The sequence below is a fragment of the Saimiri boliviensis genome, chromosome 1, assembly GCF_048565385.1.
Source record: "Saimiri boliviensis isolate mSaiBol1 chromosome 1, mSaiBol1.pri, whole genome shotgun sequence".
In the NCBI taxonomy this organism is placed as follows: domain Eukaryota; kingdom Metazoa; phylum Chordata; class Mammalia; order Primates; family Cebidae; genus Saimiri; species Saimiri boliviensis.
In genome coordinates, this window is record NC_133449.1 from 211356266 (window position 1) to 211500444 (window position 144179).

The 144179-nt window shown below is 36.9% G+C and overlaps 1 long non-coding RNA gene across 1 annotated transcript; it reads left to right on the forward strand.

Annotated features, from left to right (window-relative positions):
* The first annotated feature begins 53283 nt into the window (after positions 1-53283).
* On the forward strand, positions 53284-115560 carry LOC141583451 (uncharacterized). The gene is made up of 7 exons (XR_012516063.1): positions 53284-53577; positions 53734-53826; positions 54107-54211; positions 69467-69469; positions 88600-88607; positions 96140-96151; positions 115409-115560. It is a non-coding gene; the product is annotated as an uncharacterized LOC141583451 (long non-coding RNA).
* The last annotated feature ends 28619 nt before the right edge of the window (positions 115561-144179 follow it).

A 144179-nucleotide genomic window follows, 5' to 3' on the forward strand; every position in this document is an offset into this window, starting at 1 on the left:
CAAAGCTGCTCAAGGAAAAATGGGTTGCTTCCTTAGTAATTCTCTCAAAATATTTAGTTAGTATTTTTAGTATGAACAACACATCAAATTTAGTATCTTGGCTTCTTTAAAATCACACTGAATTAAATTTGATTTGACCCATTTGGTCATTTGAGACTTTACCTCCAAAAGCTACAATTCTGACATAATTTCAGAAGTGTTTGGCCAAGTGTAATAGAAAAGAAAAATGTATAAAGAAAATTAGAAAGGTAAAAAAGGTTACATAATTTTAGAGACTAATATAGTTAAGTGAACAAAAGTTCCATAATTATTTAAAAGGACACAAATACCGTGGCCGAAACATTATAGTTCAAATTTAGTATGAACTTTAAAGATTTTCAACAGATTTATTTTATTAGATTTGTGGAGATTCTACCATAATGCATTTTCTAACTCCTAGCTCCCGTCTGATGATTGATAGACTCATTTCAATATTTTGTCAGAAACGTTCAAGCTCAATAAATCATATAGGTTGCTGTGTTGCTGCTTATAATCTTCTGTGCTTTTGGTTTATTAAATAAGTGAGGGCAAGGATACATATAGCAGTAAAGCAGGACAAAAAGATAGGAAAAAATTTCATTTTCACTGTAGACTTCCTTATCTCAGAGCCCCCTGCCCTCTACGCCAATAAAGTCTTTAATCATGGGTTCTGGTGTGTTAAAGTTTTTTAAAGAACATTAGCTTTGCCCCACCACCAAATGTGAAAATAATAAAATTTTATTTCAGTCAGTTAGGAAAATTATAAAAGTATAAAAGGAGAGGAACTACTCTTACTGCATCTGCAATCCTACTACCTAGGCATACTAAATACCAGTATTTGCTGTGTATTTTACCAATATTTTTCTCCCTTTGGAATAATACTGCATCTACTCTTTTGTACCTTTCTATTGAATGACTAGTAATTCAAAATTTTTATTTCTGCTTTGTAATATGCTCCCTTTTAAAATTAAAATATGTCTGGTTTAAAATTCAAGATGGAATACATAATGTAAAATGTCAAAGTCTTTAACATGTTTCCATTCTCCATGAGTAACCAGAGTTATTGGTTTGGGAAATTTTCTTTCATGCATTTAAGGTGTGTGATGGGTGATATGTAAAACAGCTACTTTATATTTTCTAGTATAATTGGAGCATAATGTATTAACTTCATATTGGTAAATATTTAGTTTATTTCCAAATGTTCCCTATTAAGAGCATGATTCAATAAACATATGTATGCATATAATTTTATAAATTTTAAATATATTTTAAGCATTTTTTTGCTTTTTTTTTTTTTTCGCTCTCGTTACCCAGACTGGAGTGCAATGGCGCGATCTTGGCTCACCGCAACCTCTGCCTCCTGGGTTCAGGCAATTCTCCTGCCTCAGCCTCCTGAGTAGCTGGGATTACAGGCACGCGCCACCATGCCCAGCTAATTTTTTTTTTTTTTTTTTTTTTGTATTTTTAGTAGAGACGGGGTTTCACCATGTTGACCAGGATGGTCTCGATCTCTTGACCTTGTGATCCACCCGTCTCGGCCTCCCAAAGTGCTGGGATTACAGGCTTGAGCCACTGCGCCCGGCCTATTTTAAGCATTTTTGTAGGAATCTCTAAGTTTGGGATTTCTTGCTTACTAGGGAAGGATATTTTATATTTTGATAAGTACTTTCAAATTTCTTCTAATGCTTTCCTTGTGATTTTATTCATATGCAGTGTTTGAGAGCATTTGAACTTTTGCTAATGCTGTATATCAACTCTTTTCATTTTGACAATATCATAGAAAAATTGAATTTCATTTTTGTTTTAATTTGCAGATATGATTATTAGTAAAGTTTAGCATCTTTAATATGCATATTAAATTTTTTTATTTTTTTCTACTTTTGGGATCTGCTCGTTCATTGGGTTCAGTTTTATTTTATTGTTCATTTCTTAGTGATGTGCAGAAACCCTTTACCTGTTGTCTATGTTGCAGATATTTTTTCTAAGTGTATTTTCTGTGTTCCAAGCTTGTATATGGCATCTTTAACAGAGGTGCCTTTAATTTTTATATTGTAGTCTGTTTTTAAGCAGATTTTTTTTTGGTAAATAAGAGTAATTGTTTGTCTACATAGCATTTACCATGTCCCAGGCAATATTCTAAATATTTTACAAATATTGACATATTTAGCATTCATTACAGCCCAATAAATTCCTGTCATGATCATTGTATCATTTTCATCATAAGAAATGAGAAAATTGAGGCACGGTGCAGCAAATGCCTTAAACAGCTAAAGCTGTGACTGGAAAGTAGCAAAAGTAAAACATGATCTTGGGCTGTTGGCTCTGAGCCTGTGCTTTAGCTTCTCGGTTACATTATCTCCTATAAAATAAATCTAAGTTCCTACCTGTTCTTAGGCTGCTGGGATTTTAGAGAATACATCACAAAAGCTATGTGTGGGTGTGTGAAGTCTGGCCGTATGTAGAGATGAACTGTTAACTGTACATGTGGGGCCATCCACAGGGAAATTTCCCTGGAGTTCCCATTTCCTTACCTGGGAAATTTTAAAATCAGTTCTCTTCTTCAACAGGAGATTTTGATGCTTCTTAGAATTTTAGAAGGAAAAAAGTTAACTAAATATATATTAATAATGATAGTATCTAAATGTTCATTCGTGTTTACACATTTGTTGACTATATTACAAAAGACTTCATCAGAACAAGAATCTATTTACAGAATAGAAAGGGGGAGAATGGAAGCAGTGAGAGTCTCAGGGTCTTAAATTTACCCTGCGGAGAGTAAAATCTAAGACCTAGAATGTCCAACAGGAGGCCCTGGGGTAAGAGCCACTTTTACCATATTTGCCCTGCAGGAGTTCTCTCCAAAGTCCCACAAAATGAAGTAAGGTTTATGGGCAAGCCATTTAAGCATTTCAGTGTGGACACCCTGAGCCATTCAAGATTACACATGAATTTGTCTATACCACTTTTCCTGTCTTACTGATCAAATTAGTCAACCATCAAATTTCCTCTTCATATTATAACATATATATAGGTCATTTGCGTATGCCTATTTCAACTTTGCAAATGGTTTTATAGACATTTGAAGTAAGCTATTAAGTTGATTAAAATAATGACATTTTATTACCAACAAAAATACTTGTTGCTTTTGATGGTTGGTAAATATGTAAAATACAATTCTACCTTTTTCGGATAAAAGCATTGCTTATTTTCTTAACAACTTTAGTTCTTTTGTCCAAATATTTCTGTGGGTATAGGCTGGTATATACATCTGGTAGTCTTCTCCAAAATAATCATTGGAAATTTTGTCTTTGTTGTAATCAATAATCTCTGGGACTACATGAAAGATGTAATTTTTCATGTAGTCCCAGAGATTATTGATTACACCGTTTTTGTTTCTTGAAAGATTTGTGATAATATCTTTCAATAACATCTAGCATAAGAGTTTGAAAGAAAAAATAGCCAAATGCTTTATGGCTTTTCAACTTTATTATGATTTCAGATTGTGGGTGAAGCAGATTAAAACTGTATTGACTCAGAGTATTAAAGGATTGTATTTTTCTTAAAAACCTTCACAGTTGATTTCATTCTATAAATTTGCAAGACAGTTATCAGTTCATTTTGGAATGGTGAAAAATCTGCTAAGCAAAAATTTATCTGACAACATCAAATTATGGAGATTTTCTTCTTTGCTTTTACTATAAGAAAAGAATGTGAAAATAATACACATGTAAAGATACCTAAACTTACGGAACAGAAAACATCATTTTTAAATTTAAATCTAATTTTGTATTCATTTTACAAATTGAATATTGGTATTATATTGTTATAGTATACAGTATTATGCTACTTGTATTTTAAAACAAAAGCAAAATAAGCATAGAACCACACCATTCCCCTACAGTTTTGCAAAAGTATGTATTGTCTTTATTCCTCTACATATATGTACAATTTTTTAAATATTTGATTTTTTAGACTTTTTTTTTTTTTAGTTTTAGGTTTACCACAAAATTGAGAGGGAGGTACAGAAGTATTCCCACACATCCTATGAGCCCACACATGGATAGCCTCCCACATTTTCAACTCCCACACAGAGTGGCACATAACATTACTATTAATGAACCTACATTGACACATCATTACAATTCAGAGTCCATTAGGGCTCACTCTTGGTGTTGTACAATTTGTGGGTTTGGACAAATATATAAAGACAAGTAACCACCATTATACTACATATATATATATATATATATATATATATATATAGACACACAAATACTAGATACATGTATATACTATAGGCATATATATATATATACATTATGTATTTTTATATGTAGTATAATATATATAGTGTACATAGTGTGTGTGTATATATATATATAGTGTGTGTGTGTATATATATATATATATATATATATATATATACATATATATACTTTCACTGTCCTAAGAACCTTCTGTGCTCTAACTATTCATTCCTCCCTCTCTCTCCTTTATAAATGTTTATGTCTTTTGCACATAGGCGGTGTGTTGTCACATCATTTTCTTTCCTATGAGATTTGTTAGGTGTAGTTATTTCTGCCTGGTGGTATTTAGGTTTTGCTTCCTTGATGTTCTTATTTGCAAACTTGAGGTGAGTTGAGAGAGAGTAGAAGTAATAGGACTATACCAATTTTCATCTGCAACCAAGAATATGTATGACAACATTTTGCATAATATTTATACATGAATACACATAATTTATAGAATTTAAGGCTAGATAGGACTTTAAGGGATCATCCAATTTATGCATGAATATGTATTTATAAACATGAAACACATATGCACTCTCTGCTGGCTCTGGTTTGGGTATTTCAGCTTTGGAATGCTCACTTACTAGGATTAAGTTTGGGCTAGACCACCCACAAAAGCAAGGCCACCCAAGGGTAAATTCGAGATCTGGACAAGCAGAGTTGCCAGACTTGCCTGGGAGAACAGCTGGCCATCCCAGCACCTGCTGCCCAGCTCAAGACAGCTGGGGATGAGGCCATGTGGGCCCAGCTGCTTTCAGGATGGGCACTGACCAAGACCACTGCCGCTTGGCATCTGTCAACTCTTGCTATATTTGGCTGAGAAAGTTTGGCAGGGAGTTGTGTGGTCTACCAAGTAAAATTTAGGCTGATTAGTCATAAACCAGGATCATAAAAATCACAGGGTTGGAAGGAACCTCCAGTGAAGTAGGTTTCAGCCTTTGGTGTGAATTAGAATAATATTGGGAGCTTCCTGAAAAGGTTCATTTCCAGACACCACCCCTTATAGAATCTGATTCAGTGGGTCTTGGGTGAAGCTATTTATCATTTGCATTTTTCAAAGAGCTCCTGAGGTAGGTTTAATATACATGAACAGAGGCTTTTTAAAGTTCTAAGAAATATCACAGTTTATGACTAATCTATCACTTGGGATGCTTAGTAAAAATAAGTATTACTAGGTCTTATTGCTCAGAAGTCAGGGCATATATGAATCTGTCTGTAATTGTGAATTCACCACTTGCTAAAACACATAAATATAAGAGAATCATAAGAAATGACTGTATTTGTATTTCTTCCTGGTTAAATGTAGGGCTTGAGTCTTATTATACATTTAAAAAGTATTTACTATACATTTAAAAATTATTCTTTCTAAAGAAAACTAAGGGATCCCATATGTGTAAATAATTTAAATATTTTTTTAAGTTTAATTTTTAAAACTAGAAGATCTTTTGAGATGTAAACAGCCTGATGAAACTCTAGGGATGAGGGTGTTGACTTGATGTATGCATCTCTGCATTTATTTTTCTCTCAGTACTAAATAAATCAAAAGCTTTAAGGATTTGAGATGGAAACAGAACCCCATGTTATAATTTTAGATGTGGCAAATTAGACTATTCTATTAAAAAGTTGGATATTTCTGTATGGCCTTAAGGGCAACATATATATTTTTCACAGGTTTCTCCAGGGCAAGAAGGAGAACGGCTCTGTTAATCCATCTCATTTTCAGAAAATGATATGATCTGAGTGTCAGAAGCTCTGGGAATCTGTGTTTGCATACTCCTCTCTTCTGTCTAAGGATTTTCCTAGGCTTTAGAGCATCTATAATTACCGAAAATTATATTCATGTGAATTCCATTTTTCTGGAGAACTGGTTCATAGCTTTCATTAGAGTCTTCGAAAATGAAGAGCTAAATTTGCTGCATCTAATGGGATGGTAACTAAGCAGTGCAATCACCCAATACCATATTTTGTCAAGAAGTGATGAGAAAGGGCTGTGTAAGACTTAAAACGCTTATCTTTGTGAATGTAAGCTTTAAGCTTTCATAGTGTGATTCGTAACTTTTTTCTGTCAAGTAAAATATCTCAGTGAATCCAAATATTTTTAGTTTATAAAATATTCTAAATGCAGCATGATGGTTTTGATATATATGCTTTGCATGGTGTGAAAGTCTGTGCAGCTAATTTGTAGGTTCCTTCTCTTAAATTTCATCATAAAGAGGTCCTATGCATTTGTCTCCCTGCTATCTGATGTGGTTGGATCTTATCTACTCCTCCATCTAATACGTGTCTCCTCACAAACATGAATGTGCATAAACATTTTGGAGATTCCAATTCCTCTCACTCATGCTTTTATTGCTACAATAATAGATTTCTTTTCTGATTCTTATTTGGGGGGAGAATGGCAGAATGAAAGCCCTAAAATCAGCCAATCCCATGCTAGATTTTAGACCGTTCCTTCTACATGGAGATGTGGAGCAGTTGATCTTCACGTGTCTGTAGTCCTAGAGTGGCGGTTGTTCTGTTTGAGGAAGGAGGAAGAACAAAAGCAAGCAAGCTAGCCCATGAACATGAGAGAGGAGAGGGAGAGAGGGAGAATAAATGTCTCCAGGATTGAAGTCCATTTATGAATATTATCACTTTGCTAAATGTTCCAAAATATATATAGTAGATTCGTTAGCAGGAATTGTTTTGAAGTTGTTGACATATTCTTTAGATCTGAAATCAAAATCTTAATTATTTTTACATTGTTTTCAAGTTTATCAAAAAACTGGTTAAAGATAATTTTTAATTCAACTCATATTCTTGGATTTTTAGCAAATTTGGAGGAGAAGGTGTTTTATTTTTGTCAAAATTCCTCAATGTGAGGCACAGATTGGTTGACTTTCATTGGCCACAAGGTTAGTGGTGGGGCTATGTCTTCCAACCACCTTTCCTTCCCAATTCTATCATGTGATATAATAAAAAATATATTCGGTCTTCTCCCTGGGATCCTGGCGCAGAGTTCTTAAAACCCTTGGAAATTCCTCAGAGATAACAGTGTCTCTTGTTATTCATCACAAGCCATCTGATTAAAGAGGTGGAACTTTCAATCTCACTCCCTGACCTGCTGAGAGAAGAGGGACTGGAGATTAAAATCATGTGACCAAAATATTCAATCACATATATGAAAGAAAAGCCCATGTAAAAACCCTGAAACAAAGAGGCTCAAGCAGCCTCTGGGTTGGTGAGCCCATAGATGTGTTGGGAGCCTGCAAAGGATATGGACGTTCTGTACAGGTCCTATGCCCCAGCTTTGCCCTATGCATCTCTTCCATTTGACATCTTTTATGGTAAAAGTATAATAATAAATAAAGCACTCCTGAGTTTTGTCAGTCATTGCAGTGAATTACATAAAACTGAAAGAGGATCTTGAGAACCCTGAATTTTCAGCTGGTTGATCAATAGTATGGGTGGTTCCCATATATCAGAAGTGTGGAATTTCTGAAGTGAGGGTAGTGTTGTGAGACTAAGCCCTTAAACCTGTTGTATCTGACACTGATCTTAGGTAGGTACTGTCAGAATGGAAGTGAATTGTGGGAATCCAGTTGATATTAGAAAGTTTGAGTGGGAATCACATATACCATAACACATGAAAACTGGAAGTAGAAGCAAGTCAAAGGGAGCTGTGTTTTAGGTTTCTGACACCTTACTGATAACACCAAGTCTTTCTATCAGGATGTCCCTTTCTATCAGGATGTCTCTGCAATCATGGGCTCTCTATTGCATGAATCTCCTGAGTCCTGACTATATACAAATCACCTTCTGGAACTGTAAAGGCCAGAAAGATGAATTAGACATTTCTTCTGCGATGAAGAATCTGAATTTACTAGCTAACAAAACTCACATTCAAGAGCTGTACCACAAAATAGACATATTATAGGACAAAACCAAAGTATCATAAAAGTGAACAGTTCCAGTAAGCTGGGAGAAAGTAACAACAACAATAATAATAAATAGATTCTATGAAGAATGTTTATTTGAACTTGTCTTTGAAAAATGGAGCCAATTAAAGGCATCCAAAGAGCTACAGAAAAGCTCATCACCACCAATATGTTGAAAAGTTTCTCACCTATATAACACTAGGCTAAATAATTAGGAAGAAATAGCCAAGAATGACAATTACTTTATAAAAGAGCAGATCCATTCAAGGTATTGTTTGTTTTCCATTGTTATATTCTACAATTTTAACGTGGCACATTGAAGCATTCTACACATTTGCTAAATAAAAGAATAAATCATCTTTGTTTTAAAAAGACTTGTACAAGTACTATACAGAAGCTGGTGACAAAATAGTAAGTAAAAGAAAGACAGGGTCCTAGCCCTTATTTAATTTATGATTTAGGGTAAGAGAAACAATATTTTACTAATTCTACAGATACATATAAAATTATAGCTGTTAAAGTGCTATCAAAAAGAGGATGTACAAGAGTAAAACATGAGTGAAGGTGATGGTAGAGACTGGTTTAGTGAGGAAGGTTTGTCTGAGGAAATAAAAGAGTGAACTAGGTGAATGGGGCTAGAGTTTCAAGCAAAGAGAATGCCACAAGGGTGATAGCAAGGAAGATAATGGAGCAGCAATATGAGATTGGAGAAGGAAGATCAAGACTTCACATAGCTAATCATTATTTAAGACCGGTGGGAATCCATTAGTGGGTTAAACAGAAGGGGCTAGGTGACATGAGCTGTGCATTCTTAAAAGATGCTTGATGGATCCTGGGCTAGTCGTGTAATCTTTCTGTGAGTCATTTTCTTGATCTGCATGATGGAAATACTAATACTATCTTGCAGTGATGTTATGAGCATTTAGAAATAATAGATATGCATGTCCTGAAAAATATAATAGGGTTAGAATAAATGATAGTTCTTTCCCATTGGTTGATGCTGGGGTTTCATGAGGATTGAATGGAATTACAAATGTTGTTCCTGAAAATAGTAAATGTCAGGTATGTACTTCTTTCCTTCTTGTTTCTTCCTTGCACAGCATATTGAAAAGAGCGTAAGAGTTGGAGTCAGAAAACTTGAGTGAGAGCTTTGATTATGATTCTCATCTTAGGCAGCTTCTTCTCTGAGGCTCAGTGTCTTCTCTGTAAAATCAAAACAATGATTCCTGACATACCTACTTTAAAATAATTGACAAGCTTATGTAAGATAATGTATCTGAAAGTTCTCATAACTTGGGAAACTTTATAGAAATAAATTGTGTTTTCATTATTTGATGTTCTCTTAATATTGGCAACCATTTCAGTCCAATTCTGACAGGAAAGCCATCAATCACAGTGAATTTCTTCCCACTTTCATTACTTACAAACTCATCAATGTAGAGATTTCAGACTTTTGGTCAAATAATCCCACACCTGGGTAAACATGTCAAACTGTTATTTTTTCATCTCACCTGTTAACTTTTCTGGCCTGTAATGCAAATAATTTTTTTTTAATATAATGCCCAGTGTTCATCAGGAAGCACTATGGTTTTACACTCAGTTCATGTTCTAAATTTAAGAATACCAAAATCCCTAGTTTATCTCTTTTCTTGGATTTCTGACTTCTGTTCTGAACTGATGTGATTTCTTCCTCAATTGAGTTATAAAAGAGGACCAGACTTTTCACCTTGGAATCTAACCATTCTCTCACTTGATTTTCTGCACTATTTATCAGATGTTCTTTTAATTCTTATGATAAAAACATAACATGGCTATATCATATCTCATTTACATGATGGATAATTTATGTTTTAGGCATATTAATTCTTTGAATTTTATCATGTTACCTGAGGCTTCTAACATTTTATGAAAAAGGAAAAATATAGACACAAATTTTTGTATTTATTTGCTAAATAATCTTATAGTAAAGGAAAGATTAATTAAAGAACTTGTTTGTGTTCAAATTAAAATTATGATGAAGACGATATAGGCCAATTTAATCCATTCAAAAGTGGAAGTTGTAATGTTATGTAGTTTCACAAATAAGAGAAACAAAGAATACCACAGTGGAATTGTGATTTACTTCGTATTGTTTTTCCTTGAAGTCCTACTACCCAAATATAAAGTTTTAGTAAAGCATTTTATAACCTTAGGAATATAAATGTATATAGAAATCTCCTATTATACTTGAGGTTATAATATGAATGCAGGAAACAGAGACCTTAGTTTGCTATTGATTTTGTTTATTTTTGCCAGAAAAGGATAGCTTAGAAATTATTTTCATTTTTGCTGTTAGAACTCAGCAGGCTTCTGTGTACATTCATTAAACACTTTGAGGAGGATAGGATACGTCCTGAAGACATTATTTAGAAAACCAGAAATGTTGTTCAGTAAAGACAATAAAGATGATAAGTGAAATATACAAATTTGCTAAAAACCTGAGAGGTACTAAAACCCAATTACCCTTTGTCATCTTTTCATGCTTATGTTGCCATAGGGATGTATAACTTGTGAAGTGCAATCTGTACTGATAACACTGTGGAGTTAATGGGCATTCGATCTAGAGAAACGGTGACCTGTTTGGATCCAGTGACTACTAAATCCCTTTTTCCCTTTTATTGTAGCAATGGGAGACAACTAACTAGGAATCTTGGAATTACTCTCCCGATACCAGTAGGTTTTACTGATTCCAGAAGTCAAAATTGGAATTAGCTTCTGATATGATTTGGCTGTGTCCTCACCCAAATATCCCCTCAAATTGTAGTTCCCATGATCCCCACGTGTTGTGGGAGGGAGTTGGTGGGAGGTAGTTAAATCATAGGGGCAGTTACCTCCATACTGTTCTCGTGATAGTGAGTTCTCACTAGCTCTGATGGTTTAATCAGGGGCTTTCCCCCTGCTTTGCTCAGTACTTCTTGCTGCCACCATGTGAAGAAAGATGTGTTTGCTTTCCCTTCCACCATGATTGTAAGTTTCCTGAGGCCTCCCCAGCCCTGTGTAACTATGAGTCAATTGAATCTCTTTCCTTTATAAATTACCAAGTCTTGGATATGTCTTTAGCAGCATGAGAATGAACTAATACAGCTTCTTTTTTCCTCTTCAGCTGTCTGTTCTTCACTTTTACCACTACCTCCAATTGTACAAACAATAAAATAACTCACACTCAAAAAACTTCTTTGTGCTAGACACCTGCTATATGCCTTATGTTTAGCCCTAGTAATAATACTTTGAGATTAGTACTATTATTAGTTTCATTTATATTCATAGGAAACCAGAAATTATGAAGTTTAAATAAGTTTCTGAGGATCACACAACTAGGAAATGGTGGAGCTGGAATTCAAACCCAGGTATTGAGTGCCAGGAAAATTAAATTGAGGCAAGAATGACATAATGCATCAAAGGAAGCCACCAATAACTAAAGAGCAAAGAAGAAAGAGATTTAGAGATTGTCCTGGAAAACAAAACAAAATAAAGCAAAAAAAACCCAAAACATTTATTCTTAACATGGGATAGAATCATTTTTGTAATTGATCTACCAATTTTGTTTATAATAGATGAAAGTTAATGAAGTCCAATGAAAGGATATTAGAAAAACACAGTCATATATTTAGAAATAGCATGACACATAGCAATACCTGACTAGAGGATATCGGAGTTTCCTTCTTTGAAGAGAATAGAGGAAATACAAGACAACTCCATGAGTTTGAAATTGTAGAGGTTCAGGTGAAGATAAAGTACATTACTATTCTACAATTCTCCTATTAAAACACAGTCACGGAAAGGGGCAAATAAAACCTTACAAAGGCAGCTGCACTAACCAAAAATTTTGTTTTTCAATATAAAGCTGTGAATATGGTAATGCTTGTCAAGAAAATTTAACTTAAACCACAAATAATGTCATATGGGGGCAAAAGGAAGGCATAGATAATTAAAATAGGACCTTAGAGGCTAACCACATTGGTCTGAATACTGGTGAGAACTTGAGAGTCCTCCAAAATACAATAAAGAGCAGCCCCACCGTAGGGCTGTGTAAGCTGTTCCATGAATAAGAGCCATGTTTTGTGAACGCTATTTCGTAAGTGGAAACTGGGCTTTAGAATGCCTTTCTTGCCTCCCATTAGATGAAATGTTGGAATTTTTGATCCAAATTAGAAGTATACTTAAGAAATATCTTTCTTAAGAAATGGACATTAATAGGCCCAATCAATAGTTCTAAAGAAATTCATTCAATTACATAGGTATACACGCTCTGTACATGTACCCCAGAACTTAAAGCATAATAATAATAATAATAATAGTAGTAACAGAAACTGCCGAAGAGTTTATATGAAAAAAAAAAAAGAAATGCATTTAATTAATGGAACTATTTCTGGTGAAATGTGATACAGGCTTTTGGGAAACTTAAATGTTAGTCACTTTCCTTTATTGGGGGATTTCAATTTTTTTTTTTCTTTTTTTACTGTAAGTTCTAGGAAACATGTGCAGAACATGCAGGTTTGTTACATAGGTATACATGTGCCATGGTGGTTTGCTGCTCCCATCAAACCATCATCAACATTAGATAATTCTCCTAATGCTATCCCTCCCCTAGCCCCCACCCCCTGACAAGCCCCTGTGTGTAATGTTCCCCTCTCTGTGTCCATGTGTTCTTGTTGCCTTTAAGATTACAGAAAGTCTGATTCCAGCAACTAGTAAGTATTTACTTGTAGTGTTCTAAAATCTCCACAAAAAGTTATTCTATTACAGAAAGATTAGTGGACTGAGAAACAGATGGTGTATGTTCCAGGTGGGGCTTTTTCTCATTTGGATATGTGGTTATAAGTGAGTCACATCACCTCTTGGGGCTAGTTTTCTCATCTGTGAAAAAAGTGAGAATACTTTTTAGGTCATCTGTGAGGAATATTTTGTTTCTAAGATTGTATAAAATTCTTCACTGTTATTCATGAGTTGTAAGTTATTAATTTGCATGGATAGGTTTTCTGTTTGATAAAGAGTACTGTTACCACAAAGATGATTACAATCATTTTGGAATTCTTATATAGTAAACTTAAGCAGCAGATGCCTGCTCACACTGAGTTCCAAAGGACAGAACTAGAAGCCATCACAAATGGTACTGGCATATCTAACTTCAGCTCTGTTGATATTTGGTTTTGCAAATTCACATTAATGGAGACACCTGCTTAAAATATCAGATACTACTGTGCAACCCTGTAGAAAGAAACAACAGAAAGGAAATTATTGCTAACATTTAATTAAAACGAGTGTTACTAGTTGAATAAACACGCTGTGGTCAATAATTTCAACCCCAGCTGGAAAATAAATTGAAGAGACAGTCCATTAAGCTGGTGATTGTGCTAAAGTAGCTTGCTATATTCTTGTAAACAAGCATCAACTGATTTTTTTTTTCTTACTCCTTTTACATTATTGGTTCTCAAACACGGCTGTGCGTTGTTGTTACCTGGGGAGCTTTAAAAAACCCCCATTTCCCAGACTGCACTTCCATACAAATTAAAGCTGAATATCCAGGCCTGGACTCCAGGCATTAGTGGTTTTTAAAATTCCACACACAATTCCAATGTGTAGAGTTGTTTGAGAACCACTATTCTACATAACCAAATTGTTTTAATATTCAGAGCTTTTATAAGCCTTAAAATGGGCTTGATTTAAGAAATATAAGTGTCTATAAAAATTAAAAAAGATTAAGAAAAATTGAGGTCCACAAATATTAAAATTCTCATGATTTCAGGACCAATGGAAATGATTATTCAAGACATTTGTTCCAAAATGTCAGTAGTAGATGCTATATTTTCACATAATTATTTCATTCACATTAATGTTGCTCTGCTATGATATTGTAATAATACAGATGTCAGCTTCACAGAAAACTTAGAAATTTCCTTTCATTTAATTCACCCTCAAAGAAATTTGACTTATGTTTACTATTAACTCTGAAATGTGCTGAACTTTTTAATTTGTCATTAAAGCTCTTAATTTTGCTAAGTTCACCTGAATATGTTCATTATTAATCTGAATCTTTTTATTTAACTCCCTCATTTCAAGTGTTCTATCTCTGGTGCATTTCCAGGCCTCCAGCTGCTGGGCTTTGCTTTCTTCCAAAAAGATTGTCATCTCCTTGGTCTTTGCTTTCTTTAATGCAAGTTCAATTTTTTGTTAAGTCGGACATATCAGAAACTTTAATTTTAATAGTTTTTGCAGTTATATCTTCTTTTTTGACAATTGTTGCCTGTGATTCTTGTATTAAATCAATTATTTCCCTTTTTAAAAATATATCCAAAGAATCATTTTCATTTGCTGTACCTTTCAAACCTCTGCATGTCCTGGATGTCAGTGTCCTCATTTTTCAAGGAAGCTTTGTTCTGAAATCCTGCTCTCCACAACTATGTCTGTTTTTCCCCAAGTGATCCCAATTGTTTCATTTTTTTTTTCTTTCAATTTTTATTTTGGGTTCGGAGGATACATGTACAGGTTTGTTGCATGGGTAAATTGCATATTGTGGAGATTTAGTGTACAAATTATTTCATCACCCGGGTAATGAGTACAGTACCCAATAGGTAGTTTTTTGACCCTTACCCATCTCCCACACTCCCCTCTCAAATAGACCCCAGTATCTATTATACCCATTTTCATGCCCACGTGTACTCAGTGTTGAGCTCCTTATAAGTGAAAACGTGGTATTTGATTTTCTATTCCTCTGTCAGTTTGCTTAGGATAATGGTCTCCAGCTCCATCTACGTTGCTGCAAAAGACATGATTTCATTCTTTTTTATGACTGTGTAGTATTCCATAGTGCACATGTACCACATTTCCTTTGTCTAGTCCACTATTGATGGGCATCTAGGTTGACTCCATGCTTTTGCTATTGTGAATAGTGTGCTGTGATGAACATATACATGCATGTGTCTTTATGATATAATGATTTATATTTTGGAAGTATATATCTAGTAATGGTATTGCTTGCTGGTTCTAATGGTAGTACTATTTTGAGTTCTTTGAGAAATTTCCAAATTGCTTTTCACAGTGGCTAAACTAATTTACATTCACAGCAGCAATGTATAAGCATTCCCTTTTCTCTGCAGTCTCACCAGCATCTGTTATTTTTTGACTTTTTGGCAATAGCTGTTCTGGCTGGTGTGAGTTCGTATCTCATTTTGGTTTCAATTTGCATTTCCCTAATGATTAGTGATATTAGGCATTTTTAAATGTTTGTTGGTCACATATATGTCTTCTTTTGAGAAGTGTCTGTTGGTGTCCTTTGCCCATTTTAAAAATGGGGTTGTATGTTATTGGTTTGTTGACTTCTCTCCATTATTAATACATTAAGTTTAGATTTACATTTTCTTTAAAAGATGGTAACTCATTTTCAAGTTTTACTTATAATGTTACTTCTAGAAGAAGTTTAAAATAATATTTCTTATTTCTACAGCTATATTATTTTAATTGAGAATTCACAATGTTGTTTTATTTACAAGCATTTGAAATCGAAAAGGAGAAGGAATACTTGATGTTCAGAGTAAGCTGTAATTAAAATTAAGTATCTTTGAAAACCAAGATAATAAATTAACCTAAGTAGAGAAGTGACCTCAGAACACACACAAAAAAATAGTTGTGAGCTAGAAGACAGGATTTTTAACTTAGGAACTCAATTGGCATTAAAAAAAGAAGCATCTAGTTTCTTCAGATAATTTTATTAGAAAAACTATTCTGAGGAAGTCTTGGAAGAAAAATTAACACTCTAAGAATCAAAAATAGGAAATAGTTTGATAGAAATAGCTGGCAATTATGAAATTAAATGATGATTATTCAAATGAAGAAGAAGACTTTATTAAGTGATGTGATGCCAGTTTGACAGTGGACAATCAGTAGTAATTTTAAAACCACATTGTCAGGTCAGCAGTCATACACTCTTCATTCATTTCTAATTAACTCATAAGTAATATACAACTACATAAAACATGATCAACATTCATTTGCTTTATTAATAATAAGTTTATTATATATTTTCTGGTTAGTGAGGTCAGAAGGATTGGACACATTGAATTGCATATCATCTGAGGGCCAGAATCAAATGTCCTATGACTTATGTCTCCTTCATGGGAATTGGCAGGACAGAGGTTTTTGAAAACACTATCTTTAACTCCCTTTTATTGGTTTTCCCCTTTAGAAGTTACTCCACTCCTCATTCAATTAATGGATCTTTCCCCTTCAAGATGGTATGTTTCTCATGGTGCTTTGACTTCTATCATTTAACAAAAAGCTCGGAAGCATGGACGAATGTCTGCAGAGCATATTTCTCTTCTGACCAGTCCACTGTGGCCAGGCAGTGTACCCTCAGGGGAGCAACATTAGGGGAGAAAGATAGTCATTCTTTTCTATTTCCCTTCATCAATGGCATCTCTTTATATATAATTGTCACCCAGAGTGGAGAATTATAAAATTATCTAAATGCAAGAGGCTTAAGGAATGAAATATTCAATAGCAGACAGCCCAAATTTGGAAAAGCTCCGGAAGTAGCGTATCTTTAAAATCAAAAGTGCTTACTTCTGAAGGATATTGCTTTTAAAACCATTATCTCCTTTGATTCATATGCAAATCTCTTGAGATATAGGGCATGTTTTATTATGGCCATTTTGTAGATATAAAGCCATGGAAAGGTTAGGAAAACTACCTCCAGGTTCTAACATGGTAGTTGCAGCGTGGGGCCTCACATTTCAATTTTGAATTATTTTTCTCAAGTTCTTTCACTAAGTCATGCAATACAGCAGTCTGTGCCTGCCACTAGAAGTCAGAAGAAATTAAGGTGAGTCTATTAGACTATGTGTCTATCAATCTCTAGGTGTATCTATGAGCTTGTTGTGGCTAAAGCCTATAGAAATTTTACTAACAGGAATCACTGAAAGCATCTATTTTTTTCAGAGATTATGAAACTGTGAAACAAGAATTAGAAAAAAGATTCAAAATGTATTCTAAAGAGTAGATCCTTCTGTAGTAACTGCATTCCAAATGTGTGAAAAAGACAGGGAAAAACATGAACTCCAATAAATTACAGCTAAAATGAGTTAGCTTATTAACTTCTTTTCTCTGTTTCCTAGCGACTGGCAGCTAGGCATTCTTAGATGCTTACAAAACCTGGGAATGATAGGCATCCTCAAGTTCAAAGACTCCCTTGAACCTTTTGGGCCTACAACTGCAGCTAGAAGTCCTGTTGAAACAGGTTTTGCTGGGTAATTTCCAGCACAGTCGGATACACAGCACTGTGAGAACTGGCTCCCTCAAGGTTGTTCATCACTGACATTCTGGTCTCAACTAGATTTGGGAAACAGTGGCTGCCTGTGAATCTGGCCTGGGGCGTGTACACCTGGCATCTCTAACCTGAGCCACCTGACCCTGGTCACTACCACAGTACTCAGAATCTCTCCCCTACGCAGGTGTCACGCCCATCTAGCATGCTTATACATAATTAGAAAACACATCTCTACAGGCAGCTGGAAGGGGATTTTCCCTTAGAGAAGAAAACCTTTACCACCTTTTTTAAAAATACAAATCAAAAAACTTTTTTTTCTTACATGAGATAGATTGTTGACATTGATATTAAATCATATATACATATATTAAAGATCAATATATTTGTAGTAAATGGCTAATTACACCTGTGTTAAGGAGGAGAGGAGAACTCTGCTGAGAAAGAAAAGATGTTATAGTCTTTTCTTGATTGGTTCTAGTGAAAATGAAATTGGCAGAGGCAGTTTTACTCCTATGGGAATTATTCCCTTTCATTTTAGTGAGGAAGGTGGGTATGCTGAGAAAGAATGACCGTGTCTGACAGATGAAACCCTGCTAACAAAAATTCCAACTTTTGGTTCTTATTTCTTTGAAAAATAGCAAAGAATTCTGTAAGCAACTTAGTGGGGCTCTTCAAATAACAAAATTTGTGGCTTGGTGACATTTTAATAAAACTCATCTCCATCTAGCAGGACCCGGGTTTTAGAAACCAGTTGTTGAGTGCTTCATTAGATTGCACACACACATCACTCCTCACCAGAAGTGGTTTAGCTAAGACCAGAATCTGAAAGAGGTTATATCACAGGAACACTGGCTCTTGCCTCAGCAGGTCCAAATACTGGTTATGAGAGGGTAGTCTTTGAGTTTCCGAGTACCTTCGTCTCAAAGGATCTCAGGCCAAGGATGCTTCAGAAAAGAGATAGCAGAAAAAGGGATTGATTATTCCAATGTCTAGATTATCATTAAATGGATTTAGTATTCAGATCAAAGTTTCTCCTTCTGTGTCCTTAGGTAATCACAAATGATGACAGCATTGATTTATGGTCATGAGAGATCCTTCTTTACATTTGTTGCTAGAAGTTACAACTGTTCTAAGAAGCTTGAGAGGCAGAGTGACTTGAAGACTGCTTTTGAAAAATTATAAAATCTTCTGCTGGGAAAATGATAGAGGAAAATGATACTAGATATCTTACAGAAAATATAAGATACCTTGTCATCTTTCTATGGACTAGATGACTTAAATGTGATGTGCTGACATCTCTTCGAAGGCAAGCATATGTATTTCCAGTGTCTTTCTGTGAAAAATGTTCCTTATTCTTCTAGTATATTTTGCATTATTATCATGATAGTTTTCCTTCAGTCAAAACTACTTATTAAAAATTTATTTAAAAATAATTCAAAGTATTTGTTGGAACTACAAAAATCTGCAATATTATTTTATGGTTCCTATATTAAATACTTAAGTTTAGTTTGCCAAGTAGCCTGAAAGATCACTTGTTCTTGTGTGTTTTATAATCTACTCTAACACATGTGGGACTGAAGTTTGGAGCCAAAATATTTCTTTTTCCCTTACTGTTAATTCATTTGCAATTCTAGATCTCCAACCAAGGTGAAACAACTTGCTTGTTGTTTCTCAGAATCTTTCAATTTTGTGAAAGATCATGGGAAAAACAAACCCAACTACCCCAAACGTATCAATACACAATGTAGTAAAGACTTGTTTTCTGCCTATTATACTAGATTCAAATATACTTGTTGAAGACCATGCTTCTTGCTGCATTTTCATCAGAACTCACTGGAAGAAACATTTTGATTCTTTAATGAAGTGATGTGTTTCTCTCAGAGTATAAATTGAATTAGTTCGATGCGTTTTTTGAGTGATCTGGAAGTAATCTTTTCCTAGGATAACATATATAAAGACACCACTGGCTGGTGGCTCATGCCTGTAATCCCAGCACTTTGGGAGGCTGAAGTGGGTGGATCACGAGGTTAGGAGATTGAGACCCTTCTGCCAGCATGGTGAAACCTCATCTCTCCTAAAAATACAAAAATTAACTGGGCATGGTGGCACACGTATGTAATCCCAGCTACTCGGGAGGCTGAGGCAGGAGAACCACTTAAACCCGGGAGGCAGAGTTTGCAGTGAGCTGAGATCACGCCACTGCACTCCAGCCTGGCGACTGGAGTGAGATTCTGTCTCAGAAAAAAAAAAAGACATCACCCTGACCCTGTGCCCATGCACATGTTCCTTTTTCACTGATAGGCTTTTATTCCTTGTTAGAAATTTTATAACTAATATAATATTTAATTTTTTTCCTGAATTATTATTTCTGCAACTAGAATGGAAACTCCATGGAGGCAGGGAGTGTTGTCTATTTTGTTTATTGTTGCTCTCCAATACCTAAAATGTACCTTTTAGTTGTAGATGTTCAGTAAACATTTGTTCTGTGAATATGTGACTATTCCTGAAACCTGAATGCACTGGACAATGGCACAAGCTCTTCCCCAGTTTTCATAGTATTTATCTGGATAGTCATTATAGCTCTGAACCAAACAGCAGAGAAACATTGGTTTATTCCACTAAAGAATCAATAAAATGCAACAATTAGTATTTTTCAGAAAAAAAAACACGATTAAAGTTAAGCCTTCCTTCAAAGACAATGAATTAGCCATGTCAACAATGTATTGAGATTTAAAATGAGTTGTATATTATGGCAACTTTCTTTTTACTTTTTTTTTTTTTATTGCATTTTAGGTTTTGGGGTACATGTGATGAACATGCAAGATTGTTGCATAGGTACACACATGGCAGTGTGCTTTGCTGCCTTCCGTCCCCTCACCTGTATCTGTCATTTCTCCCCATGCTATCTCTTCCCACCGCCCCACCCCCCGCCCCTCCCCCATTTCCCCCCAACAGACCCCAGTGTGTAGTGCTCCCCTCCCTGTGTCCATGTGTTCTCATTGTTCAACACCCGCCTATGAGCGAGAATATACGGTGTTTGATTTTCTGCTCTTGTGTCAGTTTGCTGAGAATGATGGTTTCCAGGTTCATCCATGTCCCTATAAAGGACGTGAACTCATCGTTTTTGATGGCTGCATAATATTCCATGGTGTATATGTACCACATTTTCCCTATCCAGTCTATCATCGTTGGGCATTTGGGTTGGTTCCAGGTCTTTGCTATTGTAAACAGTGCTGCAATGAACATTCGTGTGCACGTGTCCTTGTAGTAGAATGATTTATAATCCTTTGGATATATACCCAGTAATGGGATTGCTGGGTCAAATGGGATTTCTATTTTTAAGTCCTTGAGGAATCGCCACACTGTCTTCCACAATGGTTGAATTAATTTACATTCCCACCAACAGTGTAAAAGTGTTCCTATTTCTCCACATCCTCTCCAGCATCTGTTGTTTCCCGATTTTTTAATGATCGCCATTCTAACTGGTGTGAGATGGTATCTCAATGTGGTTTTGATTTGCATTTCTCTGATGACCAGTGATGATGAGCATTTTTTCATATGTTTGTTGGCCTCCTGTATGTCTTCTTTTGTAAAGTATCTGTTCATATCCTTTGCCCATTTTTGAATGGGCTTGTTTGTTTTTTTCTTGTAGATCTGCTTTAGTTCTTTGTAAATTCTGGATATCAGCCCCTTGTCAGATGGGTAGACTGCAAAAATTTTTTCCCATTCTGTTGGTTGCCAATTCACTCTACTGACTGTTTCTTTTGCCGTGCAGAAGCTGTGGAGTTTGATTAGGTCCCATTTGTCTATTTTGGCTTTTGTTGCCATTGCTTTTGGCGTTTTGGTCATGAAGTCCTTGCCTACACCTATGTCCTGAATGGTTTTGCCTAGATTTTCTTCTAAGGTTTTTATGGTATTAGGTCTGATGTTTAAGTCTTTAATCCATCTGGAGTTAATTTTGGTGTAAGGTGTCAGGAAGGGGTCCTGTTTCTGCTTTCTGCACATGGCTAGCCAGTTTTCCCAACACCATTTATTAAACAGGGAGTCCTTTCCCCATTGCTTGTTTTTGTCAGGTTTGTCGAAGATGAGATGGTTGTGGGTATGTTGTATTTCCTCTGAGGCCTCTGTTCTGTTCCATTGGTCTATATCTCTGTTTTGGTACCAGTACCATGCTGTTTTGATTACTGTAGCCTTGTAGTATAGTTTGAAGTCCGGTAGTGTGATGCCTCCCGCTTTGTTCTTTTTGCTTAGAATTGACTTGGCTATGCGGGCTCTCTTTTGGTTCCATATGAAGTTTAAGGTGTTTTTTTCCCGTTCTGTGAAGAAGGTCATTGGTAGCTTGATGGGAATAGCATTGAATCTGTAAATTACTTTGGGCAGTATGGCCATTTTCACGATGTTGATTCTTCCTAACCATGAACATGGAATGTTTCTCCATCTGTTTGTATCCTCTCTTATTTCGTTGAGCAATGGCTTGTAGTTCTCCTTGAAGAGGTCCTTTACGTTCCTTGTTAGTTGTATTCCTAGGTATTTTATTCTCTTTGTAGCAATTCTGAATGGCAGTTCGTTCTTGATTTGGCTCTCTTGAAGTCTATTACTGGTGTATAGGAATGCTTGTGATTTTTGCACGTTGATTTTGTATCCTGAGACTTTGCTGAAGTTGTTTATCAGTTTCAGGAGATTTTGGGCTGAGATGATGGGGTCTTCCAGATATACAATCATGTCATCTGCAAATAGAGACAATTTGATTTCCTCCTTTCCAATTTGGATACCCTTTATTTCTTTTTCTTGCCTGATTGCTCTGGCTAGAACTTCCAGTACTATATTGAATAGGAGTGGTGAGAGAGGGCATCCTTGTCTAGTGCCAGATTTCAAAGGGAATGCTTCCAGTTTTTGCCCATTCAGTATGATATTGGCTGTTGGTTTGTCGTAAATAGCTTTTATTGTTTTGAGATACGTTCCGTCAATACCTAGTTTATTGAGGGTTTTTAGCATAAAGGGTTGTTGAATTTTGTCAAAAGCCTTCTCTGCATCAATCGAGATAATCATGTGGTTTTTGTCTTTGGTTCTGTTTATGTGGTGAATTACGTTTATGGACTTGCGTATGTTGAACCAGCCTTGCATCCCCGGGATGAATCCTACTTGATCATGGTGGATGAGCTTTTTGATATGCTGTTGCAATCGGTTTGCCAGTATTTTATTGAAGATTTTTGCATCTATGTTCATCATGGATATTGGCCTGAAATTTTCTTTTCTTGTTGAGTCTCTGCCGGGTTTTGGTATCAGGATGATGTTTGTCTCGTAAAATGATTTGGGAAGGATTCCCTCTTTTTGGATTGTCTGGAATAGTTTCAGAAGGAATGGTATCAGCTCCTCCTTGTATGTCTGGTAGAATTCAGCTGTGAACCCATCTGGACCTGGGCTTTTTTTGGGTGGTAGGCTCTTTATTGCTGCCTCAACTTCAGACCATGTTATTGGTCTATTCAGGGTTTCGGCTTCTTCCAGGTTTAGGCTTGGGAGGTTGCAGGTGTCCAGGAATTTATCCATTTCTTCCAGGTTTACTAGTTTATGTGCATAGAGTTGTTTGTAATAATCTCTGATGATGGTTTGGATTTCTGTGGAATCTGTGGTGATATCCCCTTTATCGTTTTTTATTGCATCAATTTGGTTATTCTCTCTTTTCTTTTTTATTAATCTGGCTAGTGGTCTGTCTATTTTGTTGATCTTTTCAAAAAACCAGCTCCTGGATTTATTGATTTTTTGAAGAGTTTTTTGTGTCTCTATTTCCTTCAGTTCTGCTCTGATCTTAGTTATTTCCTGTCTTCTGCTAGGTTTTGAGTTTTTTTTATCTTGCTCCTCTAGCTCTTTCAATTTTGATGATAGGGTGTCAATTTTAGATCTCTCCTTTCTTCTCATGTGGGCACTCATTGCTATATATTTTCCTCTAGAGACTGCTTTAAATGTGTCCCAGAGATTCCGGTATGTTGTGTCTTCGTTCTCATTGGTTTCGAAGAACATCTTTATTTCTGCCTTCATTTCATTGTTTATCCAGTCAACATTCAAGAGCAAGTTGTTCAGTTTCCATGAAGCTGTGCGGTTCTGAGTTAGTTTCTGCATTCTGAGTTCTAACTCGATTGCACTGTGGTCTGAGAGACTGTTTGTTATGATTTCTGTTCTTTTGCATTTGCTGAGGAGTGATTTATTGCCAATTATGTGGTCAATTTTAGAGTAGGTGTGATGTGGTGCTGAGAAGAATGTATATTCTGTGGATTTTGGGTGGAGAGTTCTGTAAATGTCTATTAGGTTTGCTCGTTCCAGGTCTGTGTTCAGGTCCTGGATATCCTTGTTGATTTTCTGTCTGGTTGATCTGTCTAATATTGACAATGGGGTGTTAAAGTCTCCCACTATTATTGTGTGGGAGTCTAAGTCTCTTTGTAAGTCGTTAAGAACTTGCCTTATGTATCTGGGTGCTCCTGTGTTGGGTGCATATATATTTAGGATCGTTAGCTCTTCTTGTTGCAGTGATCCTTTTACCATTATGTAATGTCCTTCTTTGTCTCTTTTGATCTTTGTTGCTTTAAAGTCTATTTTATCAGAGATGAGAATTGCAACTCCTGCCTTTTTTTGCTCTCCATTTGCTTGGTAGATCTTCCTCCATCCCTTTATTTTGAGCCTTTGTGTATCCTTGCATGTAAGATGGGTTTCCTGGATACAGCACACTGATGGGTTTTGGCTTTTTATCCAATTTGCCAGTCTGTGTCTTTTGATTGGGGCATTTAGTCCATTGACATTTAGGGATAGTATTGTTATGTGTGAATTTGATGCTGTCATTTTGATGCTACCTGGCTGTTTTGTTGGTTAGTTGATGCAGATTCTTGATTGTGTTGCTGCTTTTTTACCATTTGGTGTGTTTTTGGAGTGCCTGGTACTGGTTGTTCCTTTATATGTGTAGAGCCTCTTTCAGGAGTTCTTGTAGAGCAGGTTTGGTGGTGATGAAATCTCTGAGTGCTTGCTTGTTCACAAAGGATTTTATTTTTCCTTCACTTATGAAGCTGAGTTTGGCTGGATAGGAGATTCTGGGTTGAAAGTTCTTTTCTTTAAGGATGTTGAATATTGGCCCCCAGTCTCTTCTGGCTTGTAGGGTTTCTGCTGAGAGATCTGCTGTGAGTCTAATGGGCTTCCCTTTGTGGGTAACCCGACCTTTCTCTCTGGCTGCCCTTAGCATTTTCTCTTTCATTTCAACCCTGGTGAATCTGACGATTATGTGCCTTGGGGTTGCTCTTCTTGAGGAATATCTCTGTGGTGTTCTCTGTATTTCCTGGATTTGAATATTGGTCTGCCTTGCTAGGTTGGGGAAGTTTTCCTGGATAATATCCTGAAGAGTATTTTCCAGCTTGGATTCATTCTCTTCATCACATTCAGGTACACCTATCAGACGTAGATTAGGTCTTTTCACATAGTCCCACATTTCTTGAAGATTTTGTTCATTCCTTTTTGCGCTTTTTTCTCTGTTCTTGCCTTCTCTTTTTATTTCATTGAGTTGGTCTTCGACCTCTGATATCCTTTCTTCTGCTTGGTCAATTCGGCTGTTGAAGCTTGTGCATGCTTCACGAAGTTCTCGTGTTGCGTTTTTCAGCTCCATCAATTCACTTATTCTCCTCTCTATGCTGTCCATTCTCGTCAGCAGTTCGTCCAATCTTTTTTCAAGGTTCCTATTTTCTTTGCGATGGGTTAGAACATGTTCTTTTAGCTCATTGTAGTTTCTTACTACCCATCTTCTGAAGTCTGATTCTGTCATTTCATCACCCTCCTTCTCCATCCGGTCTGGTTCCCTTGCTGGTGAGGAGTTGTGATCACTTTTAGGAGGAGAGGTGTTCTGGTTTCGGGAGTTTTCATCCTTTTTACGCTGGTTTCTACCCATTTTTGGGGGTTTATCCACCTGTTGTCTGTCTCTGTCCCAGGGAGTTGGAGCTTTATGAGTTTCGGTTGCACTACTGCCTTTTTTGATTTTTTTTTTTTTTTTTTTTCAGATCGGACCCGCCCAGCTAGCAGCACGCCTAGCCTCTGCCTGCCCGCAGGGGCTTTGCTGAGCTGCTGTGGGCTCCGCCCAGCTGCCCTGAGCTCTTCCCTGTAGTCCTTTTTATATGGGCGTAGTTAGAACTGTCTGGGCAATGGTGGCCCCGCCTCTGTTATGGCGGACTCTCTCTGTTGTGGCAGGTTGCCTCGGCAACGGCGGGTTGCCTCGGCAACGGCAGCCTGCCTCCGTAGCGGTGGAGAGTCTCAGTAATGGCGGAAGCCCCTCCCCCACGGAGCCGGACCGTCCCGGTTCAGCTGTGCTTGGTTTGAAGGGCTCAACCCAGAGGGTTTCCAATTACTGTTTTTGTTTTCGTTGTTGTTGGGGGTGGAGGGGTGGGACCAACCGAGCCTGATCACCTGGCTCCCTGACTCAGAGTCTTTTCTTTTAAGTTGAACGACCCCGCGTTCCGGTCGCTTGTTGAAAAGGCGCCGGGATCTCCCGTGCTGCGACTCACGGAGTCGGCTCGAACCGCGGCGCCGGCTCCTGGCGGATTTTTTGCCTAGGAATCTCCTGGCCTGGCTCGCTATTTCAGATGAACGGGCTATTCTGCCGTCTCAGGGCTCTGCTCGCCAGCTAAGAGGGCTCCCAGACCAGTGGCTTTTGTACGGAGAACCGCAGCAACAGGGAGTGGTCACAGCAGCCGCGCGGGCGGAATCAGCCCCGCGGGGGCCAAAACAGCCGCACCGGCTGGGACTGCGACGCTGGCGACCCCTCTGCCTGGGTATCTCCTGGTCTGTGGGCAATAAGAGTTCGTCTGGAAATGCGGCGTCCACTCACCCTCTGCACTTTCACTGGGAGCTGAAGTCCTGAGCTGTTCTTAGGCGGCCATCTTGAAAGTCCTCGGCAACTTTCTTTTTAAATGGAGCCTTTGCATCAATATAAACTTCATGGTTAAAAGTCACGATAAGATATCGTGCGAACACTTAGACTTGAAATCTGACTTTTCCCCCATTAAGACATAGCCAAATAATAGATTTTTTTAAAAAAAAGATATAATGTTTGTTTCAAGGAAAGCAATGAGGCTGTTCAAATGTATTTAAGGTAAACACACATTTAAATATCAAAGAATAAAATATTTTGGTATGTTCTTATTCAAATTTAACTTGTAGCATAAATCTGCTTAAAACAAAGGGAGCACTGTAAATGAAGGTTAATTAAGGCACTGAATTCTGTAGAACTGGGTTCTACTCCATTTTGAAACAGAACGTTGGTAATTGAATCAAAGTCACACACAGAGAACAATAATGCTATAATATGCTGAAGTCAGATTTAGAATTAAAATGAAAAGTATTGTTTCTCCATTGCTGGGTTTTTTTTTTTTTTTTTTTTTTTTTTTTTTGTTGTTGTTGTTGTTGTTTTAGCATTAACTAGTAAGTAAAGTTTAAAAATAAAGAAAGTAATAACTATAGACAATGAATTTTGCTTGATATTCTTATGGTCTTTACATACATTTACAGTAGTTTTATCACAATACAGAGTTTCTCTAATTGGCAGACAGCCACTCATTTGAGAGACCTTTTATGTGAGGTCAATTTTTTACTTACTTGTAGCAGCAACTTTGCAGCTGCTTTCTTCATAAAGAGTCTGTAATTACTGAATTTGGGAAACAATCACTAAAATTAAGAAAATGATCCCAGTATACATTCACTAAAACATTAAGAGCAATTTTTCATTTTTCTCATGAATCTACTTACTATAATTGTTAGAAATATGGCTTGCTAATCATTCAGAAAAAAAAGGGGTTGAGTCAAGGAGAGGCTGAGTAAAAATGTTCCATCCAGGACTGATAAATCTACACTTGCCGCAACTACCTGAATATCCTTCCCATAAAGGATAATAAAAGAACTATGGCTAACTGATTTTCAAAGAGATTTTGGAAGCAGGAAATTTTTTCTGCCCTGAAACAAATCTTTTCTAATGCAACAATCACATCAATAGAGATAGAAATATTTGTCAAATGCATTTTTTTACATATTAAGATGCTACTCCTTAAAGTGTGATACAACAAAAATTATGCGGAAGGAATTATGAAGTGACACAATATTTGCTTTTGTCTTTGCAGTCCCAATTTAAACTCTGCTTTACTTTGATAATATTTAAAAGTAATATTTAAAGTAATATTGCTAAATGGAGTAATTTGAATATAAAATCCTACCGCCTGATTAAAATTAATATTGTAGATGTATGTGATTAATTTTTGCCTTTCTTGTCCTTGTGTGGCACAGTGTGGGACGATTGTTCTGAGAAGTAAACCCTCAGTGTTCCAATAATGGAATTTTTTTCTGCCTACCTTTTGCTATCTACAAAATAAGGTCATCACTTTTTTACCGGGGTTTCTCTCTGCTTTAATCTTCCTCTTTACTTACAGTTATATTTTCTATTATTTCAAAATTCAGAAAGAAACAGTTCTCAAGAATATGCTCTGAGATTATTATTCATGCTTTTTTAAGCTTTATTTTCCTACAGTCCTAGGCTAAAACATTACAAGAGTCAATGTGTGACTAATACTTTGGGGAAAACATTCATTTCTACCACTAGCTTTGTAGGTTTTACATAATTCTTTATGGCACCTAATTATTATTCTCTTCACTAGGACAACATTGTTCTAAACCTTTCCTGCCTCTAGGATTGAGGATCTTTCAGTCATGCTGATTAAACAGCTTTGTTTTATGTGCAAGTGGCACATGTCTTATGTGGATTTTGTGAGATAATGGACAGGTTTTCAAATTCATTATTGTGCTTCTGTTGGCATTGAACATTTTCTAATTATATTCTCCTCTGATTGAAAAGAAAGCAGTAATCGTTTTAATACAGACATTATTTATAAATTGATAGCTCAGAAAAGTGTAAGAGAAATATGGTTGTTTCCATATCTTATTATCAGATAAAGCCTCACACAAACCTTTAACATAAAAGTACTCAAATGCTATCTATATCAACTATGTTTTTTCTGTATGCCAAATTGTCCCATATAGCAATAAGTATCTATAAATTGTCAGAAAGAAATAAAATAATTTAGCAAAATGTCTCCCACAGCAAAACAGTCTTTGTAAATATTGCCTTTCTCATTCTTCTCAGAAACTCAGTATTTAGCAAAGAATTATGTGCAAGCTATTTCCAAACATATATCACAATTGGAAAGTGAATTAAAGAATAATACTTTCTGATCTCATGTTCAGCATTTTTCAGGTGCAGGTAAAAAATAACAACAACCAAAATTTTATAATGTTAAGTTTCAGTACCACCAGGGATCCTGGTAAAATATTAGCATGAACAAAGTAATAAACAGGTTTGTATTTGAAGTCAGAAAATCTATATATCCTGAATTTTGTAAACATTTCTTTTAGATGAGAAGTTCAGACATGGTGGGAATATTTCCTTCAAATTATAAATCTATGTAATTTCCTCTTATCAATCTATATTTTATTTGTCTTTGATAAATTATTTTGGAATTATTAATTGCAACTGCCGAGGAAAATGATTTCATCAGTATTCCACTCTGTATGCTGTCCAGAGATTCAGTCAATGGGGGATTCACATACTGTCATATCAGTGATCTGATGTGAGGACCTAAAGAGGGAGACCTGGGAGAAGAAATGATCCAGTGCCTGCATATACATTATTTTAAAAGTTTTTATTAGCACTTTAGATGTCAGAGTAATGAGAAAGAGAAAAAATACCTTTGTCTCTAGTACATAATGAACCTAACCCTTAATAGACTGGTCATGCACAATAAAACATAATTGTGGTTTGCTTACATATGTCAACTGACTTTTCCCCAGGCTGCTATGTATATATGGAAGTGATGAGCTTTTGGACATTAGGAATGTGCTAGTAAGTAGGAGAGCTTGCAAATTGTCCCAATTGCAGTAGAACTTTATTTTAGTCCATGTTGGGTTCTAATAAAAGTATTCCCAGTGGGCCCAATTCTATAGTTTCCTGCCATAAAACATCTACATATGTTGCAGGAAACATCAAGAGCAGAAGCCCCTTGAGAGGAAAAAGTCAATTAATAACATATCTACAGAACCTCTCAGTATCAAGAAAACATACACCTGCACTTCCACAGCTAGAGAAACCAGAAATGCATCAGAATACCACAGCTGTGTCTATACCATGGACATATAGAAAGAAGAGTATATATTTATTAATAATTTCCACTGCCTTTTATTTTCCTATTTTTGTCTTTAATACTGTAGGCAAGGGAAGCATTAAAAAAGCAGCGCCAATAACCACTTACGAGGTGTGATTAGAAGGGGTGAGAGAAATAGACCCTCACCTTGAAATGGACCCTTCTTAAGTTGTTTGAACTTTCCCACATCAAATTCTTCCTGAAGTACCTTCCTAAAAAGCTGATCATTTGAGCTGAAATTGGTATGTTTTCAGGAAGCCATTGCATTGGTTCACTCCCACTCATGGCTGCCACATTCAATGTCTTATAGAATGAAGATCAGCTAGAGAGACTTTAATGAAGCAGTAGACTGGGAGACTGTGTGTTATCCTAAACCAGGAAGAATTCACAGATGGCTGCTCCTCCCATATAGGGTTATCCCTAAGAATTGGATCTCTGGGTTTTAGAGAAAAAATTAAAAAGAGGAGTGGTTGGATCAAACCTCAGCATCATTCCACCATTGACTGTGATCAGCTTTGACTAGAGACATTTGTCAATGGCAGGTGACAGTCGTTTTGCTGAATCAAAGAGAGGAAATATGCAGAAAATACAGCAGCAATGCTTGAAATATCTATATAGAGTCCATACTTAGCCCACCCAATGATGTCAGTCTTTCCTACAGATTTTAATAAAACAATTAAAGGCTTTTACTTTAATATCACCATACTAAGAATACTTAAGTGTTATCAATGGTCTGATAATTAGTATATTTAATCACCTTTTTAACTCTTCATTGTTTTTGACCCACACTTTTTTATCCCTTACATTTTTTGATGATTCAATTTCTTTGTCCATGGAAAGTGCCAGAGAGAGTCTTAAGTCTTGATTCAAGTTTAGTGATCTCATGGATTTAAAACTACAAATTAGTTTTCTGCTATGCATCAGAAGGCAGTTGCCCTAAGGTAACCTGATGCTTACTGCTAAAAAAGCAATTAATTAGGCAGTTGATTAAGAGAAGAAAGAAAAAGGAAGACTTCCTGCAACATTACTCAGAACATACATACATCTGTCCATTAGTTGACGGACTCCTGAAGAATCTCCTTCTTCTCTATGCACAACTGAAGGTTAAAAATGGGTGGAGTTCAACCTGTAACCTGATGGATATATTGCTGTTGCCTTTCTTCCATTGGTAAACCATATACAGTGCTAGATAAATTATTTAGAATCTTTATTTTCTGACTTTTATAAACAATGTTTCTAATACTTTCAGTAATACCTAGTCTTCTCTTTTAAGATGTTTGGTTTTGAATTCAAAATACGAGGATTTATATGATTCTGGAACATCTCCAGATTTATAAATTCTTTATTACATTACAGCTCTTCAGAGGTAAGGATGTGAAAGGATGTGCAAATATTTGGTGAGTAGCCTGAGTCATTCCAATGGAAATATTCCCCTTACAGTACTTTGGCATAAACTGAAAATGCCTCAAGCCTGGTCCTTGAGTTTTGATTCAAATATAAAAGATTGAAAATAAATGTGGTATATAGGGACATCTTTAATCATCCCCCTGAGCCCTATATTTTCCATAAATACCCATCATAAAATGGGAATTTTCTAATGCATGTTAAATTAGGAAAGTATAGTGTAGACGTGATGTCTGAGAGAGGCCTTGGTGAATCAGAAAGTGAGGACCAAACCATCTCACTACCACTACTCCCCAACTTACAGGTAGAAAGCAAAATGTTTTCTTAGGTTAGGGAGAAATTTCCCAATTATCTACTATAGCTGAGCCTCTGAACCAGGGATATAAAATCTTAAAACTGGAGGATATGACTAGATTCTGCCTTTACCAATTGGCTTTTGCTTTTTCAACTCTATGATTTTATAAGAACTGTACTATACATGTTACCTAATATTTTTTACTGTTCTTGTATTTTATAATTTTTTGTTTAGGTATATAACACATATGCAAGAAATGTTGAAATTTTACATATATATCTACTGACTTTACCACAGCTTGGATTAAGATGTAGAATATGAAGTATATCACAAGAACTTTTCATATGCCCATCTCAGTCAATATCACCCCTTTAAAGGTAACCTTTATTCTGATTTTTATTACTATTAGTTTTACCTTTGTCCAAATTTTACATAAATGGAATTTTATAATATATGCTCATTTATGTTGTGTTTTTGTTATGGCTCAAATTATGCCTGCAAATTTAGCTATAATGTTGTGTGTGATAGTAGTTTTATTTTAATCACTGGTAGAATTCTAATATGACTATATCACAATTAAGTATCAATTCTACTGTTGAAAGACAAGGTTGTTTCTAGGTTTTTGATAATTTTAACAAAACTGTTTTGAACATTCTTGTACATGTCCTTTGCTGCACATATGCTCTCATTTTTCTTTGGCATATATCTGGAAGTGAAACTGCTAGGTCATAGGATAAGTGGTGATATGGTTTGGCTCTGTGGCCTCACCCAAATCTCATCTCAAACTAAAATTCCCACTTGTCGAAGGATGAACCTGGTGGGACGTGATTGGCTCATGGGGTGGGGTTTCCTCCATGCTGTCCTCGTGAGATCTGTTGGTTTTATAAGGGGCTCTTCCCTCTTTGCTCTCTGCTCACACTCTCTCCTGCTGCCTTGTGAGAAGGTGCCTGCTGCTTCATCCACCATGATTGTAAGTTTTCTGAGGCTTCCCCAGCCATGCAGAACTGTGAGTCAATTAAACTTCTTTTCTTTATAAATTAACCAGTCTCAGGTAATATCTTTATTACAATGTGAGGTTCGACTAATTCAAGTGGCATTAGATTATGCTAAACAGTTTTTCAGAGTGGTTGAACCATTTTATAATCTTGTAGCAATACACAATGGTCTGATTGCTCTACATCCTTATCAAAGTTTGTGTAATTCATCTGCCGTGTTGCATGTAGCATCTTTCCTTCTTAATTCCTGTGTAGTGTTTTACTATGAATATTCCACAACACATAAATCCATCTTACTACTGAAAGATGTGTGATTATGATGGGGTATATTGGTATTTCTTATGGCTTCGATGTTTCATTTCCCTGAAGATATATAATGCTAAATATCCTTCTCATATCCTTTCCACGTATAAGAACATGCCTAAAATACATGAATGTTACAGGTTGAATTGTGCTCCCCTTTCACTCATATGTTAAAATTTTAGCAGTAAATACCTCAGAATGTGACCTTATTTGGAAATGAGATTGTGACAGATGTAATTATTTATCTTAGGGTGAGGTCATACTGGAGTAGGGTGAGGCCCTACCCCAATATTAGTGGTGTCCTTATTAAAAGGGGAAAGTTGGATGAAGGAATGCAAACATGGAAAATGCTATCTAAAGATATACAGGAGGAAGATGGTCATGTATCAGTCAAGTAAAGAGTTCTATAACAGATCCTTCTCTCAGGAGGAATTTATCCAGCCAACACCTTGATTTCAGACTTCCAGCCTCCAGAACTGTGTGACAATACATCTACGTGGTTCTAAGTAACTCAGTTTATGATCCTTTGTTACAGCCATTCTAGCAAACTAATGTAATAAGCAACTGTCTCCTCATCACTTCACCCTACACTAGGACTACTGCTCATATTGATAAGGTGTTACCTGTTTCTCCTAAGGCAAACGTAACTTATATTGCAGGCTGGATGGCAGCATTCTCTCTTTAGAATCATTTTGGAACCTGCCATTACAGAAGTTAGGTTGGGGATAAAATAGGACAGAGTTGGACATCGTGGATTTTCATGTAAAGCATTAATAGAAAACAATTTGAGAGTTCATTAGCCCCTTTGCTAAAACAAGTCTCAAAGTAATGTTCCAACTTTGTTTCCTGCTTTGCCAATTCTAATACAGGAAAATAAATTTTCTGTCTGGCCTTTACTGAGAACTGCAGCACTTCACAGTGCACTAAGAGTATTTGTGTGCCTCATTAATTAATTAGAAAGTTGATTTAAATAAAATAAAATTTATAAGTCTGATGCCAAAATGAGGTACAAGAGGGTTTATGTATAAAAATGTATACTTTACCTAGTAGATTTAAACTTGAATTGGAATTCAAACAATTCAAATTGTTTCAGTTCTGTCCTACATTTGCCTGAATAATCTGCCTGCACTATAATTTTCACTCTAATATTATCTGTCTCAGTGAATTAGAGATTGTAAGTAAAGCAAATGAAATATGAGAAAAAACATTTCTCTCAGAGGAATGTAAAATTTATAAGAGAAATGCTTAGTAAAACAGCACACTTAATAGCTTTATATAAATACAGCTTTATGTATTACAGATGGGAAAACATGCCTTTAGTGTCTGAGATTCTTAATGCCTTACTTGAAAATAACAGCTGGAGCATCAAGAAAAAATAACTTAACACCCAAGGACAGCACTGTGACCATCTGTGGTGGTGAATACGTTCCTAGGCAGGGGGTGTGCAAATGCATAACTGGTGGAAACAGATAACTTTGTTCTTTTTTCCTTCGTTTTTCTCTTTTGAAATAAATACGGTTGTATTAGAGAAGTTCAACTGATCTTAATACACATTTTAGGAAAACTAACATAGATGAAAAATTGAGAGCTCTGAACTGAAATTAAAATGATAATTATCTTCATTTATTTTCTAAACCAGAGTATCTGAGGGAAAGGCAGCATGTTGGTATAGCTGTATTTATGAAGCACAGACAGGGAATGCTATATAAAAATGTCAGCTTGCTTTTCTATTAAGAACTCTGGACTGTTCTTTAGAAAATGGCCTGAAGTGCATCCTGACATTCCTTGATGTGCATAATGGGCAGTGAAAGGTCACAGGTGGGCTCACTCTCAAGATGTTGTAGCTTCCAGCCTGCAAACATTTCTGTGAGTAGTCCACTAACACACCACTTTTTGGCACAACAATACAACACAGATCTCTCTTTTCTAGAAACCTAGGAGTCAGCCAATTCTTTGACCAAAGTCAATGTTAAAGTTTGGAACATGATCTGTCTTATCACTCAATGCTTTCTGTTTTAGTCATTTCTCCTGTGACTGGTTCACTATTCATAAATATTGAACCCACAAATTGCATCATCAATAGACACAGTTTTGCTTTAACAATAGGATTTTACATCAGTCAGGCTCTTTGAATCCAAGCAAATAATGAGCAGTGGCAGCTCAACAGATAGAAGCAGGAATTTGTCATGTGAATCTACTTTGTATGTTACATTTAGTAATCACAGAACAGGAACAGGATACAGTCCACCAGTGTTTAGGAAATGATGTTCTTTGGGCTCCAGATTCAGTATAAACATTTAAGGAGATATATAGTTTTTACCCAAAATATTAAAATATAAAGCATCATTTTATCCTAAGATTCAAGGAGCTTTATAATTCTAGTAATATTAAAATGTCTCTTTCAAATAATGAAACAAATGTTACTCTCACATCATCTTTATGTATTCTTCATATACAAACCTATATTACAAATTTGAAATAATTTTATATACTGCAGGTAAACCAAACTTGAATTTCAAAACAAATATTATTATAAAGCTCCCCTATATATCAGCTGCATCTTTATAGCCCAAGTTGTGAAGGAAAGGTTTCAAAATATTAGGCTATTACTCCCTCCAGCTTGTCTACTTGCTAATCTGTTCTCTGTATTGGGATATATATCATCTTGCTGTTTCCTCAAAATAAGGAGAGCAGGTGTACACATCAGAAACTTGCTCTTGTTAATTGATTCCTCATAATAGAATTTCAGGCCTGAAAAGGATTGTAGAAGTCATTAGTGCAGCCCTAAATTCACTGGCTACTCATTGTCTACCAAGGAAAGCACTGAACATTTTCTAATCATGTTCAATATGTCTTCTTGTGCCTTGAGGTGTCTTTATTTATCTAAATCTCAGCAACACCTGGGACCCACAGACAGCAAATCGAGAGATGAGTGAAGGGGGCCTTTCAAAGTAACAAAACCAGATAAGGCAAGAGTCTTTGAGGTCCATTTATTTTCCACTTACCTTTCTCACCCTTTGGTGATAGATGATGAGCCTAGACAAGAATTATAATTGCTTTCTTTTTTTTTTTAAGTTACTTAGTAATTTACTTCAGAAGAAAGGTGCTGGAAAGAGGGAAATTGCTGTCTTCAAAATCTTTGCATTAATATACCAATCATCTATATGATTGCCCAAAAACTTGAGTGCACTTACATTTTCACCTGTTCACATGCTATTCCTAGTTTTTCTACTGTCATTTATGTCATTCTGTTAAGAGAACACAAGCTGATGTCTGCAGTAAAATAGACCCTCAGTTCCTTCTGAGAATTTCTTAGCAAGAACATACAGGATAGAACTGAAACATTCTCATTTACTGAATTTTTTTCTAGTATCACTCATGTACTAGAAACAAGCAATATAACAAAACACTTCTGTCAGATGCATAGTTCACAAGTATTTTCTCTCATTCCATAGGGCATCTGTTTACTGTGTTGATAGTTTTATTTTTAATTTTATTTTTTTTAATTTTCATAGGTTATTGGGAAACAGGTGGTGTTTGGTTAAATGAGTAAGTTCTTTAGTGATGATTTGTGAATTTGGTGCACCCATCACCCCAGCAGTATACACTGCACCCAGTTTGTGGTCTTTTACTCCTCACCCTCTTCTCACCCTTCCCCCCTGAGTCCCAAAGACTACTGGTCATTCTGTTCCTTTGCATCCTCATAGCTTAGCTCCCACTTCTGAGTGAGTATGTAATGAGATTTGATTTCCCATTCCTGAGTTACTTCACTTAGAATAATAGTCTCCAGTCCCCTCCAGGATGCTGTGAATGCCATTAATTCATTAGTTTTTATGTCTGAGTAGGAGTCCATCATACACACACACACACACACACACGCACGCACACACACGCACACACACACACACACACACCGACACACACACCACAGGTTTTCCACTTGCTGATTGATGGGCATTTGAGTTGGGTCCACTTTTTGCAATTGCGAATTGTGCTGTTATAAACACGTGCATGCGTGTATCTTTTTCATATAGTGACTTCAACTGGGTAGATACCCAGTAGTGAGATTGCTGGATCAAATGATAATTCTACTTTTAGTTCGTTATGGAATCTCCACACTGCTTTTCATAGTTTGTACTAGTTAACATTCCCACCAGTAGTGTAGAAGTGTTTCTATTCACTGCATCCACATCAACATTTATTATTATTATTATATTATTATTATTATTATGTTGAGATGGAGTTTCACTCTTGTTACCCAGGCTGGAGTGCAATGGTGCGATCTCGGCTCACTGCAACCTCCGCCTCCTGGGTTCAAGCAATTCTCCTGCCTCAGCTTCCTGAGTAGCTGGGATTACAGGCACGTGCCACCATGCCCAGCTAATTTTTTGCACTTTTAGTAGAGACGGGGTTTCACCATGTTGACCAGGATGGTCTCGATCTCTTGACCTCGTGATCCACCTGCCTTGGCCTCCCAAAGTGCTGGGATTACAGGCGTGAGCCACCGCACCCAGCTTTCTGAGAGTTTTAATCACAAGGAATGCTGCATTTTGTCAAATGGTTTTTCTGCATCTATTGAGATGATCATGCAATTTTTGTTTTTAATTCTGATTATGTAGTATATCACATTTTTTGACTTGTGTATGTTAAATCATCCCAACATCCCTGGTACAAAACCCACTTGATTATGATAGATTAACTTTTTGATATGTTGTTAGATTTGGTTAGCCAGCATTTTATTAAGGACTTTAGCGTCTATGTTCATCAAGGATCTTGGTCTATAGTTTTCATTTTTGGTTCTGTCCTTTCCTGGTTTTAGTATTAGGGTGATACTGGCTTCATAGAATGATTTAGGGAGGATTCCCTCTTTCTCTATCTTATGGAATTGTGTCAATAAAATTGGAAGAATTCTTCCTTAATGTCTTGTAGAATTCTGCTGTGAATCTGTCTGGTCCTGGACTTCTATGTCATTGGTAATTTTTTATTACCATTTCAATCTCACTGAGTGTTCTTGGTCTGTTCAAGGGATCAAATTCTTCCTTTTTTAAGCTAGGAAGGTTGTACCTTTCCAGGAATTTATCCATCTCTTCTAGGTTTTCTAGTTTATGTGCATAAAGGTGTTCATAGTAGCCTTGAATCTTTTGTATTTCAGTGGTTTCAGTTGTAATATCTCCTGTTTTGTTTCTAATTGAGCTTATTTGGATTTTCTCTCTTCTTTTCTTGGTTAATCTTGCTCATGGTCTATCAATTTTATTTATCTTTTCAAAGAACCAGCTTTTTAATTCATTTATCTTTTGTAATTTTTTTTGTTTCTATTTCATTTAGTTCTGCTTTGATCTTGGTTATTTCCTTTCTTCTGCTGGGCTTGGGTTTGGTTTGTTCTTTTCCTATTTCCTTGAGGTGTGACCTTAGACTCTCCGCTCTTTCAGACTTTTTAATGCTGTGAACTTTCCTTTTAACACTGCCTTTGCTGTATCTCATAGGTTTTGATAGGTTGTGTCACTATTGTCATTCGGTTTAAAGAATTTTTAAATTTCCATCTTGATTTCATTTTTGACTCAGAGCTTATTCAGGAGCAGGTTACTTAATTTTCAAGTATTTGCATGATTTTGAAAGTTCCTTTTGGAGTTGATTTCCAATTTTTGTCCACTGTGGGCTGAGAGAGTGCTGGATATAATTTCAATTTTCTTAAATTTATTGAGATTTTTTTGTGGCCTATCATGTGGTCTATCTTGGAGAAAGTTCCATGTGCTGTTGAATAGAATGTATATTTTGCAGCTGTTGGTTAGAATGTTCTGTATGTGTCTGTTAAGTCTATTTGTTCCAGGGCATAGTTTAAATCCATTTTTGTTGTTGTTGTTGTTGACTTTCTGTCTTCATGACCTGTCTAGTGCTGTCAGTGGAGACTGTGAGGTACTGAAGTCTCCATTATTATTGTGCTACTCTCTATCTCATTTCTTAGGTCTGTCAGTAATTGTTTTATAAATTTGGGAACTCCAATGTTAGGTGCATATATTTTTAGGATTGTGATATTTTCCCGTTTTGGGGGCAAGGCCTTTTATTATTGTATAATGTCCCTCTTTGTCTTTTTTAACTATTGTTGCTCTAAAGTTTGTTTTGTTTGATATAAGAATAGCTACTTCTATTTGCTTTTGGTGTTGGTTGCATGAAATATGTTTTTCCACCTCTTTACCCTAAGTTTATGTGAGTCCTTATGTGTTAAGTGAGTCACTTGAAGGCAGTAGATAGTTTGTTGGTGTGTTCTTATCCATTCTGTAATTCTGTATCTTTTAAGTGGAGCATCTAGGTAATTTATATTCAATATTAGTACTGAGATGTGAGGTACCATTTCATTCCTCATGCTATTTATGGCCTGTATACCTTGTTTTTTATTTATTGTTTTTATTTTATAGGTCCTATGAAATTTATGCTTTAAAGAGGTTCTGTTTTGATGTGTTTTCAGGATTCATTTCAAGACCTAGAGGTCCTTCTAGCAGTTCTTGCAGTGCTGGCTTGGTAACGGCAAATTCTCTTATCATTTGATTGTCTGAAAAAGACTATATCTTTCCTTCATTTGTGAAACTTAGTTTTGCTGGATACAAAATTCTTGGCTTATAATTGTTTTGTTTGAGGAGGCTGAAGATAGGGCTCCAATTCCTTCTAGTTTGTAGGATTTCTGCTTAGATATCTGCTGTTAATCTGACAGGTTTTTCTTTATAGGTTACCTGGTGCTTTTGCCTCACAGTTCTTAAGATTCTTTACTTCATCTTAACTTTAGATAACCTGATACAATATGCCTAGGGAATGATCTTTTTTGTGATGAATTTCCCAGGTATTCTTTGAGCTTCTTGTATTTGGATGTCTAGGTCTCTAGCAAGGCTAGAAAAGTTTTCTTTGATTATTTCCTGAAATATGTTTTCCAAACTTTTAGATTTCTCTTCTTCCTCAGGAATGCCATTGCTCTTAGGTTTGGTCATTTAAAATAACCCCAGACTTCTTGGAGGCTTTGTTCATATTTTTGTATTCTTTTTTCTTTGTCTTTGTCAAATTGGATTAATTCAAAAACTTTGTCTTAGAGCTCTGAAATTCTTTCTTCTGCTTGTTTGATTCTATTGATGAGATTTTCCAGAGCATTTTGCATTTCTATCCGTTGTTTCCTGAACTTTTGAATGTTTTTTCACTTATGCAATCTATTTCCTTGAATATTTCTCCCTTTACTTTTCGGATCATTTTTTTTTTTTTAATTTCCTTAGATTGGTCTTCACTTTTCTTTGGTGCCTCCCTATTTAGCATAATAACTAATCTTCTGAATTCGTTTTCAGGTAAATCAGGGATTTTTTTTTCTTGGTTTGGATCCATTGCTGGTGAGCTAGTGTGATTTTTTGGGAGGCATTAAAAATCTTTGCTTTGTCATATTACCAGAGTTGGTTTTCTGGTTCCTTCTCATTTGGGTAGGCTCTGCCAGAGAGAAGGTCTAAGCCTCAAGGCTGTTGTTCAGATTCTTTTGTCCCATGGGGTGTTCCCTTGATGTAGTACTCTCCTCCTTTTCCTAAGGATGTGGCTTCCCGAAAGCTGAGCTGTAGTGATTGTTATCTCTCTTTCAGCCACCAGCAAGTCTACCAGACTCTGAGTTACTATTGGGGGTTATCTGCACAGAGTCTTGTGATGTGAACTGTCTATGGGTCTCTCAGCCATGGACACCAGCACCTGCTCCAGTGAAGATGGCAGGGAAGTAAGATGGACTCTGTGAGGATCTTTGGCTTTGTTTACTTAATGTACTATTTTTGTGCTGGTTGGCCTCCTGCCTGGAGGTGGCGTATTCAAGACAGCATCAGCTCTAGAACTCCCAAGAGTATATACCCTTTTTCATCAGTTACCAGGGTGGGTAGGGAAGGACCATTAGGTGGGGGCAGGGTTAGGCATGTCTGAACTCAGACTTTCCTTGGGTGGGTCTTGCAGCAGGTGCTCTGGGATATGGGGATGAGGTTCTCAGGTCAATAGAAGTATGTTCTTAGGAGAATTATGGCTGCCTATACTGTGTCATGCAGGTTGTCAGGAAAGTGGGGAAAAGCCAACAGTTACAGGCCTCACCCAGGTCCCATGCAACCCAAAGGGCCAGTCTCACTCCCATCATGCCTCTCCCAACAGCATGAAGTCTGTTTCCAGGCAGTGAGCAAGCAGGTGTGAGAACTTGCCCCGGGCTATCCACCTCCTAGCTGCAAGAGCAATTAGGGCTTTTGTTCTTCCTCTGCCTGTGGAGTCTGTACACTGAATTCATGTCCTCCCCCAAGTTCTGGCCAAAAGACTTCTCCATCAGTTCAAATTGTTAACAAAGTTCAGCTAGAGGTTTTCTTCTCCTGGGAGCCTTTTCCCAGTGCCTCTGGCTGCCTTCCCCAAGGACACTTGGGAGGCAGTGTAGAAATAGCTTGCTTGGGGACCCAGCTAGTGCACAGGGCATTTTCAGCTGCTTTCTCTACCCTCGTATTTCTCCCAGCTCTCTAAATTGACTCAGCTCCAGATAAGGTCAGAATCTTCTCCTGTAATCCAGACCTTCAGGTTCCCCAGTGTGGGAGTGTGTTCTGGGACAGACAATCCCCTTGCCCACTTCCACAGTTTAGGCACTCACAGTATTTGGAGTGTCTTCCCAGTCCTGCAGGAGCAATCTCCTTCCTTCATAGGGTCTGTATATTCTCTTGGCCTTCCTAATCTATTCCTGCAGTTGTTCTGGACCAAAGTTCACAATACAAGCCTCCGCACACTGCTCTGTCTGTCTGAGTGAGAGCTGTAATCTAGTCCTGCCTCCCGTCTGCTTTGATCTCTGTTGATAGTTTTGTTGTTCAGAAGCTCTTAAGTTTAATTAGATTTTATCTGTCAGTTTTGCTTTTGTTGCAATTTCTTCTGACATCTTTGTCATGAAATTTTTGTCAGTTCCTATGTCCAGAATGCTATTGACTAGGTTGTCTTTCAGGATTTTCATAGTTTCGGGTTTTATGTGTTCTTGATGAGGCAATGGGGATAGGATCTAGTATGAAAATGGTGGTAGTGGCTTTAGATAGGGTCATGAATATTTTTCTGTGTATCATCAGGTAAGGCACATGTGAGTTCAGATGCTGAAATGTGGGTGATTATGTTGAGAGAACTATAGAAACTCTCTTCTGAATTCTTCAATTTTCTTGACAAAGCAAGAAACCAGATTATCAGGGAAATGTGAAGCTAGGAGAGGAGCTATTGGAGATTTGAAGAAAAGATGTGTGGCATACTCACCTAAGAAAGTAGGAGACTGCCTGAATTCCTGAAATGTAGTGTGATTACCGGGAGCAATTAGAGCCAACATTGCATTTGTAGCCATCAAGTTAAGGAGTTAACAGTTAGTATTGCTGGAAATTTTTTTCTTCATGATATTCAGCTGCACAGATACAGGCATGGAATAAATGGAAGACAAATTTAACCAGGATTTTAGTTTTGCCAAGAGATTACCACGGAAGTACAGATGGTCAAGAGAAATAGTATATACAGGGGAATAAATAAGATTGACAATAGATTTTCAGCTACAGAAGAGTAGGGTAAGTAGTAGAGTGAGGGACCTGGATAGACAGGAGGGGCTGTCAGAGGGCAGGATGCAGGGAATTGCATATCAAAAAGGTTTGGGTGGTGCTAATAACAAAATTTGGAGTATGACCAAACGAGTGAGTGGATAAATTAATGAGCCAGAAAAGCTCTTTAGGGAAAAGGAATTCAAGCAAATGGGAGATCAGAGTGCTTGAGACTAACCCACTTGTACATATATTGAATTCTCAAAGAATAATGACAATGATATTCCTCAGAAATCATTGGGGTTCAGTAGAGTACAGCAGTAATCGGAAGGAGTGGGAATACACTTATGACCTAAGAGTTTCCACTGAAAGGGGAAAGTGTATGTTATAAAAGTGGAAATGAGGAAATACCTTATCCCTACAGCCCAGTGGTATTACAGAAAATAGATACTGTTGGAGTGTCCCAGAGGAAGCAGTGTTCTCAGGGCAAAGTCAGATCTTGTGCAGAGCAAGAAGGTGAAATCAATGTTCAAAGAACAGGTTGAGGGGTTCTGTAAATGATGCTCTGCATGTACAGAAGCAAAAGAGAAGAATTTCAGGATTTGGGAAGGAATGGTAAATAGGAAAATATGTGCATGGTGAGATTCCATAGGAAAAGAAAGTGAAGTGAAACAAGAAGCTATCCAAGGATCAAAACTGGAAAACACAAAAGAATAAACATAACTGTAAGACAATGACAGGAGTGATTGCAAAGACAGAAAATAATAAGTGATTGGAAAAAGAAAGTAATCAAATAGTGTCACTTCAGTTAAGGTGAAAATAAATCAAATCTTCATAAAATTGTTCATTTATTATTCTTGATGCAGTTAAACTTTCTGCCATTTTCCATCCCTCTTCTTAACTCTTCTCAGCTCTTCTCATCCATGTCTTTTAAGACAGCAAGCATGACTTTAGGAAGCACATGTTACGTCCTTATAGGTTGTTTACCAGGACAAAGCTATTTGGACCCCTTATAAGGCAGGGGTCCCCAGTCCTGGTAAACAGGTCGGTACCAGTCTGTGGCCTGTTAGGATCAGGGCTGCACAGCAGGAGATGAGCAGGCTGGGAGGGAGCATTAACACCTGAGCTCTGCCTCCTGTTAGATTCTCATAGGTGCTTGAACCTCCTTGTGGAACTCTACGTTTCCTCTACCCCACCTCCACCCCCAACCCCATGCACAGAAAAATTGTCTCCCGTGAAACCCGTCCCTGGAGCCCAAAAGTTTGGGATGGCTGCTTAAAGGGAATTTATAAGGAACTATGATCCTTTACTCCAGTTGTTACAAATTATTTATCACTCTCTAGCTTTACTTCTAACAGCTCCTTCAAACTGCTCTGTATTCTCTCTAATGCTCAGCTTATACCAGACGGAAAACCAGAGGGATAGTTATCCTATCTCACCTGAAGTAGACAAAAGGCAAAGGAAACTCAGGCTTCACGTCTTGACATTTTCAGAGTCTTATAGATCAAAAAAGTGAGCCCAATCCTATTACTTACTGTGCATTTGAATCACAGCCAGAGCAACAGGTAAGAATATTAGGCACATGTGCAAATTACTAGTTGAGTTCATATTCTTTGACAAAGACTTGGAGAGATAAACTTCAAATTAAATTTGGTTAATGTCTAGCATTTTTGTTGTTTTTGTAAGCTGATAAATTTGAGTCAATGGAATAAGTGCCCTTTTTACAAAAATAAAATTAAAAAGCTTGATTTGTGTACAGGCATTTATTGGATGTGTTTATTATGTAATTTAAAGGTGAGAGGACTTAACAAATTTATTTCGATGTAATTGGCTTGGGCTTAATTATTGTGCATTTTTTAGTCCTTTTATAGTTACACATTTCTCAAGTGACAGAGGTCCTCAGGAAATTGTTAATGCTTATATATTTTGTTTAATGAAATTTAACCAAGCAAGTAAAAATCAAAAGGATGACATTGTATTTCAGATACAGATCAAATTAGGGCTGGTTTGTGTAAATGTTTTGCTTTATTTGCTTTACTATGAAGCACAATTTTCCACACTTTTTTTTTACCAGTCATCAAACTCTTATGTGCTCTTCATGATCTCTGTTAATTAACCCTTCCCATTTTTATAGAGTGTTTAACCTCTTACAGTACCCTATAGATCCCTAAAGTCTGTAACTTGTTCTGGGGTTAAGACCAAGGAGAAATTTGTATACAAATCTCACAGAGGTATTTTTGATCATTTCTAGCTTCTAGCAAAGTTAGAACTAGTAGAAAAGAGCAAAAATCATCTAAAAATATTTAGAGATGATGCTATTTTGACAGCAGGATGGCTTCTAAATCTATTTTCAAATTAACTCATTGTAAATGTTAACGAACATTTGATTTAAACTTATTAAAATGTATAAATATATAAATACTCATTTTAGAAAAGGAAAACTAGCTTAAAATTGTGTCAGGAATGGCATTTATGGGCCAGTTTTTTAGAATATTGATTTCAATGGAACTGAAATATAATCTATAATTTGCTACCTCATCTGCATGCCACAGAAAAATGTTTCACTTCTTCAACTCCATAATGCTAAACTACAGAGTTCTGTGAACAGTGACTTGTGATCTCAAACACGACTTCATGAAATCCTGTATCTTATTTCTCAACCAGTACTAATATATGATCTTTATTGCAAAAAGTGTCTAACTTCATTCTGCTCAGCATATTATGGTAGATAATCTTACCATCTTTCCACTAATTTACTGAGCCCAAAGATTCAAGTGAAACCTACTAATCAGTCTCTGCTTTTGAAATAAACTCAACGAAAGAGAAAATAAAGTTATCAGGAATGCCTTGCAAATTGTATGTGCTTCTAGTGACAACTGAGTGGGTTCTTTACTAAATTTTTAGAACATCAGTTGGACAATCTATCATAGTATTTTTTGGGGGAAGGTCACTGTCAAATATCCACTTTTTACATCACTAAGATAGTCTTATTGGTCTTTCTTCTGTCTTCTGACATTATTCCCATCTCCTTGACATTTTCAAAGATTGGTTTAGTTTTAATGAGCTCCATCTGTAAATTTTTCACACAACTCAGGATGTAACTCACCCAGATATAGAAGCTTCTTTTGCTGTATCAATCACCTTACTCAACCTAATGTTCCCAACTCCATCGATGTTGACTGTACACAAGACTCATGACTCATGATCCACATCTTCTATATGGAGTAACTCATAGTTATGTTTGCTTTAAAATGCTATCAGTGTGTGCCAGATCCTTCAAACAACAATTTGCTATTAGAAATAAGCTAGCAATTTGTTGTTACAGATACTTTAAGAAGTGATTGATGAAAAGTCACTGAGTATATTAAGGGTCACTTTATTACCCTCATTATTCATTAAGACAACTTGAAGTAGAATCTAAATCCTAATATTAAAGCTTTTTAAATTTTTGTTTTGGATTGCTGCAATATTTTCCTTTTTGCAGGAGTAATTTGGCTACTACTACCATTTGTATAGTTTTTACATTTCATGTGGCATTTTAATAATCTCACTCTATTACCATATACATTTAAAATATAACTTTTAAAGATGAAAGAAAAATAATCTTCCTCTTATTACTACTCAAGTATAAATTTTAGAATGTGAGAATGAAAATTTATTAAATGTTTATTCTCTGGAGTCTTATGAATAACTATAAAACCATTGCAACCACAAAACAAAAAAACAGAATGATCATTTCCTAATCCGTTGGGATAAATAACCACTTGGCTTTTAATCAATGAGTTTGGACTAGAGATGCAGATAATTGTGTGACTTAATTTGTATTGTTTTCATAGTCCTTTTGAGATGCCATGAATAAACAGTTTTTGGGCATAAGTTGCAAAAAGTGAATCAAAGTTCTTAGGGCTTACATGCTGTATTATCCATGTAACGTGTAGAACTTACGGAAAAAATTCAAAAGAGGAGAAAAAGTTTTAAATTATTTATCTATACATTTATTTATTTGTCTACTCTGTTATTTAAAAATTAATGACCTCGCTGGGTTTAATGACCCCACTGGGTTTAATGACCCCCAAGTTTAGAAAGTAGCTAATTTATCTTTGTCTTTGAATTAGTGCTCAGCATTTTGTCTTACAGTCAAGATTTCCAAGAAGCTTGCTAAATGCCCACTGTATCCAGTATCAATTATATTCATAAATAAGATGGACTCATAGAAAAACATTTCCATATTATATCAAATGCCTTTTATAGTAATTTCACAAGTGTACTGAAAATTCAGATTATGTTTCAAATTAACATAGTATAAAATCCAACAGTTATTCCGGTTATGTTAATTTGTGAAAATTATTCTAAAAATTAAAGCATTAAAGAATTTATCTTCATCTTTCATTCTTTAACACTGTATTTTCAAATTCTCTATTTTTTCCTGATGTAAACTTTTTCAGAAATATTGCTATTTTATCTGCATATGAATTTTTCAGCATGAAGTCATTTATTACATTCCTTCATCATTCTATTTAACTTCTGTATTATCTGAGTAATTAAAATGTTTATTTTACTTCACAAAAAATAAATTTAAAAACCTAATACTCAAGTTTTTAAAAAGTTTTCATTTTTTAATGGAGGAATTAATAAAAGGGAAGGAGACAGGTTGTGCCCATTGGAAAAAAATGCAGGGAATTTATACAGTATGAAAAATGTAAATAGAAAACCTTGACTGTCCTTTCCTCTGAGATAAGAAAGTGCTAGGGTGAAGAAAGTAAGAGAAAAACATTCCTGAGGGGATAGTTCCGTGGCTCTTAAAAAGTGTAATGGCCATATCGTATTGAAAAGAAGCAGCTGAATTGTCTAAGGGAAAGCAAAAGACAATGTTTCTGTTATGAAAATTTTAAGCTTCAGTAACTCTCCTAGTGCAAAATATAACAGACATGTTTCCATTCTTAGAAAAGTATGGGTAGCTAAAAGTGAATTAAAAAAATTCAATACAACACGGTATTGCACAGAGTAAGCATAGATAAATGTTAAAATATATTATTTTCTCCTTTAAAAATTCTTGGATGAATGATTTTCATTTCCTGACACATTTTGCTTCCAAATTAGTAACTTAACTGTGTGCTGGGCTTAATATCTAGGTGAGGAGTTGATAGGTGCAGCCACCTATCACCCACCAAGACACAAGTTTACCTGTGTAACACGCCTGCACGTTCTGCTCATGTACCCCAAACTTAATAAATAAACAGAAACAAGAAGTCCTCAAAAATAATGTATGAAAAATAAATAATAAATATTAAAGAGACAAATATTCTCAAGTGCCAATGAAAACACGTTATGTTTTGGTACCATGCTAGATACTGCACTTGGGAATTCAAAAGAAATAAAAGTCATGGTCTTTTTACTCTAGAATCTTTGAACTCATGAGAAATACTATGGGAACAATTCTGGGAATTTAGAATCAATACTTTTTCCTTAATTTTCTAGACTGTGGACTTTACCCTGCAGCCAGCAGTTGTATATGCAATGGGTAAGGAGGGCAGATGTGATACATTATTGAACACATTTCATCAAGTAGTGCATGGACAAAACAAAGTGTTAGGGAGATTGATTTGGAGACTGACATGATAAGATTAAATTCTTACGACACTGAATGTATAAAATCAAATTTGGAGGTTTTGAATTACTTATTACATGTCTCAGAAGGATGAGGAGTACAAATCTGAGCTTGTTTACAATTGTTGTCTACCAAACAGGCCTTAAGGCAGAGATTTTAGTTTACTTATCCTGGGGACTCTAGGCAGCTGATTATTCCCTTGAGTAAAGAACAGTTCCCCTTCAAAAGTCTGTGGAAGTGAGAAGGTGTGAATGACCTGTGCTGTGGATTGGATGTGCACATCCCTGCAAATGAGCCAGTGAGTCGTTTCATAAGCCGGAGACACGGTGCATGCAGGGAAACATGCTTGGCTTTGGTGTTTCTGAGAATTTAAATACGTAAGAATGATCTGGCTTCATTACGGTCCTACCAACACTGCATTCAGCAAAGCAGAACGTGCAGGCGTGTTACACAGGTAAACTTGTGTCTTGGTGGGTGATAGGTGGCTGCACCTATCAACTCCTCACCTAGATATTAAGCCCAGCACACAGTTAAGTTACTAATTTGGAAGCAAAATGTGTCAGGAAATGAAAATCATTCACTTGACACCTATGGAGACTACTCAGAGGCAGTACAGGAGGAGCCATGGCTCCTGATGTTCATTTTTGGCATTGTTTCCCTCTAATGTCCCTGAATGAGCTGCTAGGCATTGTATTTTATACTAGCGTGACTACCTCAAGCTGAACATTTGGCTTAGAAAGAGCTGATATGTGTTTTCAAGTGGCTTCCATGTTAAGTAAGATAGCAAAAAACATAATCCTTCAACAATCATCCACCCTCTTGGATATGCATGTGGAGTTGACAGAGCAGGTGGTGATGTCTCACAAGCCCTCGCCACCACTCATCCAAAGTCATACTTTCTCAGGGTTGCCCTGTTACAACCACTGCTTTTGGTGTAATTAGTGACTCCCAATAATTCTTCCACTAAGCCCAGAACTAATATTTTAAAGATAGAAATATTCTTTCTTAAGTTTTTTAAATTGCATGTGTGTGGATATACGTACCTACACATATACACACTATTTTATAGTATTACTTAATGAAAGGTTTTATACTGCACTATTTAAAAATACAGTTTATCATTACTTAATCGATTTGGACACAATGTTAATAAATTAAGTGACAAGTTTAATTTTTCTTGTGTACATATTTTCACTTTATAGAAATAATTTCTCTTTATTCAGTTTTGGCTAATGGTTATTTTTTCCTTGAAAAATATCTCACTCTAACACAGATCTCCTATGTAGTTAGTTATATAGTGGATAAGGTTACACAGATCTTTGCTCAAAAGTCAGCATTTCCATTTGACTCTTTAGATAGTTACTTAATCTTTCTATAAAATGGGAATAATAATACCATTCTGAGAACTGTTGGAGTGAATAATGCATGTATTATAATTTGCATATAATAAGCAGCCAATTGATTCTATCTGAACTTCATTTAGTATTTAGTCCCTGGTATATACTAGCATTGTAATAATTAAACAGCAGGAACAAAGGAAGGTGGGGAAAGGAAGAGAAAAGGAAAGAGAAAGAGAAAAGGGAAAGGAAGCAGAAGCAAAAGGGGAAGGGACTCCCTTGAATGAGACAAAGTCCTAGATGTATTACAAAGTATTGTAATGATCTGTTTGCATATCTTTATCTCCCAAAAAACTGTAAGCATCATGCAGGCCAAAAGGATTGTGTTGTTGTCATATCTGTAGCATCCAGAACTATTAATGCGTTCTTACTAGTAGATACCCACACATTTTTAAGTGAATTAAACAAACAAAAAATATTTATGTATAGGATAAGATTTGTTTAATGTCTGTCACCATATTAAATTGTAAGCTTCATGAAAGTAAGGAATGGACTTGGTATTTTTTTTTCACCACTGTATCTTTTTCAGTTAGTAGGGTACTTGGTGCAGTAAATGGGTATATTGGACTTCAGGGAAGAAATTTCCACAGGTTTCTACATCCCTGGATAGGCTGATCTATAAGTAGCACCTCCTACATGAGCACAAGAGAAATAATCCTGGAAGGCATTACCATGAATTAGGTAGTTAATTTTTCGGTAACATTGCAAATGTTCATTGCTTTACCTTGTACTGTACAACATTCAGGAAATCTTGTGAACATGAAATCTACTTAAAAATTACAACATTAGACATTTTTACTATCATTATGTTAGGCATTTAAAATATCTTGGAGAATATTTTGAATATTTTCAATTACAACGTGTTGTTAGTTATCTCAATATGTGCTGATAGCCTTTGTCCCTAGGACTTAGGATTTCAGACAGGCTTGTTCCGCCTTTAAGAGGCTAGAGAGCAATCTAAGTTCAGTTCACTGTAAGAATTGGGGTTGATCACGCAGGATGTTGCCTGGCCACGTAACTTCCAGAGTTGCCTGTGAGGTTACCCAAACAAGCACTTTTCACCCGCAGTGAGAAATTACAAGATGTAGCCATCCCATATTGGGAGAGCTTCTTGCCATTTCTGCTGTCATTTTGATTTTTTCTTTTAGAGTATGTAACAAAGAAAATGGATCCCATGGGGCAACTCTCACACTTGTTACCCTCCATTTCCTCAGTCTAACTGAGTGTAAGTAATGGAACTGTGTTTTAATGGCCCACTCTCCCAAACACCCTCCTAACCCTTCAGCAGAGCTGCTTTGTAGCTGACAAATATGACAGGCAAGGCTAACGAACCCTTAGGCCAGCAATATTCTCATCTTTAATCCATCATAGACATCAAAAAATAATGAGATTTCTTGAAACTATGCCAGCAGTGAGCTCATATGACACTGAGATGATGAATTTACTCAACCACTTACAAAGAAGTAGCCAGCACACCAAAAGACCCAGGTAATTTCACAAGGCAGAGTGGCACTAACTGGAAACATTAATGTCTGCCACATTTTCTAGGTGGTATCTAGTCCTAGAATCTAGTCCATTTGAATTTTTATCCCTGATTCTAAGTTGTGCCTTTTATTTCTTAGTGTGTCACATGGGATTTTAATTCTACCATCCTTCTCCTGGGAAAGCTGATAAGAGATACTCAAGCTTATGTGCATCATGCTATTGCTGCTATAAAACTGATAAAATGAGACATTTTAAAAAGATACTTATTTTTAAAAAATAATGGAGAATTTGTATTTGTTGTTTGTTTGTATTTTAAGATTTAAGTTTAACTGGTCTAATCTGGGGGACCTGAATATGATTTTGTAGTTTTGGGTATTTGATTTTTATTATATTGACAGATTATAAGTACACATAGAATACTTAAATATACTTAGGGAGTAAAAAGTATGTTACAATTTTGGAATACATTGTGGAATACATAAATTTTGCTAATTAATATCTATCCCCTCAAGTATTAACATTATTTTGTGATAGCATTTCAAATGTACTCTCTTAGTAATACTGAAATGTACAGTAGTCAGTTATAAGCTAAGTTTACCATGGTGTACAATGGATCTCAAAAAAACGAAATCATATTTGTTCTTTCTAAGAGGCTTGTACCCTTCAATTACCATCTCACCATTCTCAACCCTCTCTCAGCCCCAGGTAGTCAGCTTTCTACTTTCTGCTTCTATGAGTTAAATTACTTTAGATTTCACATTAAGTGAGAATCCATGATATTTTGCTTTTTGTGTTTGGCTATTTCAGTTTCTTCCACATTGTCACAATTGTCAGAATTTCTTTCCTTTTTAAGGCAGAATAGTATTCCATAGGGTACATATACCACATTTTCTTTATCCTTTCATCCCTTGATGGACATTTAGGTTGGTTCCATATCTTGGCTATTGTGAATAGTGCTGCAGTGAACATGGAAATGCAGACATATCTTTGACATTCTGATTTCAAATCTTCGGGTAAATATTCAATAGTGGGATTGCTAGGTTATATGATAATTCTATTTTTAGTTTTTTTTAAGGAAACTCCAAACTGTTTTTCATAATGGTTGTGCTGATTTACATTCTTACCTACAGTGTATAAGGATTCTCTTGTCTCTATATCGTTGCCAACATTTATCATTTGTCTTCTGATAATAGATATTCTAACAGGTGTGAAGTGGTTTTAATTTGCATTTTCTTATGATTAGTAATGTTGAGCATTTTCTCATGTATCTAATAGCCATTTGTATGTCTTTTTTGAGAAATGTCTATTCAGGTCCTTTGTTCATTTTATAAACAAAGTATTTGTTTCCTTTCTATAGAATTGTTTGAGTTCCTTATAGATTTTGGATATGGATCTCTTATCAGATGTATGACTTGTAACATTTTCTCCCAAACTGTAGGCTTTCTTTACTCTGCTCATTGTTTCCTTTACTGTGCAGACACTTCAAATTTTGATGTAAATTTTAAATTTGGCTACTTTTGCTTTTGTTGCCTATGCTTTTAGGGTCATATCTAAAAAAAAAAACTGCCCAAATCAATGTAATATAATTTTTCTCCTATGTTTTTCTCTAGGAGTTTCATAATTTCGAGTCTTATGTTTAGTCTTTAATGCATTTTGAGTTGATTTTTGTCCATATGATTTTTGTCCTTTATTCTGCTGATGTGGTGTGTCATATTTATCAATGTCAAATAATTTTTGTATCTCAGAGATAAATCCTTCCTGATTATGGTGAATGATCCATTACTGTGTTGCTGATTTCAGCTTGCTAGTATTTAGTTGTAGATTTTTGCGTCATGCTCATTAATGATATTGGCCTATAGTTTTCTTTTCTGTAATGTCCTTGTCTGGCTTTGGTATCAGAAAAATATCAGAGTTTGGAAGTGTTCCCTTCTCTTTCATTTCTTGACGAAATTTGTAGAGAATTGGCATTAACTATGTTACTGACAAAGCTGGTCCCCCAAAAGATGGGGTCTTTCTCTGTCAAGTGTCACAAAGCCAACACATGAAACAAAGTGTCAAGCAGTGCAGGCTTTATTCAGTGGCCATGGGATTCAGAAGTAAAAGCATGGCTCACAATTCAACTTCTCAACTGGGGAAGGGTGAAGGTGTTAAAACATAGGATTTCTCTAACGAAGGGGTTAGGCATTAGAAGAGAGAAGAGGAATATCCATGTCTTTTCTGGCAATAGAAGGCAAATGTCCTGGAACCTGAGTGCTGCCTTTCCTTTTGTCCTTTCACGGCTTCTTTTGGTCATTGTCATGGTGGTTGTCAGCGGTCACAGTGCTGTTTAGCATGGAAATGTGATCATAATGGAGCTTGAGGTCTTTCTGAAGAGATTTGATTGGCTATCTTCGTTCTTACCAGTCTGAGCTGGTAAAAAATTCAAAGGGAATTTTTTTATTATAGGTGTCCTGTTTTTTAAAGTTAAGCAGAGCTAAGGCTGGGTAGAAATTTAGCTATGTCATGTTGCCATTACACTGTGCAACAAATTCTTCATTTTCTCTATATTTATTCCTCATTCTTGAGGGGCACAAAGGGATGAAGGTCAATCATTTATAACTTCTTTAAGCTAAATCTGGGTGTTGATATTGGACCCATTTAGAGGAGTGAATGTTTCCCTAGCTAGTCTTAAATAGGTCTAATTATCTCCTGTGTATAAGCCTAGCTGGTCATATTGCTATATGGCCTCAACTTGCTTAGACACAAAAGAAACAAGGTGGTTTAAGAAACAGGGCCCAAAGGTCAAGAGAAGTAGGATGACAGCTAAAGTGCCCAGGAAGGGCAAGAACCATGGGAGATTAGGGATGGCCTGTTTTATAATTTTTCCACATTTCCTGAGGGCCCATACTCTTCTGATTAAATTGGTGCAGCCACTTGGTCTGCAATTGTGGACGATTTTAATGTATTTTTCTATTTATCTGAAATTATTTACCCAAGCACAGCAGGAAGAATTGGTGACTACAGACACCCTAACTTCTTTTGCCAAGAGGCCATCAAAGGCCAGACGGTTATCATGCATGATGTTGGCTAGTGAGTCCAGGGAGACTATGAGGCAGGTAAGTCCATCACCAGTCTTATAGGCTAGAGTTTCTATAACTGTTTTGAAGCTGTGGAGGGTAACTTCATTGTAGGTGAACCTTCCCTATGAGGCGAGGAGACTGCCCACTATCCTGATACCAGCCAGAATAAGCCGAATCACCATTTTATTCCTTAAGCAAAAGGGGGATGGAAAACAATTAAATATTTTGACTTATCTGCAGATTAGGCACCCTAACTTCACTGTCCTTGATATCACGTGTTTTCAAAACAGGCATAGGCTCTGGATGAAACAAGGTGACTCCAAGAGCAAAGGTGAGAGTACCTACAAGCAAGACAAGTAGATTAATTCCTGGCAGAAAGTACATGCAGGCGCAAGGTAACTTATCTGTTTGAGGTTTCTTGTCCATCCTTCTGAACAGGAACCTCAGATCTGAGAGTGCTTTAGTTCAGGAAGTGGGAGTTTCTTCCTTAGGTTCCAGCTGCCTTTATCTGGGTGTGGTGGACCCAAGGTACCACTCGCTGTAACTCTAAGGCAGAGTTAGTTGTGAGAATTACCAGATATGGTCTTGTCTATTTAGGTTCTAAAAAACCTGTGATCTTTCTGCTTTTAGGTTTTTAACGAAACCCAGTCCTGGATTGGAAAAGATAAAGGATTAGGTAAGATGGTGACAGTAATCCTTGAATCCTATAGTCCTGAAGGGTCTCTTTTAATTTTCTGATTTCGGTGGCATATTTTATTTTGTTCATGTTTCTGAGGATCTCCTGTTACTATACCAGACCTGGACGCGTCAGCCATATGTTAGCTCATAAGGGCTCAGTTTGACTTTTCCTTTTGGAGTGTTTCTTATTTTTAACAAGGTTGTAGGGAGTAATGAAATCCATGAAAGATGGGTTTTCTGGCTTACTTTGGCTGAACTCCTTGTAAGGGTCTGGTTGGTGTGCTCTATTTCACCTGAGACTATGGTCTCCAAGTAGTATGTAACGATCATTTTATTTCTAAGCCCCAAGAAGCAGCCTTGGTAATGAAAGCTATAAATGCTGGTCCATTATTGCTTTGGATTGACCAAAGCAGCTTGAATCTGGGGACCTTTGCCACCTCACATGCAACTTCAGTGTGGGTGTCAATGGCTTCTACCCATCCTGAAAAGATATAAGTAAGAACCAGGAGGTATATAAGTTTTTAGAGCCTCTGGGCATAACTGTGAAATGGATTTGCCGATCTTTTCCTGGTGTCTACCTTGGTACTAAACCAGATGAGTGGGTCTCCCTTCCCTTCTCCCCACCCACTGCATGAGGTGGATATTAAGCTTATTAACATAGCAGATGGGGTTAGTCTCAACCACCTCTTTGATTAGCTCCATGAGGTTTCGGGTAGCTATTCTTTCGCAAAGCCAGTTATAAAGGGCCTCCTGACCAGTGAGTGTTAGAATGGTTTTTGTTTTAACGATCGGCAAGGCAACTTTTTGGGAAAAGAAATGTCCATGAGGGCTTATTAGCCATCCTGACTAACCAATAATTTTGGTATAACCCCATTTGGAGGCTTTTTTCCATTCCTTTTGAGAGTAAAACAGGGTAAAAAAATCAAGACCCAGGAAAGAAGGCAAAAGTGGCATTTGGAAAGTGAACTTCCTTAAAGCCACCTGTTTTGACACTAGATTGGCTGTATTATTTTAAGTACCTTAACATCCCCCTTCTGGTGGCGGTGGCAATGAACTACTGCCACCTGGGCTAGTTTTCTTACAGTCTCTAATAACCTTAAGATGATGGTGCCATTTTTGACGTGTTTATTGTCAGAGGTTAACATGCCCCTTTCTCTCCAACTAGTGCTATGTATGTAAGATGGAATATTAGTACCTGGAATCAGTATATACTTGAAGGCCTTCCCTTCATCCAACTTTTTTACCCAGGTTAGAGCAACAAGCTCTGCCTTCTTTCCCCTAAAAGATAGGCCTCCTGCTTTCACGCTTAAATGTTGGCATTTTCCAAGACCACACGGGCCTGCCACATCCCCATCCTGGGCTTATAAAAACCCAAGACTCTAGCAGGCAGACACACAGGTGGTCAGATGTCAAGAGGAACATGTCAGTGGAAGAAGGCACAAGCAGCTGGATGGAGAGAGGACAGGGAGGGAGCACGCCAGCAGAAGATACATGGACTGACACTGGCAGGCATGCTAGCCAGCCACAGCCCATCCACCAGGGGGATGAGGCAGAGGTTAGCCAGGCAGTTTGATATGTTGATGGTTTTTACGGATATAAGAGAACAAACACTAAGAGGAGTAAACAGAGAGAAACAGAGAAGGACACACACACACACACACACACATGCACACGCACACACACACATACACACACAATTTACCATAAGTTGTTTCCTGATCCTGCAGTCTAGACTGTCAGCCCTTCAGTTCTTCACTCATCTTTTCAAGAGCCTTTTGCAGGCCCTGTACTTGGGACATAACCACCCTTCAGTTCTTTTCTCAACTTTGCAGAGATACTTAAGGGAGTCTCAGGATGTAAGGAGCCATTTACTGAGGATGGAACAATGATGTGGGGCCAGGAGTCGCCATGCACAACCTGGGCATAATCCTGGGCAAATATCCTGTCAGACATTGCTCAGGGGGTCCTTTCCAGTACAGTTTTATGACCCTTTGTCTGCCTGCTTACTCCCTTACAACAATTATATATTACATTTCTCAGAGCTGATCCCTGGCACCAAGAGTCAGGACAAACGTATATTCTTTGTCAGCTGATGCTGTCAGCCAGTTGCTGGGTCTCCAGGGGGATAAGGGGCATCCCAAATAGGGAGGTGGACCATCTAGTCCAGGGTCTCATGCTGGGTCACCAGTTTTCTTACTGACAAGGCTGGACCCCTATAAGATGGAGCACTTCCCTGTTCAGTGTCATGAAACCAAATATAGGAAACTGAAAGTAAGTTTCAAGCAGTGCAAACTTAATTTGGTGGCCATGGAATTGAGAAGTGGGAGGATGGCTCGTGAGTCACCTTCTTGACTAGCAGTGGTAAGCAGGTTAAAATACGGGGTATCTCTAATGCATGGGGTAGACATTAAAAACGAGGGAAAGGATATTAATGTCTCTTTCGGAAATGGGTGGTGAACTTTTTGGAAATGGAGTGCTTCCTCCCTTGTTGTTTCTTTTATGGCTTCTTTTGATCATTGTCACAGCAACTGTTAACTGTCATGGCACTGAAGGTAGCGTCATTAAGTATAGAAATTATATTATAATAAAGCCTGAGGCCTTTTTGAAGTCATTTAATTGGCTATCTTGGTTCTAACCAGCCTCAGAACAAAGAGTTCTGGTTCTAACCAGTCTGATTGCAAGGAGAATTTTTATCACAGGCATCCTGTTTTTTTTTTTTTTTTTTAAATAATAATAATTATTATTTTATTTTATTTTATTTTATTTTATTTTTTTATTGCATTTTAGGTTTTGGGGTACATGTGATGAACATGCAAGATTGTTGCATAGGTACACACATAGCAGTGTGGTTTGCTGCCTTCCGTCCCCTCACCTGTATCTGTCATTTCTCCCCATGCTATCTCTTCCCACCTCCCCACCCCCCCGTCCCTCCCCCATTTTCCCCCAACGGACCCCAGTGTGTAATGCTCCCCTCCCTGTGTCCATGTGTTCTCATTGTTCAACACCCGCCTATGAGTGAGAATATACGGTGTTTGATTTTCTGCTCTTGTGTCAGTTTGCTGAGAATGATGGTTTCCAGGTTCATCCATGTCCCTACAAAGGATGTGAACTCATCGTTTTTGATGGCTGCGTAATATTCCATGGTGTATATGTACCACATTTTCCCTATCCAGTCTATCATCGTTGGGCATTTGGGTTGGTTCCAGGTCTTTGCTATTGTAAACAGTGCTGCAATGAACATTCGTGTGCACGTGTCCTGGTCATCAGAGAAATGCAAATCAAAACCACATTGAGATACCATCTCGCACCAGTTAGAATGGCGATCATTAAAAAATCAGGAAACAACAGATGCTGGAGAGGATGTGGAGAAATAGGAACACTCTTACACTGTTGGTGGGAATGTAAATTAATTCAACCATTGTGGAAGACAGTGTGGCGATTCCTCAAGGACCTAAAAATAGAAATCCCATTTGACCCAGCAATCCCATTACTGGGTATATATCCAAAGGATTATAAATCATTCTACTGTTTCTTAAAGATAAGCAGAGTTAGGGTGGGGTAGAAATTCAACTATGTCACATAGGCATTATCCCAGGTAACTGTTGTTTAAATTCTTGGTAGAATCCAACAATGACACTATAAGGTCCTGGAATTTTCTTTGTTGGAAGACTCCCCCCAACTCCCCACGCACCACAGACAAGAGTCTTTCTCTGTCACCCAGACTGGAGTGTAGTGCAGCAATCTCAGCTGACAGCAACCTCTGCCTCCTAGGCTCAAGTAATTCTTGTACCTCAGCCTCCTGCTTAGCTGAGATTACAAGCATGTTTCACCATGCCTGGCTAATTTTTTTGTATTTTTAGCAGAGATGGGGTTTCACCATGTTGGCCAGGCTGGTCTGGAACTCCCAGCCTCAAGTTGATCTGCCTGCCTTGGCCTCCCAGAGAGCTAGGATTATAGGCCTGAGCCACTGCACCCAGCTGAAGAATTTTTATTACTGATTGAATCTCTTTACTTATTATTCCAAAGCATCTTTTTTTTTAATGCCTGTTTTAGATTTTTTTGGTCTGTTCAGATTTTCTGTTTGTGTGTGTGTGTGTGTGTGTGTGTGTGTGTGTGATTCAGTCAAGGTAGGTTGTATGTGTCTAGGAATTTATTCATTTCTTGTAGGTTATCCAATTTTGGCATATAATTGCTTATAACAATCTCTTGTGATTTTTGTCTTTATCTCATGTCAGTTGTAATGTCTCCTCGCTGATACATTGTTTTATGTATTTGAGTCTTTTGTTTTTCTTTAGATAAAAACTGTAAATTTTGTCTTTAAAAAAACTCTTAGTTTTGTTAATCTATTGTATTGTTTTTCTAGTCTCTATTTCACTTATTTCTGCTCTGATCTTTATTATTCATTTTCTCCTGCTAACATTGGGCTTAGTGTTTTCTTCTTTGTCTATTTTTTAAAGACAAAATATTGTTTATTTGTGATTTTTGTTTTTAAGAGATGGAATCTTACTTTTTCACCCAGGCTAAAGTGCAATGGCATGATCAGAGCTCATGCAGTCTACACTCCTGGACTCAAATGAATCTCCCCTCAGTCTCCCAAGTAACTGGAATCACCACATGTGATCTTCTTTTTTGATGTAGGTGTTTATTGGTATAAACTTATTTTGACCTGTTTTTGCTTCATCCCATAAGTTTTGGCATGTTGTGTTCCCATTTTGTTTGTCTCATGATATTTTAAATTTCCCTTTTAATTGGTTGTTCTGGGGCATGTTGTATAGCTTCTATGTATTTGCGAATTTTCCAAAATTTCTGTTATTATTGATTGTGACTGGAAAAGATGCTTGATATAATTTTGATCTTTTCAAATTTGCTAAGATTTATCTTGTTACCTAACATATAATCTATCCTGGAGAAGGTTTTGTATGTTCTTGAGAAGAATGTGTACTCTGTTGGATGGAATATTCTGTATTGGTCTGTTAGGTTCCTTTGATGTAAAGGCTTGTTCAAGTCTAACATTTTCTTATTAATTTTCTGCTTGGATGATCTTTCCATTGCTGAAAGTGTTGTATTAAGGCCCTCTAATATTATTGAACTGTGAGCTATTTCTTCCTTTAGTTTCTTTACTATTTGCTTCACATGTTTAGGTGCTCCACTACTGGATGCATAAATCTTTGCCAGTGTTATGTCCTCTTGAGGAACTGGTCCTTTTATAATTATATAATGGCCTTCTTTGTCTCTTTTTACAAATTTTGAATTAACGTCTGTTTTGTCCAGTGTAAGTATCACTACCCCTGCTCTCTTTTGGTTTCCATTTGTGTTGGAAATTTGGGTTTCAACTTCCATCCATTCACCTTCAGTTTATGTGTGTCTTTAAAAGTGAAGTGGGTCTCCTGTGTGTGACGTATTATTGGGTCTTATTTTTGATCTATTCATTCACTCTATTTTTATCAAGGTTATTATTGATAGGTAAGGACTTTCTACTACCATTTTGTTAACTGTTTTCTTGAAGATATTTTGTTTCTTTCTTTCCTGTCTTTCTTTGTGGCTTCATGGTTTTCTGTTATGGTGTGTTTGGTTTGAAGGCAAGGGACACAACTAATGTGAAAGTACTTATGCTTAAAAAACAAGACACCAAAAAAGCCATGCTCAAATAGAACTTGGCATGTTTTACAGTTTTCTGAGGTTTTAGTTTATCACGTCATGGATAATGAAGTATATTTATGGTAGTTCAACTCTAATTATATGAAGAAAGTGTTTAATTCCCAAGAAAATGTTTTCTTTTGCATTCTAAGGTGGTATTCAAGAGTAGAATTTATAGAAAGAGTCACCCTATAGGTAAGGAGAAAATTATTCGTATTTAAAAAGAATAATTAATTCTTTCAGGCTACTGTATGATCCCATACACAATACTTTATTTGAGGTCTTTCTTAGTACCTCTTAAGGAGGATCAAGTTCAAATACCTATTCAATTAACATCCTGAGGTGATAGGTAGAAGAAGGAAAATACTGGAGAGACACTGTGTGTGTGTGTGTGTGTGTGTGTGTGTGTGTGTGTGTGTGTAAAAACTGTAGAGGAGAAAATTATTTATGGCTTTATATCCATTTAAAAACGTAAGTGAAAGAAATAGCCAGCATTATTCATAACACAAACCCTTTTGCACATATAAGCAAATATAGTCTTTGCTTATTTAAGTCTTAACCTATTTCCTATGCAAGCAGAGCCTAGGGCCCTGGTCCCTGACCCCACTGTTCTTGAGAGTCTGGGCTGAGCACAGCAATGAGTCAAAGCTGCTTCATGATTGCCAGAATGTGATGTCAAAGATAAAATCCATGAGTAAAACCAGAACTGAGATCCAATTAGACCATACTAACTCATATCACAGTAAATATCTGAACAGAAAAAAGAGAACAAAGAGAATAGTAAGAGGGTAGAATAAAAGTCATCTAAATAAGCAGGTGTAGAATGAAGGCGAGAACAGAATGCCAGTCATATTCCTGAGACACTGAGGTGCAGCAATAAGACCTTTTCTTGCCTGCTCTTTTGAATGGGGATTATATTGAAGTAAGTGAAATTTTTAGACAACCTGGAGGCAGGAGAAGGTGATGATCAGGTTTTGGGGCACTAAGTGGTAGAAGATTGTGGGGTGAGGGAATTGGTGAATTTTATAACCCAATGGAAACCAGATGCCGCCTCTCAATCCACAGCAGAGGCAAAAGTGCATCTGTCATGGGCAGCCTGCTCAAAAGGATTTCTTTGTCAGAAATTCACAGAATTGTGCCAGTTTTTGGTCCACAAGAGATTGCCCTGATGATCTCTCTAGGCAGTAACTGACATTTACTCAGATGGCTAGTTGTTGGAGAATTGTTTCTAAGCTGGAATCTGGATATGAACTAGACCAGAAAGCAAAGCTGTTATCAATGAGGATGCTGTGAGTGGAGAGTCAGATTGTATGTCAATTCTGTGGTGGCAAGTAAAATGGATTAGTGATCTTATGAGTAAAAATTAGGTAAATCCAAATCTCTTGAAGTTGCTGAGTATAGGTAAATGATATGATCTAATTTACCTACTAATGATAAGGCGGTATAGGAGGGCAAGGGATAGTAGACAAACATTGCAATTTTTGAAGACCTTGAAAACTCCAAAACTAGTTCCAAGGAAGAAATTGTTTGGCTTAGTGATTCTGGTGAAAGTCATATCTGGGTGAGGAAGAGAATAATAAAGGGATTAGTGTCCTAGAGCTGGTTAGGATTTGAAAGAAGATGCAGAAGGCAGTTCTGGACTGTTTTCAGTTTGGAGGATGGTTTTATTTTACGGTCAAAAGTTTACTGTAGGGTAAGATTCAGCGGTTTTCTCAGGTGGGCTGTGCCACCACCGTGGTTTCAGCATACATGAGGAAAGTCACCACCTTGGCACAGGTTCCCGACTTAGTATATTATTCTCTTCCTGGGCATCAGCAAGTGGTTAGTCTGAGCAGAGCATAACAGGCCTTTATTCTGTTTCTATATTAGTGCTGGGAGTTTTAATGGCAGAGAATCAAGGAGGAAAGAAAGTTATTTCTCAAGTGCTTCTGATGCTCATGGTGAGGTCTTCCAATTCAGAAATTCTGGAAGGCTCATGCTATCCAGACAGCTGTGCATACAGGACTTCCCTGAAGCCTTCCTGGATCTGGGCTGACACAATTGAGTAATTTCTCCTTTATGTCCTGGAATTAGGGCCAACATTCTACAGGGCAACAGGTCGTTCATTCTGGTCCTGCCAGCATCCACCCATCTTATCGGTGGGCATCATCCCAGGGTGAGCCTGTGAAAGATGTTAATTAGTACTGCTTGGAGGTAAGGTATCTTCAACAAACAACCTGGAGAAGAGAGGGTTATGGCCCAATTATATGGCTTCTGTGCAAAGCGTGAAGTCAAGAGGAGGCAAATACCTTTCTCTGGAGATTGTTCTTGTTGAGGGGCCAGCAGTGGTGGTGCTCTCTATGATGGACCCAAGTTCAGAGATCACCTGTAGTTTTAGCACTGATATATACACTTTCTAAAGCTGTAGGTGATTGTAGCATAGCACTGAAAAGCCTTGAACCCAAAACTCTGGACACATCCTCATCAATTGAGATACAATGCAGCAACTGTGAATAAATATACAATGAGCAGGAAGTATCTGCAATAGTCATAGATCTGAGAATTGAGATCAGTAGTAGGTATACCTGTGAACTAGGTCCTCAGAGAATTATTGTCTTTGTACATAATTCTTCTGTTTGCTTTCAGCTCATTTCTGTGTTCTTCTGCTGCTTTGCTCAGAATTATAGGGAGCCGATTGACCCTACAGGTTCCAAAATCACATTTCTTCTTTGTCCATTTATTTCTGTTAAGTTTCATAATGGGAAGCACTGGTGGGACATTGGAAGGTGGAAGGAAGAGAGAAGCTAGAGTATTTCCTCTACCTTTTCAGTTTCAGTCTTTAGCAGTGGCTGTGTCTCCTCCTCTGCAGTCCCACCTTCCCCAGATTAACTCTGATTTCTCACTGCATGGCCCTGGCTTGTCAGTTTGTATAACATTTTCTCCCTCTGTCTTTGCTGTCAGTAATGCTAGTAGCTTCCTGCTTTTGTTAATTTGTTCCTTCTTTGTTTTATCATCCTCCTGGAAACTTTTTAATTAGTTTGCCATATAAAATTAGATGTTCTTAATGTAATCACTTGGCATGAGTTTCCTGACACAATTGACTGTCCTAGAGTCTTGGGCTAGAGGGAATACAGAATGTGGGGTGTGGGATGGAGTATCTGTTAGCATTGGCTTGCTCCAGCAGGCAGTTTGGGCTGGAATCAAGAGACAACTAAGCCATAGATTCTAGGGACAGAACTAAAATCAGGCCTCATAAGCAGCCAATTAGTGTTAGTATGCAAAGGGTTGGGCAGAAAGAAGGAAATTAGTGTAACCCGGTAACCTGAGTGAGGTAATAGAGAAGGAAGCACTATTTCCATATTGAAAAAGAAAAATGAATTTAAATGTTTATTAAATATGCTCAAAGTGGCACAATGAAGAGGTTATGTTGCCTAATAGACAGCAAAATTTCTTTTTGCTCAGTTTCACCCAACATGACTGTTCCTTTATAACACATGTTTAATCTCATTACCTATCTAATCTTTTTCTGGTCCAAATTCTTTTTCTTTGCTTTTTCCTTCTCTTATATCTTTTCTAACACCTCTTCTCTTCCAGAAGGAGCCTTTTAAATGTAAATCAATCAAAGGGGATGCATATTTATTATAATGTATTATATTTTTATATCCCTCTCACACCAGATAATAAAAACCAGAATGAAAACTGGAGATATTAGAACAGAATAAACAGGACTGAAAGAAAGTGAAAAGATGAGCCCAGGGATATTACTCTCATTAGGACTAAAAATTACCTTTTACGTAATGATTTTTCCTTGTCCCTGCAGAGGGAAAATGCTGCTAATGGCACTCAGCTGGTTCAAATAGTTGGGATCTAATGCTGCATGTGGAAATCAGCTGTTTTGAATTCAGAGCATGTTCATGCATAGGGCTAAATTATGTACTGGGTAGGTTTTCAATTCTATAGAGCCCACACTCAATGGATGTTTAATAAATGAATGCATAGTATGTAAAGTACAACATGGTATCCTACTAATAATTCTAGAGAAAATAGCTACCAGATATAGATATGTTGCTATGATAGAATTCATTCAGAATTCCTATTTTAAATATAAGAAAAAATCCTTCAGGTTATGAGAGTTGAAATCCCCTTTTCTCATCTTTTCCATTTTCTATGTGCTGATCAAATTCTTTAAACTCCAAGGAGATCCAATAAAAATAGATGTTCTAGAAAGACACTTCCTAACCCAAGAACAAAACTTAGATCTTCCCTTATTTTTTAATATGGCTCCAAGGAGTGGCTTACAAGCTTCAACGTATTGCTTCTGATCAGGATGTCATTTATTCTTTACTGTTTATCAGAACAGACAATCCTTGCATTCTTTCTTATCCTGGCCTAGCTTTAAAATGAACACACAGCTCTTTGGAGGATAATGAGCAGCTTATTGGTAGCAACAAAATGGGGAATATATCAGAAGTGAAAAATAGCAACAACCTTAGGTGTTCTAAAATATTTTTAAAGTATCAGTTATAAATAACATGGGAGCTACAGATAGTATAATAGTTAATGGTGAGAAACTAGACACTTTTCCATCTAAGATCAGAAAAAGATGAGGATGTCCCCTTTAACCACACCTATTCAATATTACCATGGAAGTGGTATCTAATGCAATAAAACAAGAAAAAGAAAGGAAGAAATATAATAGTCTTTGTTCACATGATAAAATTCCAATTAATCAACAAAGAAAGCAACAAAATATACTGAAATTAATAAGGATACTAGGTTAATATACAAAAGTTAATTGTTTTTCTCCATTTCAGCAATAAACATAATGTCATCTGCAATAACACTCAAAAATGGAATAATAGGGTGTAAATCTAATAAAATATCAAAGAATTTATGTGCTAAAAGCTATTAATACAAAACCCTGTGGAAAATCGAAGGAGCTCTAAATGAATTGAGTGATTTTTCATGTTCATGAACAGAAAACTTGGTGTTATAAAGATGTTTCTTCTTCCCAATTTGATCTATAGATTCAACATAAATCTCAAATCTAAAGATTTCAACAAAATCTCAAAAAGCTCTTTTTTCAATATTGACAAACTCATTCTAAAATTTATGTAAACTAGAAAAGAACCTAGAATATCCAACATAATATTGAAAAGAAGAAAAACTTGGAGAAATTCTATCGATTCCAAAACTTATTATAATATCAGAGTAATCAACACAGTGTGATACTGGTAAAAGAGCAGACACTTAGATAAATGGAAGAGAAAAGAAATATAGCCACACAAATATAGTAAACCAATCCTTTACAAAAGACTAAAGACCACAAAACAGAGAAAGAATAGTCCTTTAGGCAAAGGTGTGAGAACAATGGAAACCAAGATGGAGAACTTAACCTAGACAGAAACCTTATGTCTTTCACAAAAATTAGCTCAAAATGGATCATAGGCTTAAATGTAGAATACAAAATATTAAACTTCTTGAAGAAAATATAGGAAAAAATAGTTGACATATGATTTGACATTAAATTTTTGATACACAATAAAAGCATAATACATGAAAAAGAATTTGTTAGATTTAATTAAAACAAAAATTATTTGAATAATTTTAATTTAATATTAATTTAAAATGTTAGATTTAATTAACACTAAAAATAATTAGAGAAAGGTTTTTGAAAGGCACTGCTAAAAGAATAAACAGACAAACAGAAAATGTATATTCCTTAAAGGATTTATATTTAAAATATAGAAAGATCTCTTGGAGCTCAACTATGAGAAAACAAAGACACCAGACATGGTTACGAATACCTTCAATCCCAGTGCTTTGGAAGGCTGAAGTGGGAGGATTGCTTGAGGCCAGGAGTTTGAAACCATCCTGGACAATATATTGAGACTGTACTCGAAGAAGAAGAAGAAAAAAAGGAGAAGAAAAAGAGGAAGATAAGAAGAAGAAGAAAAAGGAGGAGGAAGAAGAAGGAGGAGAATGAAGAGAAGAAGAAGAGCTGGTGGAAGAGGAAGGAGGAAGAAGAAGGTCAAGTGACAGAGGGGAGGGGGAGGGGAGCTCTAAATGAATGGAAGTGTAGGCAAATAAAATTAGAGAAAGGTAAAACATATGACCAGACTCAATGAAGAAGGAGGAGGAGGAGGAGGAGGAGAAGGAAAAGGATAATAAATAAGAAGAAAAACCAGTAAAAGACTTCATCCCTGGGATGCAAGGCTGGTTCACTCCACATGATTATCTCAATAAATGCAGAGAAAGCCTTCCACAAAATTCAATAGCCCTTTATGCTAAAAACTCTCAATAAACTAGGTATCAGTGGAACATATCTCAAAATAATAAAAGCTATTTATGACAAACCCAGAGCCAATATCATACTGAATGGGCAAAAACTGGAAGCATTCCCTTTGAAAACTGACACTAGGCAAGAGTGCCCTCTCTCACCACTCCTATTCAACATAGTATTGGAAGTTCTGGACAGAACAATCAGGCAAGAAAAACAAATAAAGCGTATTCAATTAGGAAAAGAGAAAGTCAAATTATCTCTATTTGCAGATGACATGATTGTATATTTAGAAGACCCCATTGTCTCAGCCCAAAATCTCCTTAAGATGATAAGCAACTTCAGCAAAGTCTCAGGATATAAAATCAATGTGCAGAAATCACAAGCATTCCTGTACAACAGTAATAGACAAAGAGAGCCAAATCATTAGGGAACTGCCATTCACAATTGCTACAAAGAGAGTAAAATACCTAGGAATACAACTAACGAGGGACATAAAGGGCCTCTTCAAAGAGAACTACAAACCACTGGTCAAGGAAATAAGAGAGGACAAAAACAGATGGAAAAACATTCCCTGCTCATAGTTAGGAAGAATCAATATTGAGAAAATGGCCATACTGCCCAAAGTCATCTATAAATTCAATGCTATTCCCATCAAGCTATCATTTACCTTCTTCGCAGAACTGGAAAAAAACCACATTAAACTTCATATGAAACCAAAAGAGAGCCCACATTGCCAAGACAATCTTAAGCAAAAAGAGCAAAGCTGGAGGCATCATGCTACCTGATTTCAAACTATACTACAAGGCTACAGTAATCAAAACAGCATGGTACCAGTACCAAAACAGAGATACAGACAAATGAAACAGAACAGAGACCTCAGAATTAATGCCACACATCTACAACCATCTGATTTTTGGCAAACCTGACAAAAATAAGCAATGGGGAAAGGATTCCTTGTTTAATAAATAGTGTTGGGAAAACTGGCTAGCCATGTGCAGAAAGCTGAAACTGGACCCCTTCCTTACACCTTATACAACAATTAACTCCAGATGGATTAAAAACTTAAACATAAGTCCTAGCAGCATAAAAACCCTAGAAGAAATCCTAGGCAATACCATTCAGGACATAGGCATAGGCAAGGACTTCATGACTGAAACACCAAAAGCAATGGCAACAAAAGCCAAAATAGACAAATGGGATCTAATTAAACTCCAGAGCTTCTGCACAGCAAAAGAAACAATCATTAGAGTGAATTGGCAATGAACAGAATGGGAAAAAATTTTTGCAATCTCCCAATCTGACAAAAGGCTAATATCCAGAATCTGCAAAGAACTGAAACAAATTTACAAGAAAAATCAAACAACCCCATCGAAAAGTGGGTGAATGATATGGACAGATACTTTTCAAAAGAAGACATATATGAGGCCAACAGATATATGAAAAAATGCTCATCACCACTGGTCATTAGAAAAATGCAAATCAAAACCACATTGAGATACCATCTCACACCAGTTAGAATGGCGATCATTAAAAAATCTGGAGACAACAGATGCTGGAGAGGATGTGGAGAAATAGGAACACTTATACTGTTGGTGGGAGTGTAAATTAGTTCAACCATTGTGGAAGACAGTGTGATGATTCCTCATGGATCTAGAACTAGAAATACCATTTGACTCGGCAATCCCATTACTGGATATATACCCAAAGGATTTTTAATTGTCCCATTATAAAGATGCATGCACACATATGTTCATTGTGGCACTGTTTACAATAGCGAAGACTTGGAATCAACCCAAATGCCCATCAATGATGGACTGGATAATGAAAACGTGGCACATATACACCATGGAGTACTATCCAGCCATAAAAAAGGATGAGTTCATGTCCTTTATAGGGACATGAATGAAGCTGGAAACCATCATTCTCAGCAAACTGACACAAGAACAGAAAACCAAACACCACATGTTCTCACTCATACATGGGTGTTGAACAATGAGAACACAGGGAGGGAAACATCACACACTGGGGCTTATTGCAGGGTGGCGGGACTAGGGGAGGGATAGCAGGGGGTGGGGGAATTGGGAGGGATAACATTAGGAGAAATGCCTAATGTAGGTGATGCGGGGATGGAGGCAGCAAACCACCATGGCATGTGTATACCTATGTAACAATCCTGCACGACCTGCACATACACCCCACAACTTAAAGTATAACAATAAAAAAGTAGACAAAGGATAAAACATATGACAGGACAACTCACCAAATAAGATACAGAGATGGCAAGTTAGAATACAAAAATATGACAACATATGTCATTAGGGAATTGTAAATTAAAACAAGGGAATACAACTAAACACTTAAAGTTTCTTGATAGTCCATCAGAGAGAGCCTAAAAAATATTGGCTGGGCATCTTGGCTTATACCTGTAATCCCACCACTTTAGAAGGTCAAGTCAGGAGGATCGCTTGAGCCCAAGAGTTTGAGACCAGCCTGGGTAACATAGCAACAAAAAATAAAAGTAAATTAGCCAGGCATGGTGGCACATGCCTGTGGTCCCAGCTACTCAGGAAGCTGAGGAGGGAGGATCATTTGAGCCTGGGAGGTTGAGGCTGCAATGAGCTGTGATCCCATCACCACACTCCAGCCTGGATGACAGAGCAAGACTTTGTCTCAAAACAGAAAAAAAAATTAATAGATATTTGTCAAAAACCACAGGAACACATTGAAAGACCTCCCACTGGTCTTTAACAATTTGAGCAATAAAAAGCTATAACAATTTGAGCAATAAAAAGAGGCAGTATTGGATTATAAACTAAAATATAATATAAATACCTATGGATCCATACTGATATAAATAAATAATTGCATAGGTAAAAAAAGAAGAGACTTATCTCTTGTGCAGCAGAACTCCAAATAATTTATTTAGATACATTCCCTTTAAGGAGGTAGCACATAACCCCCCACCATTTAAAGAGTTGGTGTACATAATGGTTTCATTCCAAACAGTACTGTATGTAAAGATAAAAAAAAGAGTAGCTTTATAGTGAAAAAAATCAGACAAGCACTACCTCAGCTAGTGATCAAGGTCAATATCATCAGTGATAAGTCATTTTGATAGTATGTTCTCTTAATATAGTGTGGCCAAGATGACACTTTACCCTGTGAAGTTTCCACCTAAGCTCGCAACCTCAGTCTAATCAAGAGAAACACACCAGGCAAATCCCATAGAGATTTGTAGAGACATGTTCTACTAAATATCTCTCCAGTATTCCTCAAAACTGCCAAGGTCATCAGAAACCAAGACACTCCACGCAAATGTCACAGCCAAGAAGAGCCTAAAAGACAGGACAACTACATGTAATATGGTACCTTGGTGGGATTCTGGAACAACAACAAAATATTAGGTAAAACTAAAAAAAAGTTGAATAAATTGTGGACTTTAGTTAATAAGAAGGCATCAATTGTAATAAAACTATCATACTAATGTAAAATATGAAAAACAGGAGAAACCGCGTGTGGTATGTATCAGAGCTCTCTGTATTATCTTTGCAACTGCTCTAAAAATAAAGTTTATTTAAAAAAATAATGTTGAAGAATGAGAAGTTAGAAAATAAATATGCTTAATCATAAGTTAGTAATTATTGAAGTTGCATATAAATACATAGGTTCACTATAATATTCTGTTTACTTATATGGATATTTAACATTTTTATAATAAGATTTTTAAAAGTCAGAAATTTAAAAACTCAGAAGAAAAGTTATTCATATTATTTATTCTATTTTGATTGAAAATATATCCTACTTTCTTTCCATATTTCTGCGAACCTCACTTAATCTCTGGCAGTTCCTTGGACCTGGAGTAGGACTTTAACTGGCGTGATCATATAATTTATTGTCCAGAATGGGACACTTTGGAGACTGAAAAGTAATGCTATTCTGTAATTACACTGGGACAATGATAGTCCTCTGGGAGTAATCAGGGTAAAACTAGGTTATCCTATTCTTTTATTCCCCTTTTTTAACCTAACATGACCTCTCTGTGTACTGCTTCCTTCTGCCATCTCTGTCTAGGAAAAGACAATGTTTACTTAGATGACAACAGTGAATTTGGGGTTTCTAGAACCCTGAGGTAAGATTAAAGCTAGACTGTTGCCAACTGTTTTCTTTTATCACCAAGAAAGTCTTGGAAGTTTAGCATAGACGTTAAATGTGACAACCTCAGTAAACGGTGCTAAGAAAAGAAAAGAGAACTAGTTAAGACAAGCTTTTCCCACCCTCAGACCCCAACACCAGGCAATTCTAGCAACACATAAGTAGCCAGAAGTCATTGGAGGTCATGGGTCTGGGTCTACACCAAGTAGGTCAAGCAAGAATGTGGACAAAGGGTAGCCCAGTGTGGTGATGAATGGGAAAATGGGCTTCACAGCCCTTTGGGATAGCAATTCCATGAAAAGAAATCTAGATTGGCTTGGTACATGTTATCATTTTAACAGAAGTTTAACACTAGAAGTAGTCTAAATTGAAACTACTATTGAGGTAAAAGCCACATTTCTGTACATGTCTGTAAACATCTGTAGAATGGTACTGTGTTTCATGGTTCTTCATTTTTAAACCACCTTTCACAATGACCTCAAAATTGTAAAGCTCACTGATATTCATAGAGATGAATAGTTACATGTAAATTTCAAAACCTAGAAAAACCCACTGTGGAAGATTTTGTCACTGATTTGTGAAGAAAAAAAAAGAATCTACTCACTAAAATGTACAGTTTGTAAGGTCTTAGTTGGCTCATGTCACCTGTATCTGCCTTGCATGTAGAGTGGAGTTCTCAGTCCTACCCCACTTAAAATATTGTATGGTGTTTCCCACTAATCTAGCAATGTTCTTTTATTGATAAAGCTGTCAGAAGAGAGAAGAAAACCAAGGGTGAAAAGATAAAGGAAAAGAGAAAATGGCTGACTGGTTGACATGAGAAGGAATGGCTTGAAATATCCGTTGAAAATTTCTGTCTGATGACACAAACACTCCATTACCATGGCTTCCTAAATTCACATTAAAATCGATCTCTCTTCATTTTTCCTCTTTCTCTGTTGCTTTATAATACATAAAATAATCTAGGGCGGGCTACAGAAATCAAAAATCAAAATGAAAACTTATTCCCAACAAGCTTGTTTTTTCTTGTAGATGTATGCATCACTTTAAAAAATATTTTCCGTGGTTTTACTTTATTCATATTAGGCCTAAGCTCTACAAGAAGACTGTAACTTTTTATTATTTTACTATCATAGATATCAATTAAATATCAGCACATAAGACTAATGGCATTTAATTATCCAAGATATTTTCTGAGAAAGCATTTACCAAGGTTTTCAATGACTTTCTGTGTCAAGCTCTGAGCTCCTCTTCATCACTGATACTTGCTTTTCTGAGATATTATATCATTAAACACCCTTCCCTCAGGTAGCTGGCTGTTCCACATTACCATTCTTCCTGCTAGTTCTTCCCCTTTTACATTTGGTCTTTAAAAGAAAAGCTTATGTTCTTTCTGCTTCATAACAATACGTTCCAGCCATACTGAATTACTTTCTGCATTTTGTGTCCACTGTGCTACCTCGTGCCTTCATGGCTCTTCCTTTGCTTCTCCTGACACCTGAAACACCTGCCAAGCCCTCTTTGTCGGGTAAGTATTCCTCAATGACTCGGCTGAGATGAGGATTTGGGATGTATTTCCTAATCTTTGCAGGCTAAGCAAGGAAGGTGCTTTGTTCTGTACTCCTCTAATACTCTCTTTAGGTCACATATTTCACTGTTTTGAAAGGATCAATTTTCTTAACTTTCTCATTAAATTGTGAGCAGTTTCAGGTCAGGAATTGGGTCTTATTAACTGAAATGTGTCTAACACATAGAAGGCATAATAATAAACACATCATGAGTTCTAAGTCAATAAAGATGTGTGCATTATTGTCTTACCATAAAAAAATCAGTATTCGCTATTCTCTCCTATAGAAATCTGTTCACCTTATGTGAGCATCATTATATTTTCACTGTTATATTTAGGCTTTTGCTAAAACATGCTCCCAGTCCCAAGAAGTCATTCTCTACCACTTCAGAAGTTGTGGCAGCTGTTATATGTTTTCACCCTTGAAAATAGCAAGCTCTATATTTGGATTTGTTGGAAGGAATTAAAGTCTGTGCCTTTGGACAAAATGAGCATTTCATTCATTACCCATCGTTCCAGAGATCCCCCTGTGTGCTTTCACTTCTGTCAGCCCGGTCAGGCTGACACTTGTTGCTTTGTCTCCCAAAACTTCTCTTGAAACTGTGTTAAATTGGATTGAAATCATTCAATTACTTTTCTATATGTAAATTCCCTCCACCATGATGAATTAATTGTAACATGCAATCCACAAAATTGTACTATTTTGATCTGAGTTTCTTACTAATTACCATATGTCCTAATTATCTTTATTAAGGCTTTTTTCAAGAGGGTATAGTAACATTGTGGGAACTGTAGGTGAGACAGTCCAAGAGTCTAAACTCAGGGAATTCATTCTTTTCATTTAGTTACTTGCTGTTTCTGAGACCTTCAGAATTAAACACTCGTCTTCTCTAGCAGCATGCTATTCCAAACAGGGATATAAAAGATTTTTATGGGTTGCATTGTGTCCCCTCAAAAATCACCATTGAAGTGCTGACCCTCAGTAGTTCAGAATGTGACCTTATTTAGTGATAAGGTCTTGATAGACGTGAGCAAGTTAAAATGAGGTTACTGGGGGACCCTGACCCAATTTGACTCCTATCCTTGCAAAACGAAGGAACGTGGAGAAAGAGATACACACAGGGAGATTTCTTTGTGAAGATGAAGTCAGCAATTAATGTGATGCATCTATAAGCCAACGAATGCAAAAGACTGAAAGAAAATCACCTTCGGATGAAGCCAACTTCTGGGGGACAAGGCATGGAACGAATTTTTTCTCACAACCCTCAGATGGAGTCAACCCTTCTCTCACCTTAATCTTGGACTTCTAGCCTCTAGAACTGTGAAACAATAAATTTCCGATGCTTATGCCATTCAGTTTGTAGTACTTGTTATGCAGCCTTAGGGAACTCTTCCAGCCCCTCCTTCATTAGTGTTCTCATAGACCTTTCTGTGATAAGCTACTGCCAGGCCTGCTCATGAAGACACTCGGTAGGCATACATGAGTTCCTCGTCACTACAGAGTAGATGCAGACAAATAAGTGTTGAAAATTGGAATGTAAAGGGGGTAGGGGAAACAGAGAAAAAGCGTAAGTGCTGTCACAGTAGGGATTTCAACCAAGCGCTGGCACAGGAAGAATGTCATGGCGCAAAACCCACACATAGGTCTAGGTGATGTTAGTGATGTTGTTTATGAGTAACAGGTCTGTTTATTCATTCAGTATATATTTATTGAGTGCCTAAAATGTATCAGGCACTGTTACAGATCCTGGGTACTTAGCAATTTTTAAAACATAGAAAAATTCCTATCTTCAAGGAGTTTCCATTCTGGGAAAGAAATAGACAATAACTATTATATAGCAAAATGTATAGCATATCACATGGAGAAAGCTAAAGCAGGAAAGGGAACAGGGAGGCTAGTGTGTACCTCTGTAGTTGAATCATTTTGGTCAGTAGTCATAGAAGACTACAGATAGAAGATGCTGTTTTAAGAAAGACCTGATATAGGCAAGGAAGTAAGACATGGAGATTCCAAGGAAAAACATGCTAGGCAGAAACATCAAGGAAAGGGGCTCTGAAGTAAGAGCAGGATTTGACATGTCTAAAGAACAGAATAGAAAGAAAGCCAGTGCAGCTGGAACAGAGTGAGCACGGGGAGGAGTCCTAAGGCATGAGGCCACAGAGGAAAGTCTCATGGGGCAAGCTAGTGCTTTTGATTCTTAGCCAGTATGAACTGGAAAGCCACTGCATTTTTTAAGCACAATAGAGCCCATCTGACTAGCAGGATTGCTCAGGTTGCTATGCTGAGAAGAGATTGGAGGCAGCAGGGGTAAAGGCAGAAGACTGGTTAGCAGGGAGAACATGATAGCTTTGACAAGGAAGGTGATGATGAAATTGGTAGGCAGAGTTGATTCTGAATTTGAATTTAAAGTGGAACCAACGTGATTTTCTGACAGAGTAGAGAGGAGACAAAGACAGCTCCAAGGACTTTTTGATTTTTGGCCTGAGGAAACTGGAAAGCTTGCATCATCGTTTTCAGGTATGAGAAAGACAGTAAGAATAGTATGTTTCAGAAAGACCATCAGGAGCCGAGTTTGGGTGTAGAATTATCTTTCTCTATTTGAATCCATTTAGTTCCTAGATTTGTGTGACAAAAGTTCAAATAGTGAGAGTTGGAATCAAAAGAAAAACCTGTAGTAATATCCCACTGTCTTAAATATTTAAATAGAGATGCTGAATAGTTAGCTAATAGTGGGATATGTTATGTGACTCTGGACTCTCGAAGGAGAGGTCTGGACTAGTGCTAGAAATTTGCAAACTAACCGAATCTAGGTAGTATTTAAACCTATGAGAGCAGATGAGATCATATGAGTATAGACTTGAAAGAAAAAATATCTAAGCACCAAGTCCTGAGGATCTCCAAAAATGTAAGGATGAGAAGATGAAGTAGAAGCTGAAAAGAAACTGGAAGTGAGTGGCCAATAAGGTAGAAAACCAGGAGTGTGATTTCCTGAAGCCGAGTAAGAAAGAAATGCTCCACTGTGCCACATAATGCTTACATGACTGATAAAAGAAGATCTGATTTGACAACACATAGAATGTGGGTCAGCTGTGAAGGAGAAACTGTGAAGTATATTGAAAGCTGGATTAAATCAAGAATGTGGTTGTTTTCCGGGACAAAGCCAGAGAGGGACAAAGGAGTTGAGGGTGTGTGGAAAAGAGTGATTATAACTGATCATGATAAACCAACCTGAGAAGGAGAGAAGCAAGGACATGAAAGGAGAGAGAGAGAATGAAAAGGGGGGAGGGTCGTGGATTGTAGATCCCTGCGTGGGTAAGGTATTTATGAAATTCCGTCATGACAGGGAGCAAATTAGAAAAATCATAACAAGTCTGAGGAATGACCGTGGAGTAAGTGGTTCAGGGAATGGAAGAAAAGATCACTAGAGAGGGGAATTCAAGGAACTGAGAGACTATGGTAGTAGAAGAAATAGCTCTACATTAAAATTACCAAGAATTAAAACAGCGTGATCTTGGAGAGAGTGACAGTGAGTCTTTAAGAAACAAGGCGAAGTGCTTGAAAGGTTGATCACTGAGAGCAACCAGGAGGGCAGTGGGGCTCATGAAGATGAAACGAGATGCAAAGCTGGGGCTCAGGGTGTGCATCGAGAGGAGTCTGAATGGTTTGCAAGCATCAATGACAGGCAAAGAGGACTGTTAACTTACCTCCAGGCCCAGCAGTAAAGGGCTTGAGGAAGAGAAAAAGCCCTTGCTTGAGAAGTCCACAAGGGAAGTATTGTCTTCAAGGGAAGCCCAGTTTTCATTTAGAGTCAGACACTGAAGCGAGCAGTTGAAGAATTTGGGGGTATAGGATATTTTCCTGATGAATTTATCCCTTTAAATTCCATAGAGTATAGTGGAAGGGTTTCAGGAATTGGGAAGGGAATATACAAAAATTGTGGAAATTAGACAGTGAAGGATGACCGAAAATACCTGAGCTTCTGTCATTGACAAAAACATGAATAAAGGGTATGATAAAATAAGTCCTGATGGTTCCAAGGCATGTAAAAGTGGAACATCTATGAGTGTTATTTGGGGGAAGGTGGGAAGTCTTTTCAAGAGTTCTGGGGTTCTTCCCAGACTCCTGCTGATGAACGTATATAGGAAGGGAGAGGTCCCCTCTTCCTCTGAGCATGCAAGTTCCTGATGTTTCTCCGGCAGAACATTAGACTTTGTTTTAATATCTATCAACAGATGGAAGCTTGTAGATCAGAAGCACCTGAAAATGTACAAGGCTCTTATGTGACCTTTACAGATGGAGGCCAGCATGCTAGTGCCGGTTGTTTCTAGGCAGTGATATAACCCTTCTAAGAAGCAGTAGAAAACCTGGGAGCTTTTCAGCTCTGGCAGATTTCGCACCCACTTGGGCCACTGAACCATCTGATTATGTCTCTGAGAAATACAGAAGAAAGATGCTGTGGGTTAGAGTTTACTCAGGAGTATAATTTTCATATATATGTATAGTGCTCAATTAAGTTTGTGAGAAGAAGCCAATGTGTTTGTTCTCTGAGGCACATTTTCATCCAATCTTCTAATCTAGTCCCACTTCTCTAGAACTAAGACCCAGGATACTATGGTTATGGCTTTGTCTTTAATATGTAGTATTCTCAGTTCTGCTGTGACTGAGACACACTTGAGTACCCTGACAATTCCCTCTGGCTGTTGTACCTAATACATAACATTTAAGTCATGGCTCAGAAATAACAGAAAATCCAACAGCAGATACATTAATATTCCAAAGTAGGGTATTTTCTAATTAATTACATAAATTGAGTCCCAACTAGAGAAGTGCAAATGGTAAAGAGACAGCATTTCTTTTACAGAGAAGTCTGCTAGAGAAGACCCAATGAAAACGGCTAAAGTCACTGCATATTTTGTTCCTTTTGGGAACACTGGTAAAATTTTGAGGCAATTCAAGAGAAAAATGTACCAATTACAGTGTAAATCCCCTTGAGTTCCTCAGGTTTTGCATCATTTCATATTATTTTTATTTGGGAGTAGTAACTTTATACAATTTCTGACTACTGCTTAATGATTACAAGTCTCTCTACTGTGCCAAAGCATCATCTATCAACTCGCGAGCTGCCTAGTTAAATAGTGTGCCTCCTGCTGACATTGTAACTCCAGATTAAGGTCAAACCCTTGCAATTTACAGTGTCTGCACATCCAAGCTGGAAAAGACAAAGTTTTCAAAATCTAGAAAAGACATCCCCTCCACATTTGCCTGAAAAATATAGATTAAGATTTTTCCCTACAATGAGAATATAAGAGTTTGGGAACTCCCAAATTTCTCCCATTATGGAAAGCTTGCATTTCTCTTTGGAGCACTTCCTTTCAGGCCCATGTCCTAGGTGACCTCTCTTCCTAGGCCTGCTTATGCTGACCGCTGAGTTTTCCTTTTTTTCAATTGAGTTAGACTTAAGATTATGTGTGGTCACCTGATTGAGCTATCTGACTCTGCAACTAAGTTCCCATATTCATTCCTAAATGTCCTTCAGTAGCAAACAGTCCTGAGACCTGAGACATGTGAGGTGAAGTTTGGTGGCCTTGTAGCTTTCAAGTAACAGTATTTCCAGCTGCCACACTGAACCAGCCCAGTGTCCAGGATACTCCATTTTCAAATTCCCTAATGTGGTCAAATTGTGTAGTATCTGTAAATGTTTGTTTTTACATCTGTCATATGGAGAGAACAATACTTACTTCATGGGGTTACTGGAATGCTGTTAGTCCATACCTACAGAGAATCTTTATATTCTATAGCTGCTTTAGATGCAGAATATGCAATGGCTTTTAAGAACAAGTTTTCTAGCACCACCTACTGCTTTGTATGACTTTTACATTGGGCTGCCAACTGAAATAATGTTGCAGTTTTCTCCCCATTGAATTTAACATCATGGTATTTAAAAACTAACTGAATTGCATCTGATATGATACAACTTTTAGAGCAACACCCCTCAACCTTTAATGTTCATACAAATCTCCTGGGCATTTTATTAAATGTAAGTTTTGATTCAGTAAAGTCAAAGGTGGGGCCCAAGATTCTACATTTCTTTCAAGCTTCCAGATGATAGTGATGCTATGGATTACATTTTGCCTATCAAGGCTTTAGAAAACTGGCTCTCGATGTTGTCTGAATGTTAAAGTCACTTGGGGGGCTTTCAAAACTCTCAATACCCAGGCTAAATGCCAAAGCAATTAAATTGAAATCCTACACTCCCTGCCTTCCTAACTTACTTCCCTTTCTTATTAATTCAGGAAATATATATCAAGTGTCTACTATCTACTAAATACTGTATAAATAATAGTGACTAATAAAAAAAGATTGCTTTCACAAAAATAGAAAAGTAGTTTCAAGAAGAAAATTGAGTGTATATTCAGAAATGTGCCAATATCCTAAAAGTTACCTTGGGTTGATAAGAATCCTCATACAGAGTGCTTACTTTATACCAGGCACATTGCCTAGACCAGTTTATTTCATTTTGAGAAAGATAATATTTCACCATTTTGAGATGAGGTTCAGAAAAAGTTGTTTGAGATCAAACATCTGGAAGGAGACAGATGTGGAAGTGAGAATTATGCCTCTCTTAGTTTAAACACATGGACACAGGGAGGGGAATATCCATACTGTGGCCTGTCGGGGGGTGGGGAACCTGGGGAGGGATAGCATTAGGAGAAATACCTAATGTAGATGACAGGGTGATGGAATATGTAACAAACTTGCACGTTCTGCACATGTACCCCAGAACTTAGAATATAATTTTAAAAAATAAAAAAGCTCTTTTCCTTCTACCACATCTATTCTCAGGTGTTCCCCCACGCTTCCTATATAAAGACTGTACATCTGTAGTATGGGCTCAAGTCATTGGATACATTTAAATACTATTTAGGAGGGCATGTAATTTTTATTTCAAACACACACTTTCAAGAGCTATAAGCTATTTTTCATTTACTGAATTTCAAAAAGGTCTGATTTATTTATAATTGATTATGCTAGTCAGAGTAGGTTAACTGCTATTAAAATTACATCAAAAATATCACTAGTTTAATGCACCATCATCCACACAACTGTCTTTAGGTGTTCTTTGTCTTGGCAGCTATCCTTGTAGTAGTGACTAAGGTAGGCAGGCTCTTGTGACTCGCCTTCCCCTAGGTCATTTGAGTTCTCTCTGAGGCAGATGGCTAAAGTGCATGGAGGATCTCACAGAGGAGATTTGGTGGGAGGTAACTGTGAGTCATGCATTGCTTCCACCCACATCCCAATGGCTAAAATGCACATGCATGGCTCTACCTAACTGCAAAAAAGCCTGGATAATGTAGTCTACCTGGGTACCAAAATGAAAAAGGGAAAAAGATATTTTTCAACTAAAATAAAATATAAAATACAGATATAACTGTTCAGTTCACATGTGTGGAACAACACTTGCCATGACTTTTTCTTTCTGTTACTATTTCTGGTCTTTTTAAAATTACTCATTAATATCTTCCAGATTAGATACTACCACTTAAAGTCATTGACAAGGAAAGGGGAAAAGCACCTCTGACCACACCTGCTTTAATTGCTTTGTTTCTGGGACTGTAAGTTTAGTGAAACCACACCATCCCCTCGCTCTTTAGCAAAATTCTATGCATGCTATTCTTTACCACAGTAAGATATATCTTTATATTTCTTCATTCCATTCTCCTCATTTTATGCTAGAAACACAAAAAGACTGAACTCAAATGTCAAGGTAGCAGAAACAAGATATCAGATTAACTTTGATTCAGGTGCTCTTAAAGAATAATACATTCTATGATGAGCATTTAAATTTTTTATATGTGTATCTATTTTGGACCCCTTTTTAATTGACTGTTTTTTGAAGGCACTTTTTAAAATTTTAATATATAAGCTGTCAGTTATCTTGCAGCTTTTCAAATTCATTAAATTTTTCCTACATCAGGAAAAAAATCTTCAAACCTTACTATCCCTTTAACACATCTTACCAATAACTACTGACCATTTAAGAGGGAAAAGATACTGGAATGGGCTGTCTACAGATAGCAACAGCAGGAATAATCAGAGAACAGTAGGCAAAATCAGAATGGGTTTAAGTGAGCTGGAAGCAAGTGAGCCCAGTACAGATCTCCTGATTAATATTCTAAGCTAGAACTACAAAGCCTTAAATCTGGAGGCTCTGCTCTATTTACATCGGCCGATTATAAACCCCATGCCTTTTAGTGATCATTAAATCTTGTTTCAGGTTTGCTCTGGTTTTCCAAGGCAGTTCCTCCAAATCAGATAGCCTCTAGGATTTGGTAAAACCTCACGGTGCTCATCCTGGAAAGCAGCACCACTTTATAATATAGGCCATCTGGAGTGGTTTTCCCCAAGCCTCTGAATAAGGCAGTCAATGTATGTGACAATTTGGTCAACACCCTGTCAGCAATAAATTGCTGTATCCATATGGTTTCTTATGCCCAGTTTACATTGCGCTTAAGCCAGGCTTTGAATCCTTTCCAGTTCCAACCACATGAGAGTAAATGCATTAACATACACATGAAAGAGATCTGTTTTCACTTTGTCCACTTCCATTAAGATTGGAAAACCCGTAATCTTCCCATTCAAGAGCTCATTTGGTAAATGAATGATGACTGTGGACCATGTCGTTTGGATAAATGTATAATTTTCCTTTTACTTGCTTAAATCTCTACATGCACTCCATCTATTATTATTTTTGAAATATATTGAGAACAGTAAATACAGTCATGCATATCACATAATGATGTTTTGGTCAACAAAAATTCATATATGTGATGGTCACCCCATAATATTATTTCCAAGCTGAAAAATTTCAAATGTCTAGTGATGTCATAGCTATTGTAATGTCACAGCATAATGTGTTACTAACATATTTGTGGTGCTGATGTAAAAAAATCTACTGCATTGCCAGTTTTATGAAAGTCTAGCATATATGATTATGTATAGTATAAAATACTTGATAATGATAATAAATGTTATTGGTTTATTAATTTATGACATTATATTTTAATCATTATTTTATTTATTATTTATGTTTATTTATTTACATTTTTTAAGATGGGGTCTTTCTCTGTTACCCTGGCTGGAGTGCAGTGGTATGATCCTGGCTCACTGCAGCCTTGAATTCCTGGGTTTGAATGATTCTTCTGCCTCAGCCTCCTGAGTAGTTGAGACTACAGGCATGCACCATGATGCACACCTAATTTAGTTATGTATTTATTTGTTTTGGCAGCAACTGGCTCTCCCTATGTTGTCCAGGCTGGTCTCAAATTGTTGGCCTCCAGCTATTCTCCTACCTCAGCTTACTTTTACTTATAAAAAAGCAAGTTAATTGTAAAAAAGGCTTGGACAGATCCTTCATGAGGTATTTCAGAAGAAGACATTGTTACTATGGAAGATGAAAGCTTCGTGCCTTTTATCATCCTTGAAGACCTTCTGGTGGGACAAGATGTTGAGGTGGGAGATAGTGATATTGATCTTCCTGACAATATGTAGGCCTAGGCCAATATGTATTCTTGCATATTGGTTATTTTTTTTCAGTTTTAATTCTTTTAAGTTATTTTTTAAGTAAAAAAAAAGAAAAAGCCTAAAAAATAAGGATATTAAAAAAATTTATATACAGCTGTACAATGTGTTGGTGCCTGAAGCTAAGTGTTATTGCAAAAGAGACAAAAGGTTTACAAAAATTAAAATGTTTACAAAGTTGAAAAGTTACAGTAATATAAATTTAATTCATTATTGAAGAAATAAATGTTTTTTGAAAAAGAATTGGTGTTAGCTAAATGTACAATGTTTATGTCTATAGCAGTGTACAATAATGTTCTAGGCCTTCATACTCACCTCTCACTGACTAAGACCCAGAGCAGCTTCCAGTTTTGCAAGCTCCATTCATGATAAGTACCCTATACAGATTTACCATTTTCAAAACCTTTTATATTATGTTTTTTCTCTACCTTTTCTATGTTTAGATATGATTAAGTACACAAATACTAACACTGTGTTATAATTGCCTACAGTATTAAGTACAGCAATATGCTGTACAGGTTTGTAGTTTAGAAGCAAGAGGCTACGTCATATAGCCTAGGTGTGTCATAGGCTATACCATTCAGGTTTGTGTAAGTACATTCTGTGATGTTTGTGCAATGAAAACGATGAGTTCGTGCCCTTTGTAGGGACATGGATGAACCTGGAACCATCATTCTCAGCAAACTGATGCAAGAGCAGAAAATCAAACACCACATGCTCTCACTCATAGGTGGGTGTTGAAAATGAGAACACATGGACACAAGGAGGGGAGCACTACACACTGGGGTCTGTTGGGGGGAAATAGGGAAGGGACAGTGGGGGGGTGGGGAGTTGAGGAGAGATAGCATGGGGAGAAATGCCAGATATAGGTGATGGGGAGGAAGACAGCAAATCACACTGCCACGTGTGTACCTATGCAACAATCTTGCATGTTCTTCACATGGACCCCAAAACCTAAAATGCAATAAAATAAAAAAATTTTAAAAATATTCTAACAATGTGTTTCATAAAATACCCTTACAGTTAGGTTATCCCTGACTATAATAGCTATCTATTTTAAGAACTACCATGGACATCTAGGCAGCTGGTGCTGTATGATGAATAAGAGCCTGGAATTACAGCCTTAGCAGACCTGGGTTCTGAGTCCAGTTCTGCCATCTAGGAGCTTTATTATCTACTGATGATTTAACCTCTCTGTGAAGTGAAGTGATATGAGAGTAAGACCTCCCTCGGAGTATGTGGAAAGATGAAGTGTAATGATACATGTTATTTTAGTTCATTTTTCTGCTACTATCACAGAATACCACAGACTGGGAAATTTATAAAGAAAAGAGGTTTATTTGCCTCATGGTCTGCAGGCTACAACATTTAAGAACACGTGCTGGCATCTTGAGAGGATCAACCCAGCAAAAGAGATCTTGCTTTTGTAACAAAGCCACTCACACAATAACAAACCCACTTCCTCAGTGATGTGATTAATCCATTCATGAGAGTAGAGCCTTCATAACCTAATCACTTTTATAAGCCCCACCTCTTAATACTGTTACAAAGACAGCTGTATTTCAAAATGAATTTTGGAGGGGAGATTTAAACCACAGCACATGGGAAGCATTCAGTCCAATGAATGGCTGCTGGCCACTGTTCATCATAGCTATTATTAACATCACCATGTTCCGGCACCAAACAAAAGGCCTTGCTTTCATTCTCTACTGTCACACACCCTAGAAAGTGAGGTTTTAAACACTGTATCATAGAGGAAGAAATGGAAACTCAGAGTTGTGCTACATAGGTATGATGTAGAAGAGCTACTCAAGAAAAGTCATGCCATTTTCAGGCTGCTTTCCCCTAATGTAGGATGTGTTGAATGACAACTCTGAGGATGTGAAACATGATTTTCCAAAATAACTACTGACCTAATATATAAGTTGAAAGTAACAAAGCAAAAATGAACTGACACCTTTTTTTTTTTTTTTTTTTTTTTTTTTTTTTTTGTAGCTAGCTATCTTGTTTGGAATATCTGCGCTATCTCCATTACGCAGAGAGAGGAGAAGATGCTGTTATCAGAAAGGAAAAGAGATAGTGCTGTTCTCACCTTCTAATGACTTTCCTGTGATTGGTGAACATTAAATAATGAAGAAAATATCAATACAAATTGTGAAAGGTTATTCATTTATTTACTTACACATTAACTTACTAATTCATTGAGCATTTATTGAGCACCTACTTGTCAAAAAATACATTGAAAAAAATGGATATGGTGATAAAAACCCTATAATTTTTATCTTGGAGAAACTCATAGTCTAATTTAATATAGAATTATAAAAGCTGTATGTGAATTTCCTTCTTATTTGTATTTTTTAATTTTTTTTTTAATGAGACTGATGCTGGCAAAATTTAATGTGATAAGGAAATGCAGGGCAAAGTTATAGGCATGGGCTTGGGAGTTAATCAGACATTGGGTTGAGTCCCTGATCAATTCCATACTAATAGTGTGACCAAAACATAGTTTTTTTTTAAATCTGTACAACCAGAATATTAATTCTTAAATTAGAAGATTTTTTTAAAATTTATTTTTGGTTCTGGGGCACATATGCAGGATGTGCAGGTTTGTTCCATAGGTAAACGTGTGCCATGGTGGCTGCTGCACCTATCAACCCATCACCTAGGTATTAAGCCAGCATGCATTAGCTATTTTTTCTAACGCTCTCTCTCTCTCCACCCTACCCCTCAACAGGATCCAGTATGTGTTGTTTTACTCCCTGTGTCCATGTGTTCTCATTGTTCAGCTCCCACTTGAGAGAGCTGAACATGAGAACAAGTGGTGTTTGGTTTTCTGTTTCTGCATTAGTTTTCTGAGGACAAGGGCTTCCAGCTCCATCCATATCCCTACAAAGGACATGATCTTGTTTCTTTTTGTGGTTGCATAGTATTTCATGGGATATATGTACCACATTTCCTTTATCCACTCTATCATTGAGGGTATTTGGGTTGATTCCATGTCTTTCCTATTGTAAACAATGATGCATTGAACATACACATGCATGTATTTTTGTAATAGAATGGTTTGGATTCTTTTGGGTATATACCCAGTAATGGGATTGCTGGATCAAATGGTATTCCTGGTTCTAGATCTTTGAGGAATCGCAAGACTGTCTTCCACAATGGTTGAACTAATTTACATTCCCACCAGCAGTATAAAAGTTCTCCTATTTCTCCACAACCTCGTCAGCATTGTTATTTCTTGACTTTTTAATAATCGCCATTCGGACTGGCATGAGATGATATCTCAAGGTTTTAATTTTTGTTTCTTTAATGATCAGTGATGTTAAGCTTTTTTTTTTTTTCTGTTTGTTGGCTGCATGAATATCTTCTTTTGAGAAATGTCTGTTTATGTATTTTGCCCACTTCTTAATGGGGTTGTTTTTTAACCTGTAAATTTGTTTAAGTTCCTTGCAGATTATGGATATTAGACCTTTGTCAGATGGATAGATTGCAAAAATAGTCTCCCATTCTATAGGTTACCTGCTCACTCTGATAATAGTTTATTTTGCTGTGCAGAAGTTCTGTAGTTTAATTAGACCCCATTTGTCAACTTTTGCATTTGGCGATTTTTGTCATGAAATCTTTGCCCATGTCTATATTCTGAATGATATTGCCAAGATTTTCTTCTAGGGAGTATAGTTTTGGGTTTTACACTTAAGTCTTTAATCCATTTTGAGTTACTTTTTATATATGGTTTAAGGAATGGGTTCAGTTTCAATTTTCTCCATATGGCTAGCCATTTATTAAATAGGGAATCATTTCCCCATTGCTTGTTTTTGTCAAGTTTGTTGAAAATCAGATGGTTATAGATGTGCAGTCTTATTTCTGAGTTCTTTACTCTTTTATTCTTCTATGTGTCTGTTTTTGTATTAGTATCATGCTGTTTTGGTTAATACAGCCTTGTTTGAAGTTGGGTAGTGTAATGCCTCCAGCTTTTTTCTTTTTGCTTAAGATCATCTTGGCTGTACAAGCTTTTCTGGTTTCATATGAACTTTAAAATAGTTTCTTCTAATTCTGTGAAGAATGTCAATGGTAGTTTAATGGGAATAGCATTGAATCTATAAATTACTTTGAACAGTATGGCCATTTTCCAATACTGATTCTTCCTATCGATGAGGATGGAATGCTTTTTCATTTGTTTGTGTCCTCTCTGATTTTCTTGAGCAATGGTTTGTAATTCTCCTTGAAGAGGTCCTTTACTTCTTTTGTTGGCTTTCTAAGATATTTTATTCTCTTTGTAGGATTGGTGAATGGGAGTTTATTCTTGATTTGCTTCTTTAGTTATCTGTTGTTGGTGTATAGCAGGTGTCCCCAAACTATGGCCCGCGGGCCGCATGTGACCCCCTGAGGCCATTTATCTGGCCCCCCGCTGCACTTCAGGAAGTGGCACCTCTTTCATTGGTGGTCAGTGAGAGGAACACAGTATGTGGCGGCCCTCCAACAGTCTGAGGGACAGTAAACTGGCCCCCTGTGTAAAAAGTCTGGGGACGCCTGGTGTATAGGAATGCTTTTGACTTTTGCCTACTGATCTTGTATCCTAAGACTTTGTGAAGTTGCTTAGAAATTTAAAAAACTCTTGGGCTAAGAATATTGGGTTTTCCAGATACAGGATCATGTCATTTGCAAACAAAGACAATTTGACTTCCTCTCTTTCTATTTGAATGCCTTTTCTTTCTTTCTCTTGCTTGATTGCCCTGGCCAGAACTTCCAATACTATGTTGAATAGGAGTGGTCAGAGAGGGCATTCTTGTCTTCTGCTGGTTTTTAAAAGGAATGCTTCCAGGTTTTACTCATTCAGTATGATATTGGCTGTGGGTTTATCATAAATGACTCTTCTTATCTTGAAGTATGTTCCCTCAATACCTGGTTCATTGAGAGTTATTAACATGAAGGGATGTTGAATTATATTGAAGGCCTTTTCTGCATCTATTGAGATAATCATGTGGCTTTTGTCTTTAGTTCTGTTTATGTAATAAATTACATTTATTTATTTGCATATATTGAACAAGCCTTGCATTCCAGGGAAAAAGCCAGCTTGATTGTGGTGGATAAGCTTTTTGCTGTGCTGCTGGATTTGGTTTGCCAGTATTTTATTGAGAATTTTTGCATTGATGTTCATCAGAGATATTGGCCTGAAGTTTTCTCTTTTTTTGTTGTGTCTCTGCCAGGTTTTGGTATCAGGATGATTCTGTCCTCATAAAATGAGCTAGGGAGTATTCCCTTCTTTTCAATTTTTTAGAATAGTTTCAGAAAAAAGGATACCAGCTTCTCTTTGTACCTCCGGTAGAATTCAGCTGTAAATCCACCTGGACCTGTGGATTTTTTTTTTTTTTTTTTGGTAGGCAATTTATTACTGTCTCAATTTCAGAACTTGATATTGGTCTATTCAGGGATTCAACTTCTTCCTGGATCAGTTTTGGGAAGATTTATATGTCAGGAATTTATCCATTACTTCCAGATTTTCTAGTTTATTTGCATAGAGTTGTTTATAGTATTCTCTGAAGGTTGTTTGTATTTCTGTGGGGTCAGTGGTGATATCCCCTTTATGTTTTTTTGTTCTGTGTATTTGATTCTTCTCTCTTTTCCTCTTTATTAGTCCAGCTAGTGGTCTATTTCATTCATTTTTTAAAAAAAAAAAAGCTCCAGAATTTGTTTATATTTTTGAAGGTTTTTTCATGTCTCTATCTCTCAGTTCCACTCAGAGTTTCCTTATTTCTTGTCTTCTGCTAGCCCTGGGGTTTGTTTGCTCTTGGTTCTCTCATTCCTTTAGTTATGATGATGTTGCAATGTTGACTTGAGATCTTTCTACCTTTTTGATGTGGGCATTTAGTGCTATAAATTCCTCTGAACACTATTTTAGCTGCATTCCAGAGACTGGTACATTGTTTCTTTGTTCTCTGTACCAATTTTTCTTTTCCATATTTAGTGCTTCCTTCAAGAGCTCTTGTAAGGCAGGTCTAGTGGTGATGAATTACCTTAGCATTCGCTTGTCTGAAAAGAATTGTATTTCTCCTTTGCTGATGTAGCTTAGTTTGGCTAGATATGAGATTCTAGGTTGGAAATCATTTTCTTTAAGAATGATGAATATTGGCCTCCAATCTCTTCTGGCTTGTAGGGTTTCTGCTTGGAGATCTGTTGTTAATCTGATGGGCTTCTCTTTATAGGTAACCTGGTTTTTCTCTCTGTGTGCCTCTAACATTTTTTCTTTCATTTTGACCTTGGAGAATCTGATGATCATGTGTCTTGTGGTTGATCTTCTTGTGGAGTATTTTACTGGAGTTCTCTGAATTTTCTGAATTTGAATGTTAGTCTGTCTTTTTTGGTTGGGGGAGTTCTCCTGGATGATATCTTGAAGTATGTTTTCCAGTTTGGTTTTATTCTCCCTGTTTCTTTCAGGTATCCCAATCAGTCATTAAGTTTGGTCTTTGTACATCATCCCATAGTTATCAAAGGTTTTGTTCATTCTTTTTCATTTTTTTTTTCTCTAAGCTTGTCTGCCTGCCTCATTTCAGCAAGATTAGTCTTTAAGCTCTTATATGCTTTTTTCCACCTGGTCTATTTGGCTATTGATATTTATGTTTGCAATGTGAAGTTCTCATGTTGTGTTTTTCAGCTCCATCAGGTCATTTGCATATCTCTCAAAACTTTTTATTCTTGTTAACAACTACTGTAATGTTTTCTCATGGTTCTTAGCATGTTTGAATGGGCTAGAACATACTCTTTTAGCTCAGTGAAGTTCTTTATTACCCATCTTCTGAAGCCTACTTTTCTCAATGCACCCATCTCAGCCTCAGCCCACTTCTCTACCCTTGCTGGAAAGGTTTTGCAATAATTTTGAGGAAAAGAGTTACTCTGGCTTTTTGAGTTTTTAGAGTTTTTATGTTGATTCTTTCTCATCTTCATGAGTTTATGTACTTTTGATTTTTGAGGCTGCTGACCTTTGGGGTTTTTGTAGGGTCTTTTTTGTTGATGTTGTTGTTGCTTTCTGTTTGTTTTTCATAGCAGTGAGGTCCATCTTCCATAAGGCTGCTGCAGTTTGCTGGGGGTCCACTCAAGACCTTATTCACCTGGGTCCCTCCTATACCTGGAAGTATCACCAGTGGAGGCTGCAGCACAGCAAAGATGACAGCCTGATCCTTTCTCTAGGATCTCTGTGTCAAAGGGGCACCAACCTGATGCCGGCCAGAACACTCCTGCGGGAGGTGTCTGGAGACTCCTGGTGGGAGGTCTAACCCAGTCAGGAGGAAGAGAATCAGAGACCTGCTTAAATAAGCAGGCTGGCTGCTTCTTGGTAGAGCAGATGTGCTGTGCTAGGGATAATCCCCTCATCTGGGCTGCCCTAACTTTCCAGAGCTGGCAGGCATAAAAGACTAAGACTGCTGATTCATGATACTGTGGCTGCCTTTCCTCCTAGGAGTTCCTCTCAGAGAGATCAGAGTTCTGTCTATAAACCCTTGGCTGCAGATGCTGAGAATCCTGCAGGGAGGCCCTGCCCAGTGAGGAGAAATGGGTCAGGGTGCCACTGAAAGAAGTGTTGCCATGAACTGTCATAGCCTCTATGCTGCACTGTGGGGAATTCCTCCCAGTCCAAACTGCCCAGTCTTGCTGGCACTGGCAGCAGGAGAATATGGCTGTCTGGAGCCACAGTGATGGCAGCTACCCATCCCCGACCCCGAATTCAGTCTTCTTAAGCAATCTCCAGCCTGCTGCGTTGGCCGGCAGGAATTCCAAGCCAGTGAGTTTTAGCTTGTGGGGTTCTGTGGGAGTGGGGCCTACTGAGCAAGGCTGCTTGGCTCCCTGGCTTCAGCCCCATTCCATGGGAGTGGATGGTTCTTCTGCCTCACCGGAGTTCCTAGAGCCAGAGTATGAAAAATCTTCTGTGTCTCAGTGCGTGCCTGAGTAGCCACCCACCTGAGCAGACACTATGAGTCTGCACAGCTGTGTGCTTGGGAACCCAAGGCCCTTGTGGCATGGGAGACCTCCTTATCCCTAGGTTGCAGAGATCCATAGGAAAAACATGGTTTTTGGGGTGGAGTAGCAAAATCCCTAACCACCCTGGGGGAGGGAGCTCCTTTTGCCCCTTGCAGCTTACAAATGGGGCCTCCCTCCACACTGCTTTTCCTCACTTTCTGTGGGTGCACACCAATCACCTAGTCAGTCCCAGTGAGAGAACCCGCGTACCTCAGTTAAAGATGCAGAATTCACTGGCTGTTTTCATTCTACAGTGGGAGCCGCAGACTAAAGCTGTTTCTATTTGACTCTCTTGGCTGTTCTTCGGTGAGTTTCTTTCTTTTTAAGGCAATGGCAATTTGAAAGTCTGTCTTCTTGAAGAAACGTGTTCGAAATGACAAAAATATGACCCTTCAAAGTGAATATCTTCCTTAAAATTTGTTAAGAATTCATTAACTATCTCTGTCAGAATATGATTCAGATAATTATGTTGTATCCTTTCTCTAAAGACATTAAATTTAATGTAGAACTGTATTTTCATACATTGAGTCCTTAGGTGGAAGTTTTAAGAAGCAACTGTCCTATGGGTCTTATTTATTCTTGATTATTGAGATTAAGAATATGGGCCTTGTGGTTCAACAATTTGGAATTGAAACCTGCTTCTGCCATTTACTAGCTGTGTAATTTTGAGAAAATTACTTGAAATATAAACATAATTAATATTGCCTATTTTCTAGTGTTATGAGGATTAAACCATAAGCACTGAATAATGATAGATATTATTAATTATTACTGTTACATTAGCCAAATCACTTACTATAAAAATGTAAAAATGTCCAGGGGAACTCAAGAAAATAAGCAACCTCAAATGGTCCATATGCTTTTTGGAAACGCACTAACTATAGAATTCAATTAAAGAATATCTATATATTGTAGATTACATAAAACCAAATGTAACCCAAAATGTGCTTTTATTTTGCTATCAAAAATAATCAAGTATTGAATAATTTTACAGATAACTTTATAAAATTTATTCCAACTTAGTTCAACAATAATTTATTGGTTATCTAATCTACATAAGAAATTATATGATAGGTTGGAGCAGAGATAAACACAGATAAGCCCTGATCTGCCCCCTCAAACTGCTTAGAATTCAGGAAGAAGAGGAAAAATGGATTTCCGCAAGTTGCTTTACTAGAGAAAATAATAGTATGTCACAAAACAGAGAATGAGAAGAAGCTAAGGAGATTTAAAGACAGGAGAGAGAGATACATCTTGGAATTCGATCCTCAGTGTTTGGTTATTTGGTTCCTGAGGCAGTTTGCACCAGCTGGAAGAGTTCTGAATGTGTAATGAGTATTGCTGTCTTGGTTCTAGCCTTGGTCCTACCAAAAGAGAGCTTTGCAGCCCAAAGCAAATTTGCTTACCCTCTAGGAATTCACTTTCTCACTTACAGAACAAGTGACTTCCCAGGATAGGTATAATGACAACATTTTTAAAACATTAATATGAAAATGTTTTAAAATATGTCACAGAATTTTTTTTTTAAAAAAAGAACAACAAAATCAAGATACAGTTTTATCATTTTTAAGAAACAAAAGATTTTTTTCTTTGGGAATTTTGAATTTATTTATTACTACATGTTTTATTATTAAAAGGGAATATTTTATTATAGGTCTTTGAAGATGGGCATGTAAACTATTGTAAAATGTCCTAATTTTGCCACATAGTGCTTTCAGGGTAATCTGTAAGAGAACTAGAGCAGTAGTCTCCAATCATTTTAGCACCAGGAACTGGTTTTGTGGAAGACAATTTTTCCATGGACAGTGTAGGGTGGGGAGGATGGTTTCGGAAACTGTTCCAGCTCTGATCATCAGGCATTAGTTATATTCTCATAAGGAGTGCACAACCAAGTTCCCTTGCATGTGTGGTTCACAATAGGGTTCACATTCTTATGAGAATCTAATGCTGCTGCTGATCTGACAGGAAGCAGAGCTTAGCTTCGCTCTCCAGCTGCTCATCTGGTGTCTAACAGGACACAGACCTACGCCATGGCCTGGGGATTGGGGACCCTTGAACCAGAGGATCAGTAAAAAGCATAAAAACATTTTGGATTTCTTAAAAATGGTGGCTTTTAAAGTTCATTCATTATTTTTCTCACGCTTAACTCTCCTAATATTTATTAAACAATGAGTTTCTGCCAGATGCTATGATATGCATAATTTATAAGAAAGGCAGGATTTCTGTCCTTGATTAGCTTAATGTCAAGCTTAGAAGACAGACACAGAATGGGCCAGGTGCGGTGGCTCACACCAGTATTCTCAGCACTTTGGGAGGCTGTGGCAGGTGGATCACAAGGTCAGGAGTTCAAGACCAGCCTGGCCAACATGGTGAAACCCTGTCTCTACTAAAAATATATAATTTAGAATTTAGCTGGGCATGATGGCATGTGCCTGTAATCCCAGCTACTCCAGAGGCTGAAGCAGGAGAATTGCTTGAACCCGGGAAGCAGATGGCACCACTGCATTCCAGCCTGGATGACAGAGCAAGACTCCAGCTCAAAAAAGGAAATAGATACCGAATGTTACTTTTATGTGTTAAGCATTATGAAGGAAAAATGCAGAGTATGATAGAAGCATGTCGCAGGGAATCTTTTATAACCTAGTTTTGGAAGTGACATACCATCACCTCTGCCATTCTATTGGTCACACTAATCTGGAATCTCTTGGAACAATATACAAGGGAACTACACAAATATATAAACATCAGGAGGTGGGGGCTATTTGGAAGCTAGTTATCCAAGGATCCTAGCCTAGATTTGCAATTGCAGCATTGTCTTTGCTACTTAGTCACACAAAAATAGCTAGTAAATGGGATAAAATAATTATATATAAATTTCAAAAACAAAACCAGAGAAATATCACAATCCTCAATGCTTGATTATTTGTAAGAAGATAACCATTTGCTGTGGAAAGCATCCATGAGTGATCTGTGTCCAATGCACATTCAAGAATTCTTGAATCTAGATATGAAAACCAAGCAAGATGGCAGTACAGAGCCCTGTTTCCCTTCCTTCTCACATGGTTACAGATCAGGAATGAACTCATACTGATCAAATTTAGTAAGAGCCAGTGTAAACAGATGATCTGCAAACTTCAAGTACATTAGAGAAATGTCAGTACTTGCCTATAGGGATTCCCTGTCCTTACCACCTTTGCTACATGACGACGTTTGTCTCTGCAATACTGTATGGCCTAACCTGTCCTGCTAAGGAAACAGAGAGGCACTGGTGAGTATTTTTTCTACTAATGCTTATCCAGTTCTTGATATAACTATCACATATTTTTTAGCAGAATATTTTCCCCCAGTGAGAGAATTGTTTAACCCAACATTCAATATAAATAACAATTTAATTTCTGCAGTAAATGGCTCTGATATTCACTACAAAACAAGAATAGGATTATATGATTGCTTTATCATTTTTAAAAAAACTATTATTAAATATTCAAACCTTAGAAATTATAATGTATACTTATGAAATGTTGGAAAGGTGAAATTATATTTGACTATTCATAGATACATATTTGCATTTCAAGTAAATGGGGAAAGAGGAACCAGACTAAAATGCATTTTTTATTTCTTTGTCTACTTTATGTACCTTATTTTACTACAAATCTGAAAACCTAGAATTCACTACCCAAAAAATTTGTATGACCTCATTCTTACCAGATTAAGCTAAGAATGATAAAAGCATGTGAAAATTCAATAAAGATACTGATTATTTCTATAATTCTGTAAACATTTGAGGATTTTCTTTTACATTGGGATCAAGCTGATAAACTTCTGGACCATTAAAAAAATAAGTATTTGTGTGTGTTGTGTTTAATTAATCTTACTTGTAAAATGTTCCTATCAGTCCCTTAGCTCAGGGATCCCCATTCCCCAGACGGCAGACTGGTACCCTCCATTGTCTGTTATAAACCAGGCCACACAGCAGGAAGTGAGTGGTGGCCAGCCAGCATTACTGCCTAAGCTTCACCTTCTGTAAGATCAGCAGCAGCATTAGATTTTCAGAGGAGCTTGCACCCTATATTGAGACCTTTGCATGGAAGGGATCCTGGTTGTGTGCCTATGAGAATACCTGATGATCTGAGGTGGAGCAGTTTCCAAAACTATTCTCTGCAACCCTCCCTCAACCCACCCGCAACATATCCTTCCCATCCACGGAAAAAATGTCTTCCATGAAACTGGTCCCTGGTGTCAAAAAGGCTGGAGACCACTGCTTAGCTAGTTCTTAAGTGAGGCAAATTTGATCATACTATATAATTAGATTAAAGTAAACATTTCTGAACCCAGCTTTTTTCTTACTTTTACTTTGGGCCACAGGTGATGGTAACTGTGTCTAGTATTTCCTGTATTTCATGTTTATGCATGTTTGTCAAGCAAATGCAATATGTAGCATATCTCCCTAAGGACCCCTGCTTCCTGGGAGAGACTCAGCTCAAAGTTGATGAATATTTGGAGGGTGAGGCAGAGCAGCAATCTTATCAGCTTTCATTTGTCACTATACAGCTTGCCTCCGTATTAAGTCCTCACATCCAGAGCTGGTCCATAACTTTGAAATTAGCTAAGCCTATGAGATAATGCATTTTATTTCATTATGCATCTGTGGTGTGCTGCCAGGGATTTATAAATGCTGGTCAATGCTTGTATTCACTTCAGGATAATTTTGCAATCAGTCTGCAAAGATGTGAATAGAAACCACCCAGCCCTGAGGAAAGATGACATCCTCACTCAGGTAAATAAAGATATAGGGAAAATGTGATGATAAATAAAATATATTGGATGCTAAACAAAAGTGTAGAAGACAAACTTACTAGAAGGAGCCATAGAACGATAAAATAATGAGAACTTTAAAGACAGTCTGGTTCTGATTCTTCACTTTAATGATGAAAAAAAATGTGCTCCAAAGAGAGCTTTTTTCATTTTCTTTCTTTCCTTTTTTTTTTTTTTTTTTTTAACAGAGTCATGGGCTATGTAAGTTGAAGACAATGCTGAGTCTAGAGTTTTCACTGGGAAGCCTTCCTTGCTGGAGCATCACACAGAGGTTACTGCAAGCACACCATACCCCAGCAGTCTGGGAGCCTGTATTCTTCTAAAACAGAACTTAACAAAGGACACAGACACACAGACCCACAAAAAGATTACTGTTAGCAAACAGATTACTGAATCACTGTGTCTTTTTCACTTTTGATTTGAGGGGGTTATGATGATTCATGCAGGGTGATATGAGAAGCTGCTGTCTGCACAAAAAAGTCGGGAGGACTAGAGAAAAAGCGGAAAAGGAAAAAGAGCTGATGTTCAAAACCACAGAATCATATGTGACAGAGTGAGCCAGAACCTCTCCAGCCAAGGCTCGCAGAGCACACACATAGAAGCTAGGGGGTGGCTCAGGCTGCCTGTGCCAGTCTACGAGGTTGGTACTTTGTTCTGAAGGGTGTGGAAGGAAGAGGGTTGGAAAGCAGCTAGGTGAGGTGGCTCTGGCACTCCACCTCTAATGCCGTAAATATATCCTAAGGCTTCCATGAACCAAAGATGAACTTTCTGAGGCTGCATGGACTGTAAAGATAGGATAATTCCAAAGGAAGGTAGAGTTTGTGTTTAGCACACATGGATCCTTTTGAAATGTTTCACTGGAGCTGGTGGTAAAAACTTGTTTATGAACTAGAATTTTCCAATTGTCTGTGGATATATTCCGGAGACCCTCTGACTAAACATTCACTGCATATATTTGTTTAACATACAATGAGATTGGTTCTGTAAAAAAAAAAAAACGTAATGTGATTATATATGCTTATAAGTAAAAAAAAAAAAAAAAGAAGAACTTCATTATATATGCTTATAAGTAAAAAAAAAAAAAGAACTTCTGTCTGCATGCATCTGTCAGAAATACCTATGGCAATATACTGACAGAAGAAATTCTTTCACTATTTATTATGCATAATGTGGACTTATGACTGCGTAATAACAGAAACAAAAAAGTTGATGTGAAAATGTACCCCAAACTTGGACAATGCATGATTCCCCAGTCTAAGCTTTTGAAGTATTTTATATACAGTTCTTTAATAGATTAAAATTCAAATATAGATCAAGGAGTCACCTGATCTGTGCCTGATCCCAAGAGGCTGATAAAAACCTCACTTAAGGTACAGTTTATCTTCTACTCCTCACCAGAATCCCATAGGCCTCATGTATGGAAAATCTAATTCAGAAAGATCAAACTGGGGTTAGGAATGTGTGTTTTATAAAGCTCTAGATATCTAGGTAATTTGTTATATATTTAACTTTAGGAACTTCTGACTCACAGTACCATCACCTTCCCCTAACACAAATCCGAAACATGAAGCCTACTCTCTCATGTTTGAAGAATATGAGGACTGTTCTGATGAACCAAGCTCTGAGGACATGTGAAAGGGCAGTCATTCTAAAGGGCCAGTATTAAGTCCAAATATTTGGGTAATGGGAATTGGGAATCAGTCCCCCAAGCTAGCATATTAGACTCCTCAAGGGCAGCATTTGTATGTCATTTGCCTCCCCAACTTCTAGCACAAAATTTGATGCTAAAAAGTACTTGATCAATGAAAGCAGCATTCGTACTGGGGACAGTGGACCATAAACATTTTGTAAGATCTATGCAATTCAGAGGAGAAGACCAAAAAGTAAAAACAGCTAGGATAAGCACATTAGATATAGATGTCTATTATCTACTTTCATACTGCATGAGGCTTGGACTGACATTTAAATGATCAAGGACATGGAAGCTGGGCAGCTGTATTTAGCTCTAGTTTAGTGGATCAGTGAGTGGGTGTAGTGTTTATTCACTATTTTTCCTCAGAGTGTCATATATCTTTTTCAAGGGCTATGGAAATTTATACATACATTTAAGATAAAATATGTATTATATGTGTTTGTACTGATCCCTTTCTCCTAAAATTAATGAGATAAATCTAGCTATTTTCAAAGGATTCATTAATAAGGATGCTGAAAGGAAATGGAACATGGAGGTTAACAGGCCCATCTAGCCAGGTAACCGTTTTGATGACTAGTGGGAAGGTAGATCCCTGCTGTACTCAAGTATTTTGTCTTTAAATCAACAATAATGATTTACATCTATAAACCACTGCCCTTTTACGCCTTAGGTCTAAGACTTCATGGCAAGAATAAGGGAGGTACAAGAAGGATACCACCTGAGATAACATGAACTAAGTCTTTATAAACCATAACTTGACATTAGCTGGCAACTCATTTCCTCTTAAATGCAGTATTACAAAGGTTTTATGGTGTGTATATCCATGTCTATATGGTAATGAGATGGGGTTTTTATGTGGTTTATGGAAAGCAGCACTCATTATTTTATAGCCACTATCCACCCTTTCCCCTATTTTCAGCAGTAAATTCTTTCTTTTAATTTTCTATATCCCCACCTCAATTTCTAATCTCTCATATGTCAACAATGTTCTAAATGTCCAATAAAGTCAACTTCAGGTTTCTTTTACTGTTTTTCATCTCTGATCCATCTGAACTTACCACACATTAGGAGTGAAAGCAAGAGAAAAGCATATTTCTGTTGTGAGATTTATATTCAGCATTTTACAATTTCTATTGCATAGACAGGAAAGTTAAATCATACAATAATAGGGTGATTGTTTTAGATTACTAAATAGTTCATCTGTAAGGAAAACAAGCAAACAAAAAAAGAAACCAACCTATGTTTAAATATTTTAAGAAATAAAGGGTTTTATTGTTTTTACTTAATTTTTAACCAACAAATTCTTTAGTTAGACAGACGTGAGAAGAAATTGTGGGGTTCTCAGACCATAAGAATACAGCCAGTAGGTTTAGAAAGAAGATTTGTTTGTGGGAAAAACTACAAGTATGTTATCAATTAGAACCATGACATAGCCTTTCTCCGTTGGAAAAAAGGATTATTTTTGGACTGTAACATGTAGTCTTACGGTGTTTCTCCCCCTAGATTTGGAGTTTAAATAATATTTTTAAAAAGCTGTCTGGTTTCCCACAATCCACAAGAGGTTTGTGTGTCTGCACTCCTGCTCACACCCTGAAATTCTGTTATATGAGTTTCCTTCCCTCTCTGGGGAGCAGATGATGCCTCTTCATCTTTACAGAGCTTGCCTTCACATGGTAATGAAACCCACTAAGGAATGCAAGAAAAATTAGGTGAAAAAAAGGCTAGGTTAAATGATACTCCAACTGCTAAATCTCAGTGATGTCAGCTCCCCAAGAAACATGTGCATACGTGGTTTCCCCCAAGAAATCCTACCTAAAGTTCCTATCCTCCTACTCTCTGACATTTTTTATATTTTCTCAAATGAAAGAATACCACCAAGGCATACTTCATGTACACACCAAATTATACTTTCAGTACCATATGACATTTACAGAAAGGGTCTTAACAACACTAAACGTCTGTTGGGACGTCAAGAGGAAATGACCATTGTGAAATTTCTCAGCAAAATCAGTTTACTGGGAATGACACGGAAAGTCAGGAGCAATTATATTTTCTGTTGCAGCTGCTTAAACACTGGCTCGAAATTAAGACATTGGAATAACTTTTTTGCTTTATGGCCATGATGCAACTCAGTGGTTTAAAACTTTTTACCAAACAAGCCAATCCTGAAAATAGGTCCGTTTTCTACTAGTTCTTTAGAAAAGAAAATGTTTAGCTTTCCCCAGTCTCTTGTCAATCTTGTGGTAAGGAAATGCCACCAGGGTACCTTTTATAAGAATTTGGGCTCAGAAACAGCTGTACAAATCATAAAATAAGTTTCTTCCCTCTTAATCCAACTGGCACTCAAGTCAATGAGCATTTTCAGAAACAAATTATAAAGCAGACTCGCCTTGAAAACCAACCTGGGAAAGAGAGACACACACAACCATGACGACCTGCTCAGAACTGGATATTCTGATTGTCAACACTGGAAAATGAGGGGAAATCACTTATTACACTAAGCAAAGCTCTCCTAGTGTTCTCTACTTGCCTGTAGACAGAAAAGTAAATCAATGCAATAGCCTCAGGTTTATGGAGGAAGGAGAAAAAACGTCCTTGAGAGATGATATGAAGGATATTATTCTTTCAAAAACTAATATTCTCTCCTTATCATTTTAAAAGAAAAAAGAACTTAAATCCCCAAATGGGAGCTAAATAAAGGCTTCACAGTACACAGCAATATCAAGTGAATCACTGAAACTAATTTTAACCCCAGAGTGACAGAGAATGGTAAATCGTTTCCTTTCCCCTTGCACTTCCCTTCCCTGCCCCCAAAATTTACTGTTAGATTTCACCACATTAAAATGTAATTTCATCTTACTCTATGACTGCCTTTGTTACTTCTAAAGCTCTAGCTTCCTTTCTTCCCACACTAGTAGGAAAGAGGTATAATTTTTATTATTTATTTTTAAAAGCATATGCATTTTGTTTTTTAAATTTTATTTTATTGTGGTAAGAACACAACATGAGATCTAGTCTCTTCACACATTTTTAAGTGTACAATACATTATTGTTGGCAATGGTTACAGCCGATCTCTAGAGACTATTTATTTTGCTTCTCTGAAACTTTACACATTTTGTTTACAGTGAGCAGAACCACAGCTGCCCTGGTAAGATACTGCGTGAACCCTGGCAATTAAATGGGCACTGTAATATATCCCCCACAAGAGTTCTGAAAGCCTGTTTTAAAGACATCTAAGATGATAGAGTGTGTTTAGGGGAGATCTCCTTTCCTGGTTCTCTTCTTTCTCCTATGAGAAAGACTTTTTCAGGGGAGGAGCTAGGTATACATGTCTAGGAGAGGCTTTTTTATTTAAATCAGTGCACCACGTTCTGAGCCTCTCGCCTTGTACCTTGCACAAAGATTTTGTACTAAGGAACCCTGCTTCCTTAGTGAGCAGATCTCAAAAAAGCAAACAGCAAAATTCTGTTACAAATAAATTATTACGAAAACACTTCTATGTTTCAATATCTGAAGGGCTCCTTATGGCTTTGTAGAAGAGCAAGGTCTGGAAAAAAGGGATGCTGTGGTAATCACTCAGGACATAACCCAGGGGACTGGAAAATAACCCAGAGTTTGGCTAGTAGAAGACAAGGGGGAAGCTTCAGATTGCTAAACTCAATGCTGTTGAGAAACTAAAACTAAGTGTTCATGAGAGAACACTCAAATCATTAGGATGAAAAGGATCAACAAACTCTTTGATAGAAAGGTAAACAAAGGGACATGACTCACCTTCCCCTTTCTCCCTTGGTTCTCCATATTCACTTTGAACACCTGAGTGTCATTCAACAGCAATCAACATTTATTTTTTTTGTTTTGTTTTGTTTTTTTTGTTTTGTTTTGTTTTTATTGCATTTTAGGTTTTGGGGTACATGTGATGAACATGCAAGATTGTTGCATAGGTACACACATGGCAGTGTGCTTTGCTGTCTTCCGTCCCCTCACCTGTATCTGTCATTTCTCCCCATGCTATCTCTTCCCACCTCCCCACCCCCCGCCCCTCCCCCATTTCCCCCCAACAGACCCCAGTGTATAGTGCTCCCCTCCCTGTGTCCATGTGTTCTCATTGTTCAACACCCGCCTATGAGCGAGAATATACGGTGTTTGATTTTCTGCTCTTGTGTCAGTTTGCTGAGAATGATGGTTTCCAGGTTCATCCATGTCCCTATAAAGGACGTGAACTCATCGTTTTTGATGGCTGCATAATATTCCATGGTGTATATGTACCACATTTTCCCTATCCAGTCTATCATCGTTGGGCATTTGGGTTGGTTCCAGGTCTTTGCTATTGTAAACAGTGCTGCAATGAACATTCGTGTGCACGTGTCCTTGTAGTAGAATGATTTATAATCCTTTGGATATATACCCAGTAATGGGATTGCTGGGTCAAATGGGATTTCTATTTTTAGGTCCTTGAGGAATCGCCACACTGTCTTCCACAATGGTTGAATTAATTTACATTCCCACCAACAGTGTAAAAGTGTTCCTATTTCTCCACATCCTCTCCAGCATCTGTTGTTTCCCGATTTTTTAATGATCGCCATTCTAACTGGTGTGAGATGGTATCTCAATGTGGTTTTGATTTGCATTTCTCTGATGACCAGTGATGATGAGCATTTTTTCATATGTTTGTTGGCCTCCTGTATGTCTTCTTTTGTAAAGTATCTGTTCATATCCTTTGCCCATTTTTGAATGGGCTTGTTTGTTTTTTTCTTGTAGATCTGCTTTAGTTCTTTGTAAATTCTGGATATCAGCCCCTTGTCAGATGGGTAGACTGCAAAAATTTTTTCCCATTCTGTTGGTTGCCGATTCACTCTACTGACTGTTTCTTTTGCCGTGCAGAAGCTGTGGAGTTTGATTAGGTCCCATTTGTCTATTTTGGCTTTTGTTGCCATTGCTTTTGGCGTTTTGGTCATGAAGTCCTTGCCTACACCTATGTCCTGAATGGTTTTGCCTAGATTTTCTTCTAAGGTTTTTATGGTAATAGGTCTGATGTTTAAGTCTTTAATCCATCTGGAGTTAATTTTGGTGTAAGGTGTCAGGAAGGGGTCCTGTTTCTGCTTTCTGCACATGGCTAGCCAGTTTTCCCAACACCATTTATTAAACAGGGAATCCTTTCCCCATTGCTTGTTTTTGTCAGGTTTGTCGAAGATCAGATGGTTGTGGGTATGTTGTATTTCCTGTGAGGCCTCTGTTCTGTTCCATTGGTCTATATCTCTGTTTTGGTACCAGTACCATGCTGTTTTGATTACTGTAGCCTTGTAGTATAGTTTGAAGTCCGGTAGTTTGAAGTGTGATGCCTCCCGCTTTGTTCTTTTTGCTTAGAATTGACTTGGCTATGCGGGCTCTCTTTTGGTTCCATATGAAGTTTAAGGTGTTTTTTTCCAGTTCTGTGAAGAAGGCCATTGGTAGCTTGATGGGAATAGCGTTGAATCTGTAAATTACTTTGGGCAGTATGGCCATTTTCACGATGTTGATTCTTCCTAACCATGAACATGGAATGTTTCTCCATCTGTTTGTATCCTCTCTTATTTCGTTGAGCAATGGCTTGTAGTTCTCCTTGAAGAGGTCCTTTACGTTCCTTGTTAGTTGTATTCCTAGGTACTTTATTCTCTTTGTAGCAATTGTGAATGGCAGTTCGTTCTTGATTTGGCTCTCTTGAAGTCTATTACTGGTGTATAGGAATGCTTGTGATTTTTGCACGTTGATTTTGTATCCTGAGACTTTGCTGAAGTTGTTTATCAGTTTCAGGAGATTTTGGGCTGAGATGATGGGGTCTTCCAGATATACAATCATGTCATCTGCAAATAGAGACAGTTTGATTTCCTCCTTTCCAATTTGGATACCCTTTATTTCTTTTTCTTGCCTGATTGCTCTGGCTAGAACTTCCAGTACTATATTGAATAGGAGTGGTGAGAGAGGGCATCCTTGTCTAGTGCCAGATTTCAAAGGGAATGCTTCCAGTTTTTGCCCATTCAGTATGATATTGGCTGTTGGTTTGTCGTAAATAGCTTTTATTGTTTTGAGATACGTTCCGTCAATACCTAGTTTATTGAGGGTTTTTAGCATAAAGGGTTGTTGAATTTTGTCAAAAGCCTTCTCTGCATCAATCGAGATAATCATGTGGTTTTTGTCTTTGGTTCTGTTTATGTGGTGAATTACGTTTATGGACTTGCGTATGTTGAACCAGCCTTGCATCCCCGGGATGAATCCTACTTGATCATGGTGGATGAGCTTTTTGATATGCTGTTGCAATCGGTTTGCCAGTATTTTATTGAAGATTTTTGCATCTATGTTCATCATGGATATTGGCCTGAAATTTTCTTTTCTTGTTGAGTCTCTGCCGGGTTTTGGTATCAGGATGATGTTTGTCTCGTAAAATGATTTGGGAAGGATTCCCTCTTTTTGGATTGTCTGGAATAGTTTCAGAAGGAATGGTATCAGCTCCTCCTTGTATGTCTGGTAGAATTCAGCTGTGAACCCATCTGGACCTGGACTTTTTTTGGGTGGTAGGCTCTTTATTGCTGCCTCGACTTCAGACCATGTTATTGGTCTATTCAGGGTTTCGGCTTCTTCCAGGTTTAGGCTTGGGAGGGTGCAGGTGTCCAGGAATTTATCCATTTCTTCCAGGTTTACTAGTTTATGTGCATAGAGTTGTTTGTAATAATCTCTGATGATGGTTTGGATTTCTGTGGAATCTGTGGTGATATCCCCTTTATCGTTTTTTATTGCATCAATTTGGTTATTCTCTCTTTTCTTTTTTATTAATCTGGCTAGTGGTCTGTCTATTTTGTTGATCTTTTCAAAGAACCAGCTCCTGGATTTATTGATTTTTTGAAGAGTTTTTTGTGTCTCTATTTCCTTCAGTTCTGCTCTGATCTTAGTTATTTCCTGTCTTCTGCTAGGTTTTGAGTTTTTTTGATCTTGCTCCTCTAGCTCTTTCAATTTTGATGATAGGGTGTCAATTTTAGATCTCTCCTTTCTTCTCATGTGGGCACTCATTGCTATATATTTTCCTCTAGAGACTGCTTTAAATGTGTCCCAGAGATTCTGGTATGTTGTGTCTTCGTTCTCATTGGTTTCGAAGAACATCTTTATTTCTGCCTTCATTTCATTGTTTATCCAGTCAACATTCAAGAGCAAGTTGTTCAGTTTCCATGAAGCTGTGCGGTTCTGAGTTAGTTTCTGCATTCTGAGTTCTAACTCGATTGCACTGTGGTCTGAGAGACTGTTTGTTATGATTTCTGTTCTTTTGCATTTGCTGAGGAGTGATTTATTGCCAATTATGTGGTCAATTTTAGAGTAGGTGTGATGTGGTGCTGAGAAGAATGTATATTCTGTGGATTTTGGGTGGAGAGTTCTGTAAATGTCTATTAGGTTTGCTCGTTCCAGGTCTGTGTTCAGGTCCTGGATATCCTTGTTGATTTTCTGTCTGGTTGATCTGTCTAATATTGACAATGGGGTGTTAAAGTCTCCCACTATTATTGTGTGGGAGTCTAAGTCTCTTTGTAAGTCATTAAGAACTTGCCTTATGTATCTGGGTGCTCCTGTATTGGGTGCATATATATTTAGGATCGTTAGCTCTTCTTGTGGCAGTGATCCTTTTACCATTATGTAATGTCCTTCTTTGTCTCTTTTGATCTTTGTTGCTTTAAAGTCTATTTTATCAGAGATGAGAATTGCAACTCCTGCCTTTTTTTGCTCTCCATTTGCTTGGTAGATCTTCCTCCATCCCTTTATTTTGAGCCTTTGTGTATCCTTGCATGTAAGATGGGTTTCCTGGATACAGCACACTGATGGGTTTTGGCTTTTTATCCAGTTTGCCAGTCTGTGTCTTTTGATTGGGGCATTTAGTCCATTGACATTTAGGGATAGTATTGTTATGTGTGAATTTGATGCTGTCATTTTGATGCTACCTGGCTGTTTTGTTGGTTAGTTGATGCAGATTCTTGATTGTGTTGCTGCTTTTTTACCATTTGGTGTGTTTTTGGAGTGCCTGGTACTGGTTGTTCCTTTATATGTGTAGAGCCTCTTTCAGGAGTTCTTGTAGAGCAGGTTTGGTGGTGATGAAATCTCTGAGTGCTTGCTTGTTCACAAAGGATTTTATTTTTCCTTCACTTATGAAGCTGAGTTTGGCTGGATAGGAGATTCTGGGTTGAAAGTTCTTTTCTTTAAGGATGTTGAATATTGGCCCCCAGTCTCTTCTGGCTTGTAGGGTTTCTGCTGAGAGATCTGCTGTGAGTCTAATGGGCTTCCCTTTGTGGGTAACCCGACCTTTCTCTCTGGCTGCCCTTAGCATTTTCTCTTTCATTTCAACCCTGGTGAATCTGACGATTATGTGCCTTGGGGTTGCTCTTCTTGAGGAATATCTCTGTGGTGTTCTCTGTATTTCCTGGATTTGAATATTGGTCTGCCTTGCTAGGTTGGGGAAGTTTTCCTGGATAATATCCTGAAGAGTATTTTCCAGCTTGGATTCATTCTCTTCATCACATTCAGGTACACCTATCAGACGTAGATTAGGTCTTTTCACATAGTCCCACATTTCTTGAAGATTTTGTTCATTCCTTTTTGCGCTTTTTTCTCTGTTCTTGCCTTCTCTTTTTATTTCATTGAGTTGGTCTTCGACCTCTGATATCCTTTCTTCTGCTTGGTCAATTCGGCTGTTGAAGCTTGTGCATGCTTCACGAAGTTCTCGTGTTGCGTTTTTCAGCTCCATCAATTCACTTATTCTCCTCTCTATGCTGTCCATTCTCGTCAGCAGTTCGTCCAATCTTTTTTCAAGGTTCCTATTTTCTTTGCGATGGGTTAGAACATGTTCTTTTAGCTCATTGTAGTTTCTTACTACCCATCTTCTGAAGTCTGATTCTGTCATTTCATCACCCTCCTTCTCCATCCGGTCTGGTTCCCTTGCTGGTGAGGAGTTGTGATCACTTTTAGGAGGAAAGGTGTTCTGGTTTCGGGAGTTTTCATCCTTTTTACGCTGGTTTCTACCCATTTTTGTGGGTTTATCCACCTGTTGTCTGTCTCTGTCCCAGGGAGTTGGAGCTTTATGAGTTTCCGTTGCACTACTGCCTTTTTTGATTTTTTTTTTTTTTTTCAGGTCGGACCCGCCCAGCTAGCAGCACGCCTATCCTCTGCCTGCCCGCAGGGGCTTTGCTGAGCTGCTGTGGGCTCCGCCCAGCTGCCCTGAGCTCTTCCCTGTAGTCCTTTTTATATGGGTGTAGTTAGAACTGTCTGGGCAATGGTGGCCCCGCCTCTGTTATGGAGGACTCTCTCTGTTGTGGCTGGTTGCCTCGGCAACGGCGGGTTGCCTCGGCAACGGCAGCCTGCCTCCGTAGCGGTGGAGAGTCTCAGTAATGACGGAAGCCCCTCCCCCACGGAGCCGGACCGTCCCGGTTCAGCTGTGCTTGGTTTGAAGGGCTCAACCCAGAGGGTTTCCAATTACTGTTTTTGTTTTCGTTGTTGTTGGGGGTGGAGGGGTGGGACCAACCGAACCTGATCACCTGGCTCCCTGACTCAGAGTCTTTTCTTTTAAGTTGAACGACCCCGCGTTCCGGTCGCTTGTTGAAAAGGCGCCGGGATCTCCCGTGCTGCGACTCACGGAGTCGGCTCGAACCGCGGCGCCGGCTCCTGGCGGATTTTTTGCCTAGGAATCTCCTGGCCTGGCTCGCTATTTCAGATGAATGGGCTATTCTGCTGTCTCAAGGCTCTGCTCGCCAGCTAAGAGGGCTCCCAGACCAGTGGTTTTTGTACGGAGAACCGCAGCAACAGGGAGTGGTCACAGCAGCCGCGCGGGCGGAATCAGCCCCGCGGGGGCCAAAACAGCCACACCGGCTGGGACTGCGACGCTGGCGACCCCTCTGCCTGGGTATCTCCTGGTCTGTGGGCAATAAGAGTTCGTCTGGAAATGCGGCGTCCACTCACCCTCTGCACTTTCACTGGGAGCTAAAGTCCTGAGGTGTTCTTAGGCGGCCATCTTGAAAGTCGGGGCAGCAATCAACATTTAATGAGCATGTATTATGAGAGAGGCAAAGAGCAGGATCCTAATCACACAAAGTCACTCAAGACATGGTTCCCAACCATATACGCATAAAAATTACTCAGTGAAGTGCTGCCCATATGGCTTAGAATCTATCGTGAGTTGGATAATTGATGGTGTGGTTTTTCAAGGTCTAAACTTCCTGAGTATTCAGTGGGTCAACAAATCTGCAAGGCATTTAAACTGCCATCCTTCCAATTAGCCCTATAAGTTAAACATCACCTACCACCATTTTACTGACATGAACAATGAAGAAACTTGCCCAAGCTCAGCTATAAATGGCAAAATTGAGATTTAGATGTTTTTGTGACTCAACACCAATGGCCTGTTAACATGTAGGTGCTGGTGTTCTTCATTGAGGTCGTTTCTGTAACTGATATGTTTGAACCTATGCTTAATAACCTCCTCCTATTCTGTTGTTCAAGAAGCATTTTATGCAGAAATGGAAACACAAGGAAAAACGGTCATAAAATACAGGTCTTTCTCATGGATGAGAATGTTCAAATTGGATACATACTCACTTGGAATGTATAAATGCATTGTTTCTGCTTCTTCCCCCAGGAGACGTGGCTCTGCATATCTGGTTGCCAGAGAGAGAGTGCAGCTGGCTGGAAACATTACCCAGCACTGTGCAAGCATGCAGTGCATTATCACTATTATACCTTCTGATTATGGCAAAGATTGAGCTCACAGCTTCCTCATATGTTAGATAATATTAGCAAAGTTCAGCGTGAATAGAGAGAATAAATCCAAACAATAATTTAACCTGATTTTCATGGCTCTGCCAGTTTGCTGTAATTATTAAAAAATTATGTATCACAGATTTCAATTTTGAATGTTATAAATATTTTGATTTCTTTTTATTTTACCCATTTTCCATACAAATTCATTTATATTTTATAAATTAATAAACATAGAGGTTAAAAAACTTTCACAAAACTAATAGCAAAATAAGTTGTTTATAGATTCTTAATGTTATTAACAGTAAGAGTTTCTTTACTTTTTATGATTTGTATAGCTAGAAAATAGATACAAAAAATGCATATTTTAAGTTCACATAATCTATTCTAAAATATTATAAAATATATTTTTACATACTGACCTCATCTTAGGTTTATGAAAATATTCACTTGATACATAGTTATGCATTTATTTTTGGAGAAAAGTTCAGTGGATACCCATCAATGAGCAACTGGAAATAGACATAGCATTTAGGTGAGATGGCATTGTAAGTAACATAACAGAGCACTAGCTTTCGTCCTTAGCCCACGAAAATGGCAATGGAGGTAATCGAAAGGTATGAAACATTCATTCATTCAACAAATATTTAATAGGCATTTACTATGAAAGGAGTGTATTCCAAGCAGAAAAAAAGCAACTTTACAAGGCCTATTTTGTATTATTCAATGATGAGAAACAAAATCAGTGTGGCTGAAGTAGAATGTGCTGGGGTACAGCTGCAGCAGATAAAGTCAGATGGCATAGACATGTCAAATCATGTTTGGATGTGTTTGTAGGGATACTGAATTCTATTCTGAGTAAAATGGGAAGCTGCTGGAGACTACTCATTAGAGGCATGCATAATCTCAGAATCCAGTACTATCTGGACTTGTTTCTGCTATTTTGATAAATGCCTATGACCTGGATCATATTATGGTCAATATATATTCTTGAGTTCCACGTGTAAGAACACCAGCTTAGGGATGATGACTAGGGCCATTAATGGAATATATAATGAGAAATATTTGTGAAACAGTTCGGTGGGGGGCAAAAGGAATGTTGGACCAAAAATCAGAAGCAGGCAGATCTTTTGTGTTGACCAAGAGTAGATGGATAAGACAGGGAGGAAAAACAAGTGACAAACTGGAAGTGGTGAGTTATGGTTCCATAGCAGAAATAGAGAGTTTGGGGCATCAAATATAAGTATGTAACCAATACCAGATGATGCTGGTAACTTCATGGGGTTCAGATGAATTTCTCTGGATAATATCCTGCTACTGCAAATGATGTCTCATACATGAGATAAGTCAAAATTTTGTTAAAATTCCGACAAAGAATTAAATAATCCCATCTATCTGATAACATCTTTGAGTTTAATGAACTTTAACTTTATCTTAAAATAATTTTGCCATTTCTCAGTTGAAAAAACAAAACTTAGAGACTTTAAAGCAAAATGTATAAGGGACAAATCAGTTATTAAACTCAAGTATTTTGACTCTCAATCCTTTATTGAAAGTTTTGACCTTGTCACTAATTTAAACCTTTTAAAATATGCTGCTTGCATGCTTTCAGGCCATTTGAATTGAAGTCTCAACATAACATTTCATATATTTTTAAGAGTCATTGAAATGAAATGTTAATTCAAGCTGTAATTTTCTTGTTCATATTTGATAGTTATTAAAAGAAGATATCTGCTGATAGCTGGATTCTTTTGGTAATGAAACTGTCACTTAGTTGAATAATGAGATCTTGGACCTTTTGGTGAAGCTTCATTTTTAATATAGACAGAAGGAGCCTAAAATTGAATCTGTGAAATAATCGGATAACTCAGGTTATTATTAAAATTAGGATATGACAAAAATTATGGGCTTGTTTCCTTGCAAATTTGAAATAAAGTAATTAAAGATAAGTGCTGACATTTCTGTTTAACCTCAGGTCTGGCTTATGTGTATTAAGTAAAAAAGAACATCATTATACATTAAAAACATACAGGGGCCAGGAATGGTGGCTCACACTTTTAATGCTGGCACTTTAGAAGGCTGAGGAGGGCAGATTGCTTGAGCCAGGTGTTTGAGACCAGCCTGGGAAACATGGTGAAACCCCCTTCAATAAAATATAGAAAAATTAGCCAGGCTTCGTGGCACACCTGTGGTCCCAGTCTCTCAGGAGGCTAAAGTGGGAGGATAGTGTGAGCCCAGGAGGTGGAGCCTGGAGTGAGCTTTGATCATGCCATGCCCTCCTGCCTGGGTAACAGAGCAAACCCTGTCTAAAAAAAATGAAAAACAAAAACCATACAAGGAGTTAGTCACTGCAAAGCATCAAAAGTGTCGGTAAAGAAGCCAGTATTTTCTTCCCTGATTATGCAAAAATCCAGTCAAGCAAGCAGATTGATTCTATTCCTCTATAGAATGCTTGTCAAGAAATGAGTAAATTTCTGTAATTGACATCTCAGAAAAACAACAGATGAGAAGAAAAAGAAGCCAAGATATAGTGCCACTGAGTCACAGGTGGTAATACACAACAAAGAATATATCAGATTTAACTAAAGTAGCATCTAAATAAAAATTCAGAAGATCTATATCAATTATTCTCATTGATGACTAATTTTGTTCCCCCAGGAGACATCTGGCAGTGTCTGGAGAGCTTTTTTTTTTCTTTTAAATTTTCACAAGTTAAAAAATGTTGTTATTTACATGTTATTGGCATGTAGCGGGTGGAGCTAGGGATGCTAAATATCCTATAAAACACAGGACAGTCCCACAACAAAGATCACCCAGTCTAAAATGTTAATAGTGCCAAAGTTCTGAAGCACTCATCTAAATAAATATTTTACTATGAAATCACTTGGAGGAAAATTAGTTTTTCCTAAGTCAATTGCAATCAAGAAATCAGTGGTGGATGGTGCTATAAACCAGGGCTAGATAAAGTAGGAGAGTTGGAGGCACTTTGAGTCACCATCATTAAGAGAGAAAATAGAGGAAAAGTCATGGATGCCCACCACGAAGTACTATATAGCAGTTTGAATCAACAGGTTGGATAGACACATAGCACTATACAGAAACAGAGCACTGATTTAAACATAAGGAACAGTGGGAAACATCTATCAAAATACTTTTTACAAATACATCAAGTACAATAAGCAACAAAATAGAAATAAAATGACAATGCACATTTTTCAAGAACACAAATAAGCAAAAAGATGTGTCAACCTGCCTAGCATCATTGCATATCTAGAAAGAGGAAATAGAGAACTATAGCAGAAAGATAATTGACCAATTAGTCAATCAAGAGAGAAGCTAATAAAGATAATGGGCTTTGCATTGAGATTTATGATTACTTCAATCTTCTTCATTTGATGCTCAGATACATATTATGTATTATATATATTAATATTCTTAGTATATATAATATGCTGTATGAATATGTTAGTATATATAATATGCTATATATAAAAATATGTATGCTAAGAATATTAACACTAGGTGTAAATAATCAGTACAGATGGTAATCAAATAGAATTTAATTATTTACATCTGGATTCATGGATTTTCTCATTGAGGATAGGTATGAGGAATACATTTTTTGGAGAATAAATAACTGTTTCTTAGATCAAGTAACTTCAGAATTCACATGGAAAGGCAATACAGTAAGTTCTGCATAAAAGACAGGAAGTGAATCGGGAATTATACAAATCATTGTATAGTGATCAGTATATGATTTCCACTTTCTACTGAGAGTGGATAAGCCAAGAAACATAGAACACATGCTAACTCACTTTTAGAAAAGAGACCTACTTCAAAATGAGAATATTAGAATAAAATCCAAAGGAGTTGGGGGAAAAAAAAGCAAATAATCTACCAGAAACCTGGAAACTGTTTAAAACACCTTATTAGATGCCTGGGAAAATTATGTGTCAAGGGTCAAGAAACCCAGGTGCTCTAACAGAAACTCTGCATGGCTAACTGGCAAAGCAAAAGAGGTCATTGTGGGTGAGGAAAAGGAGATGGCATTTTTTAAAGGTACCACTGGTACGGTGGACAAAACAAGAAATCTATTAAGGTGAATCAGGTGCAAAAAAAAAACCCATAAGATCAGCTAAAAAAAAAAAAAAAAAGACTTTAAGGAATACTGAGTTTTTTATTCCAAATAAAATAATGAAAGCTTTTAAAAAAAATCAACAGTAGGATGCCAGCTTGAGAATCACCAGGACTATACAATGATGGTAGTAGAAAAGCTGACCTGTGAAATAGAAAGGATTCAGCAAAGGGAATCAATGGATTCTTTATTTTGATTTTTATTATGAAAAAATTAGCTAAATATGTAGCTACACATAATTGTAAAAAATAAAAAAGAACAGAGAATTAATAAAAATACTTTGTAAATCTAAATATTATCTTCATCAATGGCTTTGAATTTAAAAAGTAATATTTTAAAATTATAAATTTGAGGGCCTGCTATTGTATTTTTCTTAAGTTTCCATGTGATTTTGATGACTGGTTTAAGAACCACTGTTCTAGATCTAGTTAGCAATCTAGAATTTAAATATAAACAATATCATGGCTAAAGTAAGTAATTATTCAGCTCCTTTGTTGATAACCAACATCCAAATCCATGTTCTGCTGAACAACTGGAACAAGCTCATAGCTAATGTGATAAGACCCTGAAAATGCAAACTGTTAAATTATACTACCATATCTGACTGTCTGGAGTTACAATAAAAGGCAAGGTTATTTTACACTTAAATATACATAGCAATTTAGTGGAAAAGCAATATGGTATTATTTCAAGAGAAACTGTTTCTATTAACTTTAGACTTATTTGATCAATTATTTATATGAGAAACAGTTTATATAAATTCTTCATAATTTAAATTATACAAAATTATGTAATCAAGTGTATTAAAAGCAGTTGATCAGTATGAAGTGGAAAGACCAAATTCTTTAAAGTAGGAACGACTCCTAGACTGAAAAACAAAGGCTAGGGAGAGATAGGCTCTTTTCAAAAATGAGAAACAGATACCATACTGTGACAGTATCTGGCCACAGGTGCCCAGATAGTTGGACAAACATTATTCTGGGTGTTTCTGTGAGAGTATTTTTAAATGAGACTAACATTTAATTCATTAGACTGAGTAAAGCAGATTGCCCTCCATAATGTGAGTGAACCTCATCCAACCAGCTGAAGGCCTACGTAGATGAAAAGGCTGACAATTTCTTGAATGAGAGAATGAAATCTCCTGTCTGATGTTCCTCAAACTGAAACATCAGCTCTTCCTGATTCTAGAGAAGCTTTCCAATTTCAGACACCAACTGGGACATTGACTCTGCAGATTTTAGGTTTGCCAACATCTGTAATCACAAGAGCCAATTCTTTACCATAAATTGGTCTTTTTTTCTATATAGTCAATTGATTCTGTTCCTCTGGAGAACCCCGACTAATACATAAGATATAACCTACTTGGTGATCTGCCAAGACCTACCTGAACATCTTCACTATGAAAGAAAGTCAGCAGGGAAACCTCATAGATTATAGACCTGGAAAACACTTTTTATAAACACTGCATTAAAAATGGCAATCTGGGCATGGTAGCATGTGCCTGTAGTCCCAGCTACTCTGGAGGATGAGATGGGAATGATCCCTTGAACCCAGGAGGTCAAAGCTGTAGAGAGCTATGATTATACCACTGCACTCCAGCCTGGGTAATAGAGTGAGAATCTGCCTCAAAAAAGAAAAAAGAAAGGAAGAAAGGAAAGAAAGAAAAAGAAAAAGAAGAAAGAAAGAAGAGAAGAAAGAAAAAGGTGGAAAAAGAAAAAGAAAGAAGAAAGGAAAGAAGGGAGGGATTGATGGAGGGAGGGAGGGGAGGAGGGAAGGAGGGAGAGAGAGAGAGAAAGAAGAAATGAATGAAAGAAAGAAGGAAGGAAGGAAATAAAAAGAAAAAAAGAAAAGTCAATCCTTGGAAATGAGAAGAAAACAATTTCTCCATGTGTAATTTTTCTTCTTCAAAGGTTTTCTATATCCCAACAGAACTTAACTTTAAAAAGCTGCTGTGTTCTATATACTATTAAAAATCATATTCAGACCAAATATGTGAGCTCCTATGTCTGACACCTTATGTATAAATCAACAGTTACAGTCCTATTCGTAAAATAAATGCCTGGAATAATAGATATATGAAATGAAAGGCCTTAGATCAGAGCTTGCCTAGCAGGCCATTCAGGTTTATGTCTTACTTTCTTCAAGGCACTTATTTACTTTTGGATATGCTGGGCCACAGAGGTTTCATTGGAATTGTTGATAGAGTGTAAGCCATAATTGCTCAATGTAACTCACATTTGCCTTTCTAAGTATGATGCAATTGCTTCTTCATTTCCTTCATTTCTAGCTGAAATTATTCAACAGAATGAATAAGTTATTCCATCACAAACTTGGAGAACACATAAATGCTCAAGGAACATTTCATACCTTAGAATAAGTTATATCGTAGAGGTAAATTATTATGTAAACATTTATTTCACTTATAACACAGTCAAGTCTGTTCAAAAAGATTATGCTGCATGTCTAAAGTGAGTTTGACCTTGAACTTAAAACAATGACTCTGGTAATTGGTTTATCAGTCTCATTTTATTTCACATTCACAATTACTTGTTCAAGTTTCAGCTGTAGCTGCAACATCAGGCTATTCACAATTTTAATAGTACTACTGTGACTCCAATCTACTTCACACAGCACTTTGAGATCTGTTTATAATGCAACTTGCAATGTAAACTAGAATAATCGATAAAGTTCTCATGCCTCCATTACAATTCAGTGTGAGATTTCAATAGGGTCACAGAGCCAAGCCATATTACCTACATTAAATGCTCCAGATAAATTCCATTCTAATTTGATACAGAAGGAAAATTTACTCTGATAATGTTAAAGACTCTCAGAAAAAAATTTTTTTAATGCAACCACTCATTATTTTTAAAGTAGGATTTTTCTCTTGGATGAAATGAAGGATACCAACCAAATGCCATTTTCCACCCCCTGCTCTGTCCAGGAGCTTTATCTTTGGATTTTCACAGAAGAGACTTTTTAAAAATTATTTTAAAAATTAATCAGTGATGCCTTAATTTTATGGGCCTCATCTACATTTCATTTTCAACTTTTGCTGTTTTATCTTCTTCCTTGTTAGGCTCTTTGAATCTGGCTTGGTTGTTCCTATTCCTGACATTCATGTATAAATAAAAACTATGGAACTGGACAACTGAGATAATCCTAGAATAATAGATGCCTAACGAAGAATCTCAGAGAAGTTTCTTTCTAGCAGGTCACACAGATCTGCTCACCTAACCCTTGCCTCACCCTCACCTAAGTATATAAGTAAAGATGAAGCTTTAGAGGAAATCTCTGCTGTACAGAGATTTCATCTAGAAATGTTGCTACAGTGCAAACTGTCATTATCTAGATAAACTCACACATATTTTCCTCAAAATAGTAATATTCTCGCTTGCTTTCCTTCATAGCCCAGCTGAAGCCATTTAGCCTTAGAACTTTGTCCTCAATAGGACATATTGATTATACCATCATATCTCAAGAGACACACATCCACATACACAAATCACTCCACGTCTTAAAATAATTTTCACTGCAGAGAAACATCAATGAATGTGCATTCGTTCCTCTTATCTGGTGTTGCACACTCAATTCTGTTCAGAAAATATTGATCAGCATGCTTGGATTTAGTTAAGAATATGAATAAAGTTAATCAACCTATCAGCTGAAAATGCCATGGCAAAAAAAACACACAAAGTAGAAATCTATACGTTAAGTAATCATACTCAAAATAAATTCATACAATAAGGACATGGTGGGAGAACGTGGGAAAAGAAACAGATGAACTATACTGAATTTTCTTGCAAATAGGTATATGACAGAGTGCATAAATGAATGTGATAAAAGAGTCCTGCAAAAACTTTCCAATTGCTACACAATAGTTATTTTCAAATAAAACCAACAAGCTAATTGCAAGCCTGTTACCTGAGGCCATATATTAGGTTGTTGCAAAACTGATTGCGGTGTTCACCATCGAAAGTAATGACAAACACCGCAATTACCTGGTAAATCTTGTTTTTCTTACGTTTGTGTACACTCTTGCAACAGCTTCTTTGAATGTTAATAGGCGTGTATATATGCAAAAATATGTGAATATATACATATAGAATATGTTATCATTGAAAAGTCTGGCTCAAAGTACCTATGGTATATTTATTTATCCTTGCTTTTATCTCTAAATCCCTTTATTAACATATCTGGCCTCTACCTCTACTATTTTCACAATATTTTTTACTTGTATATATTGCTATTGATATGACACATAATAGGACATGATTTTATCTGGATTCTTCCATTTATAGCTCTGCAGGGAGAATGAACCATTCATCAACGTCAACCATGTTTTACTGAAGATTTTGAAGGTATTCCAACGTGACTGAGTACTACATTTCCTCAGATGTCTGCACCCTGTATCTGAGATCACCATGTTTTCAGTTATCTCATTTGAACCTGTAAGTAAGATTAATGTTCTTTTAAAAACATTAGAAATGTTGGAACAACAAGGAACATATTTTTAATTAAAATATCTGCCACTAGCAATGTTGTCACCTTCCAAATGTAAATATAGAACTTCCATAACCATACAATTTGTTGTAAAACTTTTTGATGATTCTTTCATTCAAAGGAGTAGCAAGGTCATGTTAAAATTACCTGGAGAGAGAAATAGAGGTGTGTTCACATTTTAAAACTATTAATAAGAACTCAAGAGGCCCTCCTGCATGATATAGACTCTCCTCAAAAACTATTATATCTGATGTAATTCTGCGTATCTGGGGACGGAACCTAAACTACTTTTTCCCCAAGTAAATGCTGCTTTTTCTTACATCGGCATCTTCACACGCACAACTCTCCGGAATACCCTTTACTTTGTCTATCCCGGGTAAAGGCCTACCTTCATTTGAGATTCATGTTCTCTGGGATACACTCCTTGAGCACATTCTAGGCCTGTGAAAGTCCCCTCTCCTACTTCTGTGCTCCCATAACATTTTGCCCTTATGATTTGTATTATCCATCACAAAGTTGTTGTTATTATTATCATTATTATTTGAAGCAGGTTCTTGCTCTGTGGCCCAGGCTGGAGGGCAGTAGCATGATCATGGCTCACTGCAGCCTCTACCTCCTGGGCTAAAGTGTTCTCTGACCTCGGCATCCCAAATAGCTGGGACTACAGGCTCAGGCCACTCCACCTGACTAATTTCTGTTTTTTTTTTTTTTTTTTTTTTGTAGAGACAGGATCTCATTTTGCTGCCCAGGCTGGTCTCAAACTCCAGGGCTCAAGCAATCCACCCACCTTGTCCTCCCAAAGTGCTAGGATTACAGGTGTGAAGCACCATGCCTGGCCTATTTTTAAGTGGTAGATTCTCCTACTTCACTGGATATCTCTGAAGAGAAGATTAAGCAAGAATAAAATTTTATTCTAAAATCACTTATCACGGATGTAGCAAGTTAATGTCAACATAGTCAACTCTGATTATAGGTATTTTTTTCACTTTTATGGTATTTTACAAATATTGAAATTTTTAAACAAATTCAAACACTTCTGGCTCATCTTGAAAAATCTGAAATCTTACAACACTAGGCCTTCCTTTCCGCATGCTAACATTAGGCTACAGTTGAATAATGGCTGTCCATTTTGGACATGGTCCCTGTCTCCAGTTTCTCACAGTTTTCATCTTTCACATTTGTTCTTTATCTTGCTTTACTTTCCTTAGTAATACTATATGCCTTCTATAGTATTTAATTGTGTTAGAGAATCTAGGCCTATTCAAAGTAACCACTAAGGCTATTAGAAAACATATGAAATAATAGAACACACCAATAATAGCAGGAACTGAATTTCATAGCACACAGAACACTGTGGAAGCCGAGTCTGCTCCAAGTGCAAAGGGTGAAAATCTAGGTTGTAATGGGCACAAACAGAAAGTAGTAGGAGGTTGTTAGACCCTCAAAGGAAGGTGAGGAATGGAGAATGTAGAATAGGAAATGTCAAAAATTAATTTCGCCTTCTTTACAGCTTTGCTTAAGGGCAGGATTAGTGATAACATTTGGAACTGAATCAATAAAGTGCACGTTAAAACATTCAATGTTGTAACAGGAAAGATTTGCAGAACAGTACCATATGATCTTCCTTTGTAAAAGACATTCCACTTTTCACAGTATTTTGGCTTTTCTTCATCTCAGCTCATATGTTTCTGCACCTGATAATTTTTAAGTTATAAATTTGAATGATCTTTGATGCTGAATTTTATTAGGCTCTGTATGTCAAAAATCCACAGATGCGATGGTCTTGTGGATAGTGGGTATATGTGTGCGTGTGTGTATATGTGTATATATTTTGTAGGAAGATTCGAAATAAGAGAGGATAGGAAATGAAGAGTGATGGAAAGGTATAGGAATGGTTAGGTGATATAGGGCTAATAGATTTAACTAGTTGATAAATCTAAATATATATATGTGTATGTATATATTAAATATTGACTATTATGGACACTTTCTCTTATTGTTACTTTCATCCTGTAAATCAGGCAAACAGAACCGATTGTCTTGAAATCTTGAAATGTGAATGCTCATGCTGTTCATATTCCTCCATGTAATGCTTTAAAAGAAGATTGGTAATAAGGAAATGGTCTATGCAATGATAACAGTCACATATTCTATGTAAGTAATAAAGATGACTGTGATTACAGTAATAGAAAATGGAGAGAAGAGAAAATTGTAATACCCAAGAAAGAAGTAGGTTCTTGTCTGTGCTTCCTCACCAATTTTACACAATTTTAACAGATAACCAGTTATTACATATTTATATTTTTTATCACTGTGCCAGGCATTTTGGGAGACATGGAGATAGAATCTTTTTTCTCAAATGGATAATGTTTAGAAGTGAAATTATTGGTGTTAAGGATACATATATCTTTAGGTTACAATTGTTAACTAACTCTACATCTACAACATTGCAGTTACTACTGTAATTCAAAACAGTATCATTTTCAAGGCATAGTGTTCTACATATTGCTCCATGCATCAATCACTGTTGCCATCATATGTCATTTGGAGATATCCTATCTATTAGGACATTAGCATAGATTGGAGAGAAGAATGGTACTTACCAGGAGTTGGGGTGGTTGGGTGGGGGCAGGGGAGAGAAGCTGGTCAAAGGATACAAAATTTCGGTCAGGAGAAAGGGTTCAGCTCAAGAGATCTGTTGTACAACATGGTGACCATAGCTAACAATAAATAAATTTTGGGAAAATGCTGAGAGTGGATATAAAGTCTTCACATCACAAAAATGATGAGAGGTAATGCATATGTTAATTGGCTATACTTAGTCATTCCACAGCGTATATGGACTTCAAAACAACTTGCTGTTTCATTTGTTAATTTAAATAGTTTCATTTATCAATTTAAAAATTCTTTAAAAAAAATAATAAATAAGGAATTTTGGGCCAGGCATGGTGGCTCATAGCTGTGGGAGGCTGAAGCAGGTAGACTACTTGAGCCCACCAGTTCAAGACTAGCTTGGGCAACGTAGTGAAACCTTATCTCTACAAAAAAACACACAAAACTTGGCCGGATATGGTGGCACATGCTTGTAGTCCCAGATACTCCAGAGGCTGAGCAGGAGAATTGCTTGAGCCCAGGAAGTTGTGGCTACAGTGAGCCATGATTCTGCCGTGGCACTCCAGCCCAGGTGACAGAGGGATACCCTGTCTCAAAATAAATAAATAGAAATTAAAAATAAAGATATTTCCTTTTAATTCATAATCTACTGAGAGGTTGCTTTAAAATCACAAATACATGCTTAATTTTTACCAAAAAAAAGGAAAATTTTTAAATTATGACAAAAATTCATAGAGATGTTAAATTAATCACACATAAGGAATTATAGTGCTGCATGATCCCTAGTTTGGGGACTAATTGTTTAATCAGAGTCATACGGTTTGGCTGTGTCCCCACCCAAATCTCATCTTGAATTGTAATCCCCATGTGTCCAGGGACAGACCTGGTAGTAACGACTAGATTGTGGAGGGCATTTCCCCCATGATGGTTTAAAAGTGGCAGTTTCCCTTGTGCTCTGTCTTTTGAAACGTGTCTTGCTTCCCCTTCACCTTGATTTTAAGTTATCTGAGGCCTCCCAGTCATGTGGAACTGCATGTCAATTAAATCTCTTTCCTTTATAGATTACCCAGTCACAGGTAGTATCTTTTTTTTTGAAGATGGAGTCTCACTCTGTCACCCAGGCTGGAGTGCAGTGTCACTGTCTTGACTCACTGCAACCTCCACCTCCCAGGTTCAAGCAATTCTCCTGTTTCAGCCTCCCAAGTAGCTGGGACTACAGGCACATGCCACCATGCCCAGCTAATTTTTGTAATTTTAATACAGATGAGATTTCACTATGTTGGTCAGGCTGCTCTCAAATTCCTGACCTTAGATGATCCACCTGCCTTGGCCTCCCAAAATGCTGGAAATATCAGGAGTGAGAAACTGCACCCAGTCGGTAGTATCTTTATAGCAGTGTGAAAACAGACTAACACAGAAGGAGTCATATATTCTCTAAAGCTTCTTAGGTATAAAATACATAAATAGATATAGATACATAGATAACCACATGCTATCTTTCTTTCTCTCTCTCTCTTTTTCTCTGAATACAATACTTCATTCTAGTTGACAGCTCTAACAAATAAGCTTTTCTCATGTAGATACTGTGAATAAAAGCTGTAAGAGTCATTATAAAAAGCAATTACATTTGTGTTCCAATAATAAGCAAAATCATTTCATTTTGTAAACAATTTTCTCTTGATGGAGTCCTCATTCAATTTCTAAACATAGATGTGTTCAGCTCCTCAGTCCATACTGACTGTTTAATCTTATTGAGCATTTATGTAATACTCATTCTTCAACAATCTGAAGAACTGAATAAATACTGAAGCAGAGCAACAAGGTTATAATGCAAATAACTTCCATTAAAAAACTGTAAGGATGTTTGAACAATCAAATGAAAAATAGTGAATTATAATGATATATTATCAATGTGTTAACCAAATAACTCTAGTTCTAAGTAACCACAGGGATAAAATATTGAAAGAAGAAAAACAAGACTGAAATGAATGAATGGCTTTTAGCTTTGTAGAATCCTAGTACTTTTGAAGATTCCTCTGCTTTCCAGACTTTGCCTCCCTCCTCTCCCTCACCTACCTCACATATCCATTTCTATCAAAGATTATATTTTGACATTGGGCTCAAATCTAAAGGCTCAACTTTACTTTAAGTTCCTAGGATTTAACCCTACTTTGAGCCAAATGTAGAGCAAGAATGTCTAGCACCACATATGGTAGCCCGTCATTGGGATAATTCATCCAACAACCAGGCATTTGGACAATAAAAATGACTGAAAAATGCCCTATACTTAAGGCGCTCAGCCTCTGGAGGGAGGAGGGGAAGTAATAAAATATAATCACAATTCAGAGTGATTCATGTTGTAATTAATGTTCATACAAAATGACAGGATCAAAAAAAAGTTGGGGACTTATCATGCTATGACACAGAAACTACTGCATACTTTTTGAATAATTATAAGAGTTCTCTAGCAGAAGAAACAATTCTATTTGAGGAAAGATCATGTGGAATGTGCAAAGGCAAAGAAGGATACAATATTCATATTTGTTTTAGAAATGAGAAAGTCAGGGTAGTTTGGGAAAGCAGCTAAAATATGACATTGAGGACAGTAGGATGGATAAGGGAGTATTTCAAAAGTCTACACAAAAGATGTTGATAGTTAGAATTTAGTCAATGGATTGGTCATGTAGAAGTACAAGGGCTAGAAGGAAAATTTCTTCAAAAGACAGAAAAACATACTTGATGAATTAAATATCAGACTCATGACAGAAGTAGAAGCCAGAATTGATTTGAGATGACTAACAATGTTAGGCTGGATGAATTATAATGTTCTTATTACTGAGAGAGAATATAGGAACATAAACATGCTTGATAGATAAAAATTGGGTTTTGCATATGCCAGGTTAAGATGCCTGAAAATAACCTGATGAAGATGAAGATACTCAATAGGAAGCTGGAAATATGAGTCTTAAATGAGTTGGGGGCTGAAGATAACATGTTGAGTCATATAATTATTCATGTCAAAATTCCAGACTTCATTGTTTATAAGCATAAAATAGCTTTATCCTTTCTTTTCACTGCATCTTCAAACTCTCACAAAGAGCTATTTTCTAACCACTTGGATAAAATATCCAAATAATCCTTGTCTATGTAATTCCTTATTATAAAAACTATTGTGGCCAGTTTTTTATTTTCAAGAATAGTTTCAGTCCACTAAATACAATGACAAATCTACATACTTCTCAAAACCTGGCTTTCATTTAACCTCAGAGCTCTTCTCTTCCTCCTTTTGGGGTGGATTGTAAAAATCTACCCATCTTGCATTTCTCTTCCTCTTTCCTGTCGTTTCCCAGGATTGAAGGAAGAGAAAAAAGAAAAAGAACTAAGAGCTGATTCCAAAAATGTGGAAGTATTCTACAAAGATATAGGTTTCAGGGTGAGGACTGAAATGAAACCACTAGATGTGAGAGTTATCTGGGTACTGGTGATATTCATGAGTAAAAATTAGAGTTAAAGTTCTATTTCATTAAAGGAGATATTTGGAGGGAAAGAAAAAAAGAGAGATGAGAAGTTATGACCACAGATAGGTCTGAGGTAAACTTGCCATTGAATGGGATTGTGGTCCAGTGATAAGGGCTCTGTTGCTGACATGGTTACCTAAGTATCACCTCAACCATTGCAGCCCTCAAAGTATCACCTCAACCATTGCAGCACTCACTTTCTCAGGCACCCATAGAAATACTCTTCTGCTTTATCATGGGACTTCATTTACTTGGTAACTTTTTGTCTGGATTGTTCTATATATTGTCATATATTTTGACACTGGGCTTAGACTAAGAGTAAAGTTGATCAGTCCTGTCAATGCCATCCTACTTCTAGCCTAGACTTTTCCTGTCTTTTCTGCACTGCTAAAAGTAGAAGCCAGATGGAAAGACAGTAGGCTGCCATGCTCAGCAGATATTCCCAGACAATATCAAAATAAATGTTGAAGACTTCATGTCTATATCTGCTATCCTTCAGCAGCTAAGCCAAGCTCAACGTACTCTTGAAAGTGTCTCTTACCTTTTTAATTGTTTATACCCTAATGTATTGAGAAAAAAAAAGTTATACTTTTGAAATCCTCATATAACCCAGCTCAAATAAGGATGTTACCTAATTAAATTGTCTTATGCTTTCCAAGCATAACTCCCTTTGGGTAAAACTAAAATGTTTTGTTATCAGTAATTACCATATACAAAGACACAAATAAAAATTCAGCAGCACCGTTTTGTGCTTTATTCAGTTATTTTAAAAAGACTAATTTCTTGGGAAATAGATCTTTGAAAATAGTAATATATCAATTTTTTCCCCTTTGATAAATACTGATGGAAAGAAAATAAATGATCATTGTGTTGCTTACTAAATATCAGGAACCTAATGAAATTCCGCATCATTTATTATTCTGTCATGTAAATTCTGGGCAGTGTGATTGCTCTTGGTAGGTCTCCATCAGCTTTATGACTTCCCACAGACATGTAATATTGCAAATAAAATACTTTTCTTATTAACTATTGGCATAACTAAGGATAACGGTGGGCTGTGAAGCAGCCTGAAGTTTGTGTTACTAGATATTTGTTATAATATACTGCTGTTTCCTTTTGCTTTTCCATCTTCTCGCATTCTAGGACCTAGAAAAATGACTTGTCTGTGAATACATAATTTGAAATATATAGGTTTACCTACGTATGTTACAAAACCCATTTAAAAACTGCTCATCTAGAAAACAGATTTGTACAGATATTTTTATTTCTAAATATTGCTCATTTGAACTTTCGGTGTTCTTAGTCTCATTTCTTTTCTTTAAAATGCTTCAGCTACTCTTCCTTTTTCTTTGCTAATAGTAGATTAATTAATTATATGACAATAGTGAACTACATGAAATTACACTCTAACATTTATGACTAGTTTGGCTGAGTTTTTTAATGCTGCTGTGAAGTAAATAAAGCACATCAAATAAGGTAGACTACATCAACAAAGATTTTTGCAAAAAAGTGGTGTGTTGGTTTGTTTTCTTTAAATTTAAAAAAACTGTTATTTAATAAAGTGAGTTTTGTAAATATGTCAGGAAAAAGCATATTAAGTTGTTAGAATTTGTGGTTTTAAATCCTACCAATATTTCTGGACACTGTGTCATAAGCATTATTTTAGACTCTAAATGGTGGCTTTGATTTCAAAAAATACAAGTAAAAATAATTACAGCCTTGTGAAGATACCATATGCAGCATTCTCAGTTTTCACTCATATTGATTTCCTTCTGTCTTTCCAACAGTCTTGATTTTGTTTGTTGGAGCAACTAAATACTAATTTTTCTCAGTCTTCCTTGCAACTAGCTGTAGCCATGTGACATAATTCTGAATAGAAAGACGGGGAAGAGAAATAGGAGGAGGGGGAGAAAGAAGGAAGAAGGAAAGAAAGAAGAGAAAGTGAAAACTTGCCCAGCCAGAAAAAAAGATAGACCATGTTGGTGGGGATCGTGTTTAGATTCTTGTTTGAAATATTCATTTGTACATTCATTCAATAGATAGATAGATAGATAGATAGATAGATAGATAGATAGATAAGGTTTTGTGGAGGTGGTGAGAATTGGTCAAATTCAATTATAATTTTGAATTTAAGCAGACAGAACTTGCTGATAAAATGGATGTGGAAGCATGTATGTGTGAAAGAGAGTCATCCAGAATGACCCCTACCTTTTTGGCTGGGTAACCTGGATGAAGAGTGGCGCGCCATTTGAAGACAGAGAACACAGGTGATGAGCAGTTTCAGGAAACAATTGGCAATTCACATTCGATTAGGTGTACTAAGCGTGAGTGGAGATGTTGAGGAAGCTGATGAATAATTAAGCAAGATTTTAGAGACGAAACTACGGATAAACACATAAGATTGTGCATCATCAAGGTATCGATGGCATTTAATGGAACAAGACTGGCTTTCTAACACTAAAAGAGTGAGTGCTAATAACGGAAAAAGGACATGGTAACTGAACCCCATGGATCTGTATCAGAGGATCAGCTTGGTTATAACTGACAAGCACCCTTTTATTTCTCACACACTACACTCTACACACTTTGAACACTCTACAAATTCAAAGTGGGCTGGCTGGGATGTATTTCCACTGTCTTGACTCCAGGATCTCAAGTAAAGAGGTGCCACTAATGTGAGACTTTGTTGGTCATCAGGGTAGCAGGAAAGAGATGCTGAGAGAGCATGCACAGACTCTTGAGGCTTCTGCCTGTGACACATGTTGCTTCCACTCACATTTCAATGATCCAAAGCAAGTCACTTTGTTGTACCTCATTACAAGTGGAGAGGAATGTGCAGTCATTCTATGTGTCCTAAAGAAAAGAAAGTTAAAATATTTGTGAACAAATCAAATGACCACAGAAACTTCAAATTTCTGAGATCAGTAAATGAAGATGCAAAAAATATTGAAAAGAAATGACTATATAGGAAAAAAAAAATAAGAAGTAAGTTAAAAACAAACGTAAAAAACAAAAATAAAGGCTGGGTTCAGTGGCTCACAACTGTAATAACAGAGCTTTGAGAGGCTGAGATGGGAGGACTGCTTGAGCCCAGAGCTTGAGACCAGGTTGGACAACAAAGAGAGACTGCATCTCTACAAAAAAATGTAAAAAGAAAATTAGCCAGGCATGTTGGAAATGCCTGCAGTCCTAGCTACTGGGGAAGCTGAGGCAGAAGGATCACCTAAGCCCAGGAGTTCAAGGCTGCTGTGAGCTATGCTTGCACCACTACACTCTAGACTCCTAAAAAAATTTTTTAAGCAATCTATTTTACCATTCTTTCATTTTATTAAGTAAATACTTTAAAAAAAAAATAAGAAAATCTGAAGGAAACAAGAGACAGACAGTGAATAAAGAGGTCAGGAGAGGGCTTCAGGGAGCCTGGGAAGTGATGACAAGGACAGGAGCACAAGAAAGAATAGAGAGGATAGGAATGTACTAGATACAACAATCAAAATATCCACTGAGCCAACATTTCCTAATAATTGAAAATTACCTCATGGCAAAGGCAGCCCAAGTGGCCTTGTTTAGTACTAGGCTGCCCTAAACCCACTTTAGAGCTGTTTGGAGTCAGCACAGATACTTCACCCAAGGAAAAGTAGCTCACACAGACTGAACAGCACCTATGACTTGACATGTCATAGAACTATCATGACCAGATTATTTAATTAGAACATTTGAACCTGAAAGATGAAAAGAATGGAGAAACCAAAGTGAATTGAGTTTAGAAAGTAGAAAGGGGATTCAAGGTGAGGATGGATTCACAATTACTAATATTAGAAAACTGAAGCTCTTTTTTAAACTAAAGTTTGAATTACAGAAAAGACATATAATGTTAAAAAGAAAAGGAACCTCTGGTTAAAAAAAAAGGAATCTTCAAAAGCACAGAAAATAGCAGAATAGGGCTAATGGCAACATAAATGTGAAAATTGTAGAATTCATTTTTGTACAGATCATGCTATGAAGCTTGGCTGAACAGCCACATATATTTTGTAAGTCAAACCCATCTCAAAAGACAAGTAGGTACCAAATCTGAAGCTACTTAAAAGTGTACAGTATGTTCTGAAAAATATTTCTCAATATAAATTCCATAAATATTTTAAATAGTGGAAATACTTCTAGAATAAATCCTCAAAAAAAGACAATTTTGAATATGTATATACATATATATATGTGTGTATATATACACATACATGTATATATATACACACGTATATATGTATATATTTAAATATATACGTGTGTATATATATACATGTATGTGTATATATACACACACACATACACACGTATATATGTATATATATTTAAATATATACATATATATACGTATATTTAAATATATACATATATACACACACATACACACGTATAAATGTATATATACACACGTATATATGTATATATGTATATATTTAAATATATACGTATATACGTGTGTATATATATACATGTATGTGTATATATACACACACACGTATATATATGTATATATGTATATATTAAATATATATATATTTATAAATATAAATATATATATTTATATAAAAAATATATATATAAATATATATAAATATATATATAAATATATATAAACATATAAATATATATAAATATATATAAATATATAAATATATATATAAATATATATAAATATATATATTTAAATATATACATATATATGTGTGTATATATATACATGTGTATGTGTATATATACACACACACACATATATATATATATATATATGTATATATTTAAGGTGGTTTTTTTTTTTGAGACAGAGTCTCAGTCTATCACCAGGCTGGAGTGCAGTGGCACAATCTTGGGTCACTGCAACCTCCATCTGGGTTCAAGCAATTCTCTTGTCTCACCATCCCTGATAGCTGGGACTACAGGGGCATGCCAGCATACCCTGCTAATTTTTGTATTCTTTTGGTAGAGATGGGATTTTACTATATTGGTCAGGCAGGTCTCGAACTCCTGACTTAAGGTGATCCACCTGCCTTGGCCTCCCAAAGTGCTAGGATTACAGGCATGAGCCACCACATCCAGCCAGAGATATTTTTAACATAACAGTTAGATCATTCCCTTGCTTAAAACCCTTGCATCACATTAATCAATAGCTGAAATCCTTTATTTTTCAGAACATACTGTACACTTTTAAGTAGCTTCAGATTTGGTACCTACTTGTCTTTTGAGGTGGGTTTGACTTACAAAATATATGTGGCTGTGCAGCCAAGCTTCATAGCATGATCTGTACAAAAACGAATTCTACAATTTTCACATAAAATCTTTTCAAAGCATTGTTTAAAATATATTTCTGGGTTTTTTTTAAATTTTTTTCAGATAAGAGGTTAAATTTACTCCCTTCTATTTCACCTTGGCCAGAAGCCTATTATTTACATTTTTCATATTAAACAAAATTAGTAAAAGCAAATTGCCCAGTTTTCCACTTATTGATAGGATGAAAACTTTAAGAATTAGGCAAAATTTTCCTGGGATGCTAAATATTTACTCTTGAATTAAATGATGTGCATGAATAAAGTGATTTGTTGGAATATTTGAGGCATTTAATAGAAAATACTGATTTCAGTAAAACCTAATGATAAAAATCTAACCTTTAGCAAATTGAAATTAGATAGTACTTTTTTGTTAATGGAAAAGGGGTAAAGAAACTTTAAATTATTAATTCCAGCTGGGAGCAGTGACTCACCTGTAATCCTAACACTTGGGAGGCTGAAGCAGGAGAATTGCCTAAGGCAAGGAGTTTGAGACCAGCCTGGGCAATATAGCAAGACCCTGTGTCTACAAAAAATTTTTGAGAATTAGCCAGGCATAGTGGTGTGTGCCTGTAGCCCCAGCTGAGGGGGTACTGAAGAGGCTGACAGGATGACTCCTTGAGCCCATTAGTTCAAGACTATAGTGAGATGTAATTCTGCCACTGCACTCCACATAAAGAAAATGATAAAGAGGAAACAAAAACAATATAATATAACAAATTGTAAAATAAGATGAAAAACCATTTTACATGTGATGATAAGAGAATGTATATAAATAAAACCAACATATAAAATGAAATAGCAGAGAAAAAGTAAAAATTTAATACTAAAGAGATACGTTAGACACTATCAGTTAGGCTTTGTGTCCCCACCCAGATCTCCTCTTGAATTAAAATTCCCATAATCCCCATGTGTCAAAGTGGAGGTAATTGTATTATGGGAGAGTTTTTCCCCATGCTGTTCTGGTGATAGTGAGTTCTCAGGAGATCTGATGGTTTTATAAGGCGCTCTTCCCCTTAGCTTGGCACTCCTTCTTCCTGCCACTTTGTGAAGAAGATGCCTTGCTTCCCCTTTGCCTTCCACCTTTATTGCAAGTTTCCTGAGGCCTCCCAGCCACATTGAACTGTTTTAATTAAACCTCTTTTCTTGATAAATTACCCTGCCTCTGGCCGTTAGTCATAGCGGTATGAAAATGGACTAATACAGACACAATCAGTAAAAAACCATAATCATAATCTTTTATTCCACAAACAATCTAAGAGTTTATCCTATTCATAGGAAAGAAACCTAGATTTCATAAATTATAATCAGTATGAGAGATTGTAATAAATTTCAAAATTTTACAGAAGAAAAATAGAGATGCATTAAGTATAATAATTAACATATAAATTTATCTATCTTTCCACACTTGTACTTATCAATCCTTTTCTATATATTGAAACAGATCATGGAGGTATAGTTTATAACCCTGACAAGGTGGTCAGAACAGCTTTCTGAAGTTGAGCAAACAAAGCAGAGGAGAAGGAGGATGCCAGCGAAAGTAGTATGTGTTAATTAAGGCATGGAGTCTTCAGAAATAATGCCCCATTCAAGGCTATAAGTACAGAGCTAATTCAGTATAAGAACATTGGACGGCCATTTGAAAAATGAAGGCTGGGCATAATGGCTCGAGCCTATAATCCTAGCACTTTGTGAGGCCAAGGCAGGCGGATCACCTGAGGTCAGGAGTTCGAGACCAGCCTGGCCAGCATGACAAAACCCTGTCTCTAATAAAATACAAAAATCAGCTGGGAGTTGTGGCACATTCTTGTAATCTCAGCTACTCGGGAAGCAGGAGAATGGCTTGAACCCAGGGGGAGGAGTTGCATTGAGCTGAGATCATGCCAGTACTCTCCAGCCTGGAGGACAGAATGAGACTCCATTTTAAAAACAAAAACAAAACCGAAAAACAAAAAAAAAATTATCTGAAGAGATAAATAAGGAGTCAATCCAGAGAGGCTTTTTATGCCTGCCAGATTGCTTAGATTTTTATCTTGTTGGCGATGAGAAAACAGCATGTTTGTTGCATACATCACAAGCTCTGGATGGGAGCAGGATTAGCTCTAAATCTGACTTTGAGACTTACTAGTTATGTAATCTCATATGCCTTACTTGGCATTTCTGGCTGTCAGTACTCTCTTCAGTAAAATAGGGGTAAAAATGCTTAACTGCCAGAGTAGGAGTCAAGACTGGAGCTATGTAGTATGGGACATATTAGAGCTACTCAATAAATGTTAGCTATTGTTTCTGAAGCAGAAGAGTAGCATGGTAAGTATTTCCTTTAAAAATTGTTGCATTTTCAGCAGGATGGAGCATGAGCCACAGAAGAGCCACAGAGATGCTTTTGATAATCAAGGTGAAAAACTGTATGGCTCTAAAGCAGAGCAGTGTTCAGAATAAGTGAATGTGGGCTGAAGTGGAGAGAGGGGAGTAGGTTAATTCAACTTTTCTGGTTTGATTTATTCACTTAAAGAGGAATTGTATGAGTCAAAGTAGGTTTAGAGGTAACAATAATAGCTGCACGTATAGAGCTCTTACTAATTTCAGGAATATTGTAACTAATACAGGAGTATAGCTATCATATGGTCATGAAAATCAGCGTACATGGTAACTACCATCTCCATTTTACAAATAAGGAAAGCAGGGTGGAGAGAGATACATTTCCTGGCCCAAGGTCTCACAAGTGATAAATGGCAGAGCTGAGATGTAAACTTAGGCAGAAATATTTCATTAATCGTGGTGTTAGCCATTCAACTCTACTGCATCATTATGAAAATCTTACAAAATATGTAGCTCAGATGAGGCAATGTCTGGGTCTTTCTTCTAAAATATTTAATATATTTGTCTTAGTTTCCTCACCTGTAAATTGTGATTATAAGGGTAGTTGATACTTTCTTTTATTTCTGAGATTCGATTAACTTTACATTACTAATGGTGAAGAAGAAAGCCAGTGATACACAGACAGCAGCAGAGTCTAATAGGGAATACAAATGTTAAAATCCAATTATTTTCATATATTAAGGGTTAGATGTAATGGGATTTTAAAATTATTATTTGGTTAGTTTTGTTTTGTTCACAGAAAATATGACAGCACATCTGCAGGCAAGCGGTGGGTGAGCTCGTTCTTCTCTCCATCTCCGTTCATCGTCCTTATCCTTGGACTTCTATCTCATTTCATCCAGTCACCCTTTATGCAAAACATCCCCACACATGAAAAAGGTAGCGTAGTTATTTTAAATATGACTACTTTTAAAAGAGCACAGTAAAATAAAATTAAAGAAATACCTCTTGAAATATAACTATGGAATAAAGACGTATATGGCTGTTTTACTACCAGTCTGTCCATTAATACCTCTCTCCCTGTTTTATTCTTTGTTATTCATTTGGGAAGGGAAAATCAAGAATAAGGGAATAGGAGACTGCGGGAAACATGAAGCCAGCTGTAGGAGAAAGAGCTAAGAGACAAAAGAGAAAACAGAGACTAACAAAGTAGAAAAGAAGAAAATGAATAAGAAACAATGAAAATGCAGATGTAGTGATAAGAGGAATGCTGATGTATGAGAAACTAGAAGGCATAATAAGTTAAAATCCTTAAACTAAGAAAATACACACAGTTTTATTCTTTAAAAATAAATAGGTGCTTATGTGGCTATTTTATCAACTGGCTCTTGATGTTAAATTAAGAATCTTAATAACATTTCTTGAGCACCTTGGATTCTATGCCATTTGTGCATAAGTAATTAATGAGAGTGCTGTTGTTGCCATCTTAGTATTCATCTAAGTGTATACAAGATTATTTGTTATGCAAATAAGATGTAAATGAATCCATTCTGACTTAAAGGCAAGAGATTCTGGGTGACTCAGGGTTATCAAATCCACCTAGGGCAGACAGTTAAAAAACATAAAAGCAGCATTAACTACTGAATGTGTTATGAAAGAGACCAGCGAGATGGTGATTTGACTGGCCTGGATGCTGTTCAAGGTAGAAATCTTTTGGAGATGTAATGCTGGCCTTAATGTTGCATAAGCCTATAGTTAATTTATCTTCCTCCATCAAGATCCAAATCACACATAATATAATTGCCCTTGTAAGTAGACTATCCATCATGACTAATGGTGCAAAGATGAACCGGATGGCCATAGGTCTGATACACTTATCTTTTACAGAATGAAAGAAAAGAACATCTCATTTTTTCAAAATATACAAGTCTTCACTAGGTAGAAATATTTTGAATTCTTAAACCAGTTGGGTTTTAATCAGTATATCCTGACCATCTCTAAGTTTATGAATAAACTGAGTTTCAGCAATATATACCAATTCAAAAACATTTTTTTCTACAGGAGAAAAGTGGTGGTTAGCTTTCCGGGCCAGGCCCAGTCAGCTTGAATTCCTTGAGTCCTCATGTATTATGGAACACTCTTTATGTGCCAGGGTGTACTGTATGTTCTTGGAATACAAATACAACAATGAACAACAGGGATGAGTCCTGCCCACACAGAGCAATAAATGAGCAAATGAAAAAGTAAATACATAGCCTTGCCTTAATTGATATGAAAATATATATATACTAGACAAAGAGGAGGTGAAGTCACAGGAGATAGTAGGTTTAAGGTAGATAGCTCACTCTAGGTTCTGTGAAATCCTAAGCAGATTCTGAGACCGAGTTTGGAGTTCAAGACTTTTATTAGTTTTTTAATGCCTGTGAAGTAAAAGGAAAATTAAAAAAAACCCTGAATAGTGGAGGGAGTCAAGTTGTGATTCAGGCAAGACACACCCTCTGAAACCTACTGGGGAGCTCTGGAGCAGGTATCGTTCATTAATACCCCTGTAGCCTGAAAATCACCAGTTCTTTTTATCTCTGCTCCACTCAGTGAATGACTGTAGACTGCTGTAGGAAGAGCATGATGTCGAAGGGACCATTTCTGCAAAGGAGGCAGACCTTGAAGTTGCTTACAGACCGAGGTTATCCGCTGATTGTACTTCCAACAGCTCAGCATCATGTTCTTCCCTGAAACGAGATCTGCATGGTAGAGTTTTATGTATACCACAATAGGATCACCAGGGAAGGTTATTTTCTGAACAGAAACCTGATTGAAATACAGAAATAAACTTTGCTGACACATAAAAATGTATATCCTAGGCAGAGGAGACAACTGCAAAGACCCTGAGACAAGGCTATGTTTGATGTTTGAGGAACAAGAAAAAGTCGGTGTGGCTTGAATAAACCAAGACAGAAGAATAATGCAGAAAATGAAATTGAAGAAGTAGGAAAGATTAAAAAAAAAAAAAAAACTGTGAACAAGTATCATATGATACTGAGGGTATATTAGATATTACAAAGAAGAAATGAATGAACTTGAAGATATAGCAAGAGAAACATCAAAAGTAAACACAAGGTAATTAAAGAAAACTGAATGGAGTATCAGAGAGGCGTGGAATCAAGTTTGCATGGCCTAATAACATGTGCAATTGGAATACCAAAATAAGACAAAAGAAAAAGAAGAAAGCACATAAAAATATGTGAAAAAATAAGATCAGAATATTTTCCTAATGAACTCAAGCAGAATCAAGCTAAATAAAATAACACAGAGGCCCATCATAATCAACTTCAATGAATTTATTGATAAGAAAAAAATTAAAGCAGTGAGAACAAAAGGATACTCTACTTACAAAGAAACAGCAATAAAAAATAACAGCCGAAATTGTTGTCAGAAAGAATGCAAGCCAGGGGATACTGGAATGACATCTCTAAAACAGTGAAAGAAAAAAAATATATAGAATTCCTCAGCCCGCAAAACGTAACAAGAATTTCTCAGTTAAAAAAAAAAAGTTGAGAGAATTTATAATCACAATTCCGCATGGCAAGAAAGGCTAAAGACAAAAAGGAGGGCCAGGTGGGGTGGCTCACACCTGTAATCCCAGCATTTTGGGAGGCTGAGACAGGTAGATCACCTAAGGTCAGGAGTTTGAGACCAGCCTGGCCAACATAGTGAAACCTGGTCTCTACTAAAAATATAAAAAAATTAGCTCAGCGTGGTGGCAGGGGCCTGTAATCCCAGCTATTAGGGAGGCTGGGGCAGGAGAATCCCTTGAACCTGGGAGGCAGAGGATGCAGTGAGCTGAGATCGTGCCATTGCATTCCAGCCTGGGCAACAAGAGCAAAATTATGTCTCAAAAAAAAAAAAAAAGATGAAAGGAAGATGATACTGATAACAACTTGGAACTATGAAAAGGAATTTATATCTCCGGAAATTTATATATATGAGTAAATCTAATTTTTCTTATTTTTTATACCTCTGAAAGATAACCAAATGTTTGAAACAAAAATAATAAGAATATGTTAGATGCTTTATGTCATATTTAAGTGTCCAACATATTAAAACTAAGTAAGGCCAAGAGAGATATAATGAATATATACTGATGTCAGGTTCTCATATACATAAAATGATAATAATATTTGAAACTAGACTGTGATAGTTATGTATGTAAATTATAAACCCTAAAGCAATTACCAAATAAAATAAAAGCAAAGAGATGTAACTAATAAATGAATAGCAGAGGCTAAATGGAATTAATGTTAATCAATGTAAAAGTCATAAAGAGAGAAGAAAATCAAATAAGACAAATAGAAGGCAAATTTTAAAATGGTGACATTAAATTCAACCATATCAATAATTACCTAAATATTAATGGTCTACCTACCTCACTTAAAAAGCAGAGATTTTCAGTGTGTAGTAAAAAATTTACCTGATCAAAAAGAGGTCTGGACTTTGTTTTGGCTTCTGGAACCTAACCTGTATCATATCTGACAGAAGCGACTTTGCTTAGGGTGGGGCTTGCCACATTAGACAGATTGGTGACTGGCCATGCCAGATATGCTAACCATGTGATTTAGGATGGTGGTGGGCCACTTCAGAGTGGGGGCTTTTGGTCATGTGGTTCAATTTAAAGGAAGATTGAGTTCAAACACATGGGAAATCAATCAATCAATCAATCATGGCTACGTAATGAAGAGTCAATAAAATCTCTGAATGTCAAAACTTCAGTAAACTGCCCTGGTTGGTTAATGTGACAAATATATTGCCATATGAATGAAATTAAACATCTCATTGAAGTCTGTATTACTTTAAATAATATTTAGAGTATTACAACTAACTCAATGTCACATAATCTGAGGAAAAAATTCAAACTGATGTGCAATTATTGTGAACTAAAGGTAAGAGATATAGGTCATCTGGTAGTATGAAAATCATCGGTAGAAATATTTAGTTTGAAAGGCATATTCAATAGAATAATATTATTTTGAATTTGGAAATCAAAAACAATATTTTATCACATTTAAATACAAATTGAAAATAGAGCAAAAGAAAAAAAAAGCTTTTAAACCTGTGGTAGGTAGACAAAACACACTGGTAGTCTCAGTCAGAGTCATAATCCATTGAGAGAATATGAGAGTTATATGATAATAAAATAGAAAATTAAATTTGGAAAAACATAGAAACATGCTGTAATGGGTCCTGCTGAAAAGATCAGAATGGTGAAGTGATCCCAAGTTCATGTTAACAGGAAGACTTGGTAGAAGGAAGATTAAGATTTTCATTCTGCAGGAGAATATAATGGTGATTACAGAGTGATTTCCAAGTATTTGAACAAATGTGCTGTGAAGGTGGGAACATACTTGTTTGGAATTTTCATAGCTATAGGACTTTCTGCATACAATTTATGGAAAGAGCTGTTTTCTTGATTTTCAAAATATTGACTTTTATCTTTTCAAAACTCTGTACTGGGAGGGTCAATTAAAGCATATCTTTGGAGTGGGGCTGGAATAGGGAAGGCAGTAGCACCACTGTTATTCAAAAGTTCTGAGCTGTGAATCAATCAATGTGAAGGATTCCAGCGTGTGAAACTTGCTTTCAAGTCTCTTATGGTATCTTCACAGAGCTCAGCCACCAACTGTCTTCCATCTGTGCAATACAGAGAACACAACTATTTGGGCTTGAAGTGAAACCAAAGTGATTTATGTTATATATGAGAATTTTCTGACAGTGATATTTATTAAGGTGTGGAATGTGTAACCAATGAAACTGTAATCTCTTGACTGGAGGTTTTCATATGCAGGTCACCTTCTCTGCTTTCGGGAATGGTTTAAATTTTCTTGAAAGCGTGAGATGGACATGTGATTTATTCCAAACACACAATTCTTTATAAAAGCAACACTTCATTTATCCATCCTCATTTAGAAATAAATTGCTCTGTAAAGCAAATGTTGAAGTAAATAGTTTATTTTCAATGCCAATGTAAATACTTTTGTAATAGATCTTTCCAAAATTTGTTGAAATTACAACCTATTTAAAAATATGTAGAATTATTTTAAAATTATATTTTAAGCTTTTGTTAAAGAGTTATTAAGATCTTAATTATTTTAACATGTTGGATGTATTAATTCCATCAAAAACTTTTTAAACTTTGTTTTTTCATGGGTTATAATATCTTATTAAAACTTAGCCTCAAATACATTCTTTCTTTACTGTTGGATTCCCCAGAGTCACATCTAACTGCTGGTGATTGGATGTATTTTAGTTTCCACCACATTCAAAAAAAATTTGCATCTGTTGTTTGTTTGTTGGAAAATGTGACAATTTAGATTTTTAGACTTGTCTCTGAAGTCAGAATAAGTAAGAATTGGATGATGACCTGACACCGCTGTTAAAGAATAAAGTTAGGATTATCATCTATTTGAGAATTTCTTTTTTTTTCTTCTCAGTCTTGTTTTTTTACTAGCTATTGAATAGTCCTACAGTCCTGCTTAATTACCATTTGGATGAATGTAAAATGTTTTATTTATCTGTAGCTGTGTAACAAATTACTCCCAAAACTTAACAGCTTAAAATAAAACACATTTATTATCTCACAGTTTCTGTGGGTCTAGAATCTAGGCACAGATTAATTAAGCCCTATGTATTACAGTGTATCTGTCACTCTTTTTTTTTTTTCCTCTCCCATCAGCTAAATCGGCTTGAATCATCACAGTCGCTTACAAGGCCGAAACCAAGCTTTGGGAGTGATATCTGAAAGGCTCTACTAAGGAATAATCCACTTCCAAGATCATTCATGTGATTGTTGACAGAGTTCAGATCCTCGTGGCTCCTGGAAGAAATAAGTCAATTTCTCATTGGCTATTACTGGCCATAGGATATTCAGTTCCACACCACTCAAATAGAGTGCCTCCTTCATCAAAGCCAGTAAGATAGAGCCTCCTACCAAGGCAGAAGTCACAGTCTTTTATAAGCTAATCACAGAAGTGATATCCCATCACTGTTGTGATATTCTGTTCATTAGAAGCAAATCACTAGATCCAGCCTACACTCAAGGGGAGATAACACAGGAGATAAGGACTGGAGGTGGGAATAATTGGAAGCAATGTCAGAAACTGCCTGTCATAGTTTCTACACCTACCTAATCGCTTAATCCAGCAGGTATAAAAGTATATTTGTGTGTCATGAAGGTGAATTTTTTTTTGCATTGGATGAGTGCATTATCGAGCATATTTGTGTGATGTAATACAACGTGTGAGATCCAACTTAACATACATGATTAAATCAAATAATAATTTTAAACTGATAAAGACTAAACATCTATGTAAGTTTTATTGTTGAGTGAATACCAATATTTTGGAGTTGAGAGATACTGCAGTGTGTGTATTGTATAGATTTGAGCACAATATCAAAAATTTTGTCTTCCTCAAGGCCAAGGAGGCTTATCCTGAGGTCTGAGCTGATTGCAGGAGATGGCCAGAAGTTTTGAAAACATACCAGCAAGATGGTGAACTGTGGTGGGAATTACCCAAATAAATACATAGCAAATTTAGTTTTAACTTAGGTCTCCACTTCTTTAGTTAAAATAAAATATAACCTTGCATGTGTCACTTAATATACTAGACTCAGGAATAACAGAAAGTAAAAGTAAATTCATTCCTGAAAGTTTAGATCAGATAATGAGAAAAGACCCACTTCAATCTCAGAACCACAGTTATACTGCTAGTATAGGTATGCCAAACTCTTTGCCTTGGCTAGCATTAAGGTTTTTTCTTGCATCAAACTGACACTGACTCACATTGGAAACTGATTGAAAAAATAGGCTAAATTAAACTAATACCTTCAATGTAACCAGATGTCCACATTCATAAACACATAGATAGCATGAATAAGGTTTTAGAACCAAAGTCTAATTCAGACTCAAGACTATTTAAAAGATTTAAGTACATGTTCAAGTGGAAAGAAACTGTTTCATTTTAAAGGTGACAGATGTAACCAGAATAGAAAGACACACCACAGGGCTTTGATCTTATACATAAGTCATCTAGTTTGTATTTGTGTTTCAATTTTAATTTCAGGGGGAAAATATAAGTGACTCTCATTGGAAGTGGGAGGCAGTTATGGGATAACTCACAGATACTATATTTGTTGTATCCTCAGTAATTAAATGTTGTAGCTAGCTAGTGGAGAACAAAGAAAAGCAAAATAAGGTCTCTTCAGAATAAAACTATACCCCATTTGTTTCATATTACGACTGTGACAATGATGCTAATGATTGCAGATAAATGTTGCTGTTAGCTGCTTCCCAATACCACTGTCCCAAACACATAATTAAATGTTGTCATAGACAGTGTACATTCAAGAGAGCATAGTGCTAAAATACTAAGTACCAACTTACTCACAGGTATTTAATATTTTTCCTTTAACAATTAACTGATGGAGGATCTAAATTACAGGCTAACAACTGGTGAAATTAGAAAGATAATACTTCTAAAAAAGATATTTTTGTCAAAGTTTGCCATTGTAGTATCCCTTATTGATAGATACACTTCCTTTATTCACAGTGGTATGTAGGAAGTATCTATGACTGTATTCACCTACTCTTGTCCTCTCCCTTTGTCTATACTGTCAGCCTTCTTAGAATAGTGATTAACGGAAGGGCTGGAAATGGGGAAGATGGCCTAAAGGAAGCTTCTCTGGAGCTCAGCTACCACCGAGTGAGACAGAACCAGAGCAATATCTGTGTCTTTGAGCAAGGTACCAGTTTTGTTTTAAAGGGACTGGTTGAACAGTGGGATTAACCCCCACAAAAGGCAATGAAAGCTGCCCAAAGGCATCCAACCAAGGCAAAGTGGGGCACTTCCCCACCTGGAAAGTGTAACAGGCATGGGGGATGGGGGATAAGGGGGGCATCACCTCCTCTGTCCTCTGAATCAGATACAGCAATTCACTCCTAGACTTTGGCAGCACACACATCAGAAAAACGCCACCTTGCTGAGAACCACCTGGAGTTGCAGACTTGGCCAGACCTGTGCCTTGTAAGGGCAGACCAGGGTGGAGATTTGGACTAATACTGAGAAAGCTTGTGAAAAGGAACTGCCCATCCCACAGAAGGAAGAGTTGAAAGCGGGAAGGGGGATATGATCAGACAGGCCCCTCACCAACAAGATCCAGCAACCGGAGTCCCTCTCCCGGGAGAGTTTTGCAGTTAACACATCTTCCACTTGGCAACAGTGGGTTCCACAGAGGGAAAGAACCCACCATTGGGAAGGTGGGGTTAACCCCACCAGTACTGACAAAGAATAAACAGCAGCCTCGCTGAGACCCAGGCAGCCCAGCAGCACCTCTACAGTCAGACAATGGACAGACTGCCTCAAGTGGCACACTGAAATCTACATAGTTAAAAAAAGAAAAAAAAAGCCTCATACAGGAGAAATAACCCGAACTCTAACAGAAAGGATGTCCACTGAGAGAAGATGGAAGAAACCAACATGAAAAGGATGAAAACATTAAAGTCCAGAATGCCTCCCCTCCACAGAGAGATCACAACAACTCACCAGCATGGCAACAAAACAGATCAGAAAATGATTTTGATGAGCTGACAGAAGCAATCTTCAGAAGACAGGTAATAACAAACTTCTCTGAGCTAAAAGAACATGTTTTAACACAATGCGAAGAAACTAAGAACCTTGAAAAAAAGATTAGATGAAATGCTAACTAGAATAACTAGCCTAGAGAAGAACATAAAGGACTTGATGGAGCTGAAAAACACAGCACCAGAACTTCGTGAAGCATACACAAGTTTCAATAGCTGAATCGACCAAGCAGAAGAAAGGATATCAGAGATTGAAGATCAACTCAATGAAATAAAAACAGAAGGCAAAAGAAGAGTGAAAAGAAATGAACAAAGCTTCCAAGAAATATGGGATTATGTGAAAAGACCTAATCTATGAACAGTGTACCAGAAGAGGATGGGGAAAATGAATCCAAGCTGGAAAACACTCTTCAAAATATTATCCAGGAGAACTTCCCCAACCTAGAAAAGAAGGCCAACATTCAAATACAGGAAATACAAAGAACACCATGGAGATACTTCTCAAGAATAGCAACCCCAAGACACATAATCATCAGATTCACCGGTGTTGAAATGAAGGAAAAAATGCTAAGGGCAGCCAGAGAGAAAGTTCAGGTCACCCACAAGGGGAAGCCCATCAGACTCACAGCAGATTTCTCAACAGAAACCCTACAAGCCAGAAGTAGTGGGGAGGGGCCATATTCAACATCCTTAAAGAAAAGAACTTTCAACCCAGAATCTCCTATCCAGCCAAACTAAGCTTCATAAGTGAAGGAGAAATAAAATCCTTTATGGACAAACAATTACTCAGAGATTTCATTGCCACCAGACCTGCCCTACAAGAGCTCCTGAAGAAAGCACTAAACACAGAAAAGAAGCATCCAGTACCAGCCACTGCAAAAATGAACCAACTGGTAAAGACCAATGACTCAATGGGGAAACCACGTCGACAAATGGGCAAAACAAACAATCAGCAACAAAATGGCAGGATCAAATTCACACATTCACATAACAATATTAATGTTAAATGTAAATGGCCCAAATGCCTAATCAAAAGACACAGACTGGCAAACTGGGTAAAAAGTCAGAACCCATTGGTGTACTGTATTCAGGAGACACTTTTCAAAAGAAGACATATATGAAGCCAACAAACATGAAAAAAATGCTCATCATCACTGGTCATTAGAGAAATGCAAATCAAAACCACATTGAGATAGCATCTCATGCCAATTAGAATGGCGATCTTTAAAAAATCTGTAGACAGCAGATGCTGGGGAGGATGTGGAGAAATAGGATCACTTTTACACTGTTGGTGGGAGTGTCAATTAGTTCAACCATTATGGAAGACAGTGTGGCAAGTCCTCAAGGATTTAGAAATAGAAATTCCATTTGACCCAGCAATCCCATTATTGGGTATATACCCAAAGGACTATAAATCATTCTATTATAAAGATAAATGCACACGCATGTTCATCGCGGCACTGTTTACAATAGCAAAGGCCTGGAACCAACTCAAATGCCCATTGACGAGAGACTGGACAAGGAAAATGTGGCACATATACACCATGGAATACTATGCAGCCATAAAAAACGATCAGTTTGTGTCCTTTGTAGGGACATGGATGAACCTGGAAACCATCATTCTCAGCACACTGACGCAAGAACAGAAAATCAAACACTGCATGGTCTCACTCACAGGTGGATGTCAAACAATGAGAACACTTGGACACAAAGAGGGGAGCATCACACACTGGGGTTCATTGGGAGAGGCTATGGGAGGTATAGTGGGAGGGAGGTCGTGGTAGGGATAATATGGGGAAAATGTCAGGCATAGTTGATGGGGGGATGGTGGCAACAAACCACCTTGCCATGAATATACCTATGCAACAATCTTGCATGATGTGTGCATGTACCCCAGAATCTAAAGTACAATTCAACAACAGCAACAACAAAAATATTGATCAACAATCCAAGTCACTGCATTCCAGCTTCTATCTACATGGCTTGAACAGAAAAAAAAATATCACTCAAATCACTATAGATCTCCCTTTACCTATATCCAGGGACTTTGTTTTTCTATTTAGTTATACTTCTTGGTAGCACCTTGTCCTGCAGATTTCTCCGCACTCTTACTTTTGAAAAACAAAAATAACCTTCTTTTTGTCAGATGCTTATAAAACCTTCAACCTCTGTGTATTACTGTTTTCATTAGTTGAGTGAACTCCATAAGTACAGTTTGCACACTCTTCCATTTTTGTTTTATATCTCTATGTAAACACATTTTACATACTCTGAATGTGGAAAATAAAGTCTATTTTCAGAGAACATATCATCTTCATAGCTATCGCTCCAGTTTCTGTATCTCTGGCTCTAACCTTCTTCCTGAGCTCCAGCTCAATATTTTCATCAGCTCACTGAGCAACTACATCTGGCAGTCCTAGAGATATGAGAGAGTCAGCACGTCTGTAATTAAACTCCCTTTCTTTTTAACTGTACTTTTCTTTTAGTATTTCTATCTAACATGAAAGTTTTATCACTGAGCCAGTTGCCTTAACCATCCTTGACTCATTTCTTACTGCAGTCTTTACTGCCTACCTCTCCCATGTCCTCTGTACCTGCATCCTCTGCTCAATGCCTGCTGGAGTGTCTTCATCCAAATGCTTATAATTTCCCCAGTGACATCAAAGTAACTTTTTTCCAATCTCTCCCTGCTTCATATCTTTCTCTTCCTTTTTGTCAGAAAAATCTTTTAAAATGTGTGACTTACGTGTATCCTATGCTGCTTAAAAGCCTACCTTATTATGTATAGAATAAGTTCAAGGTAGATTATACTATAAGGTTCTTTGCCTTTCTGACCCCAATTGTCTTTTCATATTAGTCTTTTGAGTTTTGTTCAAGGACATCTTTGTCTGTGTAAATCTCTTTTATTTCCTAAGTATATTATGCAGTATACACCTTCATACTTTTGCATATGCCTGAAGAGAATCTTTTTTCCTTTCACATACCTCTGCCAAACTCATACAAGTCTCAAGTCCCATACAAAAATAGCCCCTTGTATTATGTCATTCTCATGCTGCTATGAAGAAATACCTGAGACTGAGTAATTTGTAAAGAAAAGGGATTTGATTGACTCACAGTTCCGCATGGCTGCGGAGGCATCTGAAAACGTACAATCGTGGTGGAAGACATCTCTTCACAGGGCAGCAGGAGACAGAATGAGTACCAGCAGGGAGAATGTCAGATGCTTATAAAGCCATCAGATCTTGTGAGAACTCACTATCATGAGAGCAGCATGGGGGAAACCACCCCATGATTCAATTACCTTCCACTGGGTCCCTCCCATGACACATGGGGTTATGAGAATTACAATTCAAGATGAGATTTGACTAGGGACAGAGCCAAATCATATCATCCCTCCTCTATGAGAGTTTCCCCAGCTTGAAAGTCAAGATTAACAATTACAATTCATTTCCACCATATTTATTTGGTACATGTATCAAACAATATCAATTAGATTTTATAATTAATATTTGCCAATTGTTATCTCATCTATTGAACTATGGTCTGCTTATGGATGGCGATCTTACCATGTCTAGCACATTATAGTTGAGCAATAAATATTTTGTTGAATGAACAAATAAATGAGTGCTTTTAAGGGTAAAAAGCAATGACTTTTGTAGGTGATGACTACTTTATGTAGTGTTTCCCCTTACATATTGCTAGTAAAGGCTAAGCTACCTTACATAATCTTATTTATTTCACTGTTAGTAGCTTTTTATGAAGTGCCCCTTTAGTTAGTTCTCAGCAATCTATATTTTAACTATTCTGTCACTAAGATTGAAATTGTAGCTTGTGTACAAGTATTGGTTAAATTTTTAAAAATTATTAGGGTTTCTTTTTATACATACATTTGAGCATCAGGACATGAATGGGTTTTATAGATCAAGAATATATGCCCATAAATTTCCAGTTTAGCCCCTCACTGAGCTTCCATAGGAGGAACAACTTTTCTACTCCAGCACCATTTCTGACTCTGTAGTCAAATATACACCTTCCTGGTTATGTTCCTAGATGCTCAGCTGTTGTCCTCAATGTTTTTCTAATCTATTTTCTATGGAAATTAAGGGCTAAAATCTATAGGCAGGTGGAGAACACCTATTTTTACTTCTGCGTTTAAGAAACAATTTTTCCTCTCTAAAGAGAAAGGGCATTAAGAGTTGGGTTTTCTTTTCTTGGGAATTCAGGACTGCATACAGTCCAGCAGATCCACATGATGGATGATGACAATAAAGCATGACTTACTTTGCTGTATTGTGTCTTAACTCCTTAAAGCTTTTAATTAATGATACAGAGAGAAAGACAAAAATGGGTTTTTGCAGTCAGCACAAAACAAATAATGATGAAAAGGCATTCTGCATTGAATGAAAACAAGTATTTGCATGGGAGGCTTACTCTAAGACTTTGTATCTTGTCATTTAGGGTCCGCTCCAATGGTTTGTCTACTTCTCAAAGGATTTCCAGGTTTTTAAATTAGATGAGATATTTGGAAGTAAAGACTTATGCTCTATTGCATACAGATGCTGAAAATGAAATTCTATAGATTCCCAAAAAATCAACTATGAAGTTTCTGAATCACGGCAGTCTTGCCAATGTTGGTGAACCAAAATCTGGGAACTAAGTTAGCAACACATCTTTAATTTAGAAAATAATGTATTTTAAGAACTTGACTATTTTAACATAGCTATGAAAACAGGAAGTTCTTCATATGTGTTATAGATATGTGTAGGAATTTTGGGGGTTACAAATATGTGTATTATATTATGTGATATATTAGATATAGGCTGTCCAGCCTCTTCATTTGTTAATCAATTCATCTATTCAGCATGTACCATTTATAAATTCCAATAGCTATTGATTGCCTGCTATATACCTGTGACAGACATTAAGAATATTCAACTGAATAAGATCAACTCCTTGACATTGTAGATCTTTCAGTTCAATAGAAGACAAACATGAGTAAATAAAGGAAACAAGAGTCTGAGAAGGGCTAAGACAGTGAAAGATGGGAACACTATAGAAACACAAAACAGGACACCAAATTTAGACTCGGATGGGTATAGGAAGATTTCTTGGAAGAAGAAATGTCTTATGAGAATGGTGGCAAGGAGTTGCATAAAATCTAATAAAT